This window comes from Xenopus laevis, chromosome 1S (genome assembly GCF_017654675.1).
Source record: "Xenopus laevis strain J_2021 chromosome 1S, Xenopus_laevis_v10.1, whole genome shotgun sequence".
Taxonomy (NCBI): Eukaryota; Metazoa; Chordata; class Amphibia; order Anura; family Pipidae; genus Xenopus; species Xenopus laevis.
Genome location: NC_054372.1, coordinates 62,798,586 through 62,942,764, shown reverse-complemented (window position 1 = coordinate 62,942,764; position 144,179 = coordinate 62,798,586). Strand labels below are relative to the sequence as shown.

General features: G+C 36.3%; 1 protein-coding gene across 2 annotated transcripts; it reads right to left on the bottom strand.

Moving 5' to 3' along the window:
- Window positions 1–28,494: 28,494 nt before the first annotated feature.
- ppp3ca.S (protein phosphatase 3, catalytic subunit, alpha isozyme S homeolog) lies at window positions 28,495–138,231 on the bottom strand. Of its 2 annotated transcripts, NM_001087344.1 has the most exon segments (14): window positions 29,458–30,338; window positions 35,271–35,300; window positions 38,738–38,835; window positions 44,654–44,738; window positions 51,607–51,681; window positions 53,077–53,202; window positions 55,669–55,763; window positions 57,503–57,580; window positions 63,304–63,443; window positions 66,501–66,646; window positions 68,757–68,868; window positions 70,782–70,906; window positions 86,981–87,181; window positions 137,566–137,920. In NM_001087344.1, coding segments are annotated over 14 exon segments (1,557 nt in total). In that variant the 5' UTR covers window positions 137,624–137,920; the 3' UTR covers window positions 29,458–30,150.
- Between the last annotated feature and the right edge of the window lie 5,948 nt (window positions 138,232–144,179).

Here is a 144,179-nt window from a genome sequence, read left to right as displayed (position 1 = left end):
TAAAATATTTGCAAAAATCAGCAAGTATTTCCTTCATAAAGGTTCTTGTATGCATCCATGTTCCTTTGCAGCTTGCAGTGAGGGCCTGCTCAAGTCTGCTCTTGTGTGCATGTAGATCCATAGACTATTGGGAACCCTGAAATTACATTTAAGGGCTCTTACAGACAAGCGTTTTACCTGCGCTCCCCTGCGTTCCGTTTTTCTGCGTTCAGCCGCAGGGGAGCGCAGGAATAGATGCATTACAGTTTTTCCAATGTGGCTGTACTCACACAGGCGCGTGTAGGCGCCGAACGCAGGTTGAGAAGCAACAAGCTGCATTTTTCCTGCGTTCGGCGGCTACACGCGCCTGTGTGAGTACAGCCCCATTGGAAAAACTGTAATGCGTCTATTCCTGTGCGCCCCTGCGGCTGAACGCAGAAAAACGGAACGCAGGGGAGCGCAGGTAAAAACGCTCGTCTGTAAGAGCCCTTAGATTCCTTTTCTAAGCAATTCTCAATCGTCTGAGCATTATCTAAGGCATATGTTAATAGCAATGCAATGTCAGATGTACTTTAGCATATTTATATAGCAACAGCTTGACCTCACACCTACACACTGACCTGCTTGTCAAGGATCTCTCTGGGTAAGATGTGTATGTCTAATTGCTTACCAGAGAGCTGAGATAGTGGATGGACTGTAATTCATCCACTTAATGAAACCTGCTGCATTAAATGCTATGCACTTTGCTATATTAGAAATTCCACATACTCCTTGTTCTGCAAGCTCTGTTTTGCCGCACTTGTATATTAAAATATATTTTTATTTGCTTGTGGGCAGTGATACAACAATGCACAGAAAGGTTATAAAAGGACACCCTGGCACATTCACACATACATCGTCTAAATGAAAATTCCAGCGTGTGATACAGCCTGAGATGTATTGTTGCCTGGGCTAAGGAAACTGTTTCCCCTTTAGTTCTTCCTTTTCTAGTCAGTGGGTTTTACTGGCCAAGATATAGCAGGAAATAAAAAGGAAAAAGCAGCCCAATTTCTCTGGTTATTACAAGTGTTTATCACATACTTTTGTTTCAACTTGCAACAGCCTCTAGTTTTTGGCACGTCTAACATATACAGTATATAAGCTTCTTTCTAACAAGATCTAGGCTTTGCTACTGCATGTTTATCATATACAGGTACCCTACCTTCTAACAAGATCTAGGTTTTAGCATGTTTATTTTATATATCTTACTTGCTTGTAAAATATATTTATCAGTTATCTTAAAGGGCTTGTAAACCCAAAATTAAAAAATTGCACAATTAAAGAAAATGCAATTTTAAGCACTTTTCCAGAATGCAGTGCACTAAGATACTGTTACTTTCTTTGATACACTAAGGTGCAGATTTAGCAAGGGTCGAAGTGAATTCGAGGGAATTTTCAAAGTAAAAAAATTGGAACTCATTTTTTGGATACTTCGAATTCGACTTCGAATGTCGGAGGATTCTATTTGATGGCCAAATTTAGAAGTTTTTTCTATTTCGAAATTCGACCCTTGATAAATCTGCCCCTGTGTTATACTGGTTATTACATTATTTGTAAATATAAACTGCATTGTTTTCTGCCCCTTAAAGGAGAGATTTTGTGTAAAAAATAAGAATGTACCAGTGCCTTATACTCATTTAGATATACTGTAGAAGAACTGTGCTTTAAAAAGTAGTGTTTCCGTCTGATTCATTGAATATTTCTGCAAAAACCCTAATAATCCCTCCCTTCTCTTCCACTTCCTACTCCCTGAATTCCCAGGCTGTGCAGGAAAGCTGGCGGCTCTCAGTTCACTGCACAGTAGGACAGGAACCAATCAGCAGCTAGCAGGACCTGATAGGGAACTGAAGCACATCTGTGCTTGTGTGACTGCAGGACTGTGATTGGCTGTCCCCCTCCTACTGTGCTTCTGGCAGGGACTGTTAGGACACGCCCACCCCTCATTTTAAACAGAGAAAGGGACAGAGAATATCTATAGGGAGCTCCGATAAATGTGTATGTTTAAAATTAAAATTAATTTTTAGCACCATGTAAAAGCAACACCATATATTACTCATAATTGCCTACAAAATTAGGGGTTTTTTTTCATTTATCCTATATGTATCCTTTAAGTTCTGTCAGGAGTCAGCCTTGCATGCACCTTCTGAGGGCTGTTAATCAGATTTGTTGCAAACAGATAATAGTAAAGGGATGGCTTTGCTGTGATGTTTTTGCTACAATAAAATCTTTTTTACTATATCAATTTACTGACTGTGGTCTGGTATGTGCCAACCCTTTACTATTATCTATTTGCAATAAATTGCCTCCCGGAGCTTAAGGTCTGGGGCTTGAGCATCTGGACCCCCCTTTTTTTCTGGGTAAGTTAACCCCATTCTTTACTGTACTCGACACTGAACGTCTTTTTTTATAAGTCCATCTGTTAATCAGATGGCTTCTGCTACATGGTTTCATGGAGTCAGAAACCCCCCCTCCCCTAGGGCAGAGAGACCCTTGAAAATGTGCAATGTGTCTATTTGAGTGCTACTTAGAATTGTCATCTTTTTCATTCTGCAAATCTTTTATTTCTGGGATTATATCTTGTCACATACACATACAGAATGTTACCTTCTTGAAAGAGCTAGGCTTTGTAATTCTTAGCACTCTTTTGCTCTACTAAGGTTTCAGCATGTCCGTTATATATCTTATGTTGTTTACTTTGACTAGGGAATAGTCCAAATTCGATTAGAATTTGAAAAAAATTCAAAAATTTGAATATCGAAATTTATCATGTACTGTCTCTTTAAAATTTCGACTTCGACCATTCGCTATCTAAAACTTGCCGAATTGCTGTTTTAGCCTATGGGTGACCTCCTAGAACCTATTTGGAGTCAATTGGTGGACTTTGAAAAATCAAAGTTTTTTTGGCCAAAAACTTTCAATCGAATTCGATCTAATGTACTATTCCTTCCATTCGTACGATTCGAATTTGGCCGAATACGGACCTATTCCATTGAAAACAGACCTATTCGACCCAAAAAAAACTTTGACTTAATTTCAGTTGGTCTTTTTGAATTCGGAGGTTTTTCCCAAGTCGTAGAATTTTTTTGGCTTTTTCCCGAAAAGCCTGGATTTTTCAGATTTTTGCCTGAAAAAGCTGGAAATAGTCAGATTTTCAGGCTAATTCCAGCGCAGACCACAGAAACATCCAAATAGGATAGGGACCTCTCCCATTGACTTATATAAAACCTTAGCAGGTCTGAGATGGCGATTTTCGGTTTCATACTTTTTGCAGCATCGGACCTTAATAAATCCCGAAAATTTTTAGAAAAAAACCCAGAGAAATGCGATTTTTGCACCAAAAAGCCTGACCCGACTTTAGTAAATAACCCCCTAAAATATTTGCAAAAATCAGCAAGTATTTCCTTCATAAAGGTTCTTGTATGCATCCATGTTCCTTTGCAGCTTGCAGTGAGGGCCTGCTCAAGTTTGCTCTTGTGTGCATGTAGATCATATCTTGTATCTTGTCACATACACATACAGAATGTTACCTTCTTGAAAGAGCTAGGCTTTGTAATTCTTAGCACTCTTTTGCTCTACTAAGGTTTCAGCATGTCCGTTATATATCTTATGGGCTACTGTAGCAAGAACTAGGTAGCCCTTATATACTGGATCTCATCTTCAAAAAAGGCCAAAGAGGTCCATTGCTGCTCACTGTAAGTGTTCTTACAATCGGGCTAAGCACACTTTGCTAAATTTGCCATTGTGATTGGATTAGTGGAAGAGTTTATATGCCGAGAATTTCCCACACCAGTCAGTTGAACTGAAGAAGCTGCTCGGATGAGTAGTGAAACGTCTTCATTGATTACTCAGCAAGTCCAGTTGTTTTGAGATTTACCTACACTAGATATACCATGACCTGGATGAAATAGTCACACTGTGCGAAGGTTGCTTAGGTCGCAACTCAGTCTGTGCAGACCTCTGTCTGTGGTATTTAACAAGCTTGTTCCAGAAAAGAGTGCATAACTAATGGATACTTCAGCTCAATATTATCTGTCTTGTAGGTCTCTGACCTTAAAGGACATGTCAACCCTAAAAATATTTTTTTGCCTAATAAAAGAAAACCTAATTCTAAGCAACTTTGCAATATACATTCATTACATATTTCTATGCTTTTTAAGTTATTTGTATGCGTATTGCTATTGAAAGCAGTGTCTGTCCCTTTCTATTCTCTGCCCTGGTGGCTTTGGCTTTGCAGACAATGTAACATAAACTAAAGATTGACAGAGCTGTCTTGCTGGAGGAGACCGACTTTTACAACATTGTTTAAAAAGTAACAACTAGGAGTTAAACAAATGCTGCTTTCAATAGCAATAGTGTTTTTATAAACACCTTTTAAAGCACTAACAATTTTTAATACATTCATATTGCAATGTTGCTTATAATTGTGTTTTCTTTTATTAATCATCATTTTTTGGGTTGACATGTTCTTTTATACTTTTTAGAATGAAGAAAGAACAGTGTTATTTTATTTCATATTTAGGTTCCATAATGGATTTCTTCCTGAACCCCCTGGGGCAAATTCACTAACCTCTGAAAATATGCCAGCGACGGCTTCGCTCGCATCACAACACTTCACCAGGCATAAATTCGCCAGGACAACGCTAATTCACTAAAATCTGAAGTTGCATCCAGGGCGCCGAACACTGGCGACGTAGCGCTAGCATTGGCTAATTTGCATACGGCGGGAAGTTGAAGTTGAATGGACGTATATGTTGCTGCCAATACCTTACATTACACAAGCCCAGGAAACCTTAATAAAATAAAGTTGTTATATTGTTCTACACATGAGCCCAGTGTATAGTTTATGTGCCATATGTTAAGAAATGTAGGGGGGAAGCTGGTTACCCCAGAAACAATTTACGATCCTTTGCAGCCTATCACCCTGAAAAATGAAAAGTCGCCAGCATTTTTTGGGACTTAGAAAAATTTCAGCTGTTTTTTCAGGAACTCCTATCTACTCTATTGCACTTTGCCTGGTCTGAGGTGGCGAAGGCAAGTCTGGCTCAACGTTCAGTAAAATCCGCATCTTAGTGAATTTGCGTAGTTACGTCCATTCGCCAGAGTGCAACTTTGCCAGGTGTAACGGAGAGAATTACCGTTAGAGTCCATCTCTTTCGCTAGCGAATTTTCGCTAACGTTAGTCACTTCGCCCTTTAGTAAATCTGCCCCCGTGTTTCTGACCTTGTATACTGTAGATTTCTTACATGGTTAATGTTAAGGGATACTGATTTCATTCACCATGTTCCTGTTTATATAAATTTCTTTATATAAATTTCTTAGATTTCATTTTTTCAGGTTTTGCTGGGACATAATGGCTGCACCTTAACTGTGCTTTTTCAAACAGGCAACGTCCTGCATTAATATGTCTGTAAATATTCTTATATAAGAAATACGTTCTTTTCATGCTGGCTGCTGGCTATATGTAGAAAGCAACACTGCCTTACTGTAATTATAGTTAAACGTTGTACCTAACAAGTACTTTAATATTTTTGCTCAACCATTGCCTTTATGCCCATATCCGACAGTGCTGTATCTATATTTATCTGTAATTCATTGTGGAACTAGTACAGTACTGTTTGTTTTATGTAGAGCATGTGTTGCCTCCATCTGGATAATCATTGAAGCCTTCCTGTGTATGCTATGCTCAGACAAGATGATATGACAATATACACCAATTGGAGTGTACTCAAATAGAACCAACTTGATTCGAGTTTTCGAGTTGGTAAAATGAGTGCGAGTTTAAGATATTCGATTTTTTGATGAAATAACCCCCCAATCGAATTTTGAGTATATTCGACTTTAATAGAGTTAAAAAAAAACTCACATGAATTCGAAATTCGACCTTTAAGTATTCAATAGGAATACACCACACCGCTGGCATTACTATAGAGCAAGGGTCCCAAACCTTTTTTTACCTGTGATCCACATTTAAATGTAAAAAAAAAAAGTTGAAGAGCAACACAAGCATGAAAAAAGGTCTCTCAGGGTGTCAAAGATCTGCTGAGATTGGCTCTTTGGTAGCCCCTATATAGACTAGCATCCCACAAGAGGTTCTGTTTAACAGTGCACCTGGTTTTTATACAACCAAAACTTGCCTCCAAGCCAGAAATTTAAAAATAAGCTCCTGTTTTGAGGCCACTGGGAGCAACATCCAAGGGGGGTTTGAGCAACATGTTGCTTGCAAGTCACTGGTTGGGGATCACTGTTATAGAGGAAGCAGACCTTGTGAGGAGGCCCAGACTACAGGGTCTGCTTCCTCTATAGTTCTATAGAAACCCTCCCTCCCCAGCCATACTTCTACATGAGAGCCAGTGAGTGTGCTGGGAACAGGGAATGGGAGAGCAGTAGGAAGGGGCAGGTTAGTTATTGTTGTACATGCCAGGCTCCTCCTAAGATTCTTTGCTTGGGGGCCTGGTGACGTGTAGTCTCTCCACTGATTGGCGTTCTCTAGCTTGCAGGGTCAGACTGGCGTGAGTAGGGTTGCCACCTGGCAATGTAGCTGCTGGTAAATTTGTAATACACCTAACAAAAGCCTGTGGCCGGCCCCCAGTCTGGTCAAAACTCACCTTTTTGCTGCTGGCTTCTGGCCAATCGTACGACGTGGCCCCGATCCCTTTGATAGCACGACCCGTCCCATCCAATGGCGTGTTGTGGCTCCGCCCCCTTTGTCATCACAACACACAGCTTGACGTCACAGCCCACCCTTTTGCTCCCGTCCCCTCCACCGGCCGGTGGAAATTTTATTAAAAGGTGGCAACCCTACATGTGAGAGACCCACCAGAGTTTCTAATCTGGGGCCTCCCACTGCTGGCTCCTCCACCCCACGCGTGCACCCTTCTTTTCCAGCGATTGGGCAGCAACGAAAAAGAAGGCAGGTGAAGGAGCGGGGGGGCGTTGGTGCAGGGCAGACAGGGATGAGTTCTGGTTCGGCAGGTTTTTTCCTGGTGTCCCGCCGGCCCAGTCCAACCCTACTAGCTTGTGCATCACAAGTTATGGAATTGACGGGTGCTTACATGAATCCAGTGCTGCCGAATGCAGGCATTGTTGTATTCATCAGGGAACGCAAGTCTCTGTTCCCTGTACACACACAGAGCTAACAGCAATTCATCGACATGCAGGGCAGGGCTGAGGGTGCAAAAACATGGCAGATTGCGCCTTTTTTTTTTTTACTCTCTAGAATTTTAAGGAACTAGCAACCCATATAATACCATTAATCTTATTCGTTTTTTTACGTTTAGACGTTAACTAAGGCACATTATACTGTTGACCAAAGTATTTGTCGTTTACTGATAAGGTTACCTTGTTAATATGTGCAGGTGTGAGAAACAATGTATTTATTATTTTTTACTTGCTTTAGCATTCATAACAGCTTCTCTTTCATTTGTATAAAACGGCCTATATGCATTAGCATGGTGCTACCTAGGATCTTAATTTACTTGGAAACTGTTAGAGCTAGAATACTTGCATAATTTCTGATTCTCTATTTGCATCTGAGTCCCCATGCTGGGGGTTTTAAAAACAGGATGAATGTGTTTTATTACACTTTTTAGGTTCAGAAGGTTTCACACAATGCATGTCCTGGTGTGTGATATTTACATTCATACAGCTTTTAAAGCAAAGTCCTTCTTTTACTGCAATTGTTAAAGCTTTTAGAAACAGAAATCACGTTGTGAAAGCAAAGCATGATCAAGTGGGCCAAGAGCAAAATGTGAATAATATAATAACATTGAAATAACCTTTAAGCTAATGATCTTTCAGAAACGGCACCTCCTTCATTTCATTCCAGCTAGACAAGAACTAAAACGTGTAAAAGGGGGAATCAGTCCCTTTAAAGAGGGTTGTTCACCTTATAAGGAATATCTCAAACAAATCAACAAGGACTAAATTATTATTCCAGTAAAGGTTTTAATATACTGACGAGAATAAAGCTTCAGATTACAATCATTTTTTTTTGGTATAGTAAAGCTGAGTATAACCTCCACACCTAAGAAAAACAACTGTATGCTTTAGTTTTGAAGATATGATCAATAAGAAATTGGGCAATGCATGTGAGGAAAGCACAATATTAGCATGTACTTGGGCAACCAACTAGATAGCTTCAGCTACCTGCTCTTTTCTCTTTTTTTATTTCCAGTTCAGCAACTCCGGAAAATAGCAGTTGAAAATGATGTGCAGGAGGGGGTCTCCACGGGCCGCCATACCCTCATAACACTGAGAAGATGTGGAAGATAAAGCAAACAATTGAGGGGCAGCAGGAAACATTCCACATTTTGAAGTGGTCACTCTTTGTCAAGCATTGGGTCATGCCATTGAATCCAACCCTTATTTCATCTAAAATAAATATAAAATAATTTATATAATTGAAAAAACTCTTAAAGGGGAACGTGAAAATGAAAATTTAAGATAAGCTTCCTCATACTGAAGTAAGAAGCTTTCTAAATATAATCAATTAAAAATTCTGCATAGCTTCTGAAATAACCAAGTTAATCTTCACTATCCCCCTCTCAGCATCTGTTTCTCCTCCTTCTGTCTTCATGCAGCAGTTGGGTGTCAGATGAATGTTCCAATATATCTTATAGGGGACAGCTTCCTTTCCAAGCAGATGTATTATGTCACGGTCTGCACCCTAATCCAGAACCGATGCTAAGCACCCTGGTCTCTGCTCTTTCTTCAGCCTTTAGCAGCTGCCTTTCATCTCGGGAGGAGCCCTCGGCTAATCGGATGCTGCCAGGTCTTAATAAGAGAGGTGCCAAGCAAAGGGTTCTGGACAGGCAAAGGGGCACGACTGTAAAGCAAAGTCTTTTGGGCAGAAGGTCAAAGTACAAGGCGTTCGGCAACAGAGTAGTCCGATCAGGGCGGGTCGAGGCAGGCAGAGTATAAACGTAGTCAGGCAGGCAAGGGTCAAAACCAGTGGATCAATCAGAGGGATTAAGCAGAAGTGGAGTCGGATATCAGGCACCACTAGACCACCAGGGTGAATAGGTTTCGTTACATATTAGAGCTCACTCAAATTCCAATACAAACAAAATGTAACAAAATAACTGCCTTTTGCACACATTCTGCATGTAGAGAGACAGGATTTCTGGTGATTTTAATAGAGTGAGCTGTAATACATCTTCTAGGCAAAAGGAGCCCCTTATAAGATATATTGGATCTAACTGTCAATGAATATCTGACACCCAACTCTTAAATGAAGACAGAGGGGAGAAGCTGAAGCAGAGAGAATCAGTGAAGGTAAACTTGATTATTCCAGAAACAATAGAGAATTTTTAATTGATTGTATTTAGAAAGTTTCTTATTTCAGCAACAGGAGTAACACAAAGGACCCGAGAGGTAAAACTGACTCTGTTGAGCATTGGAGTTGTAGTAATAACTATTATAATAAGTGGTTAGTGATTGAGATAAACTAAATACACAACGTTTCTCAGGATAAGGCAGAAACCTCTTATTCTGCTGATATAATGTAGTGAAGTCATTAACGACTATACAATAGGAAGCCCAACATCCTTCTAGATAAAACATAGCTTCACTCTATCCTTTCATACAACTGAAGGAGTCACACCTGGCCTTATTTGACAAATGGGAAAAGTAATTTGTGAATGCAACCAAACAAGACCATCCGCTTATCCACAGGTTAATTCTGTGTACAGGCCTGCCTCCTCATCATTGCATTGCAACATTCCATAGAATTAGTGAAGTTCTCATCAGTGCAAATGTCTAAAAGGCAAAAAAAAATTAAATTTTTTTTAGTTTCTTTTTTTATATGAATTTTTGCAATGAAATTGAAAATTAAATTGAAATTATTTTAAAGATGCAAAACCATAGAAGTGAGAAAAATGGCCATGTAGCACATTGAAGCTGTTTTTCTATAAATCCACTGTTTTTCCTTTATAATGCTCTGCACATATTTATACTGTATGGTGAGCACAGAGCACCAGTTGCCATGGGGAAACGTTACATTGCTGAACATTTTAAACCTTTATAATCCACAGAGAGTTCGTGTCGGTGCAACTCACATACTGTGCACTTAACATGATCACAAAGTGCTTTGCTACAACTATAATATCCAATATTTATGTGGGATTTTTATTTCTTCATATAATCATGGGCCAAACATTGTAATACCTTGCCTTTCTCTGTAAAACAATAGTCAAATACAGTAACTGGAAATACAATGGCCAATTACCCCTCACTCTGAACAGTACCACTGCCTGCCCAATAAATCCTTTCCTTCTTCTTTGTAATGTAGTGAGATACCTCTGTTGTCTATATCATCTGCAACCTGCCAGTGAAATCACCTTGATACAGGTATGGGACCTGTTATATAGAATGTTTAGGACCTGGGGTTTTCCAGATAAGGAGTCTTTCTGTAATTTGGATAATCATACCTTAAGTCTAAATAAATCCAATAGAAATGTTCTGCATTACAGAAGGATTAATTATATATTAGCTGGGATAAAGTACAACATACTGTTGTTCTCTCTGTAATTTTAGAGAAAACGGAAATCTTTTTTAAAAAAATTTGAATTATTTGGTTAAAACGGTATCCATGGAAATGTAATTCATAGCTTCCTGGATAACGGATCCCATACCTGCGCAACTGACAGATATACATATTTTATTGTTTCATTTTGTTTTGTACCTGTTTTAAGCATTATAATGCATATTGAAGTGTAGGTATGGAACCTGTTATCCAGAATGTTTGGGAAGTGGGGTTTAACAAATTAGGGGTCTTTCTGTAATTTGGATCTTCATAACTTCAAGTCTTTTAGAAAATCATTTAAACATAAATACCCATTAAAACCGAATAGGCTGGTTTTGCTTCCAATAAGGAATAATTATATCTCCTGTTGGATCATGTGCACCGTCCTGTTTTATTTTACAGAGAAAAGGGAAATCATTTTTTTTACATAGCATTATATGGATAAAATGGAGTGTATAGGAGATGGCCTTTCCGTAACTTGGAGTTTATGGATAACGGGTTTCCAGATAACGGATCCCATACCTGTATTTCTGTTAAATATGGCAAGAAGATGAACCTGAGAAGCATTGTTACTATGCGGGGAAAAGCTCATCTCACCAATCAAACTTATAAATTAATATTTGGCTGCTCCCATGTGATACATGCAGTCACAGAGCTGAATCACATCATATTTATTCAATTTAATTAGTGATAAACTACAATTAATCCTATTTTGGATGTTAGAAAAGATAACTAGAAAAAACATGATCTTGGGAAATATTATTCTTCACTTACTGTTCTCAATAAATTCTAAATAAGCACTAATTGTAAATTATTTTCTTTTTACTGTTGACTATGTAAATTTCAAATGTATTCTCTGTTGAACCCAGTGAGGTAGCAAGGTACACATAAGGGGACAGGAAAGCATCTTCTGCTACATCGAGTTTCCCAGCAGCACTAAGTAATAAATAGACTAAAGAGAGAATGCAGTCAGTAAATGGTTTTAGTAGAGGAATAAACCAGAGTGTCCACCCTTGGCCTTTTTTTTCCATCTAAAGCTGTTCCTTTGTTGAGACTGAGAAAGATATTCCATTCCGTGTTTTTATCCAATTAAACAGACTCTTTATCAAGGCTTAATATTCTGGTACCATTGATATTAATGCATGTGTTTACACCAGTTTAATTATACACTTAATAGTTTTTGTAATTGTGGACATGTCTTTATTTTAAGGATTTTTCCAAAGAAGTATCTAATATGACTTCCAGTGTTTTACATTACACTGCACATTTTACTCTTCTTGTCCGGCACCATTATAAGGCCAATTTGCAATACATATACTGGCTGTACAGCAGACCTACTGTACCTGAATATACCACCTTTCAACCTAACAGAAAGTAACAAAAGGAGCAACCTGTAGTGCTGAGGAACCTTTATCCAGGACAGCGAAAATGTGCTCCTTTTGAATGCAGGTCTCCTATAACCCACCCAAAATCTATAAAGAGTTTTAAAACACAAACTGGTCTCTTGGAAGCTGTTTAGTAAAGTCAAAACATCCAGTTACTGGCCACCAAAAACTGTGGTAGTATCTTGTTGGTTACACACAGTGGCATATTTATCAAGGGTCGAATTTCAAATTGAAAATACTTCGGAATTCGAATTCAAAAAGACCAACCGAAATTAAGTTGAAGTTTTTTTTTGGTCGAATAGGTCCGTTTTCGATCAAATAGGTCCGTATTCGGACGGTTTGAATTGTATGAATCGAAGGAATAGCACATTCGGTCCAACTCGATTCAGAGTTTTTCCCCAAAAAATTGCTCGAAATTCAAATTTTTTTCATTCGATAATTCACCTCAACCTTTGATAAATCTGCCCCTTAAAGAAATATACAGCATTTGCAGCTGCAGGACTGCTGTCACCTCTCCAAGCAATGCCTGAAAATTCACTACCATCTCATCCATAGAGGTCCTCCCAACTATGCCTGATATACAACATGACATGGCCAAATGGATTTCCAAATGTGTACAAATATCAGACAGGCACTTGTGCAACTGTCAACTGAGTATTGCTCTGTCCAATGGAGCAAGGACTCTTCTTGGCCTAGACTTTACTTCAATAAAAGCCATCTTTCCTTGCAGCTTGTCACTGCCAGAATATCTGAAGCTACTCCTACTCCTCTTGCAGAAATAATCACCTGAAATAAACTTTATAGACAAAAGATTCAAGCTCAAGGTACACATTTTGTCCGTAGAGCATATGAATGTAATACCAAGGATACCTTTGAATGACCCAGTCTGTCTAAGTAGTAAAGTTCCGGGAAGCCTGGATGAGAAGCTTTGCAATAAGTGGGAAAAACTCATATCTGGTATAGCCTGTGATATCATTGTGGGTTAACTCAGGGTATTTCTGTATAATATATAATATACACAGTATAGAGTAGCACATCTAATCCAGGTCATATTTAAAACCTATAATTGTGGTACTTTGCAGGGAGGCAAAAATGCAAATGGGGATGCCCTATTGCTAAAATGCCCAATACAATGTTAGCATAATAGTGAAGAAGTCATCTAAATGTTTACATGTGGTCAAATATACATTTTGCTCCTTATTAATATCTGTTATTACTGGGCTTCTCACTTTTTTGTGGCAGAACATTTAGATTTCAGCTCATTGTTTCATTGTTCAAATCATTTCTCATTTTAGGAGGGGCACTCGGGTCGTGGGAATATAGAAGCGCGTGTACAACAGAAGAAAAATCATTTTCAAACAGGAGTTCACAGGAGGAAATTTCCCAAATTCTGTTAAAAATTATGGGTCTTTGTGTACCTCCCTCCCACACATCACTTTGCAAAGGTGCCCCCCTTTGAGTTCTCTCAAAAGAACACAATCTTGAAAAGGAAAGATTTATATTTGATTGCTTGCACTTAAATGTAAAAAAAAGCCGTCAAGGGCTCTGTTTTCAATTCCATAAGAAAATCTAACTGAAATACCTAGAGTTGTATGCACAATGTCTTTTTCACTTTCTTTTTAGTGTTCTTTGGACTCTTTGTGTTTGCTTTTCACCTCATTTGCTTCTATAAGCAGTTCCCGGTTCCAGTACAGAGCTATAGTTCTACTGCACCTCTAATAAATATATTTTCACAGACAGTTACTGGATATTAATGGGCCTACAGCAAATTGTTTTTCAGGCCGGCAAAATGTCTAAAAAATTACATGTTTTACCAATATTTATTAGTAACAGGGCTTCTCTCATGATTTTTATGATCTTTTTATTTCTAAATTACACTGTTTACATTGCAAATAATTCAGTCTACCATATACTATTTCATTCCTGAACCAGCAAGTGTATTTTTATAGTTGTAATATTGGTGTGTAGGCAGCCCTCTCAGGTCATTTTGCCTGGTCATGTGCTTTCAGAAAGAGCCAACAGGGATGGGCGAATTTGACCCGTTTCGTTTCGCCAAAAATTCGCCGCCGGCGAAATGTCGCAGACGCCCATTAAAGTCTTTTTTTTTTTTTGACGCACGTCTCCATACAAGTCTATGGGCGTCATTTTTTTGGCGAAACGAGGCGAAAAAATTCGCCCATCCCTAAGAGCCAGCACTTTAGGATGGAACTGCTTTCTGGCAGGCTATTGTTTCTCCTACTCAATGTAACAGAATCTGTCGCAGTGGGACCTGAATTTTACTATTGAGTGCTGTTCTTAGATCTACCAGGCAGTTGTTATCTTGTGTCAGGGAGCTGCTATCTGGTTTCCGTCCCATTGTTCTGTTGTTTGGCTGCTGGGGGGAAAAAGGGAGGGGGTGATATAACTCCAACTTGCAGTACAGTAGTAAAGAGTGACTGAAGTTTATCAGAGCACAAGTCACATGACTCGGGCAGCTGTCTAGCCCCATGTCAGATTTCAAAACTAAATATAAAAAAATCTGTTTACTATTTTGAGAAACGAATTCCAGTGCAGAATTCCACTGGAGCAGCACTATTTAATGATCAAAATAAAGACAGTATCCCTTTAATTTCTAACTTCATACATCCTGCCCCGCCCCCCTGTAAGCCACAGGGTTTGCTTCCTCTGTAGTTACACCTCTGTTCACAGATTTACAGAAAGGTCATAATTCATAAAAGATTAGGGCCAAGCATACTGAAGCAGTATTAGGTAGGGATCATATATTGTCTATCTTTATAATACACAACAGCCATGAAGTATCCTGTAAAATATATTCTTATTAACCTTACTTAATTATGTCATATTTTAGAATTTGTCACATGACTAAAGCCGGTGTACTATATAGAGAATAATGAATTCTTCTATTGTAAAATATAAAGAAAAATAAATATAAATCTATATTCCGATTAGAAGAAAAGAGGTTCCGCCTAAATATTCAGAAGGGTTTTTTACAGTGAGAGCTGTGAAGATGTGGAATTCTCTCCCTTAATCAGTTGTACAGGCTGATACATTAGATAGCTTTAAGAAGAGGTTGGATGGCTTGTTAGCAAGTGAGGGAATACAGGGTTATGGAATATACAGTGGTGTGAAAAACTATTTGCCCCCTTCCTGATTTCTTATTCTTTTGCATGTTTGTCACACAAAATGTTTCTGATCATCAAACACATTTAACTATTAGTCAAAGATAACACAAGTAAACACAAAATGCAGTTTTTAAATGAGGGTTTTTATTATTTAGGGAGAAAAGAAATCCAAACCTGTGTGAAAAAGTAATTGCCCCCTGAACCTAATAACTGGTTGGGCCACCCTTAGCAGCAATAACTGCAATCAAGCGTTTGCGATAACTTGCAACGAGTCTTTTACAGCGCTCTGGAGGAATTTCGGCCCACTCATCTTTGCAGAATTGTTGTAATTCAGCTTTATTTGAGGGTTTTCTAGCATGAACCGCCTTTTTAAGGTCATGCCACAACATCTCAATAGGATTCAGGTCAGGACTTTGACTAGGCCACTCCAAAGTCTTCATTTTGTTTTTCTTCAGCCATTCAGAGGTGGATTTGCTGGTGTGTTTTGGGTCATTGTCCTGCTGCAGCACCCAAGATCGCTTCAGCTTGAGTTGACGAACAGATTTTGTCTCGTCGGTCCACAAGGTATTTTCCCAAAAGTCTTGGCAATCATTGAGATGTTTTTTAGCAAAATTGAGACGAGCCTTAATGTTCTTTTTACTTAAAAGTGGTTTTCGCCTTGCAGTCCGTTTTTGCCCAGTCTCTTTCTTATGGTGGAGTCGTAAACACTGACCTTAATTGAGGCAAGTGAGGCCTGCAGTTCTTTAGATGTTGTCCTGGGGTCTTTTGTGGCCTCTCGGATGAGTTGTCTCTGCGCTCTTGGGGTAATTTTGGTCAGCCGGCCACTACGGGGAAGGTTCACCACTGTTCCATGTTTTTGCCATTTGTGGATAATGGCTCTCACTGTGGTTTGCTGGAGTCCCAAAGCTTTAGAAATGGCTTTATAACCTTTGAAATTGAACTCAGGTGTGATAAACCACAGTTAAGTTATTTTTTAACAAGGGGGGCAATCACACAGGCCCATGTAGATTTGGAGTTTTTTTTCTCCCTTAATAACATAAACCTTCATTTAAAAACTGCATTTCGTGTTCAATTATGTTATCTTTGACTAATAGTTAACGGTTTTTGATGAGCAGAAACATTTAAGTGTGACAAACATGCAAAAGAATAAGAAATCAGGAAGGGGGCAAATAGTTTTTCACACCACTGTAGTTTATCCAGGGAATAGTCCCACTGCCATATTGGAATCAGGAAGCCTGAACTGTTAAAAGGTTGAACTTGATGGACTTGTTTTTCTCAACCTAACCTACTATATTAATATGTACAATATATTTTAAGAATACACCTTTCGAGTCGTGACACAAATTACATCACTAAACACTGATAGATAACGGATCACAAGTAATCGGTATTCACTTACTTTCACACAGTATTTGTTGTGACCCCCCTGAACAGCAATAATTGCAACTAAATATTGTGGTAACTGTTGATCAGTCCTGCATGTTGACTTGCATACATTTTAGCCCATTCCTCCAAACAGAACAGCTTCAAGCTCTTGGATGTGGGTGGGTTTTCTCTCATGAACCACTCACTTTAGTTCTTTTCACAACATTTTTTAATTGGATTAAGGTCAGGCTATTCCCGAACATTCACTTTATTCTATCAGCCAATGATCAACTCCAGGAAGATCAAAGAAGGTCTAAACTTATGTGTACAGAAGCCCTGCAAAGTCCCAGTGTTGAAGAAAAAAAGACATGTTGAAGAGGTTACAATTTGCCAAAGAACATATTGACTGGTCTAAAGAGAAATGGCCCAACATTTTGTGGACTGATGAAAGCAAGATTGTTCTTTTTGGGTCTAGGGGGTCGCAGGGAGTTTCTCAGACGACCCCCCAAACACAGAATTCAAGCCACAATACACTGTGAAGACAGGGAAACATGGTGGCGATAACATGATGATATGGGAATGTTTCTCATACTATGGTGTTGGGCATCTTTATCACATCACAGGGATCATGGATCAGTACAAGAAAATACTTGAAGAGGTCATGTTGCCTTATGCCCTTGAAATGGGTTTCAACAAGACAACGTACTCAAAAAAAAAGTAAATGAGCAACATCTTGTTTCCAGACCAGCAAGATTGATGTTATAGAGTGGCCAGCCCAATCCCCGGACCTTAATCCAATAGAAAACTTGGGACATCAAGTATGCTGTTTCTGAGGCAAACTCAAGAAATACAGAAGAATTGTGGAATGTAACCGGAGCCAGAAGTTGGTCGACTCCATACAACACAGATGTGCAGCAGTTCTCAGAAACACTGCTTATACAACTAAATATTAGTTCACTGATTCAAAGGACAGCAAAATCTTGAAACTTTTCAAAGGAAAGCAAAATCTTGAAACATTTTTCAGTTTATACAGAGAATGTTTGAGTTTGTAAAGAAGAATGCAGACACTGTTATTTTTTTGGAACAGCCTAATATTCCCCTTTCTTCACTTTCTGTAAAGGAATAACACAAATTTGATACATTTTTCTTCATGTTTTGATTTGGAATATAATGTGCAGTGTTCCCAATACATTTGCATGTATGGAAATAAAAACTATTATAGGGATTTTGAGCTTTGTTCACTTTTTTTAAACACACTGCTATTATTCTGAACTGTATACGCAGAAGATGTACATGTCTACAAATGAGTATAATGAACAGCAGCTGATAATTAGGGATGGGCGAATTTTTTCGCCTTGTTTCGCCAGAAAAATGACGCCTGTAGACTTGTATGGCTTCATGCGTCAAAAAAGAAAATATTTTGACGGGCAACAAATTTTTTTTGACGCCCATAGACTTTAATGGGCATCGGCGACACGAAATGGGTCAAATTTGCCCATCTCTACTGATAATCAGCATTCCTATTTACCATGCTTAGAAATGATCTGCTACTACTAGCTCCTAGTTTTCCCTCTCCCCTTTAAAGATCATTCCACAATCGTGCCATTAATTATTGACATTTTATCATGGAAAAAGCAGTTCAAGAGGCATTTTCATGAATGTACTGGCACTGCTGTAAGAATTGACTTCTAATGAGCCTAATATCCAGTCATTAATGTGCCTGATATGTTTTTGCTCAACATTGCTGAACCTGAGTATTTCACAGCCCTATAAATCATTTTCTCACACAATTCCCTTAATGAATCTGCAGATTTCATGAGGGCTTATTTATTATTACGGAGGCAATTTGCGCCAGTGCAGTTCCCCACAGCACCCATTCAGCTTTGATCACTCAACTGCAGGCAGAATACTGAAATGGAGTGTTTATAAAAACTGCAAAGAATACACAAACCAACAAACAAAATAAAACATAATACATATGCTTGTGAAATGTTCAAATCTTGAAAGAATTTAACTGCTTTCTGGGGTACCAGCAAAGAATTCCAGTTCATTAATTCCTTTTACTGAAGAAACCAATCTATATTTTTTTCCCAACTCTCCGCTTCAGAAAATAGAATTCCCCTTTAGGGGGTCTCACTAGATCTCTTAAAAGCAACAGAAGAGCATCATCAAAGTTCTTTATCTGTCGGCATGCTGCATCTTTCTTAGCACTGCATAAAGCCGCATGCTCTTATCTGCACATCAAACAGCCTAATCAGAATTCCAAGCAATTATAGAAGGCACTGTGGCTATGGCATAAATACTTTTGTAAAGAAAAAAAAAAACAATAAAACAATGATTCTAAAATAATAAATAATATAAATGTTAAGGCCTAAAACCTTTGGAGATGGATTGAGTGATTCTAGTAGCAAGACTATACAACAGATAAATCATTTATACAGTTTATTAACAACAATAGAAAGATACAGGGGTTTTCTCCAGCAATAAAAGGTAAGCCCACTAGAGGGCACTAATATTCTGTGTATAAATAACCCAGCTGTAACAAATGTACTGCTTACCTATGATTAAGGGATAACTCCCGAAACGCGTTAGGTGTTACCAGCAGGTACTCCAATAAACCCCATCTTCAGAAGTGCCGTCTGCTTCCTTGTAATTTTGCTGTATCCACAGTGGGGACACTGTGAGACTGTGCACCTGAACGGAAGGGAAAAACGGAGAGCTTGTGCGGTCCCCACTCTGCTTTCTCATTCATCAATAAAAGGTAATGGCAACTTTTCATTTTAGAGACTGCAATTTTACCAGACATAACTACACTAAATTACATGGTTGACATTGCAAATAATTCAGTCTACCATTTTAAATGTTATTCTTGAACCAACACATTTATTTTTTTTCAGCTGTAATATTGGTGTGTAGGCAGCCATCTCAGGTCATTTTGCCTGATCCTGTGCTTTCAGAAAGTGCCAACACGTTACAATAAAACCACTTTCAGATAAGCAATTGTTTCTTCTACTCAATGTAATAGAAGGAGTTGTGGTCCGGCTTGGGTATTTTACTATTCAGTGTTATTCTCATATCTACCACTATGTGGGACATGGGAGCATATTTAGCAATGCAGGTATGAGGTAGCTGTTTTCTGGTTACCTCTCCATTGTTCTGTTGCTAGGCTGCTGGGGGAGAAAGGGAGGGGTGATGTCACTATAACTTGCAGCGCAGCAGTAAAGAGGGATTGAAGTTTATCAGAGCACAAGTCACATGACTGGGGCTACCCTGGGAAACTGACAATATGTTTAGCCCCTTGTCAGATTTCAAAATTAAATATAAAAAATCATGTTCTCTTGAAAAATGGATTTCAGTGTAAAATTCTGCTGGAGCAACGCTATTAACTAATGTGTTTTGAAGAAAAAAAACCCATGTTTTCCAATGACAGTATCCCTTGTTTAGCCCCATTAGAAATTTCAAAGATAAGTATAAAAAAATCTATTTGCTCTTTTGAAAAACAGATTTCAAAGAGGGATTCTGCTGGAAAAGCGATATAATGGATACATTATGTAAAAAAAAAAAATCTTTTTAAAAACACATTCAATCAGATAATATTAATTTAAGCTCTCTTTAGGAGGACAGCTAACAATTTCAGTGGTTGTTTTCTTCCATTGGTATAACATTTATATTAACATAGCACTGAGGAAGTTAAATGCCCATTGACATATCTATCTCTAATTTCAGAGCCCAGAGCAGTAGGGAAAGCTCCAAACATGCCGATATATTATCCAAGGTAGTAGGCAAGTAACGCTAAGCAAATGTTGAAATAAATGGATGAGGTTCAGGAACAGGTCATTGTGTCTGATCCTGCTAAATCAGAAAGAGTTAGACCTTCACAATGAAACTGCTTTCAGATAAGCTATTGTTTCACCTTCTCAATATAACTGGAGGAGTCACAGTGGGATTTGGATTTTTACTATTGAGTGCTAGTCTCATATCTACCAGGGAGCTGTTATCTTGTGTCGGGAAGCTGTTATCTGGTTACCGTCCTGTTGCTGTGCTGTTCAGAATTCCTCTTTCGGCAGCCGTTCCAACCAATTGATTTTACTGAAGCGCATTTACTTTCCCAGGCCAAATACAGTGTGACAAGTTTAAAACTCCATTATGGAAAACTAGAAGAAAAGAAATGTCTCCTAGCAGCTGCATTATTGCCGAAGAAAAGGAACACTTTTTTTCTTAATAATAGAATATCACTATGAAACAAGTGGCTCTTTAAACATTTATCACCTTAAAAGGTGCACAGATACAGTAAATAAAATGTACCTCTGGGATGTTCCCCAGAAAGTTCCGACCATAAATATGTGGGTCAGTAAACAGCTTGAGTGGGGTTCTTGAGTGGGGTGATATCAATCCAATTGCAGTGCAGCAGTAAAGAGTGATTGAACTTTATAACATGATTGAGGGCACCTGGGAAACCAACATGTCTAGCTCCATGTCAGATTTTAAAATTAAATATAAAAAATCTGGTTGCTCTTTTGAACAATGGATTTCAGTGTAGAATTCTGCTCGAGCAGCACAATTAACTGATGAATTTTGAGAGAAAAAAAAAAATGTTTTCCAGTGACAGAATCCCTTTAATAAGAAGGATAGCTGTGCAGTCTCACATGGCAAATCAGAATGCAGTAAAATGCTAAAACATCAATAGAAAATATTTAATGATGCAAGGCCATGGGACAAAAATAATTTGATCACATTATAATAATTATTTTCTCATCCAGAAATAATTATTTATTCTGTAAAGCTCACCATGGATGTAGAACTAAGTAAGGAAGAGTCTGGCGACTTGCAGATGCTCCTGGTGGCTCCATTTCTAACCTCTCTTTTAATCATCTCTGAATTTGATACATGAGAACTAAGAGGCTGACAGATTCCGATGCATTACCAGAGCGTTGGATTGAAACTGAGGAGATAATGTGCAGATCCGGCACCCACAGTACCTGTCACATTCTATCTGCTTCTCTAGAAGGTGTATTGAATGATTGCTTACAGTTTATTTTAGGGAAATGGAAACTTCTCGGATTCTGAAAGTTGCTGTGCTGTTCAGAATTCCTCTTTCGGCAGCCGTTCCAACCAATTGATTTTACTGAAGCGCATTTACTTTCCCAGGCCAAATACAGTGTGACAAGTTTAAAACTCCATTATGGAAAACTAGAAGAAAAGAAATATCTCCTAGCACCTACATTATTGCCGAAGAAAAGGAACACTTTTTTTCTTAATAAAAGAATATCACTATGAAACAAGTGGCTCTTTAAACATTTATCACCTTAAAAGGTGCACAGATACAGTAAATAAAATGTGCCTCTGGGATGTGCCCCAGAAAGTTCCGACCATAAATATGTGGGTCAGTAAACGGCTGGGCTCCTACTCAATAAGTGGTTTGCAGTTAATGTACAGTAATAAGACCTCAGACTGAGCCGGGTACAATTGAGACTTTGGTGTTGGTGTACACAAAACTATTGTTGGTGTACACAAAAACTATATCTTATTTTTATAAGCTAATCGGAAAATCTGATCCTATTTAAAATGGAATTTCAGTTTAAAAGGAATGAAGTCATAGACAAATGATTGTATACAATATTTCTTTTCAATATATTATGGTTTTTGCATGAACTAGAATATTCAAATCCCAAGACCATTTGTGTATAAGGCAAGCATTCAGCAGTTTTGTATATCAGAGACAGACACCAGCAGTACATGGCTATATATAATGAATGGATGAAGAGGATTAATTTCTTATAGCGACCCGGTATTGTCACTTTTAAAGGGGTGGTTCACCTTTACATTAACTTATAGCATGTTATAGAATGACCATATTCTAAGCAACGTTTCAATTGGTCTCTTCATTATTTTTTTTTTTAATCATTTGCCTTTATTTTCTGATTCTTCTCAACTCAAATGAGGGTCACTGACCCCATCTAAAAGCAATTTCTCTGTAAAGCGATAAATGAGGAGGCACATATCAATGGTCGAATTTCGAATTCATGTGAGTTTTTTTAAACTCCAATAAATTCGACTATACAAAATTTATACAAACATCACCAAATTGATCCGTGGACCTCTACCATTGACTTAGACAGAAATTCAGCAGGTTTTAGGTGGCAAATAGTCAAATTCGAGTTCTTAAAGGGCCAGAGTTTGATCTTGAAATTTGAATTCAAATTAAAACCCGAATTAAGTTTGTATAATCTTCACTTCGGCCCTTAATAAATCTGTTATTGCCACTTTTGACTATTCATCTTTCTATTGAGGCCTCTCCTATTCATATTCCAGTCTCTTATTCAAATAAATGCATGGTTGCTGGGGTAAGTTGGACCCTAGCTGAAATAACAAACAGAGTTGCTGAATAGAAAGCTAAATAACTAAATAAACCACAAATAATAAACAAACAATGGAAACTAACTGCACATTTTCTCAGAATATCACTCTCTACAACATCATACTAAGGCTATTTTAAAGCTGAACTACTCAGTTTGGCATGAAAATTATAGAAAATTATTGGAGGACAGAAGAGATACGAGATGTTCTGTAGCAAGACTTAGAGAAGTAATGTGTGACTTTCCTAGTTTATTACTGTATATAGCTTTGCAATTGGGTTTTTTTCAGTTAGTTTATGTTGGAAAAAAAACTCCAAAGAGTATGTATGTATATAATTATTCAGTTGTTAAGTAATGCTGCCTTTGCAGAAATTACAGCTTTTAGTAAAGTTGGGGTAGGACTGTACCAGCTTCATACACTGCCTGGGAGTGATTTGAGCCCATTCCTCCAGGCAGATTTTCTAGGTTGTTCAAGATGATGCTTGGGTATCTTTTCAAACTTAGCCAGCAACTGAATTGAAATCCAGAAGTTGACTGGGCCATTGAAGGACATTTACCTTTTTGTTTTTGAGCCAATGCATTTTTACTTTGGCCTTGAGTTTAGAATCATTGTCCTGCTGAAAGTTTGTGACCTTGGGCTTTCGTTTCTTTTAACAATGTAGTGGAATTGAATAATCACACAAAAGAACAGACAGTATAAGTCTGTATTTTTCTTATGATTTTTGAAATCTTCCTATTGCCCTTGTCACCAGTACAAATCCTCAGATATCGTTGGTCTTTAACACAAACCTATGGACATAACCATTAAAGGCAATGTCAGACTTGCTGCTACCAGCAGTCTTTTGGAATTTTGGTTAAATACACATCCCCCATGTTCCCAACTTTGCAAACGTAACTAATAAAACCTCATAGGGCCTTGGCACTACAAGATAAAGAAACCAAAGCTTCATCATGTTATTGAGTCCCGTTTCGGGACTCAATCCCTTAATCATAGGCCTATGATTAAGGGATTGAGTCCCGAAACACATAGGGCTTGAGATCCCTGTGGGGTCTTTAATAAACCTGCCTTATCTTTGAATGGAGTGCCGTCATTCTTTTGGTTTTGTGATTGAAGAAAAATTAATCAAATTTCTGTTATTCATTTACAGAAAGTGAAAAAAGGGGATATTAGGCTATTCCAAAAAATAGAAGTGTCTGCATTCTTCTTTACAAACATTCACTGTATAAACTGAAAAAGATTTTGTTCTCCTTTGAATCATTAAACCAATATTTAGTTATATAAGCAGTGTTTCTGAGAACTGCTGCACATCTGCGTTGCATGGAGTTGAACAACTTTTGGCACCTGTTACATTCCACATTCCACCTGTTACATTCCACAAATTAAGGCCCGGGGATTGGGCTGGCCACTCAATCTTGTTGGTCTGGAAATAAGATGTTGTTCGTTTACTGGTGTGTTGGGGGTTGTTGTCTTGTTGAAACACCCATTTCAAGGGCATTATTTCTTTGGCATAAGGCAACATGACCTTTTTAAGTATTTTGATGTGTTGAAACAGATCCATGATCCCTGGTATGTGATAAATAGGCCCAACACCATAGTATGAGAAACATCCCCATTTCATGATGCTTGTGCCACATGTTTCACTGTCTTCAGAGTGCACTGTAGTTTGAATTTAGTGTTCGGGGGTCGTCTGACAAACTGTCTGCGGCCCCTAGACCCAAAAAGAACAATCTTGCTTTCATCAGTTCATGTTGTGCCATTTCTCTTTAGGCCAGTCAATGTGTTCTGTGGCAAACTGTAATCTCTTCAGCACATCTTTTTTTTCTTTTTCAACAATGGGACTTTGCTGGGCTTATTTCTGATAGCTTCACATAGGCATCTTCTAATTGTTACAGTACTCACACGTAACTTTAGACCTTCTTTAATCTACCTGGAGCTGATCATTGGCTGAGTCTTTGCCATTTTGGCTACTCTTCTATCCATTCCAATAGTAGTTTTCCCATTTTCTTCCACATCTTTTAGGTTTTGGTTGCCATTTTAAGGCATTTGTGATCATTTTAGCTGAGCAGCCTATCATTTTCTGCACGCCTTTATATGTCTTCTGACCAATGTCTGGAATGACCCATTTTACTCAGAATAAAAAAAAAAAAAAAGAGCACTATAACCAGCATGCACAACATTTGCTGCCTTCCTTCCTTAAATAAGGGCCGTAATTGACACCTGTTTTTTCACAGAATGAATGACCTCACTAATTGAACTCCACACTGCTATTATTAGGAACAAGCTATTGCTATTCTGAACACTGCTATTATTTTGAACAAGCCTCAATTAATGATCCAATTACACAGAATCAGCAGAAAACATGTCTTGACTATTGGGTCTGTTTTTTCCCTATTACTCTACTACACCTACTAGTAAATTATTTGCCATGTAGAAATATAATTTCTACAAAAAAAAACCCAGTGATTTATCAGTATAGTGATGTTGGACTGCTATTATTCTGAACACAAACATATATACAGTATAGGGTTGATATTAATTATTGATATGTCAGTAAAATATAGCCAGAGGATATACTTTGTTTCCTAATGAGTGCTGATTCTGCTAGAAGAACCAGTTAATTTAATGCTCAGAATCCAATGCCTTTCTGGTCTCTTGTGGCCATGTAAGCATTATAAATAGAAATAATGTTTCCATTGGCTCTACCAAGAAATTATAGAATAATTTCTAAGACAAGGCTATGCCTTTATTTTACTCACCAAGAAAAACTGTATACATTTATAATTGTTTTTAAAATAGTGGATTGACCACTATGATGTCCCTATAATAGAGCACAAGCCACATTATAATTAAAAAAATCATTAACTATATGCAATATTTAAGTCTTAATATATACACCACCATGGCATGAACATACCTTTACAGACATATGCATAGAACAGCATTATGATATTCTATTTTATTTTCAGTGTACTAGCCTTAGATCACACTCCACACGAGAGCTTCACTTACTGCTAGCAGATGGCCTCACAAAAACACCTGTATTTCTTCTCTTGGTCAATAGTCTGCTCTTCTATTGAAGTTGGAATCCAGTCTTGTGGAAATGCCTGGCTCACTGCTGAACTGGATTTCACAAATGCACAAAACAAAATACCAGGGAGACATGGAAAAAGAAAACTGCACAGATCTGATCAACTAACTGTCCCACTGTTCAGCAAACCTGAAAGGTTTCATGTTCATTTGGTCCTTCATAAGTCTAAAAATAGGACAGTTCAGAAGTGACAAAGATCTCTGTGGGTTTTATATAGAAGACCTCGCTGGCTAGCATTCCACTTGGTACTTGGTATAAAAGAGGAGAATAATGTACCATTTTGTGCAAAATATATGGATATGAGAAGTTTCACGAATGTATACAGTACAAGACCAAAGGCCAGTTATGGAACAGTAAAATGCAACAATTGCAGGGATACACCCTTTTCATCTTATATGGATCTGTTAACCTTAAAAAATTACTGTAAAATTGCTAAGGGTGCTCTTCTAAGCAATTTTAATGTTTTTATAATTTCAAACCTAGTGTTGTTTTTAAAAATGTGACTTAAAGAGATACTGACACCAGAAAATAACCTTTTTTTATCTATCATAATCTTGTCTTTGGATGCTTATTATAATTTTGGCTGATGCTTTTACATTACCTTTCTTACCCCGATGTTCCTCTATCAGGGGTCTGCCATATTTGTGCAGCAGAAACTCTGACAGGTTAAGAAGGGACAGTCAGCTTGGCAAAACAATCTGGTTTAGGAACTTCAAGTAACTATTACTTACAAAAGCAGAACCATCAGTAAAAAACAATCAACATGACCTATAGGTAACTCTTAATATAGATTAATATTTTGAAAAGAAAATTTTTAGTGTCAGTATCACTTTAAAAACACCATGGGGCAGATTTACTAAGGGTCGAATATCGAGGGTTAATTAACCCTCGATATTCGACTAGGAACTAAAATCGTTCGACTTCGAATATCGAAGTCGAACGATTTAGCGCTAATCCTACGATCGAACGATTGAAGGATTATTCGTTTGATCGAACGAATCAAAAAAACGCAGGCAAGCCTATGGGGACCTTCCCCATAGGCTAACATTGACTTCGGTAGCTTTTAGCTGCCGAAGTAGGGGGTCGAAGTTTTTCTTAAAGAGACAGTACTTCGATTATCGAATGGTCGAATAGTCGAACGATTTTTAGTTCGAATCGTTCGATTCGAAGTCGAAGTAGTAGTCGAAGGTCGAAGTAGCCCATTCGATGGTCGAAGTAGCCAAAAAACACTTCGAAATTCGAAGTTTTTTTAATTCGAATCCTTCACTCGAGCTTTGTAAATGTGCCCCCGTGTGTGGCATTAGCCTTAAATGGTTTCACAAAGGCTAATATAATGAAATCTTATAACACCGCTACATGCTGGTCAGTTCCTCTGCCTGTACAGTTAAGGAGAATATCTTCAATAGGAAAACCTAGAACTCTTCTGATGATGTCACATGAGGTCATACTTTAAATGGGGGGTTACGGCACTTAAAATACCCTAGTAAAAAATAGCACTGGCCTTTATCAAACATACCCAAGTGTATACATTCCAACAATAGAAGTTCTTTCAGATATTCTTGCCCTCCTTTGAAATTCAGCAGACAATTATTACAGCAGTTACTGGGTGCCTTGTGACATTTACCCCCAGGTATTTTCACAGTTTTTGCCTGCAGTATGTTAATGCAATATTTACACAAAGAATTTCCACTTGGTACAAGGAATGAGAAACAGAAAGCTTCTGAAAATAATAAAATGAACAATAATTCAACAGAATCTTTTTATTTTTTAAAGATGAAAAAAATTGCAGTGCCAGACATGTAAGGCCAACTGGTAGTATAGTCTCCTGCCATACCGAATATCTTTGTGCGATATTATTAGTTGCATCTATGGCCACCTTTAGTCCATGTCTCAAATGAGTCAACGCATTTTCCATTGCCCTTGTGAAACTGTATTCTGAATATAGATAATGTCTTAATATTAATTTATTATGATACCATTTTAGAATTTTAATTTTGTCTGTATTCGTATTATTGTCCTTCTGGAGCCTGTTATTACACGTCCCTTGGTTACTTACCCCACTGACTTACAGCTTTTAAAAGAAATATTCATGCTCGTCATATAATATCCATGCTTTGTATCTGATTACTTTTTGATTAGCCTTGCTCACTGTGTTTAAATTAATCACTTTGCCAGCCTAGGCAGACAGAGCTTTGGCCTTTCTTTTCTAAAATAGGAACCAAACAACCGCTCCGAGCTGCCCCTCTGCCTGGTTGTCCTTTAGTGCAGCTCCTCATATGTATATATTCCTAGGTGCTCTACCTCCAGCGTCCCCACTTTATCAACACACCTCTTGAGCATAAAATAGGCGGCACTCCGGCTAAGAATATATCAATTTATTGCAGCAGATTGCTGACTGAGCACGCCTAACGCGTTTTGGGAACAACTCCTTTACAAGCCTATGATTAAGGGAGTTGTTCGCGAAACATGTTCAGCTTGCTCAGTCAGCAGTCTGCTGCAATAAATTGATATATTAATAACCGGAGTGCTGCCTATTTTATGCTCAAGAGGTTCTTTTCCAAAAGCCCTAAAATTCCATTCCACCGTATAATTCACCTGTGCGATTTCCAAGAGAAAGACCAGGAAGCAAAAGGCTGCTTAAGTTCATGCACATTTTATTGAGTAGTAATATAAAATGCTTTTTTTTTTTTTCCATGTTACAAGTGCATGCTTCGATTGCCAACATTTCAGAAGTCAAAGTACAAAGGCAAGGCTTTAGGCTGTAGTGAATTACTTGGGCACTTAAAACAATTTGATAGAAAAAAAATAAATAAATGGACTGATTTTTTTTCCAATAAATTCTTGATGTCAGGAGTCTTTATAATTCATAACTCATATTATAAAGGGAAAAATGTGAAAAAATGACACATTTGTGGCACATGACAAAACAAATAGAATGCCCAAACCATTATGACACTAACAGTTACCATGCACTTAAGAGTTTCACATGTAACCACAAAGTTCTTTTAAATTTCACAAGGTTTGCTAAACATGCTAACCATATATATGTGCACGACAAGCGTTCTGTTTAAAAAACATTAAGAATATTCTTCTCCCCTCTAGGTTTTTTTTTTCTTTTTCAAAGCTTTTTCTATATGTTGATTACAAAATTCCAAAGGCATTAAGCATTTTTAGAGAATATAAAGTATGCCAGTATACATACATTTCCAGTAGGAGTCCAACCACTAAGCGCATTACAGTCCCATACAGGCCTATACAGCCATTTTGTCTTAAAAAACATGCATAGGCAGATTTTTACAGAATATAGATGCTTTTTTGTTTCCACTGCACTTAATATGGTGTCTTGTACACTATACTTAAAAATGCACCACTCATAAATATTAAAAGTCAGCAAGCCACAACCAATACTTTATTTACCAAAAAAAAACAAAACAGATAAAACAGAAAAAATGGTTATCGTTATTCCAGTTCTTGCTTTTAAAGAAAAAAAATATTTACGGTCAAATAAGTAAGCTGTGTGTTATATAATAAGAAGGGCATTCAAGCACACTAAAGTAACCTGAGGTTAGCATGATCTGTACAAAATTAAACTTTATGCTCTTTTTTTTTGGCATCTTTAACAAATAATTCAACATTCTTCCTTCTTTTCCCATACAGTGCCAAACTGATACACTGAAGTTCCAACTCCAGCACCAATGGCATTAAGACTGCCCACGTGAATATTTTTTTGAATCCTCCTGGAATTAGAGGCTTGCAAGAAACTGCTCACCAATGTCTTGCATGCATCTTCAGGAGTAAAAAAACACAGCCAATGCCTGACAAGAGTAACAAAACATTATCAATAAATAGTCCTTATTTTAGTTTGTACATTATGTTTTAAAAATGTTTGTACGCCAACGTCTTTTAGTTGAATGCTGTAACTGTAAACATACAATAGTAAGAATTTCAACAAAGACATACTGTATGTTTAGGAACTAAAAGAAGGCCTTTCAATAAAGTAACTAGAAATTCCAAATGTATTTGGAAGATATTTTATCCTCCTACCTTTGTAATATATATGAGCAATATTTTTTTTTTCTTTTCTACAAGCAATTATAGGCATATTCAGATGAGGCAAGGGCCTCACTAAAATAGATCTGACTTTTTGTTTTAAGATGAAGTTGTAAACTTAATTTTTCAACACCCACCCGCAAAAGTAAGTAGCATTTACCCAAACCAAGAAACCCAGTTGCTGTTGTGCAGCAATCCCACCATGCCTTGCAGCTACAAAAATATTTAATGAACAGGAAATGGTCACTGAATATTGCTGCCGTTGCTGTCAGTACCATTGGTCTCTGAAGAAATAGCCTTGTTGATTGAGTTAAGGTTGGCATCTGAAGGCATAGCATCTCGACGGGGTGGCATCCTTTCATTAATACGATCTAAGCCTTTGGCCTCCTCGAAGCTAGTGATCTTATGTTGTGGTGAAAATCCTTTGATTGCTAAATGGAACATGTCAAGAATGAAAAAGAAAGATGTTAATGAATAACCAATGAATTCAGGAAGTTTTCCCACAGCAAGGCAATAAATAAATGATGTGAAATGTGACGGGAAAAACACATTTGCAAATCAACGAAATCACTTGGAAATGCTCACAAACTAAATGTAAACAGAAAAAAAGTGAATTAAATAATTATCCATCTGAGTTCAACTCACATGTTTCATTTGTTGCAAATACATAAATCTATGACATGTGGGGTCCGTTTGGGATTTATTGTTACATAACGTAACCTATCAATATTTATTCGTGTGCAATAATGGCAACACTATGTTCCATTAAATGTAGAATAACAGTAATAGATTAGTAGCTGGCAGTTTTCACGTGTGTATGGCCGGAATAAAATGACAGGTATAGCTCTTGTAATAAACATATTAAATAGCATACTGCAATCTTATGCAATCTTAAACAGATCTCAATTTACATACTATTGTTTTGACATCAGTCCAGCAAATTGTATGATTTATTCAGCCAACTTTTTAAATGTTAATTATGATAGGATTCATTTTAAAGGGTTTTATTTTGCAAACAAAAAAAATTATTTAAATCGCTGTCATGCTAAATTCACCATTTCTCAAAGACTGATCTGCAGTGTCTAAACTATTCAAATAAAATTTCAAATAAATGTATAGCTAAACAAGTTCCAGTCTACAAAAACTAAATGTAATAACATAATTTGAGAATATAAAATAAGGCTTTAATAAAATGATAAATAAAAAAAAAAAATCAAAGGAACGGCATACAATTTTGACCATATAAGTATGTCTGAGATAATGAATGCGTGAACAAATGAATCCAAAAACATTATGCTTCATTTATTTATTGAGGAAAATGAAGGGACATAACTGTATCTGTCAAAAGTATGGTAACCTTTACGATTCTGAGTTCATGTAAAGGGAAATTGTAGTCCGGTGTTTTAATCAATGGGATGATAAGTTGTGAGTGTGTAAGGCCCATCCTTATTTAAAAAAACGAAATGTGGGTTCTTACTGTCCAAGGACCTCCAAAAACAATTATTGATACTGACAAGGCTGTAAAAAGTTACAAAACAATTTTTAAGTGTTTCATTTGCACCATTCCATTATCAGTGCAATTGTTACTCAGAAGTGGTCAACCAACAAAGAACACACCATAAACAAAGGGTGTAAGACTCTGGGAGACGACAAAGATCCCCAGGCTAACATCTAAGGGATTAAAGGCCTCTCTTGCATTGATGAATGTCAGAGGTCATGTCTCCACCATCAGGAGAAACCTGAACAATAATGGAGTTACAAGGAGAAAGCCACTACTATTAAAAAATAACATTGCTACCTGCCTTCAAAAGGATTCAAAAGGATACTGGAAGAATGCTCCGTGGACGAATGGGCAAAATGGAACTTTCTGGCTTGAAAGAAAAGCATTCCAGCATAAGAACCTTATCCTATCTGTGTAACATGGTGGTGGCAGTATCAAGGTTTGGTAATGCTTTGTTGCCTCTTGATTAGGATGGCTTGCCATCCTTGATGGAACTATGAATTCTGAATTGTACCATCAAATTCTGCAGGAAAATGGTACAGACAAATTCTGTCTAAAATGTTGTGGAAGGACCTGAAGTGCAAGTTTATTTGAAAAAGGCCACCAACATTCCTAAGTTGAAGGTGCTCTTTTAAAGATAAAATTCCTCCAAGTGACGAAAACACTTACCCCATATGAGATAAAAGGCACTAAGTTTTCCCAGTAGCAGTAACTCATAGCAATCAATAAAAGGTTTGCTTTTAAACAGGTGACCAGTAAATTCAACCTGCAAATAGGTTGCTATGGATACTGCACCCGGGTAAATTTAGTGCATTTTATAACATAACCCCTTTAGTTGCAGTTCTTGCTGCCCAAGGGGAGCCTCAATAAATAAATGAACAAGTATAATGTTTTTGACAAATAATGTTTGACTATAATGTTTTTGATTTAACGGAGTTTTTTGGTTTTCTAGTCTCAGAGCTTGTGTGGAAATAGATGGTGTTTTCAGACTATGCAAACTTTTCAGTACTACTGCATAAATCGAACATCTATGGATGTTTTGCAAGTTGGAAAAAAAAATCTGGAGTGTATAATGAAATTTGATTTGTTCCTTTACAAATGAACAAAACCATCTATTGCAACTGCAAGAGCGATTCATAAATGGCAGGGGAACTTTTTGAGATTCATAAAGGAAACAAAACAGCCCTTATCCAATAAATTGAAAACTCATCCAGGATTTTTACAGATCAAACATAGTTAAAAGAAATGTGTTGAATAGATATATAGATGCTATTAAACCACTTCCTGCTAAGTTTGCACTTCATAAGTATGTATTATAAATTTAACACAACGAGAGCTTTTGTTAGACAGAAAACTATTTTTGTAAATGACTAAAAGCAACATTAAAATAGAGGCCTTGCTTCTTAGTTTTCTCTTTTGATCTGCATTTTGAGCATAAGCAACCAAGATTTATTGGAGGAGAAAGGCTGAGAAAAAAACACAGTATCCTGTAAACCACTAAATTAATATATAAGTCATTGAGATGAACTCCAGTGGACCATTCTTCAGATGGCTCATGATCAATAAAAAGTAATTCATGAATGCATTGTTTTATACATCTCATGTTAAACCGAAAGCACACAGGTAGTTAAATTAATTAGGAAGCATGGGCAGGGAAAGGGTGGAAGTAAAGCAAAGCTGCTCAAGGCTTAGGTAAAGAGCTTTAAAAGAGGAGACAAAATGCAAATGAAGACCAACATTTCTTTTTTCATTGAAACAAGTCTCAAATGGTACCAGAAAATGTAACTTGATAGTCCAACTATTATGCAGAGTCAAACTGTAAAATGACCTGCAATTTACTACAGTGACTTTTAATATTAAGAAAGCACAATATATAACTAAATAATGTTGGATGCTTTAGATTAACTATAAACAGCAAGTATGATAACAATAATAATCAGTACAGTTGGTCATACATTTGAAAATCCCACACTACATGGGATTCCAGAGGTAATTAAGACTTAATTGGAACTCCTGGATTCCTACTTCATTCATGTTACAAAAATAAATAAAGCCTAAGAAAAAAAATGTAAATTGCAGATTAAACTATGGGGCCCAATTGACTACACGGCGGTATTGGGGGAGCTTACATTTTTTTTAAAAAGGGTAATGAGAGGGGCAAAGATGTACAGGCAAGGAAAGTAGTTGCATTTTTCTAAATTGAATGAAAAGACAAATGGCCCTAGAATATACCTCATAGCTTTATACAGAATATAAATGAGATTTAGTGTAAGTAATGTAATATAACAATGTATATCGTATTAATATACATTTTAATCTAAATATAATACAAATGAAAAATCTATTACACAGAGTAAAGCATATGAATTGCAAGAAGGGTTCTAATGAATCTAATGAAGCCTGCACAACTTCTCTCCTTTAGACATAAATACACTTGTGTGTTTGCCTTTAAGATATACAGGGTCATATTAAGTGTAAATACGAACAACCGAGTAGGGCAGAACAAGCAAACCACAGATGGAAGAAAAATATTAAAAAAAAGGTAAATATAAATGGACACAAAGATGGCAAATGAGTGAGGGAGAAGGGATGAATAGAACAAGGCTAAAGATGGATCAAAGGTTAGGAAAGAAGACAAGCAAATTAAAGTGATTGGTGAGGGCAAGAAATTGGAGAGAGAATAGTTTCACATCAACTGGAAACTTGACTCCAAAAAAACAACCAATGCTAACCACAGTGATATGGTTTTAAGCAAATTTGGGACAAAAAAAATGCATTATTTATTCAGTTGCATGGCAAACACATGTGATCTTTGGAGATATTTACATACCATTTATTTATATGGTAAGAACTTGGGAGGGGATTCATACACAAGATGGAATGCTTTGTTCGACCCAACTTACTGCCGTTTAGTAAATGGCCCAAAAGATGTTAGCAGTTTACATCAAAGATATACTGTACACGACACAGAATCACAGAAAATACAGAAAACAGCCAAACTGGCAACAACAACGCACACTGCAAATTAGATTTTGCTGATAGGAATAGACGATTCCAACATAAATAACAGCCAAAGTTGCTGCTATTTAGAATTCAGTTGTATTTTCTCTTACTTGTTGCTAATATAGCTAAAGGAAGGATCAGATTGAATTCCATGAACTTACCAATAAGAAGAGACAAATTTGGTGCTACAATTGGGTATTTGGACTACATAAGAACAAAATACAACTGATAACATTGTTTTAAAGGGGAACACTATGTTAAAGCATTTGTGAAGCGTTTCTATGTTTTTTTTCAGAGCGTAATATATTATTTTAACTATAGATTTTTTGCAGACCAATGTCAGAATATTAATTTGCCAATAAAACATCTGCTTTAGTTCGAAAACAGCCAGTACTTTTTTTTTTTAAATACAGAATTATCATAATAAGCCTTTGAAGCAAATAATGCTTTTTCTGCTGTATAAAAATGAGGCAGCAGGCAGGTTTTAGCAGAATTTAGACAGACAGGAAAATGAATTGCCTGAATGTTGCATAATACATATAAAGCATGCTCATTTTATGAAAGGCTGTTGAAAATTCTAGGTAATGAGATTGCAGAGAAAACAGTGAAGGCACACATATCAGAGAGGGCTATGTTAACACCTGCCATCCTCTCTTGCCTTGATGATATATAAATGAGTTCACAGATAAAAATGAGACTTGTAGACTGTAATTCCCCTTTAAAGCAAGCACATTTGGTTAACTTAGCCACAGTTGTTAGCCCAACACTCACACACTCGATACAAGCTACAGCAAAATGAATACACCCAGCAGGGCCCTTATCTGCTGTAAATACAACAGAAAGGGGGCTTGCCAATTACCTTCATCAGCCTCTATAGCCTCAACAGTAGCTAAAGAGAAGAAAGGGTAGCAAAATGGATGAGAAAATGAGCAGAGGATTGTAACTCTTAAGAACAAGTAAGTGAGTAGCAAAGGAGCAGGTGAACTAATGTTACTTTAAGTGCTGGATTCTTGCACAGAAGACAACATAAAGGCTACACATAAAAACTCGTCTTTTCCATGTGGCAACTGTTAAGATGTATAAAAACAAGATATTGAGATTCAGAAAATAGTGCATTATTATTCAAAATACTGGTTATGGCAAATATTATGATAGTGAACCACTTCTTCGCCTGCACAGCTGAAAACAGACAGATTAGTTGGAATACAGAACAAATACAGTCAAGCATTAGCTTCAAGGTGCAACCACATAAAAGAAAATGGTTTTGGTTTTTGGATTTCAAATGTATAGTCTTATAAAAAGAACGATTTGAAAAGAACAGTCCATTAAGCACTAGTGTGTACATGATCTTTTTCAATATTTCCCTTGATGGCAAGTTTGAGTAAACAACAGATGTACTGCTTTGGATCACACCAGTTCTTAATGCGCATAAGAATAAAAAGACCTTTGAACACAGTGGTTGCACCTATACATCAAATTATTAACATGCCATTTAGATATTGGTTAGAAGTAAATGGTAATTATTTTTACACTATGCTAACAGAAAATTACAATGCAAAATTCCAAATTTTGAAAACAATTTTCCTATACTTCCTATTCCTATAACTTTGTCTTAGGCAATAATTAGGTCATAAATATACTGGCCAACATTTCGGTCTCTGTCTAAGAGACTTGAGAAAGGTCGTAGACAGAGACCGAAACATTGGCCAGTTCTTTTTAATGTAATAAAAATATATATAATATATCCTTAGACCCCAGTGTGAACCTAATTTTTGGAATTGGTATATATACACATATACACATATACACATATACATATACATATACATATATACATACATACATACATACTCTTATGAGTAATGAGGAGCTATATTTGTGAAGATGAAACCACTGACTTGACTCACTATTGATTATCTAGAACTTATAATACAGGTATGGGATCCGTCATCCAGAAAGTTCTGAATTATGGAATGAACATCTCCCATAATCTCCATTATAATTAAATAATCCAGGTTTTAAAAGAACAATTCCCTTTTTCTCTGTAACAATAAAACAGTACATTGTACTTGATCCAAACTAAGATATAATTAATCCTTATTGGAAGCAAAACCAGCCTATTGGGTCTATTTAATGTTTACATGATTTTTTAGTAGAATAAAGGTATGAAGATCCAAATTAAGGAAAGATCTATCATCCGGAAAACCACAAGTCCCAAGCATTCTGGATAACAGGTCCCATACCTGTACAGTAAAATTGTGAATCTGAAATAAGTTCATGTTTTTATAAGTAAATGTTAAAATGCTTAAAAGGTTTACAATATAAAAGGTAATGCACATACAAAACATTTCTAATTTGCCTTTGAAAATAAATATTGTTAAATATTGCTACACAGAATGTACCAAAGGTTATAATAAAATGTTATTTGTAAATGACAAACACAAATGTAAAAAAGAACAGAAACAAGGTAAGTAAAGCAGTCAGTGCCATAAACACCAATCAATTACTGCAAACAGAAGACCAATTTTGCTGATATTTATAAGGAACAAACATAATTATTATTAAAAATAGTAAGAGTCTGCAGGCTACTTGCTAGTTGTGTGAGTGCTGCTCATATAGTTGTGTATACATGGAATAACTTACCATTTTTATTATGCCTTAACACAACACACACACACACACACTATGAATGCAAGATACTTTAAAATTCATTCTTGAGGGTGGTGGCAGATGGGAGATTAGTCGCCCAGTGACTAATCTCCCCGAAATACCTTCCCGCCAACAACAATTGTCCATTGACTTAAACATTAACCCTGCAAGTTTTGAAAATCTAATTAACTTTTTTTTTAAAACTCGAATCAAATCTGGATAACTCTCTAGTCAAATTTGACAGTTTTGGCTATAATTTTTTTTATAGAAAATTAAACTTTTCAATTCCACCCTTGATTTATCTGCCCCTTAATGTATATATCCCTTTATGGGCACACCAGATCAGTTGTTTTTAAGGCATTTATGAAGTCTTAAAGGGGATCTACATTTAATTTCTATTCTTGGCACTTTCTGAGATATTAGCGGATTTAGTCAATTTTATACTGTTTGGCAAGCTTGGTTCAACAGCTCTCGATGGGGGAGATTAGTCGCCCAGCGACAAATTGCCTCTTCTTCGGGGGAGATTAGTTGCCCGAAGAAGAGGTGATTTGTTGCTGGGCGACTAATCTCCCCATAATAGCATTGTGTGCTCAAAAGGACAATGCAACCCTATATGTAATTGTTTCAACCCTTTATCACCTTGATAATGAATTATACCTGAAACATGTTGAGTAGAATGGCACAATAAATGCGGTGAAGCCATCCACGCTGACCAAAATGAAGGTATGAAATAATTTAAATAGACTCTGTGCCTTCAGAAGCTGCAAAAGGCACATACAATTTAGCTTTTTTTTTCTATAAAGATAGTATAGTATAGTTAGTATAGTATAAAGATAGTATCAATTTTACAGTTTTTTCTAGGAACGCCACATTAAGAATGTAAAGAGTGTATGTGTTAAAGCTCAGAACATAATTCCTATTTGTATTAAGCAATGTTTCCCTAAAAGAAAGATATTTATAAAAACTTTTTTTTGACATACATAAACAGAGTACCATTACATGTGTTAACAATAAAACCACAAAATCAAATGACTGTGATATTAATAGTGTTAGCACATATTTTAATTTAGATGTGAACTCTTCAAAACATATTTGAATATCTGAAGCATAAATTTGTGAATAATTTACCACCAAGGTTTTACATATCACACTATAAGATGAATAATACTGCTGAGAAAATTTAAACCCTACCTAAAATATCATGACTCTTATTAGATCTAGGCAATAATTTTCAAACATAAGGAAGGTTCGAATACATTTGAAACGGTCTATGCATGCTACTAGATTACATCCTTGCCCTGTTTAGGAAATCATAGGTCACAGAATATCCTTTACTTTTTCTGGGAAATTTGGGGGATACAAATGACACCATCTAGCCTGTTTGACACCATCTAACCCGAATGGGTACTAAGCAGCTAATTTATATAAATTAAATTGAGCCTCTGAAGCAAACATATAACACATTATTTCATAGGCCTTACAAAAAGGGTCTGTTGGTGGCATCTATGCAAAACAAATCAAGGTAATGAAAATTATTGCATCAGACCATTTAACTGAAAATGTCACCTTTTAGCAGCACTATTAAGTATATTATTGTGCCTATGCAACATCTTATCCCTAGCAAAGGTACTGTATGACATGCATCAATCAACATTAAGCCTTTTAAATATTTCTTACCACTTTGGAGTGTTTGCTTGCCTCCAGAGAGTACACCACTAGGCAACATTCCGGTGGGTGTAAGACCTTTTAGAGTTAACACACTTTCACTCTCTTCTCTGTTGGACAAAAAAAAACAAAGTACAGTGATAAAATAAGGCCATTCAAGCTATCAGACTTCTCTAGTTTTTTTGTATGATAACTATGCCTTTTGGTATAGTATATAATTATGTTTTGCATATGTGTAAATTATCCAAAAGCAATAAGAAAGAGTAATTCTCACAACTCTCTCGATTTCTTACCCAGGATCAAAACCTTACAATTTACGTTCTTGGGTTCTTCTTGTGTGGGGCTGAAACATCTTAAAAAACTCAGTTTTATTCACAAGGCTGATAAAAATGATCAAGAGATGAAAATATGCAGAGAATTATGTACCCCCTTATTGAAAAATGTGTGGATATTATGAGGAGTTCCATGATGAGGTCGAAGGCCAAGTGCTTTTATATTAGTCAAGGTACTCAGAGGTGACTTTAATATATTCATATATTACATCAGGGAGAACATTAAGTTTCATGAACTGTGTGACAAATTACATCACAAAGCACCAATTATAAGGATACAATTTACAGGATATTTATGGTTCTTTTGCATTGCAAGTAATATAGACAAGTTCATATGTATATCCATAGGGAATTCAGTATAGCTAAAATAGAATGGCCAAAATCTTTTGTGGAAAAAAAAAAGTTTTTTCCTATTAAAGGTGCCATTTTTAAGGTTCCCATAGAAAACTGGTTACAGCAGACAAACTGGGTTGGATGTGGCACGATCCTCCCACAGGCTAGAGTGCGGTTTTTATTTGTACCCCAGCCCAGTTTAACTGAAGGAAGCAGCTTTCTTTAGAAATTTTTACAGCAGGTATCACTGAGATAGAGGCAGTCTGGAGGGATAGTTTTATATAGAAAAATAGGAAGCTGTCAGGTTTTATTTTCTTTTACTTTACTTTATGTATCTATAAAGGATGTATTTCTAAGCATCTGCACCCTCCCAAGCGGTGATCAGCTGTACATGAAAGAAAGAGCTGCCCCTTTTAGCTCCACTGCTGGATTTGGCTGCAGTTTCTGGTGGCAGGCAGATTTTTTATTAGCCATAGGCACTGGCCCACAGGATCCTATATATAATTACAGCACTATTTACATCAATGACAAGAAAATTAAGAAGTACAAGAATAATTAAATAAATATAAAGGTTTCAGCTTACTGTAGCAGTATGCTTATTATCCTTATATGAATATTTTTAATAACTTCCCCAAATGCACTTGTTTTAAAAGGGTTTCCATTTATAACATTGACATTTTTTAATACCAGTAGGCAACTATTCTGCATGACGCTGTATTTGTGTGTGTGTGTGTGTGTGTGTGTGTGTATGTGGATGAACAGCTTAGCAAACCCACACTGAGAAAGCAGCTGTGGAAAGATGTGTTTACACCTGTGTTCGTTGGACCCCTGCACTTGGCTATGCTCCCAGAATAAACTGGAACATAATGCCAAATGAGACTGAGGACAGAAAATAATTAGCTGAAAACACAGCAAGACAGACTTGGAGGAGAGTGACATACAATCTGTCAATGAACTCAGATAAAAAAATGCACAGGTTATCTATCGCCTTCAAGGTAGATATTCTCAAGGGATATGTATAATACTCCATATCATGCTTTCTGTAAAAATAACACAAATATTCTGGTTCACAAAATATATTTGCTTTTATGTCAGTGGCTATTCCAAATTGCCTTCTTAAGGGGGTTATCCCCTGTAAGCACAACTGCTAACCAGCAAAGCAGAAAGACAAAAAGAGGTGAGAGCTACTGAGAAGGAGGAAAAGAGATGGGCAGTTGGGAGCTCTAGACTCCCCTGGGAAAAAACAGATTTCAGGTTGGAAGAGGATTCTGGGAAGAAGAGGAAGTAAAAGCAGCAGTTGGAGGTAGGCTGTACAGCTTTGGACCAGGAGGAGAGTGTCCTTCTAGAAGAGAGTGAAGGATCCACAGAAATAAGTGGGTTCGAGGGGGGGGAAGTTCAGGGGAAGAAGGAACAGCAGCCAAATCTCTACCCACAGAGGGTCAATCAGATTGATTAATGTCTACATTTTAGTGTGTGTAGTATAGATTCTGTCAAGTCTCTGTGCGAAGAGCAGGCTGGGAGTCTGCATTAGACAGAGGGGTCTGTGAGAAAATAATTTACACTAGAGTAAATTAAATAAATTATGGAAACAGGTTTACAAATGAAAACGTAAAATCTAAGTGTAAAATCTGATGGATAGTATGAAATTTATGATTACTTCTCCATGTGCAGATTTTAGAAAATGATAAATACAATTTGTTCATTTCAGCATAGGAAGCCTAATGGGCTAGCATTGGTTATCTAAACTGATTGGCAGCAAACTACGAGTAGCCATAAACCTTCAATTTCTGTTGCCTTTGGCTATGTCTGTGTTACTATGTCTGTGTTTACCAGAAAACAGGCTAGGTTGGTTCATGTTGACTTTACTGCTTTGTTTCAGACCCTGCTTTGTTTCATTCCTCCTTAAAGCGATACTGACACGTTCCTATAAAAATCGTGTCAGTATCAAGTAGTTGCTGCACTCGGAATATTTTTCCCTGAAAGCACCCCTACAGCCGCCCCCAGCCCCGTGAACCTTTGCTCAGCCGCCCCCTCACACTACTAACGAATCTTCTGCCTTGCTTCTGTGACGCTGGCCTGGGGACAGAGCGATCCTTCCATAGGCTGGCCCCCAGCTCAGCGTCTCTGAAACTGCACAGAAGGTATTTTAGCAGTGTCTGGGGGTCAGGTCAAAACAGGTTTGCAGGGCTGGGGCGGCTTTGAGGGGGGCATTGAGGGAAAATATTCTGGTGCAGCAACTACTTGATACTGACATGTTCCTATGAGGAACGTGTCGGTATCGCTTTAAAAAAGTAAAGTATTTTTGGATTCTTCTATTCTACAATATTTGCCGCCATTGACATTTTAATTCATTTTCCATTGCTTTCATGACCACTAAATTATTGTATAACCATTAATTTCCATTTCACTCTTTTGTTGCTGAATTGTTCCTGCCAATGTAGTGTAAAATGTAAACTTTCTATTACCAGTTTCTGCAGCTTTTCATTCCTGAAATCCTGTCAGTTTGATGTGATGATTGTAGAATGAAATAGAGAATACACAACCTCTAAAGAAGCAAGTCATCTCTTCCTTTAGTACACTCATTCTAAAATACTCTATCTACTCAAAAATCTTCTCTTTTTTTTTTTTTTACACATAGTATAAGCTAAATGGTTACAAAGCCACACGCTTAACAGTGTCAAATTTGAAAGTTTCTCTTGGGTTATTATTTCAATAAGTTTTTTTTTTTATTTGGTATTATAATGCCATCCCAATCATAGAAATTGGCATAACATGATCATGTGGCTGTGTTTGTTGTGATATTAGCACAACCCTGGGCTCTTATTCCTAATTCAACATTTTGCATTTGGATGCTGGTTCAAGATTGCAGTTTATTTATAAAATAAGTAAAACACTGATAGCAAAATGTATTATTTCACTGGTAAATAACAGCTAAGCACCCCACATAACTGATGTCTTTCAACTAACGTAATATCTGCTTCCTCTAAATAATGAGCAACATTGTGTGCACAATGTTTACATTTGCAAAGGTGCAGTGACCCATAGCAACCAATGATTAATTAGATTTGATTAGTTGCTATGGATTACACCACTGATGCAAATTTGTTCTGTTAAATAAAATTAAATAAGCATCAGTGTTTCTAACAGTTCTCTCTGTACGGATAGGCTATTCCTATAAACAATAAGATTTATTATCCGTATCCAGATCTCCAAAATAAATACATATATAATTTTAAAAAACAACAAAAAAACCCAATCCAGGTTTTTTGTACTTCGATTTTGCGCATTCACACTTTTTTTTTAAGGTGTTTCAGCCTGCCTTTCTCACTAATAAATGGACAGTATTACAATTAACACCATACAGTAGTAGCAGTGGCGTAACTATGGAAGAAGCAGACCCCGCAGTCGCAGGGGTGCCCAGTCTGCTTCCTCTACAGCTAATAAAAAAAACCCCTCCCCCCCAGCTGCTCTCTCTTACTGGCGAGGAAGGGTGAAGCAAGTCGGGTGGGAGTGGGCGGGAGGATGAGGGTCGGAGTGCGCTGGGCCTCTAATACTATTAAGCATGAATAATTTCATTATATATTTTATTGATATGTTTTTCAGTTCTGGGTTAAGATTAGCAAATGCCTGCATTACTGACACTTTTAGGTCTCAAAAAAAATCTTCTGCATTGTTTTACCAAGACAATATAAGACACAAAGGGCACTGGATTACAGAAACACATAAAACCCAGTATCCCTCCAAAAGACTCCAGCAATTCTAGGAAAATACTGGATGCAGAGGTAACATGGGAAGAAAACTTAAATAAGGCCAGCCCAAGTTTATTGTTGGTCTCATTGCTTGGCAAAAAGTGATTATTTATGTCTTCTGCTGCAACATACGGATACATTTTCATTATAAGCATACACAGGGCCGCCATCAGGAGGGGACAGGGGGGACAAGTGTCCCGGGCCTGAAGGGGGGCCCGGCAGTGCATAAACTTTATAAATCTGCCATAGCAACGCGTCTTTGAACGAGGGCTGCATAAGCAGAGTTATGCGTGTAAGTCCGGGGCACGCGTTGTCATGGAGATGCATGTCCATATATGGCTTATCTCTGAAGCAAGACAGTGAGGAGACCCTGCAGCGAGCAGAGAGAGTCACATTACAAGGATTCAAAAGACAGCATGGCTCAGCTGCTTAACTCTTTAGGGCCCCAGTTAGTCAGAATCTTTAAATGAAGTGGAACATTTCAAAGTTATAGGGGCTAATGAGTTCCAATAATCACAGGCTCCAATCATATATAGCCCATATTGTAGGATAAAGGTGCCCAAATAATCCTTGTAATGTGACTCTCTCTGCTCGCTGCCGGGTCCCCCTTGACAGCCCGAAGACGTGTGGCTGCCATTTCCGAAGTCCCGAACAGCCGAAATGCGGAAGTGCCGAACTCAGGAATCGTCGAAAAGTCCCGAAGCGGCGAAAACACCCGAAGTCAAGAAAACTGGCGAAAAGACCCGAAGTCACGAAAGGAGGTGAAATTGAATTCCTGAAGCCATGAGTTCAATTCTACTGAACACCAGTTTGTGTTTATTTATTTTTTAATCCCCTGGCCACCAATTATTTCAATATTCTATAGGCCCCTGCCACCAATGTTTTTTTAAAAAATATTTTTTGGGGCCCCAATTTTTTTTTAACTTGTAAGGGGGGCCCTGGCGCCAATGTTTTTTTAAAAAACAAAAATATTTTTTGGGGCCCCAATATTTTTAACTTATAAGGGGGGCCCTGGCACCAATGCTTTTAAAAAAAATACTTTTTATGGGGGGGCCTGGCGCCAATGTTTTTTTTTTACTTATAAGGGGGCCCTGACGATCAATAGCATTTTATAACTTGTGTGTGTAGGAGGGTTACTTTTTTAGAGCTGATGTCTGTGTGGTCTTTTAACTGTGATGTGGAGTGGGCAGGATCAGGGGTGGGGCTTGGGTGCCAGGGTGAGCGGGGCCACAAAGATTTTGTTGTACGGGGCCCCGTGATTTCTAATGGCGGCCCTGAGCCTACACTATGGGAAGTGCTTCTATTATGGTACTTAGGCATGTACAGCAGAATGTACTTTTGCAAAATCTTTTTAAGAAGGCACTAATTATAAAGTAATATATTAGACCCTAGCAATTTTCAGCCTTCAAGCGCAGCAGTTCTATAACCCCAATTAGCTTAATGACTTAGAAAAACTAATTAAAAAAAGATGTTTATTTTATGTATGTATGTATAAGGAGTGGACGGTTTCCCACCTCAAAACAGAGAACACTCTTGCCATTTTCCCAATAGCTCGAATTTTGTTTCTGATAACTTCCTTTCGGGCTGCAGCTGTTGCTCCTGAAATGAGAACAATTGGAAAAGTCAATACCTGTCTTACCCAGTTAGGAAAAAGGGACAAAGAATAAAAAAACAAGATCATAACAGCTAGGCTGCAATGGACCTGCTTAAGCCCATTCCTGGATCCAGGTACCATTCTGCTTTTACTTTTCTTGGGAGTGAAGGATGGTTCTCTAACTCCTATTGGACTAACTGTAGAAGTAAGCAGACTAGCTACATTAATAGTATTCATCAAACTGTGTGTACTAAGAGAGGAACATACATTTAAAAGTATTTTTAGATTTCCTGTTTTTTTTTTAAATTTGTACAGAGGTATACCATATTTTACACAAGCAAGAATATTAGTATTAGTTCAGAATCTGAGATACCATTTGCAAGTGCTAAAAATATGTTGAATGCGGTTACATAAAGGAGTGTTTTACAGAATTGGTTGAGTTTCTTATTTCTGTTGGCTAAAATAACATTAAATGTTCTAACAGCTACCTGCTGATGTCAGCAATGCTCACATAAAGTGCTGCACACCAGAGAGAAAGAAAAACATACATGAAAAAGTGCTTGCAACTCACTTGATAACACTAAAAAATGATAACACTAAAACCACCACTGTACTGTTTGTAAATTAACCCTTGGCAGCTTTTCAGTTTACAATTTCAGCAATCTGGTTGCTAGGGTCCAAATTACCCTAGCTACTATCCATCAATTTACTGGAATATGAATAGTAGAGGACCTGAATAGAAAGATGAGTAATAAGTAGCAATAACAATAAATGTGTAGCCTTACAGAGCATTTATTTTTAGATGGGGTCAGTGACTCCTGTTTGAAAATGGTAAGAATGAGGCAAATAATTAAACTATAAAAAAAAAAAAAAAAAAGAAAACATGAAAAATTAACCAAATGCTTCACTAAGTGCTTTTGAGAAACATTTTGGTACTAAATGCGTTAATTAGCAAACCTATAGTTTACAGTTAGATTCAACCAACAGTGAAATCTAAGACCCATTTAAATGAATATACTGACTAGTGATACGACCAGCTATTAATTATCCACTCTATATCTCTACAGCATACTTCCTTCCCCCCCACTGTACCAATTTAGCCTGGACAGCTCAAGTTTATGGATTCCAGAAGGACTGGTTTTAAATGGATTATATGATGTCTGGCTGTCATTATTCATAACAAGGTTAGATCATTCAGCAGAGGCCTTAAAATGCCAAAATTTCAATTTCTGAAATGTTGAGGAGATGCTGCTGTTATTAATGAACTAAAACTCCAAGCCCTCAGCTATGATTGTAAGGGTTGCAGTTTGGCACTGGAACTGCAGGTTCGACAGCCTGAAATAAAGTAATGTATTAGTGGTCTCAACTTATACACTAACTAACCCATGGAGTCTGAACAACTCTCTTTTACAACAATAAAGAGTATCATAAGCGGCTTAGTACCGTGTGTCAAACAATAACAATTCTTTTAAAAGAACCTATAATGTACAAAATGTGCTCTATGTAAAAACCTTTCTTTAAAGTTTGGCTTGAACTAAATGTAGCATATATTATGTAGTGCATAAGCTGCTCTTTTGATTTTACAGGCATTTCACATTGACATAAAGCAGAATGTAATGATGTAAATATTAATTTTACTATGTTTTAAAACGACACACAGACTGTGCAACCCAGTAATGAAATACCTTTCTTCTGTGCATAAATAAGTTGGTCTTCTTATGATAATCCAGAGGAAAACACATTAAGATAAAATTAAATTTGAAGGATGACAAAGAAAAGGGAAAGTGTGAAAAGGCTACTAAAGTGAGAGATTTAAAATAGAGTCTGTAAAATAAAACAAAGAAATATTAGGTAGAGAAGAAAATAAATTGTTCTGGGAATGAAGTGAGCGTGCAGTGGCACACAACACAAATGCAACTATTGAGTGGGGTTAGACACTGTGAGCTGCAGCCCAGAAAAACAATGTGCCAACAAATAATGGTTAGTGGCTGTTAGCAATAAAGGCCAATTAAAATAAAATTCCTTACACATTAAATGGAAACAAATAGTTCCAATAGGTTTGGCAAAACTTATGGAAAATAAAAAGTGATTTGTCATGATGCTCCATTATACCCTTCAGGTTAATGTTAAGTAACTGCAACCCCTACAAAGGTGTGTTTATGTGTGTCCAATAACTAAAAAGACATTCGTCTGCATTATTTGGTTTTTGGCTGCTGGACCAAAGCTCTGCATCTGACAACAGCACAAGACCACTGATGTGAGAACTCACTATCCAATGCCCACAAGAGGATTGACTTTAATCAGTATGAAGTCTCCAGTGTGCATATGTCCATTCCTAATTAATCCCTGTCTTTTTTCCTAGTGTATTCCATTTACATTTTAGCTAAAATGTCGGGAGAGTCAAGTCATGTGCTCTGTAGTACATAAAATTAACAAATGTAAAGACAGGATTGCCTCTGTTCGATGTACGAGTTAGTTCAGATTATTAAGACTACATCGTATTGCTACATTATGATAACTCTGCACACATGCAAATGAACAGTGTCATGCTGCACTTCAAATTAATGGCGTAATTAGTAAATCAGAGGAATTTAGTATTCCAAACAAATACGGTGTGTCTGGCTATAAATGCTCATTAAAATATGATGACATTAAGGCTGTCCCATAGTTACTGTTGCTATGTGATTTATAGAACCAGTAAACTGCATTGATGCTCCTGTTTCATTTCAAGGCAAAGTGGAGTTTAATGGTTGATGTTTTCAAGCTAATTAGCTACCTCAGTGACACGAAACTAAATTATGCAAAACAAAATAAAGTGGAAGCTATTCATCACTACATAGAGGCTTGGGCAGACAGAAAGGCATTTGTCGTTAGAAGTCCTTATGGGGGAGGGAAATAAATACCAAATATCTGTTAATATATAGTCTCTTTGCATTTGTTTACCAGAGTAACTGCAGCTGCTTTTAAACCTTTTCCATTTCACCAGTTTGCAGCATGACAACAAACATTACCTTTCCCTTTATGCAGGAATTGTATAAGGGGAACGTAATAAATGTTAACTGTTCCACTGCACAAACAAATGTTTCTTTGCTTATAGTTGTAAGCATGGGATTTCTTATTCTGAAACTGGATATCAAGCAAATTACAGGAAGACCATCTTCCATAAAGTCCAAATGCTTATTTTTAAAAAGGATTGCTTTTTGTCTGTAATAATAAAACAGTAGCTCATACTTGATCCTAACCAAGCTGAATGAATTCATATTGGTGGCAAAACAACCCTATTGGGTTTATTTAATGTTATCAAGATTTTTAGAATGACAAAAAAGCCCTTTATCTGAAAAACCCCACATCCCATCTATTCCAGACAACAGATTCTAGATGTGGTTTAGAAACATGTAAGTGGCTCAACCGGTGTACTTTTTATATATTAACATGAAAAAGCTTATAAAATCCCTAAAAAGTCTGCAAGCAGGTCACACTATGAGTTTCTTCTTCTTCTTTTTTTAAAGGTTACTCCCATTTATGTCTTTTTGTACATTTCCTAGAATCTAATGCAAAAGCATGCTGTTCATTCCATGTCAGCACTGTATATTTTATATCTATGGCAAGGAAAGAGTAAGCTGTATCAAAATGCAATCTGAGCAAGTCACCTGCCACTTTATTCTTTGAGATATCGGAGGTCAGATATAGAATGCCCTGGGCAGCAATGTGAGAAACATGGCTATTGTGTAACTAAATATATCATTCATAAATCAATAAAGATGATACCTCATAGCTGCCACACCTACTGAATGAAGAGCTACCTCTGATCTAGGTTACACTAACTGGAATTAAGAATGTATAGTTCAATAACCACTGACTGGGCCACATATTTTTAAATAAACCTATTTATTGGATCATGCAAACTATCAAATTAACATACAATTGTTTTGGGGAGTTTCAAAATGTATAGGTTTACTTAATGAGATACTGTAATTTCAAAATAACCCCTCTCAAACTTGTCCATGTACAGTATACTAAAATTGGACATTTTTTGCATAATAAACAAGCTATATTTTGTTTACTCAACTTACTGCACCAGACTAAAGTTGAGAATTTTTATAACAGCAATGAGTCAGGAATTCAAAGTTGTGAACATGGGGTCACCATATTAGATTTTGTTGTGATATATAGTATATTGTGAGTTGGTCCCTAATCTCAGGTATTTGACAGCAGTATAGTGCAAGTGCTGCCGAACCGAATCCGAAATTGCATATGCAAATTAGGTTTGGTAAGGGGAAAACATTTTTTATTTTACCTTGTTTTGTGACAACAAGTCACGCAATCTCCCTCCACACCCATAATTTGCATTTGCAAATTAGGATTCGGTTCGGCCAGGCAGAAGGATTCAGGCGAATTCCGCTGAATGAGGCAGAATCCTGGCCGATTCCCACACCGAATCCTGCAGTGTGTGTGTGTGTGTTAGTGTGTGTGTTAGTGTGTGTGTGTCAGTGTGTGAGTGTGTGTGTCAGTGTATTAGTGTGTGTGTGTGTTAAACTTTAGTTCTCTTCTAAGTGTAAACGTGGCCCCTCCAGACCAATTTGGCAGCGTATGTGTATGGGCTCTCAGATGAGCCTGCATTACCAATATCTAACCAAAAAATCAGTCACATATAGAACTGGCAGGTTTAAAAATCCTGTCTTATCAGCCTTATATTGCACATCTCAAAACTGACATATTGGAGAAAGTCTAAAATAAACTTGTGTTTTTAAAATTAGAATATAATGTAATGTTGCCCTGCACTGGTAAAACTGGCATATTTGCTTCAGAAACACTACTATGGTTTATATAAATAAGATATTGTGTAGCCATTCAAAGGAAAAAAGACAAATAAGATATTTAAGCTATACCAATTTGCCCTATTTCAATTGCCTCCATTGTTATACAGCAGAATATGTTTCTATAGCTTACATATTTTTTATCAGAGCAGGGCAGCGAGATATCTATATATCTATCTATCTATCTATCTATATAGCTATATATATCTATATAGACAAATACAAAAGTTCCTCTGCACTCAACCCATTATCTATATATTTAAGACAGAGACATTTTGTGCATACTGCTACATCTATATATATCTATATCTATCTATATCTATCTATCTATCTATCTATCTATCTATCTATCTATCTATCTATCTATCTATCTATCTATCTATCTATCTATCTATATATATATATATATATATATATATATATATATATATATATATATATATATATATTATATTATATATATATATATATATATATTTATATTTATTTGATAACCTTATACACATTAATAATGTCAGTGATTTTCAAGTTATTTGTTAATGTAATTGCCAATAAAAGCAGTATCTCACGGACTGCTTATAGTCTTGTATGCTGAAGAAACAATGTAATGGAATCCAACTAATAAACGTATGTAGAGGAAAACTGCTACATTGTTTTAAAAGGATGAACAAAGTGCAGAGAACAGGTAGAGTGCTCAATTGCAAATAACCACTGAATGTGTGCTATCAAATGACAGTTTCTTTCATTTTGAATGTAATAACATGAAGGAGGACACTGAATCGAACGTATTTGTGTCTGCAGTTGCAAAACAACCCGTGTTATCTCTCAGGAGGATCCTGAAAACAGGTATAGTGGTTCATTAGTTTAGGCACCTACCAGTGAATAATATTACTACGTTTCTACCTTGGTCTGGAGCTCATTTTATGAAAAAAAAATGCACTGGCATGTTTCTTTCCTTTCTTAGTCAGCTCTATTGCGAACTTAGATGAATAAATAAATAAATAAATAAGCAAAATCTGAAAATTGTACTCTATTGCACATGCACAAGTTGAAGCTAGCTGAGAGATGACTGAGAAAGGTAAGACATATGGTGGTTTGGTACTGTGCTACTTTTAATCCTTGTCCTGTACATTTTTTCCTTATAAGAAGCACCATCTGGAAGAAAAAAAAGCTATTCAATTCACCAGGGGGTGAGGTGGTATGGGTACCAAACATACTGCCCAGAGAATTTGGGTTTCCTTGCCCTTCAGACATTGCTATACATGTGTTCTGATGGGCTTTTTTTCCCAAAAGGCTAATTGAAAACCAATGGGACGTATATGCATTATATATGTTACAGTGATTTTAGTGGACACATAACTGGTACGTTTGCTATAGCGTTTCTTCAATCTTACCTCTATTAAATTAATGCTTTTGTTCTAAAACCTGTTACAGAACAAAATAGAATGCACAGAGCAGAAATCAACCCTAACCCTTCAAGTGACTGAAAAGGTGCCTTCATATCCTGAATATATGCAGTATTTTCTATACGTTAGACAGGTAACACCTGCAATAATTCTTAATTGTGTGGCTTACTGAACAATTAAGGGGGGATCTGGTATAGCACAGAACAACTAATAAATAAACATCACAAAATAAAAACAATCAAAATGTATGTACGAACGTAGTGCACAGATCGGTCATATAACAGCAATTTTAATCTACATTGTATTGGCTGATTCTGCCCACTGGAATCTCTATAGAGACTCAATATAGTATATACTTGATGAAAATTAAACTATTTATTTTGGAGTGACAATGTGTATATTGTTTTATGTGTTCATCATCCCCACATTTACCTGTAGCCATATCCGTAACACAAACGTTTTGTTGTAACATTCTACATCCTATGATTTCAGTAATGCCATGCTACACAACAAAGACAGAGGGTAAGGATTTAATCATCTTTGCACACAAGTTAAGGATACATTCAGACAGAAAGCTATCTTTAGCTGCAAAAAAGGCTCACAAGAGACCGCAAAGCACAAATATGCTTAGATAACCCTAATGCTCTTACCATCACATGCATCTTCATCCGATACTAATTCATCATCTGAGCAGATACTAAGGACATTTACAAGCATTTCCGTGACTATAGGGAAAAAGAAAAAACAAAATTACTATTTCAGAACGATTGCACAATTTGCACAGAAGCAGCACAAGTAGAATATTTTTTTTTTTAGTTGCTGAACAGATAAAACACATTTGCAGATAGCACATGATCGCAGATTGGTTGGAGAGAAATAAGACTGCTTATAAAGCCTTGAGGCTTACAAACCTAATAACTAATGAGCTGGCTGAAAGGCCCACTGTAAAAGAGTTGGAATATATTGCATGCTGAAGCAGTTTTCAACCAGATTTCTTCAAACATTATATTGTGCTTGATGTGCATTGCAAAACATATATAGTTATGCAATACAAATATAAATATTAGGGATGCACCGAATCCAGGATTCGGTTTGGGATTTGGTGACCTTTTTCAGCAGGATTAAGCCGAATCCTTCTGCATATGCAAATTAGGGGGAGGGAAATCGCATGACTTTTTGTCACAAAACAAGGAAGTAAGAAATGTTTTCCCCTTCCCACCCCTAATTTGCATATGCAAATTAGGATTCTTTCCAGTATTTGGCCAAATCTCTCATGAAGGATTCGGGGGTTCAGTCGAATCCAAAATAGTGTATTCGGTGCATCCCTAATAAATATAGCAGACTTGCCTGCTTGGGACCAGCAGATTAAGGAGGCAGCACCCCATGTGGATCATTTGTTGGAGTTGTTGGATAATTTGCATTTAACCCTTCGAGCATCAAACATTAGATTTGACCTTTAATAGTTTTGCCGTTTCATTTCTACGTCTCAGGAAACTAAATAGCAATGATTTGTTATGCCAACAAAATTACATACAAGCTGAATATTTACTAAAACACTGCTTGCAATCTCAGGTGGTTCTGCACAGCATATTGGAGACATCACACAGTGCACTAGCATAGTCTTCTTGCTATAGGTAATTCTGTTAAGACTCATGAAGTCATAGTATGTGAGCAGAGGTGATCCCTGTAATGCAGGCTAATTCTGCAGGGCTGCTCTCTCTCTCTGCTGAACTAACCTTTAAAAACATGGTGCAACAGAACAGATGGGTGCAACAGCTGCTTCACTTGCAGCAGCACCAAAGTCACTTGTGGAAGGTAACTCCAGAAGCACGAAATCTAATAATACTATCTAAATAAATCCTATTTTCAGTAAATGCATATTACAAAAGAACTATCCCTGCACCACTATTTTCAGATGGCAATCTGAGTAGTACTGAGCACTGCTGTCTGCTGAACAGTGGAGCCAGTGGCTGTTCTTACAGCTGTGTGAGAGACATATAAGAAACCGTTTTTTTATTTAAGAAATAGAGACCTATTACATTTGAAAATATGATAATTACATTCTATTCTATTTACTAAATTATTTCACAAAAAACAGCCGAGACTACATTTAAACATACCTTTTTCCCCAACAAATGGTAAAGACCATGTGAAGACATCCATGAAATTTGGAAGCCAATATGGATGCGGAGAACAGTTAAACTGCCGGATGTTCATGACATTATTCTCATATTTCAATACTGCGGCTAAAAGACAATGTGTGACATGTGAGGGAAAAAAAAGTATCTGTCAAACATTTAACATTTAATAAGCAAACATCTGTGTGTGTGTGTGTATAAATGGAAAATATTTTTTTTATTTTACAATTTAGTAATTTTCACTATCAATCAAGCGTTGCTGGCCCAGCTTAGGCACAATATTGATTCAATGTGTTACCAAGTTGAAGCAAACGCCATGTTTACACACTAGAGGTCAGAAGTTCCCTTGCTTATTTATGTTTCAGCCCACTGTACTACAGCCAGTTTAAACAAATATATAAATCAATAAGTCACTTTAAAAAGAAAAGCTAAAAATATTGTATATAACTAATTTTAATAGAATATTAATTCCCGAGTTTTCCCATGTCACTTTTTAAAAAAGTGAACAAAAAGACAGTTGCAGCATAATCTGCACACATCACACGCGTTACAGTTTCAGAAAACACCTCATTTATCATCTAGTAGAGTTATGCTAAAAGTTTGTCCATATTTAGTAAGAACAAACATGGACAATTTCTTTCATAACTTTTCAAGGTGTTAGATGAGCTCTAATGACATTCTGTTCCCAAGCATCAAAGATTATAGGGCCTATTTATCATGCTGTGTAAATATATGGTGTAAAAATACACCACACATCAGGCATCACTGTGTAAAAAAGCGGCATAATGATTTTCAGTGTAACACAGTGTAAAAATCCAGTGTAAACAGACGCAGCCATTTGGAAACGCTATATTGAAATATCCTCCAGAACTTACTTTCTGTTGAATTTTCCCCACTGACTTTTAATAGATTAAGAGACTGAAGTGGTGTAAAATAAAGCCATCAAATCCGGCATTCAGGTGGCATAAAATGAAACACACTGTGATAAATTTGCATTTTATTTTACATAGCTTTGCACACCATTTTTCTGGTTTTACACTGTATGAAAATGAAAATAAGCTCCAAGATATGAGGAACCATTTGCCAAGCCCAACATTTATGGTTTTCTGTATATAATAAATAGGTGTGGGATCTGTTTTCCAGAATGCTTGGGACCTGGGGTTTTCCGGATAAATGATCTTTCATACCTAAAGTCTACTAGAAGATCATGTAAACATTAAATAAATCCAATAGACTGTTTTACTTTCAATAAGGATTACCTATATATTAGTTGGGATCAAGTACAAGGTTCTGTTTTATTATTACAAAGAAAAATGAGGATTATTTGGATAAAATGGAGACTATGGGAGGCTCCATAATTTGGAGCTTTCTGGTAAAACAGGACAATCTTTGGATATGTTTGGGGCCCTAAAATTAATTTGCTGTGGGGCCCAGTAACATCTTGTTACGCCACTGATTCTACACGCTCAAAATCAATAACTTTATGTTTATACATATAATCCATGAACATTAAACTTCATTATCTTCACACGTGGTCAATAGAAGAAAAATTAACCCCCTCTACTGAAGATTACGATAGTAGCTTTACTCGGCTTCCCTCGTCGCAAACACTTTCCTGTGCATATTATTTCTGTAATTTACAGGTATGAGGTGACAATCTGGAAACTCAAAGGTCATAATGGCTGCTGTAATGTACATCATATAATCTGTGTTTGCTTCTGCAAACATCTTTTCTTTAAAAAAAAACAACTTATGTTTATGCACAAAATGTAATCTCATGTGTATCAAAGGCTGTTCCCTGTTGCCCTGTGCAAAGTATGGTAACTTCCAAAAAAAAATAAGGGGGAGGGGAGTTGACAGCTCTAGTTGGTGAATGCAGCAGGCAATGCTTCTAAGCAAGACCCTCTTGACATTCAACTTTAACTAGGCTCACAATCACCATTACTGGTCACGTTCATCCAGCAAGAGTTATTGGATCAAGCTTGTCATCTTAAAAGATTTAGGGACCCTATCAAAGTAAGCTTCCTGCGAGGAGACTTTGGAAAAACGAAGCAACACGTATCCTGCATTTGCAAGAGATTCGTTTTCCATGGTAGAGCCTATATATCTTAGGTGACAAATCTCCACATGTGCGATCATCATTAACACTCTGACCCAATGTTTCCTTGAGGCTGCTCTTTACCAGAGCATGCATGAGATAGCAAACTAGCTGCCTATGCGACTCCAGCTTTAAGACAAATGATTACTTCTTATATGCCAAAACATTTCAAACAGCACAGAATCAGATAATATTGTGTCAACTAAGCTTGATAATGTTTACTAAAAAAATGCAAATTTTATGAATTCTAAATATCATACTTATTTCCTAATTTAAAAAGTAATAAACTAAAATGTTTGGCTCTCCACATTCTAGTGTAGATGAATAACTCTTAATTGGAGACATTTAGAGAACTGCGGTTTGATGAGCAATTCTTGTAATTTGCCTGACTATATTCATAAGAACAAAAATATAACATGAAACCTATTTTGTAAAAGGTTTTTAATCATACAATTTTTTCATACTTATTCGCTTACCTTTATTATTGTATACATCTAAGTAGTTTGGTGCTGAAAATATTGTGATTAGGGAGGGGAAGCCTGTTGTTTGGCTTTTTCTATACATACGATAACTGAAAGAGAGATTTTAGAGGTTACTTTTTAAAACTTTAGAGCAAGTTTTTGCACAGAAAACAAAGCACATCTGACTGGTGCAGACCTTGGGCAGCTAAGCAGCAAAGTAGGGTCACTATCAAAGCACAGAATGTTAAAATGATAAAACTCCTTCCCCCATACGTAATATAAGGCATTACGTTTGCCCAGGAGCAGTAACCCTTAGCAACCAATAAGATGTTTGCATTTAAACAGGTGACAAGTAAATGCTACCTGCTGATTGGTTGCTATGGGTTATTGCCCCAGGGCAAACTTAGTGCCTTTGATTATATAACCCAACTTTTGTATTATGGGAATGTTTGATTAATTTCTAAATTGTTCTGAAGCTCTGATTCAATACAGGTCTGTCTATCCCAGTCATTCGTTACACATTACCACAGTAAATGCACCTTAAACTGAAAAATATTTTAGTAACCCACAAATAATTTCTTGTTAGTGTTGGTGCAGTGTATGGTTGTAATACTATACATAAGTTAGGCTGCAAAGGCTCTCCCTGGATATGACTTGGGCTTTTAGGCCAGTGTTCAGTGCAGGGAAAGAAAAAGAATCTGGCTTGTAGTCACAGCTCTTCATCATAATATGTGAAAACCACAAAATATCCGAGCTCTCCACAGGATGAAATAGTTTACCTGAAGCTAGGTTTATTTACAGGGACAATCTCAAATGTAGTTTAACATATTTAAATCGGTTGTTCACCTTGCAGCTATCTTTTAGTATGATGTATAGGGTGATATTCTGAGACAATTTGCAATTGGTTTTAATTTTTAATTATTTGTGTTTTTTGTTATTAGATTTTTATTCAGCAGCTCTTCAGTTTGCAATTTCTGGTTGCCAGGATCCAAACAATCCTAGCAACCATGCATTGATTTAAATGAGAGACTGGTATATGAATAGGAGAGGGCCTGAATAGTAAGAAGAGTAATAAAAAGCAGCAGTAACATGTAATATATGTGTAGCCTGAAAGCTGGAAAGGGTCAGAAGAAAAACGCAATTAATTCATAAAACTATAAAAAGTAAATAATGAAGATCAATTAAAAAGTTGCTTAGAACTGGCCATTTTATAACATACAAAACAGTTAACCTGAAGGTGAACTATCCCTTTAACTTTAGAGGAATGCTTGAACATTACACATAACTTACACGTTGGCTAGTTATATTCTATATATCAATAGCTCTATATAGGTTCCTCAAGTAAAGAGGCAGATAATCCTAAAGTAATTAACTTTTCAGCTGTTTTCACTATGTAAATACATTATGTAGTGCCCTCTTTTCAGACAAAGGTTTAAAAAGGCTGCTATACATTTTTTTTTAAACATGTAGCAGCTCTAACAGACCTTAACAGGCCGAGAGAAGCAAATGCCACTTTGCTATTACATTTACAGATTGTTTTAGAAACAAGGAAATCGTTTTAATAACGAATGGAATGAATGTTTTCTTTTATTGCGCATAAACAGTGTTTGTGTTTTGGTCCTCTTTAACAATGATATCCCAGAAAACATGGAATGTAAGGATAATGTACTGAAGGAGACGAGAGGAGATGGAGAATATTGATTACACAAACTGCAACTCAACAACACCTTTAAATTATTATAAAAATGTTTACAATACCTTAAATAATACCAATAATGCCAGTTTATATAAATTCAATATCGCCTTTATAAGCAGAACACAACTGCTTAAAATAAACATGATCACTTACCCAGCATCCTGGGCTTCATGAGCTCGAAGTACAGATAATAAGTTATTGTGCTGAAGAAATTCACAGACAGCAGGATAGCTGAAAAAAAAGAACAGTACTTATTATGGGGCTGTAAAGACAAGTTCTTAATCATTAATACAATTGAATACATTTGCCTGATGTAATACAAAGAGAGACAAATCTAAAAGCAACACAATAAAAAGAACCGTAAAATAAAATATTTGAATGAAAAGAAAATGTTTGTCTTATGTGTAAAGTACGCAATAATGCGTTACTGTGTAACTGTAAATAAGTACATTCTGTGCAGCATGCAACAATACGGCATGTGGGACAGCAAACTAATGTATTTTATTAAGTTAATACTATCATGATTGGCCACCCTAATACATTATATGCCACACTATCTTGTCCTTGACTTGAGGAATAGAAGCTGAAGCCTATTGAATGACATATCAGGTGATTTTGTGATTGCATAGTCCATAAAAGGCTTTAAAGGAATGAGAAAACTTGCTTAAGATCACTGTGACCCTAACAGTTTCAAACTTCAAATATTCCATTTTGGCTGCACTTTTCTAGGCAGGCAGTACTTACTGTAGTTAAAGGGGAACAATATAAGCTTCAGAATATGAAGTAAGAAACTTTCTAAATACAATCAATTTAAAAATCCTGTACTGTTTCTAAAATAATAAAGCTCATCTTCACTATTCCCCTCTCAGCATCGGTTTCTCTTCATTCTGTCTTCATGCAGGAGATGGTCCAATATATCTTATAGAGGGGCTCCTTTTGCCTAGAAGATGTATTAGAGCTCACTGTTAAAATCACCAGAAATCATGTCTCTCTACATGAAGAATTTGTGCAAAAAGCAGTTATTTTGTTAGATTTTGTTTGTACTGGAATCAGTTATTTGAGTGAGCTCTAATACATCTGCTAGGAAAGGAAGCCCCCTATAAGATATATTGGATCTTACAGGTCAATGAACATCTGAGAGAGGGATAGTGAAGATAAACTTGATTATTTCAGAAACGATGCATTCTATTTACAAAGTTTCTTATTTCAGTATGCTGAAGCTTATATTAAATTTTCATTTTCGCGACAGTTCCCCTTTAATGTTTTATTTTCTGCAAATATAGTATATGCCTGGCCCATTTACATTGTCTCCACTGCAATGCAGCATAACTGTTTAATATCATGCACATTTTAGATCAGAATGATTTCTGGTTTTAATAAACTGTGTAACACAAATGTAATTTTAAATTCCACAGCAAAATGTCTTTAATCTTACTCAACAAAAGCCCTGTGGGTTTTTTTAAAACTAGTTTTATTTTGAGAAGGTGACTGAAGATTGTGGAACCATAGCAAATTCATGTACAGTGGTGCTTAAAAGTTTGTGGAGCCTTTTAAATTTTCTGTATTTTTAAATGAATGTGACCTAAAACATTATGTGTCCTAAAAGTAGAAGAAGAAAACCAAGTTAAACACATGAAACAGAAATTATATTCAGTCATGTAATTATATAAAAAGAAAAATCCAATAACATTTGTGTGTGTGGCAAAAGTGAATCCGTATTCACTTACTTTCACTCAGTATTTGACCCCCCTGTGCAGCAATAACTACAAGTAAATGTTGCGGTTGAACAGTCCTGCACAACAACTCAGAGAAATTTTAGCCTATTCCTTCTATACAGAACAGCTTCAGCTCTTGGATATTGGTGGGGTTCCTCTCATTAACGGTTTACTTTAGTCTTTCCACAACATTTCAGTTGTATTAAGGTCAGGACTTTGACTTGGTCATTCCAGAACTTTAACTTCATTCTTTTTTAACCATTCTTTGGTAGAACAACTTGTGTGTTTAGGATCGTTGTCTTGCTGTATTGACCCACTGTCTCTTGAGATCCAGTTCATGAACAGATGTCTTGATATTTTCCTTTAGAATTATGTGGTATAGTTCAGAATTCATTATTCCATCTATAATGGGATGGCAAACCGTCCAGGCCCAAATGCAGCAAAACAGGCCCAAACCAAAACACTCCCACCATCCTGTTCACAAATGGGATAAGGTTTTTATGCTGGAATGCATCGTTTTCCTTTTTCCAAATGTAACGCTCCTCATTTAAGCTGAAAAGTTCTATTTTGGCTTCATCCATCCACAAAACATTCTTCCAGTATCCTTCCAGTTTGTCCACAAGTGTATTTCAAACAATTGCTTGGAGGCACACTGACATCCGGAGAGTGGTGGAGTTGTGGTGGGGCTTGTGATAGCAAATTGTGTATCTGGGCCCATGTGATTCTACCTAACAACCACATACCAAACTTCTTACAGGGTGGGGGTGAATATATTGTAAGTATGGAAAACATTTAAGGCTGCCACTTTTTCTGGAAAAAAAGACCTTCCTATTGTTTTTATATTCCTTTCTTACTAATAAGTTTGGAGATCAGTTATATGGAATACATGGGGACCTTTGGTTTTCCAGAAGGTTTATTCATAATTTGGAGTACTGCTTTATGCTACTTCCAAACGGGGGCTGAAATCAGCCTTGTTGAAATATCCAGGCTAAAATTCAGCCCTTTTTCACGCATTCACCTTTTCTGCTTGCACCTGGAAACATTGTGTTGGCTTAAGTAAAGGCAAACACTCCTGGTTTTGGCAAAGACAGACAAGAGCCAACTTCAGCATCACATGTAGCAGTAGTGTAAAACACACTCTATGGAACATGGTTTTTTCATAATCTGAAATTCTCAGAACAGCCTGTTTTTATGAGAGAGATCCCAACACATGTAATATTACCATCAAGTGTAATTTATAACAGTCAGGAGGCAATTTTCTCGTCTGCCCAAAACCTGCTGTAATAGGTAATACAAAAGTACAAGCATGGCATTGTTTATGAGGAAACAGATATACAAAACCTCTGAATTACAGGAAGACTATGTTCCATAGAGTCCATTTTAAGCAAATAATTCTAATTTCATGAACTGATCCTAACTAAGATACATAAACCCAAATTGGTGACAAGAAAATCCTACTGGGTTTATGTAATGCTTAATTGGTATTTAGTGACTAGGTCCTAAACATGCTGGATAATAGATCATATACCTACAGTAAATAAACAAATGGAATAGCTTGGAGACTGACACCTTTATAACTAAAATCAAATTGAATAATTTGACAATTCAATTTTAGAGGAGGACATCTATAAAACACCTCTCGACCACTCGAGTGTTGCTTTAGCAGTATGCTTCGGGTCATTGTCCTGCTGGAAGGTGAACCTACGTCCGAGTCTCAAATCACAGGCAGACTGACAAAGGTTTTGCTCAAGAATATCCCTGTATTTAGCACCATCTTTCCCTCGACTCAGACCAGTTTCCCAGCCTCTGCTGCTGAAAAACATCCCCACAGCATGATGCTGCCACCACCAATGTTTCACTGTGGCGATGGTGTTCTTGGGGGCGATGGATGTGTTGGGTTTGCACCAGACATAGCATTTTCCTTGGTGACCGAAAAGTTAAATTTTAGTCTCATCTGACCAGAGAACCTTCCTCCATACATTTGGGGAGTCGCTCACATTCATTTTGGCAAACTCAAAACGTGCTTATTTTTAACTTTAAGTAATGGCTTTTTTTCTGGCCACTCTTCCATAAAGCCCAGCTCTATTGAGTGTATGGTTATTGTGGTCCTATGGACAGATACTCTAGTCTCTGATATGGAACTCCAATTCCTTCAGGGTTACGTTTGGTCTCTGTGCTGCCTCTGATTACTGCCCTCTTTGCCTGGTCTATGAGTTTTGGTGGTGGTCCTCTCTTGGCAGGTTTGTTGTGGTACCATGTTGCAGCCTCTGGGGCCTTTCAGAAAAGGTGTGTTTATAGTGACAGATCATGTGATACTTAGATTGTACACAGGAGGACTTCATTTCACTAATTATGTGACTTTGGAAGGTTATTGGTTGCACCAGGATCACATAAAATAAGATGAAGACACATTTAATTACATGTTGGAATGTAACAAAATAGGTAAAAATGTAAGGGGGGGGGGAGTGAATAATTTTGCAAGGCATTGTATATAAATTAGCTGCTATATAACCATAGTGGCAGCCATCCAAGCTGAAGAAGGCATTAGGGCACATGTTTACATAGAATATAACAGATACAATAGGTTTAGTTCAGTGAAATGAAGTAAGTGAAATAAATAGGGGCCACATGTCATTCATGTCCACAGAAACATTTTACACTTTATGTTGTTACACCCCCCCCCCTGAAAAAAAAAAACAGAACAAAAAAAACAAAAAACAGCAGAATGGCTTGAGCACAGTCGATATGCTCCTGTGTAAAACAATCCAGAAATCCTCCCACATACAGTAATAAAGCTTAGAATTACAGTGGCAGTTTTCTCCCAACAGCAGTTAGGTTTGTAAACAAAGTATGATAAATATCCTGTATTCTCAACACAAGTAGGCATATCTTCCAGCTCTCCTGTTTGTCTAGATTTCTGCAGTTAAAGTGGATGAGTCTTCTCAAAAAATGGGCACGTGCTGTAAACCCAAAAATATCTTTCTGGCTTAACTAAATAATATGTAATTCTAATTAACTCTTACACTAAGTTCAACTGTTGATCTTAAAGTTATTTGTAAACAATTGATATGGCTATAGGGGCATATTTATTAAGCTGTGTAATTCAAAATTCACCATAAAATGTGTAAACAGTACAATAGCCCAATGCAGGTATATTTTTGTAGCACCATGTCTGGAAGATGATTGGTGGTAGAGTGATCATATTTAGGGACAGGATTGATTACATATAGGGTGGGGCAATGAGGGGACATTGCATTTTATTGTTTCAAAGCTCTTATTGTCAGAATTTTGTCAGGGTTTCAATAAGCCCAATTGCACATTATTCTAAACCAAATATTACATTCATGACTAACACAACACCTATGAGTAAGTGCCCCATCAGGCACAAAATATGTATGGCTATGTCCTATACTTTTTCATTTTATAATTACTACTGTTTTCACTTTTGATGGTCCTTACATCTTAGTTGTTTATTAACACACCACCTACCCAGATAAAGTGGTAAATAACTGTGGGCAGGTAACAACTATGAACACTAACGCCATATGCAATGTGTCTGCCGTTAACTTTTATGGCAAACCCATGGGGTTGAAGTTGCATAAGCGAATGACCTTAAACTAGCCACAATGCATTTTCAAGGTCATTTATTACTGCAATGGTCAATAGATGATGTTCTAAAATCAGTCATCCATTTTTGAGATAAGAAAAACTTTATCATTATGAAACAGAGTACATGCACTTATATCTATGACACACAATTATTAAGTCCTCAATATACAGAAAACAAGAAAGGGAAATTGTTCACTTAAATGCTTGCTTAAAAGCTACAAAGCATATATAACAGGACAAGCCCAGACAACACAGGCCTCATTATATAATTTATGTGCAAAACGTTTCCACTTGCATCTAGGTTAATAGAACATATAATATTGCCATGGTAACAGAAACCACTGCTGCGTTATTAACATTATCTGTTAGAGAGCTGGTTTATCAACCAAATAAGATGTAACTTGATTTTTTTTAATTGGTCTGCCTAATAATTTTGGACACAATTGCCATGTTTTTTTCAAACAATGCTAGATCCAATACGCATGAATCCTAGAATTGTACATGCAATTCAGGCATAGGATTGGACGCAACTATGCTGTATATGATGCATGATGTGTCAGGTACAACTGCATATAATTTGTCAAAATCAACTGCACATGCACCAGTGCAAAATGGACACAAAGTACTCACCTGTAAAAATATGAGCAACCCCTAACTGTGTTGTGAGTGAAATGTTCTTGACTTTTTTCATTTCCATAGTCTTCAAGTGGATCTGACCACAAAATGTCACACATAGGTCCATACGCAGGGGGCTCTTTGAACCGATCTAACTAAGGAAAACAATAAAATAAAGAAATGAATGGCCCAAGTAACATACTGCAGTGATTTTTAACATCCTTTAAATGTATATAGTTCCATGACCTGTATAAATAATTTTAAAAAATGATATGGCCATTGGACTCCTGTGGCAAATAATATCCATTTATTTAAATCAGAGTTTTACTGTTCCCTAACATTTTTAAGGGGGAAATAAGTTACACACCTACTCTGCCACATTCATTTCCGTTATAAGTAAAAAAAAACAAAGTTTCCCATGGTATAATAACCCATAGCAAATAAAAAGCTGATTGCTTATTAAACGCTTGACCAGTACATGCCAATTGGTTGCTATAGGTGTCTAGACCTGTAGCAACATTTGCACAATTTAAAACATACTCCATTTAAAGGGGTGGTTCACCTTTAAAATAACTTTTATTATGTTATAGAACGACCAATTCTAAGCAGCTTTTCAATTGGTTTTCATTATTTAATTTTTATAGTTATTTTTCTTTTTCTTCTGATTCTTTGCAGCTTTCAAACGGGCGTAGCTGTCCCCATAAAAAGAAAAAAAAAATGCTCTGTAAGGCTACAAATGTATTGTTATTGCTACTTTTTATTAGTGATCCTTCTATTCAGACTCTCTGATGTTCATATTCCAGTCTCTTATTCAAATCAATACATGGTTGCTAGGGTAATTTGGGCCCTAGTTAACATTGCTTACAATGCAAATTAAAGATGTGATGAATAAAAAGCTAAATAACTCAAAAACCTTCAATAATAAAAAATTAAAACAAATAGCAAATTATCTCAGTATATCACGCTCTACATCATACTAAAAGTCATCTCAAAAGGTGAACAACCTCTTTAAGGTAGTTTTTAAAATGAAAGGCATAACAGCACACAAAATATTCGGAATTTGTGCTGAAGTGAAGCTTCAGCATGCTTGCCATCTTGGATTTACACTTATCAAAATTCCCCAGGTCTGCATAAAAGTATAATAAAAGATAACTAATTTAGGAACAAACGGTGAAATGTTTGCTGCAGGCTTATTATTTGAGGGGAATGAAGTGATATTTTGTAGGCCTGCCATGACGTTCAATTAAAAAGAGAAAAACTTTCATTAAAAAGAAAATGCACTCACAGAGTCATCTTCAAATGCATATCATAAAATATGCAATACTAAGTTATTTTAGGCTTTTCAATTATTCATGGAATGGTAACTGAAATATACAGGCAAGAATAATGTTTGTTGATACATATGCATACTGTATTCAAAATTGGGAGGGACAGGTTCACTAGACTAACAAGTGTTAATGACATATATTAAATCTAAAATTAAGCATGTATTACCAGTTAAAAACAACTATATTTTATTACAGCACAATTTTACGATAGGTATATGCCTAAAGGAAACAATTTCAGTTTCTATTATTAAATCAAGCTCTTTTCACTTGTATCTGCTGTGCAGAAAAATATATTTTTCCAGTTTTTCCTCTTTCACCACTACATGTTGGCTTCTTAAACAGGAGCATGCCTGGCCATGTTATGATGTGAATGTTCAGTGTAATAACTGGACCTCCTTGCTGACACCTGGCTATAGAGTTCTGCATCGGGTCAGGTAGCCGTGGGTACCCACAAAGTGGTCAGGTTTCAGGCAAAAAGTATCAAACAACAAAGGTGTGGGCTTGATCCCCGTCACCCTCCCTTGTGGTTCTTCTAGTTTTTTTAAAAAAAAAAATATTGTGAAGTTCCGGCGACGGAGTGACGTCACTTCCGGACAAATCTGACATCACGTCCGGTTTCATGCGGCCCGCGGTTTGGAAGGTTAGTTGGTCTATTGTGGGTCTGGTAGTGGGAACAAGCGGGTCAAATTGCGGGTTCGGATTTCAAAAAAATAGACCCGTGCAGGAATCTACCTGGCTAATAACATCTGTTTTAGTGACCGTTTTATTTTCCATAGCACTGAAGAATTATTGTAACTAAAGAAATATAATATAGTAGCTTCTCAAAGATTTGTATTTATGGCAGTACATTGAACTGGATCTAAGAGTTGTGCTTTCTTATAACTTCTTCATTATTCCTTTCCCTTATTGTATCTTACAAGCTAAGGGTACCTGTAGGAAGAAATCCATGGCACCAGCTGTTTCAACAATCTATTTTACAAGCTTGGCGTATTTCAGGTTTTCTGTCCAGAATGAATTTATCTGCTGATTCACTTCTCAACAAATGCATGGGGCATCAGCAGATGGGGAAGTGAGAGGAGCCACAGCTCCTTTTCATTTCCTTTTAAAAGCATAAATCACACTGAAAATGAAAACTAATTTTTAGACTTTTCTTTTGGAAAACAGCAAAAAACAAACACCTCCTTGAGTACATGAGCAGGATTCCGTTACGTTCTGCAAATTAGATTAAGTTCTAAGACTTTTTATATGATTTACATTTTTGGTATGTGTTATTCTGTTTCAAAAGGTTGGAAAACAAGAGCCTAAAAACAGAAAACTAATTCTCAACAGCCTAATCTACATTTAGACTGGAATGAGTATATTTACATCTTAAATCTAAAAATTGTGTGTGAAATATTACTACACATTTAGGGTCAGTCCAAACGAGCAGATTCGGGGAGATTGGTCGCCCCAGCGACAAATCGCCTCTTCTTCGGGGCGACAATCTCCCCGAACTGCCTTCCCCCTGCCGGCTAAAATGAAAATCACCTGCGGCAATTCACACGCAGCACTTCGTTTTCCGAAGTCGCCCAAAGTTTCCTTGTGAGGCAAAACGAAGTGTGAATTGCCGCAGGCGATTTTCATTTTAGCCAGCAGAAGGCAGGGGGAAGGCAGTTCGGGGAGATTGTCACCCTGAAGAAGAGGCGATTTGTCGCTGGGGCAACTAATCTCCCTGAATATGCTTGTGTGGACTGAACCTTAAACCATAACGAGCTTGGAAGTTTATACTTCCTTATCAGACAAAAATGTTTATCATTCTAAAACCACCTCCTGATTATGTTACATAAAAATCTATCAAGAGACTGAACATTTTTGTGTGAAGTTTTGTTCTAGATCAAGACTTACTTTTCTAATGTCATCTAAAGTGTTGATTTCTGGAGATAAGCCACCATGCACACAAAGGAATTGTTGATTCATCAATGCAGCCAAGGGAAGGCAGTCAAAGGCATCCATGCAGGCATCATATATTCTTTCTGAATACTTTATTTTACCTTTTAAAAAGAAAAAAGTAAGTAAACAAAGGCGTAGTGTAGACACGTTTTTTATTACAAATATATTCGTTTAAAGTACAACAGAAAAAGCGTAAGATGTATAATACAATGCATATTTGCTTATCTACTAGTTAGAATATATTTTATACCACTCTAAAAATAAAAACTTTTTTTTGCATTCCTCTGTATGGGTGTGGCAGACTTAAATACCTTTCACACCACTTTAACTGTGTAATACAAATGAAAATTTATAGCAAGATTAATTTTTCTTGGCTGTAGCCGGTAGCCATCTAGTTAACAGACAAGTCCATGACTGACCGATTCAAACTGATTCAAGAAAAACCACAATATGAGTTTAAATTGAAAGGATGGGGTAGTCTATAAACAAATAAATAAAAAGCATTAAAATGATATTTACATCCCTGTGACAGGACATTGAAACCTTACAGTCTTTCTTGTAATTATTTTTCACCAAGGGGCAGATTTATAATTTGGTGTAAAAACTCGGAAGAATGATCGCCACACATAACCAGGCATTACCATGTAAAAACAGTGTAAAAATGGTGTACATTTTATTTTTTTTACACACTTTTTCTTTGAGCAACTTCTGCCAAAACATACTTACAAAGGCCTGTAAGTGTAAAATAACGGTGACTAATATGTAGTTTAATAACATACACCTTGATAAATTCTTTTTCTTTTTTTCTGTAATAATAAAGCAGTACCCTGTACTTGATCCAGGCAAAGTTACAATTAATCCTTATTGGGAGCAGAACCAGCCTATTGGGTTTATTTAATATTTACATGATATTCTAATAATAAAGTCTGAGGATCCAAATTAAAGCACCATTATCTGAAAAGACCCAGGTCTCCAGCATTCTAGATAACAGGTCTCATACCTGTAAATGGCATCCACTTCATAGTATTAAAGCACAATAATACTGATAGATAGTAGTTTTAGGGGCACATTTACTTAGGGTCGAAGTAAAATCCTTCGACTTCGAATATCAAAGTATTTACCGCAATTACTTCGATCGAACGATCGAAGGAAAAATAGTTTGAATCAAACGATTTTCCTTCGATCAGAAAATTGTTAGGAAGCCTATGGGGACCTTCCCCATAGGCTAACATTGATGTTCGGTAGGTTTTAGGTGGCGAAGTACTTGGTCGAAGTTTTTTTTAAAGAGAAGTACTTTGACTATTGAATGGTCGAATAGTCGAACGATTTTTAGTTTGAATCGTTCGATTCGAAGTCGAATGTGCCCCATAATCTTTGAAACTCCAGTTTATTAACTTCTGAAAAAGTTACATGCTAGGTCAACAGTAGATAAGCTGAATGCAATTATCCATGAAGACAATAGAAAACAAACTATAATAAGAAAGTTTCAAAGAACAATTTTAATACCCGATATTTTCCATACCACTGCCCATATAACCATTTAGAACTAAATTATTAATTGTGTGTGAAACAACATCTACAAAAATGTACTGAAACACAGAAGAAGGTAACATAAGAGGTATAAAGTTCTTTACCTAGCTTGCATTTCAAGCATTATTTATAGGGGTTGTTCAGCTTTAAATTAACTTTTAGTATGATGTAGAGCATGATATTATAATCCAAAATGTAGTTGGCTTTCATTTTTTATCTTTGTTTTTGAGTGGTTTAGCGGTTTAGCTTTTTATTCAGCAGCTCTCCAGTTTAAAGTTTCAGCAATCGGTTTGCAAGTATCCAAATTACCCTAGCAACCATACATGGACTTGAAATAGAGACTGGAATATGAATAGAAGAGGACCTGAATTGAAAGATGACTAATAATAAGTAGCAATAAACCTGCAGCCTTACAGAGCATTTGTTTTTAGATGGGGTCAATGACCCCCAATTTGAAAGCTGGAAAAAGTCAGAAGAAGAAGAAGGCAAATACTTCAAAAACCATAAAAAAAATGAAGGTCAATTGAAAAAATGCTTAGAATTAGCCATTCTATAAATATACTAAAAGTTAACTTAAAGGTGAACCACCCCTTTAACTTTTATCTCTCGTTGATCAGGTAATGATCTTTAGTGCTCATGTACACAGAAATATAGAGAACTTAAAGAATGTCGCATACTTACATTCTTGTTTGAAGGTAAAATACTCTGTAAGATGTCTACATTCATGATTCCCACGTAGTAAAAACAGAGTTTTGGGATACAGAATTTTCAAGGCCCACAAGTACAGAACACACTGAAAGAGAATACATTGTGATTAGTGCAAAATCAGAAATGAATTTCAACATTAAGGTGAACTAAACATAAAACAATTCAGACTTATTTATACATATATTATTACCACATTAAACTATTTAGATTGTTCTATAGATAAAAACTAAAATATAGATAGTTGTTCTGCTTATGCCATGTAAATCAGAAGAAGTTCAGATGTAAATTAGAGCTGTATTGTGCTCTACTCCTTTATTGTGTGACTGATCAACGAGGTTCCAATATCTTGACGAAAAACCTCTCACAGAGAATTTAAAGGAATTGTACAGTGTAAAAATAAAAACTGGGCAAATAGATAGGCTGTGCAAAATAAAAAATGTTTCTAATATTGTTAGTTAGCCAAAAATGTAATGTATAAAGGCTGGAGTGATTTTATATAGAACATGTCAGTCAGAACACTACTTCCTGCTTTTCAGCTCTCTTGGTTTACACTGACTGGTTACCCTGGCTACCAGGCAGTAACCACATGAGGGGGGGGGGCACATGGGTCATATCTGTTGCTTTTGAATCTGAGCTGAATGCTGAGGATCAATTGCAAACTCACTGAACAGAAATGTACCATGTGGCCCCACCTTCAAGTCGCTGACTAACTCAGAGTTATAGAGCTGAAAAGCAGGAAGTTGGATTCTGGCTGTTTTATTAGACATCCAGTCACTTCAGCCTTTATATATTACATTTTTGGCTAACTAACTATATTAGAAGCATTTTTTATTTTGCACAGCCTATCTATTTACACAGTTTTTATTTTCACACTGAACTGTTCCTTTAACTAATGTTCCTGATGTTCTCTCCTGATCTGTCCACCCTCGCCCAATCACTCAATGATTTCTATTACTCCACCCTACTGCACCTCTCACAATTGTTTCCTAAATCTACTTGTGGTCACATCACATTCATTTACCAATGACTCGGTTTATAAGTTTTTATTGGAAAAATATTGTTAAAAGATCACAAGCAAACTGAAGCATAGCATGGCTGATTGGCAGGGATCTGGATGGACTAATGGTCGAAAGCAGGGGTCCCCAACCTTTTTCATCCATGACCCACATTTAAAAGTAACTTAGTCATGAAAAAGATGCTGGAGGTGCCAAATATGGGCTGTGATAGCCAATTTGTAAACCCTATGTGCATACCTCCCAACTGTCCTGGTTTTCGTGGGACAGTCCCGATTTTGACAGCTCAACCAGCAGTCCCAGGTTTGTTACTGAAATATCCCGACTTTCTCTTTGCACTGCACTGATCAGCCAGAAATAGATACATTTCTAACTTAATTGGCTTTTGGCAGAGAGCCCAGAATAGATACTTAGATACTTTTGTAACAATTTAAGTTAAGCAGGTCTCTTGGGGAAATTGATTTGCAGCTTAAACAGCAATTCACCTTCATTAGCAAAACTGTAACACAGAAATGTGTTCAAACTTTAATAACCTGCCAAATTTTGTAAAATGGACATGGTAATCAAGGGGTGTGGCTGCAGAAATGGGCATGGTCAAAAAGAATTCCACCATGATATGAGCGCCAAATCTTTTTGTCCCTTTTTCTATTTCCAAAATGTTGAGAGGTACAGTGGACTTACAGCCTACAAGAGGGCTCTGTTTGGCAGTATACTTGTTTTTTTATGCAACCAAAACTTGCCTCCAAGCCAGGAATTCAAAAATAAGCACCTGCTTTGAGGTCACTGGGAACAACATCTAATGGGTCAGAAATGTTGCTCACAAGCCACTGGTTGGGGATCACAAAAGCAAGCAAAAGGGTGTGGAGCAGGGGTGTAACAACAGGACTGGAATGTACTGGCAGGTACATTGAAAGTACATTTTTAATATCAGCCCAAGGCCCTTTTTTTAGTGCAGTAGTTCACAGTAAAAATTAGTCAAACTTACTTCAATACTGAAGTATCCTCTGTCAACGTAGTCGCCTAAAAAAAGGTAACGTGTGTTGGCAGGTGATCCTCCCACTTCAAATAACTTCATCAAGTCAAAGAACTGTCCATGAATATCCCCACACACTGCAAAAAAAAAAAACACACAAGAGAAAAGAAAATTGTATAAAACAAATCATTGGTTTGTGGAAAAAAATTATTAAAAATATATACAGTATGCTAGGATAATACAGCACCAGTCTATATACTGCATACTTGTGATCATGGGTTCATGGTTATATGAGAACTTGAATCACCTATAGGGCCTATAAAAAGCATGGAGAGTTTACGGTTTTATTGTTATAGGTGGTCTCTATTTAATAGGATGGGCTTGTGATGATTTTAGTTTGACATAAAAGGGCGTGTATACTTATGGTAGAGACAGAGTTTTACACTTGCAACTATATGCATACAGCATCCCTGCTTGATTTTCTGCTTTGTATCAGTGTTAAAAAATTATCTAATAAGTATTCTCAGATTAAATACAACACTACATTTCTTTCTAGCGCACAGCTGATTACAACAGGAAGGTCAACATTTATTTGACAGAATAAGATAACTCTACTCTATGTGGCAATTTTCATTCTAAAGCCACAATCTAGATAAGTAGGGAAAACAGACAGTAATCTTGTCATCTTTCATTAGAGAACAACAGCCAGACTGAACAATGAATTCTTACCCGTTATAATTCCTGCAAAGGCCAGTGATTTTCATACTTACTAGATTAAATCCCAACTTTTTGTTCCAACCAGGATCCTCATAACTCCTTACACACTTACATATAATATGAAAAATGCCTTATAGATCCTTCTATATTTTTAAGAATATCTAGCACTTCAACTCTAACACAATTTACATTGCAGTCTGCAGTATGTATCTAATGAATTGCTAATTAGCCATGCAGGCTGTGTATTTCATATGTGTTTTGTTTTAATGGGGGGAGGTGGCAACCCTAATGAAAATATGTACTGCCTCTGCAACTACCCTCTAGGCATGTTACCTATATCCATAGGGTGTCAGCCCCACAGTCTAAGAACCTCTGAAACATTTTTAGAGCAGATCAGAGAAGCACAGTTTATCGGGCGATAACTTTTATTGGAGTTATTTTTTTTAATAAACGCTGATTAAACAACTTTTAAGTCATAAATGACATTTTCTGTCCAAAAGACTTTTTTAATACGATATAAAGCATTTAGCGATGACTGGCATTTGCTCAATTGTACATGTAAAATCGGCCATAGTAAGTAAGTAAGTAAGGTTGAAAAAAAGATACACGTCAATCAAGTTCAACCTTTTAGTTTGTTTTTTTAATTTGCCTAACTGCTAGTTCATCCAGAGGAACTAGCATCTTTTAAGTCAACCTCGTGGTATTTCCTGGTGCCCTGTGCGGTAACGCGTTTCACTGATTTCATCAGCTTCCTCAGAGGCATGAGGTTGACTTAAAAGACGCCGGCAAGTTCACAACCCCCCCCCCCCCTGGAACAACAGTGCACCCTATTTGAATTTTATGCGATTGTTTAAAGAATGAAACGCGAGTTTTAAAGATTTACTTTTTAATAAAATAGTATTACACTATTTTGGCTTTTATCTTTGCATTTGGAGTCTGGAAACATATGTACAGCCGGAGGGAGTTTCCTGTGAGGATTCATATTACACGCTATACCAACCTAGTGGTTTGTAAGCAGTACCGTAACTGGAGGGGGGTGGGCCCTGGTGCGTGACTCGCAGCCGGGCCCCCGTCCCCTCCGTACGGCCCGAATTTCAGTGTCGCTGCCGGGGGGATTTCAGTGGCGCGCAGCGCTGCCAGGGGGGCCCAGAGGGGGCACCCCCTGCTCCCCCGTTAGTTCTGCCACTGTTTGTAAGTAGGCACTTTGGCCATTTGGTGGAGGTTATTTTTGGGACCGAACACAGGAACGTTCACTATCACGAACAGATTCTTAATCCAAATTTTGGTGTAAATACTAAAGGTGGAAAGCAGACACCCTTATAATAATTTATGCAAACACTGGGTGGCACCTAAACAACTGAACGTACTACACCATATTCGTTTCTGATCTCTGTTGCCACAGGCGCTGATTATCTCTTTTTTTGTATTTGGACATTTTTTTGGACAGCGGTGAGACTGTGAGGAGATCGGCAAGTACTGAACAGACTAACTATTCCAAAAACTTTTTAAGATTTAGTACTAGTCGACTCACTATTGCTGTTTGAAGTAACCTTAGCATCTACTAAGTATCTTCACCCATTATCTCTCTTGCACCACAATACATGAATATAAAGTAGGCAAGTTTACAAACAAAATCTAATATAGTTAATACTCCAAAAATGAGCAGTTCTCAGAAAATACAGAAAATGTAACCAATTTTGAAAGAACAGCTGCAGCTAGTAAACAGTGTAAGCCTTGCGCACATGCCATAATTAGTATCTGAATTCGCACAAAACCCACTTCTAAAATAATCAGCTAATCCAGACGTGAGCATCAACATATCCTTTACACAAAATAGTAAACAGTGTACGCTGCTCTAAATTGCATTTCTCACAGTACCTGAACAAACAGCATACATATTTTACATTTATGCAACCAGCACAAGTTTTATAGATACAGGTATGGGATCCTTTATCGGGAAAACCCATTAACCAGAAAGCTTCATATTACATGAAGGCCATCTCCTAGAAAGATGGAATAATAAAACAGTACATTGATGGTAATTAAGCTGCATTAATCCATATTGTTGGCAAAGCAATCCTATCGGGTTTAATATTTAAATGTTTTAATGCAGACTTAATGGAGACCTCCCCACAAGTGGATGTTTCAGTATTGATGTTAACTATCTGGCCATTGCAGGCTTTTATAACACAGGTATAGAATCCGTTATCTGGAAATATGTTAGCCAGAAAGCTCCAAATTGCAGAAATACCATCTCCCAGAGAATCCATTTTATTCAAACAATCACAAATATTTTCTCTGTAATAATTAAACAGTACCTTGTACATGATCCTAACAAAGACATAATTAATCCTTACCGGAAGCATAACCAGTCAATTGGGTTTATTTAAAATTGAAATTATTTTCTAGCAGACTTAAAATATGGAGATCCAAATTAAAGAATTATCCGTTACCTGAAAAACCCCAGTTTAGTATTCTGGATAACGGGTCCATACCGCCCAACATTATGAAAATGGAAAGAGGAATTTTTTTAGATCATGCCTGGCCACACCCACCAATTACCATGTTGATTTTACAAAATTTGGGAGATTATGAAAATTTGAACACAATTCTGTCTACAGTGTCTACAGTCTTGCTAATGAAAGTGGATTGCCCTTTTAGCCGCAAGTCACAGTTTCCCCAAGAGACCTGCTTATCTTAAGGAGAAGGAAAGGCTAAAATTAAGTAAGCTTTATCAGAAAGGTCTATATAAATACACCAGTAAACCCTCAAAGTAATGCTGCTCTGAGTCCTCTGTCAAAATAAACACAGCATTTCTTTTCTTTTATTGTGTATACATGGGCTTCTGTATCAAGACTTCCTGTTTTCAGCTTAAACCTCCAGGGCAGGGCTTGAGCATGCTCAGTTTGCTCCTCTCCCCATCCCATCCCTGCTGAAATCTGAGCTCAGAGCTGTAAGTGAGCAGGGAGAGACTCGGGCAGGAAGTGATGTCACACCAAGCTTATATGGCAGCTTCTATCCTAAACAAACAGAGACAGTGTCTAGAGCTGTTTACTCAGGTATGGTTAAGCATTCTGCAGAATAAATATAGCGTTCTAGCTTGCACTATTGTGGCTAATCTGTTGACAATATACTGTCTTGGAGCTTTCCTTCTCTTTAAATAGATACACTTGTTTCTTTGCTTATCTTAAATTATTACAATTGTTTTTTCGCTTATCTTAAATTTTAACAAATGTATTGAAGTGCACCTATTCTGTGCTCTCTGCCCGAAAGCCAATTAAGTTCGAAATTTTTAATCTTTTTCTGGCTGTTCAGTGCAGGAGATCAAAGAGAAAGTCAGGACATTTCAGTAACAATCTGGAACTGCGGTCTGAGCTGTCAAAATCTGGACTGTCCCACGAAAAACAGGACAGTTGGGAGGTATGCAGGTCCCATACCTGTACCTTGTGTATACAACTGAAAGAAAATACCTGGAATCACACACCTGTTCAAGTTATGTCAGTGACTAGTTGTGCGTATACGTAAAGTTTATGTATACATTCTAAAACAATTATACCATAAATATATCATGAATAGTTGTACTTCATGAACCTGGTATATTGAGGCATTGCAGCACTTCTTTTAATAAGTTACTTTTAAAATATGTTTACTATTGGGAATAGAAAATGGGTCTAAAAAGGAATTTACAAGCAAAATCAACAATCTTTTTGTACCCCCTGCTCCTAATGATATAATGCAGGGGTGCCCAAACTTTTTGCAACGAGGGCCAGATTTGGTGAGGTGAAAATGTGTGGGGGCCGACCATTCAGCCCGACATTGTTTGAACCATTAACATTAAATGACAGGAATTGAGTAATCGTAGCAGTAATAATTGGGCACATTAGTGAAATGATCTGCCACTTGGTCTATACTGCTGCCTGCGTGCTGAAGGTGTTAGCAATAGACACGTACTGGCACGTAGTGACGCCAAACTTCTTTAGTTTACTGTACTGGCACATCAGTACGTCTATCGAAAACAACGTGTCAGTGCAGACAAATGGAGGGTACTTGTATGCAGTACAAATTACGCGATTTGGGTGGGGGAGATGTGCACAACTTATATACATAGTAGGAAAATATAGGGTTTACATGTCCTTTAAACAATGTTGGAAAGGTCTGAGTTTCCCAGCAAAGACAGGTCTGTTGCCCAACTGCCTTGTCTTATATTCTATCAATATTCTTCTCAACCAGGGTAGAGAATAGAAAGGAAAACTCTGCTTTTAATATCATTACACATACAAATAACTCGAAATCCATAGAGAAAATTTTAATGAATGTATATTGCAAGGTTGCTTAGAGTTAGGTCTTTTGTCAGGTAAAATAAATGTTTTGGGTTTACATACAACCCTCTGTATATCCCCTTTATACAAAATTTTTCCTTTCTAAAGGAAAATGTGTAGCCATTAAAATATATTATACTCCATCCATCATTCATCACATAGCACCTGATATTATACAATAATATAAGTTTAGCAACTGTTTAAAGGGGAAGTTCATCTTTAAAGGAAAACTATACCCCCAAAATGAACACTTAAGCAACAGATAGTTCATATCATATTAAGTGGCATATTAAAGAATCTTACCACACTGGAATATATATTTAAGTAAATATTGCCCTTTTACATCTCTTGCCTCAAGCCACCATTTCGTGATGGTCTCTGTGCTGCCTCAGAGATCACCTGACCAGAAATACTTCAACTCTAACTGTAACAGGAAGAAGTGTGGAAGCAAAAGACACAACTCGGTCTGTTAATTGGCTCATGTGACCTAACATACAGTACAGTGAATCCTACGATCCCAGGGGGCGGCCCTTATTTTTTAAAATGGCAATTTTCTATTTATGATTACCCAATGGCACATACTACTAGAAAAGTATATTATTATGAAAATGGTTTATTTACATGAAGTAGGATTTTACATATGAGCTGTTTTATGCAATATCTTTTTATAGAGACCTACATTGTTTGGGGGGTATAGTTTTCCTTTAAATAAACCCTGGCATCCAATGATGGCAATGATTTCATTTTACTATTATTTTTTTGCTAATATTTTAACTTATTGAGTTTAAATTCCAAGTCAGGCAGCTGCTCAACAAAATCTAGATCATTAAAGTGATATTGACACTAAAAGAAAACTACTCTTCAAAATATTAAAAATTAACAGTAAAAGTTACTAAAGGTCATGTTTATCACTTTTCGCGGATATGGATACTTTTGTAATTGTTGCTTGAAGTGCCTACACCTGACTGTGTTGCCAACCTGACTGTCCCTTCTCAATCTGTCAGGTATAGCTTCTAATGCCACCTGACTACTGCTGCACAAATATGGCAGCCCCCCATAGAGGAACATAAGTAGTCAGATAGGTAATGTAAAAGCATTGGGTAAAAAAATGTTAAAAAAAAAAAAAAAGTTCTTCTGGTGTCAGTAAAAAAAATTAAACCCAAATACAGATTGTATCATAAAAAATAGGTGACCTACCCTTTTAAAGGAGGTGCAAAGTGACCTAGCCCCTTGAATCAGAAATGCAATATACTCTCCAAAAAGAACCTAAAAATGCAATATTAATCATGATATATTTATTTACCATTCATAAATGGGGAGGCACATTTATCAAGGGTCGAATTTTAAAATCAAATTAGAATCTTTTAAAAAAAACCTCAAATTGAGTTTGAATAACTCCCTAGTCAATTTGACAGTTTTGACCATAAAAAAAAAATTAGAATTTTCAATTTGACCCTTAATAAATCTGCGCTCAGACTTTACAAATCATTGGGTCAGATGGTCTTGGCCAGAGTACATTTAGATACACATTATATCGCAGTTTACAAACCATTGCAATTTTCATCAGAATATAATTATCAGCCTTGTCTATGTAATGTGATTCGAACCACATTTTCTCCTTGATAATTTGCAACTGCACTTTCATGTGTCTCAATGACACTCCTAATAAAATTCAAGATAGTTAGGATTCAGAAACTTTAGCCTGGTGCCATAATTTTCAGTTTTTTTTAAAAAAAAATCCTCTGCTAAGACTGATAGAATAACGATAAATTCATACTAGTAACTTATCGATAGGGACTGTATATAGCACCATCTTCAAAGTCATAGAAGCACTTGGTTCCCAATTTGATAATATATATTATATTATAAACTTGTGGTCATCAACAGACTCAGTATAGCCAAAAAAATGCATAAAAATAAATGGACAGACACCACCTTGCTAAGCATAAAAATGCAAATATTTTCTTAAGACATGTTTAGCATCCTATGGGTTAGCAAATAAAATGTGTGACAAAAATTGTTACACTATAAACAACTTCTACAGGGAAATCTGCTCATCACATACAACCTGAACATAATTATGATTTATAAATAGTAGCTTAGGGTCTTCATTAACTTATTAATGTATTTCCTTTAAGCTGTGCAAGACGTGAAAGACGGCACTTAAAAAAACAGAAATATTTACCTATAAATAACGAAATATGAATGCACAGACATTACATCCAATAAATAGATAAATATGGGTACGCAGATGTTATAGCTCTCATAATATTTTATTATAAATTGATAAATATTGGTGCACAGAAGTACATCTCTCTGTATTAAGATTTGTACATGAAAGTTATAGTTAACATATTACGGATTTCACCAGAGGTGTTTACTTTAGGCTTTAAAAACAACACTAAGTTCTTTAACTTCATGAATAGGTACTTCCATGTTGCTTGTTTCTTATGAGCAATGATCAACTATATATAAATGTAAGGACACAATGAATAAACAATGACTATAATTTAAATGGATTATGTCATGATTTTTATGGTGCAATTTTTATTTCTAAATTACATTGTTTACACTGCAAATAATTCACTCTACCATGGAAAATTTTGCTAACTCAACAAGTGTATTTTTTTAGTTGTAATATTGGTGTGTAAGCAGCCACCTCAGATCATTTTGCCTGGTCATGTGCTTTCAGAAAGAGCCAGCACTTCAGTATAGAACTGCTTTCAGGCAGGCTATTGTTTCTCCTACTCAATTTAACTGAAGGAGTCGCAGTGGGGCATGGATTTTTACTATTGAGTGCTGTTCTTATATCTACCAGGGAGCTTTTATTTGGTTGCCTCCCCATTGTTCTACTGATGGGCTGCTGGTGGGGGCAAAGGGAGGGAGGTGATATCACTTCAACTTGCAGTGCAGCAGTAAAGAGTAACGGAAGTTTATTAGAGCACAAGTCACGTGACTGGGGGGACCTGAGAAATTGACAATATGTCTAGCCCGAGGTCAGATTTCAAAATTAAATAAAAAAAAAAATCTGTTTGCTCATTTGAAAAATGGATTTCAGTGCAGAAATCTGCTGAAGCAGCACTATTAACTGATGTTTTTTTGAAAAAAACATGTTTGAATATGACAGTATCCATTTATGGTCCCTAACCAGAACTCTTTTGTCTGCTGTTGCTCTCAGGAGGACATGGAACGGTGTCAGACAGACCTCAGAGCTAAAGACTTCAGCTACCACTGACATATGGAGAGGAGCATTTTGTCCATCACTGTCCTATATGTATATATCTATGTACCCCAGTGATATTGAAGATTTGCTATTTTGTAAAGCCAATAACTATTCACCATTACAGATACTGGGTTAAGGGTTTACATAAATGACAGTGTTTTGTTTGAACTTGCTTGTCAGTCATGTTCTACTAATGAGCAAATAACTGTATTCAAACTGTATGGAAACGGAGCTCTCAAATAACTTACTGATATCCATTCTAAAGCAATGGGAAATAATTGCTCATATTTAAATGGATTTCTTTACACTTGTTACATGACTAAAGGCTCGCAGCTGGTTAAGTCAGTGTACAGCTGTGCTTTTTGCTGGGACTATATTTATGTCAGACAAAAGTTATTCTATTGCAAACTCAAACATTTGGTAATTGTATTACAATGGAAAATAAAGAGGCCACTGATGATCAGTGATGGTCTATTAAGTGTCAAAGAGAATAGATTCTAATGGAAAATATATAGTGTCCTAGTGGAAAAGAAGCCTTATGTTTGAATGCTGTCATCATTAGAAGCATATAATGCAATTTTAAAATGCTTTTAAAACAAATAGAAAGGCCAACAACCACTGATAATTTGCAAACTCATAAATAGGCGTTCACAAACTTGTTAGACTGTCTGAGGCCAAATTCACTGCTGTACAGATTATTATTATTATTATTATTATTATTATAACATGCACCAAAATCTTTCAGAGTGCTGTAAAACAGAAGAGTGTAGCAATCATACAAATGCTGAGTAAAAATGGGCCTTGCAAAGGGGGGGATCAACGGCATGGCAGAACTTGGAGTGGCCAAGAAACAACAGAAATACAAAAACTACTGGGTTGGCTTCTTTATAAAGTTGATAACAATACCAAGAAGACAAGCATAAACATTAAAGGGGACCTGTCATCCAAAAAAAATTATTCAAAATCCTATTTTATCACATCAGTCAAGCAAAATGAACTTTAATTACACTATATAAATTATTTGAATCTTGTTTCCTTCGGTATGGGAATTCATAATTATAGCAAGCAGGCAGGAGCCATTTTGTGGACACTGTTATTAAGACAAGCCTTGCATCATCTCAGAATCTTGTTTGTGCACCAGAATGGGGGAACTGATGTCAATCCCCATACACTGGCTACACAATTAAACAGTGAAGAGAACGGGGGAATGTGGGGAGAGCAGTGGCATCTAGGAAGTGCTGAATGGAAAGTGAAAGTAATGGTCTGTCCAGCCTCTATGCCTAAGGCATAGAGGAGGGGCAGACAATATGTGATTGACAGCTGAGATTTTTAAATGAGTTTACAAAAGCTATGAATGCTTTGATAAAAATTTAAATTGGATTTCATGTTTAATCTGATATGGACTTATTATACAGATTTTTGTGTCTGGGTGACAGGTCCACTTTAATTGCACAATATGCATTTTGGAACAGTTCAGTGTGACAAAACAAGCTGGGTAAATAAATAGGTTGTGCAAAAATAAAAAATGTTTCTAATATAGTTAGTTAGCCAAAAATGTAACGTATAAAGGCTGGAGTGACTGGGTGTCTAACATAATAGCCAGATCACTACTTCCTGCTTTTCAGCTCTATAACTCTGAGCTAGTCAGCGACTTGAATTGGAGCAACATGGTACATTTCTGTTCATTGAGTTTGCAATTGATCCTCAGCATTCAGCTCAGATTCAAAAGCAACAGATATGACCCATGTGCCCCCCCTCAAGGCTCTGATTGGTTACGGCCTGGTAACCAGGGTAACCAGTCAGTGTAAACCAAGAAATCTGAAAAGCAGGAAATAGTGTTCTGGCTATTATATTACATCCAATCACTCCAGCCTTTATACATTCCATTTTTGGCTAACTAACTATATTAGAAACATTTTTTATTTTGCACAGGCTATCTATTTAGACAGTTTTTATTTTTACACTGAACAATTCCTTTAACACACAAGTCTACAAACATAATGCCGTTTTCCCTAGCCCAACATAGTAATACCAGGGCTAAAACGACTTTTGCTTTATTTTAATTAGAATATCTAAAATCCACCAAGGTTTCAGAACTTGTTTTAACTGAAGATGTTAAGTTAGGACTAACTGCACTATATTTTTCATCACTGCCCAAATAATATCTCCTGTATATTTGTCTTTTTCCCAAATAATTACACAATTTTTACCGGCCAGGTGGCTACTCTAGCCTTAAGACATTTGCTTACGAATAAAACAGTTGGAAGGCTCATAGTAAAGAATGACAATCCAAATTCAGCTACAGAGCAAGTGCCTATACAGCAAGTACTGTGCATTTTTGTAATGAATGGTGCAAGAATCCACCTAATAAGTTGTTATGATTTAGAGGTCGTTCAAGGAAAAGAACATGAATGTAATCCCATGGCAACCCACCTATTCTGAAACTCCTTGTAATACCTTGTAATATCAAGAGATGGAGGAAATGGTTACATAGTTTCTGGTATCCCATTTAAGACTGACCCTTACTCTAAGCAACAGTTTAGTAGGCTCAAATGGCACTAGTAATGAAAAACATGCCCGTTGGTTAACTTAAAAAGATCCATAAAACGCACAGATTAACAAACAGTATTTAGACTACATTTGGGCTGCTGCATAAACATAAGCAGTTCATATAAAGGAGTTCCATTAAGTAATGTGCTTATTAAGGGTCAGTTCACTGGGGGGGGGGCAATGGAATCTGCCTTACATTTGAATTAGGGTTACAAGATCACTTGAAATTCAGGGACAGTGCAGAGCTGCACTGACTGTCATGTCCAGACTAACTTGACCTCCCCAAGGCCAAAAGGCCTACCTTGCAACTGTCCCTTTTTCGCGGGACAGTCCCGATTTTGATGGCTCAACCAGAAGTTCCGGATTGTTACTAAAATGCCGTGGCTTTCTCTTTGATCTCCTGCACTGAACAGCCAAAAAAAAGATACAACGTTTTTAAAACTTTAAAACTCTAAAAAAATTGGCTTTTTGTAGAGAGCCCAGAATATGTGGCAGGTCACTTAGCTAAATTTGTTACAATTTAAGATATGAAATGAAACAGTTGCAATAATTTAAGATAAGCAGGTCTCTTGGGGAAACTGTGACTTGCAGCTTTTACTGTGAACTCCCTTTAATTAGCAAAATTATAAGAACACATAAAAAACACAGAAATGTGGTCAAACTTTCATAACCTGCTAAATTATGTAAAATGAACATGGAACTTAGGGGGTGTGGCCACAATTGCAATGGTCAAAATCTTTTTGTCCCTCTTTCTATTTCCAAAATGTTATGAGATATGCAGAGGGACTTCGCGCCCGTCCTAATGAGCATGAAGACGAGAAAAAGCTCACTGAACAAATTCAAATCCAGCTGGGTGGCATGCCACCACTTTGTGGCCTTCCCACAAATCTGGCTTGGCGATTGCATGTAAATTAAAAGTGCAATCAGTACAACCCTCATAGCTGGATTTTCAAGACATGCCCCTGAATTTTCAAGTTATCTGGTAACCCTACCCACACCTACCTGCCATGCAGTTCTGCCTGTACTTGCTTGATACACATTATGTTACGTACGCTTCTATAAAAGTAATGCATTGCTTCCTTTCACACACACACAAAATGGAACCTCAATTTTACATCCCCTGATTTTAAAGGAGAAGGAAAGCTCCAAGACAGTTTATTGCCAAACAGATTAGCCACAATAGTGCAAGCTAGAACGCTATATTTATTCTGCAGAATAATTTCCGATACCTGAGTAAACAGCTCCTTTTAGGAACCACTGTGCTAAATATTGGATTAATCATATACTGGGTAAGTAAAATGGTTAAGTCGTTTGGAGATACACCAGTATAGACAGTGTGTTCTGACTGTTAGCCCTCTGTGGAAAACAACATTTCTTTCCCCAAATAGCGGTTGCTTCCTTTCTAGTTCAGATGCTGGTTATAGAAGACAAATACATTGTTATGTTGGGTTTACTCAGGCAGTAAGCATGTGATCTGCGCCGGACACCATCAGGGTCTGACATGTTCTTTATATAATGGCATAAGCTGGCTCCTCCTTAAGTTTTCAACTACATATCCCAGTACAAAACATAATAAGGCTTGGCAATGCAAAAATCAGCAGCTTTCACATTAATAGGTTTCCGAGTGTGCTCATGCATAATGGACACTGCCTCAGCTGGTAAACAAATAATGCTGCAATATGCAGTCACAACTAGAGAGAGAAATGTAAATAAGTGATTTATTTGCATATAAAGGCGAATAAATGGGAGATGCAATATTTTGCAGTGACATTTTCTTCTAAGCAAATAATATAAAAACTGCTTCTTATATTATTTATAGTTATTGATAATCACTCCTACAACATAAAGGTAGGTTAATTGCTCCTGATAATACCAATTTGAATAAACAAGCTCTGTTCATAATTTGGATGTCCATATTTTAAATATACTAAAAAAACAAAACAAAAGAACACACTAATTGGTGACACATCCCATTGGATTAAATTATATCTCAGTTGGGATCAAGTACAAGGACGTATTGTATTTTAGTAAATAATAATTCAACCATTTTTAATTTTTTTGTTGATTAAAATACAGCCTTTCACTAATTCAAAGCTTTCTGTATAACACAGTTGTATTATCAATTCTGTCTATTTATTCCATTCGAATTGTGAATAAAATAAAGAATAAGTTTAAAAAATTCACATTACTCTAAAAATCGACCTTTGATAAATGTGGATACATGATGATAATGATACAGGCAAGTTGTTTAAAAAATTAATTAATTAATTTAAAAAAAATAAAAAACTTGAGAAAAATGTTTGGTTTGGAATGCAAGAATTATTTTGCAACTTGCTTTTCTGAAGATTGAAGATATAAAAAAAGAAGCTTTTGGTGACCTTTCAAATCAATACCTCATCTGTCAAAAAAATAAACAGTGACAAATAGTATGGTTAGAACCTATTTTAAGCTATGTACCATACTGCTGATAATACATAATGACTGCAAAACAGTAAGAAAAGCTGAGTAACATCATTTGAAATAAAAAAAAGTCTCTCAAACTACTGGGGTTGCCCAAGGGAGTTTCACAGCTGTGCTTAAAGGACCAGCAACATTTTCTAAAAAAAATTTGTTAGTATGCTATGAAAAAAAGACACCAACACATATTAAACTTTAAATTCGCTAAGTCTTTTTTAAGAAGTAACTTACAGAAACTCTGCTTGCACTCCTCTTCAGAAACGGCGACGACCCATCGTGCGGCGCTCGATTTCTCCTCCCTGGCTATCTCCTATAAGGAAGGCAGGGAGGAGAAATGTAGTGCCGCACGATGGATTGCCGATTACCTTTTCTGAAGAGGAGTGCAAGCGGAGTTTCGGTAAGTTATTTCTTAAAAAAGACTTAGCGACTTTAAAGCTTAATATGTGTTGGTGTCTTTTTTTTTTTGTAACATACTAACGAATTTATTTTCAATTTTTTTTTTGCTGTTACTGGTCCTTTAATCTACTTGTTTGGGTTTCAGTACAACAGGACTACCAACTGGGCACTTTCTTGTCTTTAGTTGACAACTATCTTGTATTAGCAAAGCCACAACAAATGTGCGCCAAATTACTAGCACCATAAGGTCTTAAGACCATTAACAATGGGTAAAGCAAATAAAATAGTCGAAAACTACACAACCCTTCTAAAAGATTTTGAATGGGAAAAATGCGTAAGGATCTTGAAGACCTTAAACTACAGTGGGACCCATGTAATAGGTTGCATGCACCTGAATAACAGCAATGTTGCAGGCTACAATCAGGCTTTTATCAAGCTTTATAAAAGGCTGATTGTAGCTTGAAACATCGCTGTTACCCAGGTTCTGCCATGTGTTCCTAATAAAGGAAATTTTATCTTATAACAATTTTGGTGCTGGACTTCAAATAGGTCAAACAAAAGATGAATGGGGGATTTCCCAAGCCACAGGTGAAATTCAAAAATACTTTATTGCCAAGCTTGCATGAAAACATACACAGGATATCTCATACATCATGAGACTTTTTCCTAAACTATGACATGTCTGGTCACCTGATGCGTTTCATGTCGTGGCTTGGGAAACCCCCTGCTCATCTTCTCTTTGACTGATTTCCACTGAATTGGGCTGGAGCGGAGTTGGGCTGGAGCTGAGTACAGTCAACTGGAGACCACCACATGGGTAATCTACATAACCACCTGGATATCTTTGATGTGAGGAGTATTGAAGCAGATTCTGCCAATTTTGCAAACATAGGTTACATGTACAGCACACCACCAATAATTCTTGGTTAAAAAAAATCTTTGTGGATTTTAGATATACCCAACCTTAAAGGGACACTGTCATTGGAATTTCGTTTTTCAAAATGCATCAGTTAATAGTGCTGCTCCAGCAGAATTCTGCACTGAAATACGTTTCTCAAAAAATCAAACCAATTATTTTATATATATATTGAAATCTGACATGGGGCTAGACATATTGTCAGTTTCCCAGCTGCCCCCAGTCATGTGACTTGTGCTCTGATAAACTCAAGTCACTCTGTAACGCAAGTTGGAGTGATATCATCCCCTTCCCTTTCCCCCCAGCAGCCTAACAACAAAACAATTGGAAGGTAACCAGATAGCAGCTCCCTAACACAAGATAACAGCTGCCTGGTAGATATAAGACCATCGCTCAATAGTAAAATCCAGGTCCCACTGCAACACTACATAGAGTATAAGAAACAACAGTCTGTCAGAAAGTAGTTCCATCCTAAAGTGCTGGCTCTTTCTGAAAGCACATGACCAGGCAAAATAACCTGATATGGCTGCCTACACATCAATATTAAAACTAAAAAAATACACTTGCTGGTTCAGGAATGAAATTTTATATTGTAGTGTGAAATATTCGGTGTAAACTGTCATTTAGAAATAAAAACTACATCATAAAAAGCATGACAGAAAGATAAGCATTGGCCATATTGACAATCAAAGACATGCACACGTATTACCCTCTTTAAAAGAAGAGCTAACATTTCCTTTACCATAACTACTTGGTAATATATACTTAAGTGAGTTTATCACCATATAACTATATATAAGAGCAGCTCTTACTAACAAGTCTCATCCAAAAGACTCGAATGAAATCCCCTAGTAGACATATTTTCCCTCTAGTAGACACACTTTGATGAAAAAGCTTGCAAACGAGAGCTTGCTTTAGGTAAGAGGATGTCACAGACATCAGATCAGAACAACCACCAAGTAAGGTATGTATTGTTACATTGTCAAATGGATAAAGACAGCTGAATTCAGTTTGCTAATTTTTCATGAAAACAATGTGAAGTGTAGTTTTGAATATTTCAAATTTTTTAGCAGAAATAAAGAATGTTTTTCAATTTCTTTATGTATGTTTGTTTTTTTAATTTTTGACTGTCTTTTCTGATATTTTAAGTATATTAAAGAATCTTACCAAACTAGAATATATATTTAAGTCAATATTACCCTTTTACATGTTTCCCTTTAAGCCCCCATTTTGTGATATTCTCTGTACTGCTTCAGAGATCACCTGACCAGAAATACTGACTCTCTAACCGTAAAAGTAAGAAGTGTCAAAACAAAAGACAGAACTTTGTCCGTAAATTGGCTCATGTGCCCTTGATGTGTGCATCGTGAATCATAGGATTCAAGGGGAAGGCCTTTAGTTCTTAAAATGGCAATTTTCTATTTAGGATTACCCAACTGCACATAATACTAAAAAAACTCAGTGAACTGATAAATGCAGTTTAAATTCAGTTATATATTCTCATATTATTATATACATCACCCTCCAAAGCATCCTCTCTCTATCTTGCAAACATTTTAATTAGAGCTAGCTCATAACTACACTTAAAAAATATACTCACTTCAAAATAATTAAAAAAAAAAAAAAGACTCACCTGTAACTGGAGCATCGATGTCCAATAAGTTTTTTTCCTGGCGAAGGATTGAAGCGCCTTCTGAAATTATCCTCAGGGCAACACTTTCTTCAAGTCTCCCTTCTTTCATAAGGTGGGCTTTCAAGACATCTACTCGAGGTTTGCCATCATTGTCAAAAATCTCTTTTGCTGTAAGCCTGTGGTTTGGTGGAAATGGAACAGCTAGAGGGGAAATAGAGAACCAAAATGAATACACAAATAACTGTCAAAAATAAAGAGGTCTTCAGTTGTCCATTACACTAATGTTCTCATATCTACATGCAGACATATACATTACATACACACACACACATACATATATATATATAACATATACACACACACGTATGCATATACATACATACATACATACAGATATACACAAACTTATAACATACTAATATACTATACGGGCCCATGTTTAAAAGCAGTACTTGTCTACCCTTTGTGCTGGTTTTGTCTGTTGCAGAAATAATTCTTGCATTTTTCTTCACAAATCGGGCTTCTAAATTAAGCCCTATAGCCCCCACCCCCATCTGCCCTTACCAGGCACCCTGTTCACCTTGTTCACATGCCCCTTTACACAGGTCTGCATCCCTACTACACCACTCTGCAGAGTTATGCTTCATTTTCACAAACCTTTAAACCAAATCAGCAATGCATTTAAGTATACACCAAGTCAGAGGACTAGATTCCATATTAGTACCACCTAAACTGCAGAAGGGAAAAATGCGCTCAGTTTAAAAGTAAATAAAATAACCCAGAATCCGCAACTTTGGTTTCTTTTGGTAGGTCAGCTATATTATTTTCATTATTACGGTCTAGCTCTGAATCCCTGGGAAGCCCAAATCAGCCAAAATCCCAAAACAAAAATTTGTAATCATGTGTTCAGAATTAAAGTCTGCTCAAGACAGAAACTGTCCATACAAAAAGGTATCCAGTGCCAGAATTAAACTGGCATAGAAAAATATTAGAAATAGTGAGCCTTAAAGAGTTAATAAAAAGCAATAATACACAATATGATAGAATACATCTATCATAATACCTAGTGACACATAGTAACATATATTGAGAAAGTTCTAATGTTGAACAACGTCACATAGTAAAAGGCACTAAATGGATAAAGTAAAAAGAAAGCCTTAGACAGCAACCCCATAAACACAAAACATACACAGCCTATTGCAGAGAGATGAACACGGTCCTGTTTATAAGCCTGAGTAATAGGATTTACAAAAGGAAAAAAATCATCATAATGCCCAACATCCATTTAAAATATCTAGTTCTATTTATATTCTATTTGTGTATTTTCTTTAAGCCACTTCATTATTATAGAGCTCAGAGCTGGCAATTATTTAAATACAACAAAAAATAAAAGTCCAGGCCTCACCCCATTATTTCAAATAGTTTTATAATTTAGCCACACAGTGCCACAGGGTTATCATCGTGAATTTCAGGAAAGATGACATTACCACAATTTAGCATAGTATTTTCCTGTATTATAAGGAATGCTCCCTCAATATGACTGGCCCAAAGAGAAATCCAAGTCATGAAAGTGAGTTGACAGAATATGACAAAGAGGTGCTTCTCGATTTAGCAGGTTAATAGTTTAAGCTCAGACATAATGTGCTCTGAAATCGACTGAAATAGCACCACTAGTGTTTATCAGTTACAATCTGTATAAAGGATGCAGGTACATTGTGTACACATGACTTATTTTCTAACCTGATACAGAAGTGAGCTATTAGATTATCAAGTAGCTTCAAGAAATAGTTTCTTGGTAGGGTCTGAATGAACAGATACCAACTTTTTTACAGCAATTATTACAAGCAAAACTTGGCCTGCTTGACTTATTCTTTATCTAAAAGAGCAAGCCCGAACACATTAAATACACACTTACTTTATTTACCTCCCTCTATTGCAGTTTTTTTACTTCGTTCTTATCTAAACCCAATTACTGTCTTTGCAGTATGGTCTTCTTAAGTATTGAAACTGAAAGGTGTTGTTGACCTTCCAAACACTTTTTCAGTTGAGTTGGTTTCAGATTGCTTGCAATAAACAAAGATGTTTCCAATTGCTTTCCATCTTTTATTTTTTACTTTTTTCCCCATCATTTAAGTTTAAAGTTTAATGTTCCGGTCTTTAGTGTTTGTCTGGCAGATCCAGAAGCATCTGAACTAGTACTATTTGCTACATTTAGCAACTATTGTATAAATTCTGCCTTTAATGAAGCTCAGGGATTTTGCTGAGCAGGGCTAAAGATAAAGTATTGACTAAATGCATCAATTTAGAACAGGTAAAGAATCAGCGACCCCCTCCCAGAGATGCTTTAGGGTTGCATCGTGAGGCAACATCGGAAAACGAACTGATCGGAGTGCCATCCCGCTGGCGATTCACATTCTAGCCGGCAGGAAGGAATTTCGGGGAGATTAGTTGCCCAAAAAAGAGATTTGTCGCTGGGTGACTAATCTCCCTGAATCTTTACACTTCAATATTAGTGAAATGATCGCAAATAGAAAATAGAAAGTAATTGGAAAAAGTCTTTATTTCTGATGAACAATCTGAAACCAGCTGAACTGGAAAAAGTGTTTGAAGTTGAACAGCTTTAAGACTCTATATAAAGATGGCCATACATGGGCCAATTAAAGTTTCTGGTCCAAGTTGGTGGCTTACTGACTGGTGCATGAGCTCTGCGTGGCCAATATCTGGGCTCCTGTTGAGGCAAGGACCATAGTGGCTAATTAATATGGTTCTCTCCCAACGACCAGCATTTACATTCTTTTACCTATGATCCAATTATTGGCCCAAGGCCCAGATGATTTAATCAGCCCAATATTACATGCAATTGGAAAACTCTTGCAACACCTTATATTGAGGCCAAATGTAAAATATTGAAACTGAAGAGGCCTTTAAGGAAACATTTACTGTGGTAATAGCATGAGCACAAAACAAAAAACACTATATATATATATATACACACACACATATACATATACATACATATACATATATGTTTTATATGCATCTGTGAATAAAACACAACACTATTTTCCCGAAATATCTTGGAGTGCGGGTCCATTTGTCATGATATAGATATATATATATTAAAAAAATCAACAATTCAAACACCAACTGTGCTCTTTCTCAAGGTTAACAAAACCTATGAAATTATATATATATATATATATATATATATATATATATATATCTATATCTATATCTATATCTATATCTATATCTATATCTATATCTATATCTATATCTATATCTATATCTATATCTATAATTCTCATCAGGCTGGAGCACTCATACAATCAAGGCCGACTGCCTGGGTGCAGGTTACAGATAGTATGTACAAAACAGTCTTGAAAAAACCGCACTCACAGGACTTGTAAAGATGAAAAAAAGAAAAGTTTTATTATGACGTTTCGGCTCCTGAGGAAGGCTCTAGTATTAGAGCCGAAACGTTGTAATAAAACTTTTGGATAGATATATATATATATATATATATATATATATATATATATATATATATATATATATATATATATATATATATATATATATATATATATATATATATATATATAGTAAGTTATGCATTTTTTCTGTAGAGAACAAAAATATATATTTGCATTTCAATATGAATATAGAGATTCTAGTCATCAAATGTAGTACTAACAGTCACAGAACAATGGTGCAGAATTATACTGTGTTATATAAGCGCTGAGTCATAATGAGAATACCCCTTTGAAAAGGCACATTTATGTATTATGTATAGTGCTATTCATATCTACTTGGGATGCCAGGCTTTATTGCTTCCATTTTGCTTATTAGACAGTGTAGAGACTTCATATCAAAACATTAGGCTTTAACTAACTGGTTTATTATCACTGCACCAGCTTCAGAACGTTTATGCCTAAAGGCTAGCTATTTAAGTGTCCAGTTACAACTGTGTCATCTAATTGTGCTTTACGGTGAGAGAAATGAAAAATGAATTTGAACAGTGCAAGGAAAAGCCAAACAACATTTGTATAAAACATGAATTGCTGCACCATTCAAACGTTAATCCGCCTAATTCCTAAATGCAGTGCTTATCCACAGATTCGTTAGATATGTCATGATGTCAGATCAAGCTAAAACTTGGATTTAAAGAGGTGACCTTAGTTAATTGGACTGTCAAAGCGCATGTCAGCTTCAATTACACATTTCCCTAATCTGATGGGCATTGAGATGTAAGTATTTGCTCTTGCTTACTCATGGATTTACCATCTCAACAGTCAAATTCACAAGTCAAAATAACGCAAATCTCATATACAACAAAAAGTCAGACTCTTTTTGAGACAGGAGGTACTGTAAGAGATCTACCAGATGAAACTTCCAAGAGACTTCCATTATTTAATGGCAGTAGCTTTATGCACTTGGACATATGGACAAACATTTTTTATAGCTGCCCCAAACCATCTATAAGAAATAGGTTCAAGTAAATGACAGCAGCAGAGGAGTTGCTACTGGGGACAGCTTCAGAGGCACAGGTCTTCACTGATAAGGATTGTGATTGTTCTGTGCTGGTACAGAAGCCCAAAACATAATGTAAAGCATGTCTAGCTTTTTTTTGTTGAGCTTTAGTCCTCTTCTAAACCGAATACAGTGAAATTCCAAAGTAGGGCTTGGGTAAACCAATAAATCATGTTTTCTGGACATCCTCAGAACAGCACAGAAAGGTCAGTCAATCAGTAGCACAGGTGGATCTGTCAGCATTACCCATTCACTATCGGCCTGTACTCAGTGTTCCCATTAACCTTCTTAAGGATTTTCATACTCTGCTGTTGTGAATAAGCTAAATGCAGGCCTGATTTTAAAGATGACACTTTGTACACTGTGTTACCACAAAAAGGTAATGTTATGCAATGTTATATGAACCTCCATTTAGTTTGCTGGAAAGGGAAAATCCAACATATCTATAAATATCTACATTTAATGCTTCTAGATGGCTAGATATGAAATGTTTTAAAAAGGTAATGAAAGATATAAAAAAAAACAGAGATTCAACTGAATATTAGCCCTTTTACATAGATTAGGAATCATTTGATTTCAGTTTTGATTTGGTTTGGCTGAAATTCACGCTGTGCAACTGAAAGCCGACATTTTTCGTCATGATTTAATTTTTACTATTTATTTTTGAAGGCTTCGGTATTTAGCCAAATCCAAAACTACTGATTTGGTGCATCACTAAAATAAACCTCTTAAAGACAAATTTCCCCTTTACAGCAAACCTCTGCAGCTTAAATTCAGAGCGGCTTTATGGCTTATTTGCTAATATAAACCTCCCAGATTGCTGGTGAACAGAGATTTGTAAAATTGTTTTCCTATTTATATTCTATTTATACAGTTCTATTGTCCTTTAAGAAATGGAGAATAGATTTTCCCAAAATTCTAGCCTAACTATAGCATTAAAAGTTATTTTTATCAGATAAGTAAATATTCTAGCAAAAGGGCAACAGTAGGAAAAACAACACTAGAAAAATTTCAGCCTAAGCTATAAAAACACACAGGAAAAAAAAATCTATATCTATTCTATCTATATCTACTGTATGTATTTATGTGGGTGTGTGTACTGTATGTGTATATTAGGTTATATAATGGTCATGATCAGAGGAAAAAAATCGTATCCTTTAGAAAACAAAGCTTTCCTATATTAGTTGAACCTTCAGACACTGAAGGATAACAACTCGCATTATAAAAGCATTTGAGTATCCATGGTAATGAAAGGCAATGACGTTCAATTGGCGTTCTATCGTAAGCATGGATACCAAATTTTGTTTGACTGCATTTTTTATGTGTTTTCATTCTTAACTACATACAGCTTTAAAGGAGAACTAAAGCTTAACTAAAGAAGTAGGCTAGAAATGTTGTACATCATGTTTTGAGCTTCTAAACCAGCCCCGAGGCAACCATATCCCTTTAGCAGGGAATTGTTTACCAATAATTGTTGGTACATGGCAGCCCAGAAACACAACTTCAGAATTTAGGGAAACCTCATTTTCTGCATTTTCAGCTGCTTAAAGCACACTGAGCATGTGTGTGTCTGAGACACTCCTAAAAAACCCAAGATGGGGAATTCCTGTGAAAACTTTGAAGACCTGGATCATTACTACTATATAAATGCTGAACCTTTAGCTAGTTCAGTAAGTTCAATGTAAAAACAATTACATTTCTAGCCATATTCAGGGTTTAGTTCTTTAAACCTCCTTAAAAAATACAGCTTACCTTTTTGAAATTAAGACTGCTTACCTTTTCAAAATTACAACTGCTATGATACAAACCCACCAATCATTGTACTTTAAAGCTGTGGTCTATCTATAAAGTTAAAGGGATGCTGTAATGGGAAAAGGTTTTTTTTTTTTTTTTCAAAATGCATCAGTTAATAGTGCTGACTTCTGTACTGAAATCTGATTTTTAAAAAAGCAAACAGATTTATTAATATTGAATTTTGAATTCTGACATGGGGCTAGATATAGTCCGTTTCCCAGGTGCCCCCAATCATGTGACTAGTGCTCTGATAAACTTCAGTCACTCTATACTGCTGCACTGCAAGTTGGAGTGATATCACCCCCTCCCTTATAGGGACCTTATATTGTAATCTCCATTGGGGCAGGGATTGATCGACAATGTCAGAGAATGTATAGATAGACAATCATCATTCAATGTAGCACAAGCATATAGGGCCAGTGTGGAAAAGTGAAAGTAAAATATTGTCTAAAAACAGGAGGTGCATGGAAAAAGGTGTATTTATTTCTGAGATTATTATTACTATTGTTAAACGGCTCTGCACACTATTATCATGCACAAAATGCACAATGCAGACAACATTGTGAAGAAAGGACATTTTAAGAGCATGGTTGACTTTGGCTCGGCAGGGAGTTAAGACTGAAACACTTAATAGCAGATAAAGTAACAAATGAGGGCAGCTTTGATACTGGCAGTTGATTCCATGCCGTTACATTTTTCTGTTTCAAGTTGAACATTCCCAGCATTTGATATTTTCTTGTGTAGGATTCTTAAGCTAAAGATATTCCGTACAGCCTCTGCATTTTCTTAACTCCAATGAGTCAGTCAATAATGTAAATGTAACATCACTCACCCACTCAATCTGCTCAAAGTGTTACTATAGGCTCAGAGCAGCTTGCTATGCAGTGATTCTGCAAACAAATGGTTTCCCCAAAATAATCAACAGCATTGCTTGCAATGTAGGGAGCAGTAATTTACAATAATAGTTATGGAATCTTTCAAGCATTGTTCCGAGCTACAGCCCACTGGATTTTATCCTAGGTATTTAGATATGTTGTAGAGGTAGTGGATGGTATAATAGTGATTTACTCCAAAAACAATGGAGAAACCTGTCCATTTTACAAATGATGAAAACAAGCAGTATTACATTATTAATAAAGTCAGACAAATGAGACTGTTTAGTACTGTGCATTACTGTATTGATTTAGAAGATGTAAACCAAATGAATAATGGCAAGTATGAGATTTTGTATAAATGATATAGAAATTGCATGACAATATGAATTTCTGGAGAGAGATTTTCATTCAAATTTAGAACAAGAAGTGATAGCCTTGAGACTTGCTTGTGAATACCGGTAGATCTTCCTGGTGAATCTGACCCAAAATTGCTTCGCCAAAAAAATCACGAAAAAAAAGTAACCAAACACATTGTAGTCAATGGATGTCAAACCGCACGTCAATTTTTTAAACTGAGCAACATCATTATATGGGCATCCATGGGCTCAGGTGCCAACATCTTTATGCTATGATAATGCCTAATGATGCACTAACTACATCTTAGACTTCCCACTCTAGCCAATACACAAATCTGGATGACTACTGAAAATTCTGGGTAGTTTTGACAGCTCTTTGCAACCTTTAAAGGAATTGTTCAGTGTAAAAATAAAAACTGGGTGAATACGGTAGATAGGTTATGCAGAATAAAAAAATGATTCTAATATAGTTGGTTAGCCAAAAATGTAATGTATAAAGGCTGGAGTGACTGGACGTCTAACATAATAGCCAGAACACTACTTCCTGCTTTTCAGCTCTCTTGGTTTCCACCAGTGACTTGAAGGGGGGGCCACATGGGCCATAACTGTTTGCTTTTGAATCTGAGCTGCATGCTAAGGATCAATTGAGAACTCACTGAACAGATGTCCCATGTGAGCCCCCTTCAAGTCGCCAAGTCCACAAATATTCGGAAGGTTTTTTTTTTGTTTTTTTTACAGTGAGAGCTGTGAAGATGTGGATTTTTATCTCTGAATCAGTCGTACATTAATGATACATTAGATAGCATTAAGTAAGGGTTGGATGCCTTTTTAGCAAGTGAGGGAATACAGGGTTATGGAAGATAGCTCATAGTACAAGTTGATCCAGGGACTAGTCCGACTGCCATTTTAGAGTCAGGAAGGAATTGTTTCCCCTCTGAGGCCAATTGGAGAGGCTTCACATGGGTTTTTTTTTGCCTTCCTCTGGATCAACTAACAGTTAGGCAGGTTAAAAAAAAAGTTAAAAGGTTGAACTTGATGGACATGTGTTTTTTTTCAACCTAACTTATTATGCTACTAGGTAACTCGGAGTTAGAGAGCTGCAGAGCAGGAAGTTGTGTTCTGTTAGACATCCAGTCACTCCAGCCTTTATACATTATATTTTTGGCTAACTAACTATATAAGAAACATTTTTTTTTTTATTTTGCACAGCCTATCTACTTACCCAGATTTTATTTTTGAACTGAACTGTTCCTTTAAGCCCTATAACCTACAATAGCTAGAAACAGTACATACTGCCTCATCAGCCAAAGCAAGCAGTTCATTGGCAAGCTTTCAAAGTTTATCAAGCCTGTGCACCTATTATCTCTCAAGAGATGGAAGATTTCTACTATTAATTATCACAAAACAAATACTAGTCACATATATGTAATGAAATACACAGATCAATTATTTTATCACACTGATGATTCTAATTATTCCTTAATATAAACACCAACCATTTTAAGCATTCAGATAAACATTCACTTTACGGACCTGTCAGTAGATATAATGTTCTAGTAGAGATGTTGAAAGAATTATACCGAATAACATGAACAACCCAAATATCACCATTAGACAGGTTTAACATAATCGAAACACTGTATTTCGGATGCTTTAATACTTAAACATAAAAAATGAAGGGGGGTACGTTTTGGTGAGCGAGAAGTTAACGTAATACATTTACTTTTAAACCGCTTGCAATACATATAAGAAAATGGGTTCTGGAAATGATCTGAATATATAAGTGATACAAAAAAAACTATTCATTTGGAGGCCTCTCTGTAGCTTTTTTGTTGCAAATGTACTTCGGGACCTTGCCAGTACTTCAATAAGCAGCTAAACCTTTAGCATTATAATAGAGGACACTTTTTCTGGATCTAGCTGCTAATTACTAAAACAGGCGCCAAACTATCAAGATCCCATTAGAAAGATAGCTCATCTACAGGTAAATTCTGATTGAACTGCTTTGACTAATCCCGTACTCATTAATTGACACATGTAATGGGCTCCAAGCACAGAACATTTAAACAGTTGCTTTACCAAATAAATTGAGGAATTGAGATTTAGGGGGTTATTTATCAAAAATCCGAAAAAAAACTACTCAGACCAACTCTGCACTGGTTTTTTCAACGTATTTATCAATCCATTTTCCCAAAAATTTCCTGAACAGGAAACAACTCTAAAGAATCGTGAGAAAATCCAATCGTACGAATTTTTTTGATTATTTGCACGAAAACCACAAAATCTTCGGATTATTGCATGGAATCTAAGTATTAATATGCAGTTTCCAGATAAAATATCTCACAACTTGAGTATTAGGGACAGGAGACAAAAAATGCATAAAAGTGGTTTATTCCAACTTCTAAAGATATTCCTGATTACTTTTGGGGTCACACAGACTCCTGGAATTACTATAGCTGCACAAACTTTCAATTTGTTATGCCTGAGCCAGCATCTTGTTTTTCGACAAAAAATGCATAGGTATGGGATCTGTTATCTGGAAACCCGTTATCCAGAAAACTCCGAATTACTGAAAGACCGTCCCATAGACTCCACTTTAGCCAAATCTAACTTTTTCAAAATGATTCCCTTTTTCTCAATAATATTAAAACAATACCTTGTACTTGATCCAAACTAAGATATAATGAATTATTATTGGAAGCAAAACCAGCCTATTGAGGTTGTTTAATGTTTATATGATTTTCTAGTAGCCTAGACTAGGGGGCAGATTTATCAAGGGTCGAATTTCGAGGGTTAAAAAAACTCTCGAATTCGACCCATGAAGTAAAATCCTTCAAATTCGAAGGATTTTAGCACAAATGCTTCGATGGAACAAAAATTTTAAGCGATCGATCGAAGGATTTTTATTCGACCAAAAAAAACTGCTGGGGAAGGTCCCCATAGGCTAACATTGCACCTCGGTAGGTTTAAAGTGGCGAAGTATGAAGTCAAAGTATTTTTTAAAGAGATAGTACTTCGATTATCGAATGGTCGAATAGTCTAACGATTTTTACTTTGAATCGTTCGAATGATTCGATTGAATTTGACCAATTCGATGGTCAAAGTACCCCAAAAAATACTTCAAAATTCTATTTTTTTCCATTCGAATTATTCACTCGAGCTTAGTAAATCTGCCCCTAGGTATAAAGATTGAAATTATGGAAAGATCAGTTATCCGGATAACCACAGGTCCCATACCTGTAATGTATAATTTATAGCACAGACTCTCCAGTCAGTGTCAGATACCAGTTATGCCAAATAAGATGCCATCAGGCTAGAAATTTAAGCATTGGGAAACATTTTTATCTCAAAATCTTATACAGAGGGATCTGTAAATCTCAGTATATTCAAAAAGCATTTCTTAAAATACTTCTATTCACCTATTTTAATATTTACTTCTGTTTTTCAGATTTAAGCTGTAGTTGACTTGCAGAAAAAGTAGTATTCAGTAACTCAAGGCTAAAATAAATATTTATTCATTTAATAAGTTACGCTGTAATGAACTTAAATTTGTATTTAGAGATACAGAACACAATGGATTTAACAATCTGATCATCTGTGTTTTCTGCAGGGGGCAGGGAAACCCAACCCTTATTTATACAGCCAGCAGATGGGCTCAGCAGGACATTAATGCAGTAGCAATAAGATTATATCTCATGTATGCACCATAATTATTTGTAGAAAAAAAAAAAAAAGACATGTAAATGTCACAATACCCAATATATTGTTACTAAACAGGATAAAAAAAGAATTTGCAACAAATCCAAGATTAGATTTTAACCTTGTTTGTACCAATGTTTACAACGGAGGTTGGCTTTTATGTTATGTGGTGGATTGCAGTCATTATGACAAAAAACAAGGAGACATGACAGGGTGTCATGATAAAACAGGCTGTCCCTTACCTTGGCTGCAACCCGGAACGATTGGCTGGCCCTGATGTAGGCATGTGCAGGCAGATTTGGGGAGATTAGTCACCAGGCTTTCTTTGCGGTGACTAATCTCCCCGATCTGCCTTCCCCCGGCTAAAATAAAAATCGAATGTGCGCAGGCACTCTGAGCGCTTCATTTTCCGAAGTCGTCCATTACCTCACAAGGAAACTTCAGGCGACTTCGGAAAACTAAGCGCTCCAAGTGCCTGCCCCCAGGCGATTTTCATTTTAGTCGACGGAAGGCAGATCGCGGAGATTAGTCGTCGCATAGAAGAGGAGATTTGTCGCCTGGTGACTAATCTCCCCGAATCTGCCCGTGTGGCCAGACCCTTAACATTTGCCAAAGAAATGTTTTCTTTCTTACAAATAAACAACCTATTTTACACTGCCAAATTCAATTTACTGTGAGGATGACAGGGATGCATCAGGTCTTTTTCATGAACGGAACATTATTCTAGTCTCCGAGTTTTAGAATTCAGAGGGAAGTGGTTGAAACCATAGCCAAATACTTAAATAAATAAAAAGTAACCGTCGACATTCTAAATTTATATATCTTTTTTTCTTAACAGACAATTGTCAGAAATCTATTCAGTTCCAAAACGAATCAATTAATCATGCTGAATTGCTAATGGAATTTCGATTTTGAGAAATACTTTAGTAGAGGTAACAGATCAAAAGGTTTTCCCTAGAGAAATGTGAGGGAAAGTTTCAGGAAAAAAAAAACTGAAACAATAAGCCCTCAACACAAAACAAAATATAGCTGCACTCTAGCTATACTATACAGTTATACTGCACTCCAGGGGTGTTGAAGGAAAGAAAAAAAAAAGTAAAAAAAAGATTTAAGAATGAGACTAAAGCTGGCCATAGACGCAAAGATCCGATCGTACGAATCAACGTACGATCGGACTTTCCCATCTCCCGACCCTCCACTATCCATTCAGATCAAAGTCTTTACCATTCCGATCAAATAAGAACAGATCACCCAATATTCTGCCCCTGACAGCAATCGTACGATACTTATGTCTGACAACACTAGTGACAGTCTCCCTCTGAAAATCGTACGATCGGCAATACACGCAGAGATATTATCGGCAGGCGACAGAAATTTTCTAACCTGTCCGATCGACCAAACGACCGATCTCCGACGGACGAAAAATGTCGGGACTCTCCACACATGGTCCGAAAATCGTACGAATCTACCATTCGTACGATCGGATCTTAAAGCTGGCCATAGATGTTGAGATTTTTAAAAGATCAGATCCTGATCGTGAGACCACGATCTTCTCAGAACGATCGTACGATCTTTTGAATTTACCATCAACTAAAAAGACCAATTTGCCAGGAAAACAAAGGGGAGCTGCCTGCTTGACCCTGCAAACATAGATAGATTGCACTGGGACCGACAAAGTTTTTTTGACCTGGCCAATCAATTTCCCAACAGATGTCGGCCGAAAAATCATAAGAAGTACGATCGTTCTAATACAACTAACCACACGATAATTTCAAAGGATTGGTCGGGCTTCGCTAAAATCGGTCGTTCGGCAAGAAGAATCGTCGCGTCTATGGGGAGCTTAAGAAGACACAGACCTTAAGTTTGATTGGCTCTTTTGATCAATCGAAATTGGTCAAATGTGCCTCTAAATATTTAAATAATATATTATATATATATATATATATATATATATATATATTTATTTATTTTTTACATGGGGTATGCTTACTTTTTTATATATGACTGAACTTTTTCCTGTTTAAATTAAGGAAAATGTATGGCTTGTATTTCTTGCACTAAACAGAGCAAGTCTAAAACTGAAAGTAAAGTTTTATTATACTACCTCGGAATCATGAGTGAATCTGTATCTAAAAAACACCTAACCTAACTATAGCTTAATGAGGTAAGTTCACCTTTAAGGTCACTTTATTATGCTATAGAATGGCCAAATGTAAGCACATTATAGTTTTTGAATTATTTGCCTTCTTTTTCTGACTCTTTCCAGTTTTCAAATGGGAGTCACTGACCCCATCTAAAAAAACAAATGCTCTATATGGCTACACATGTATTGTTAATATCACTTGTTATTGCTCATCTTTCTATTTAGGCATATCCTGTCCGTATTCTTTTTTAAATCAGCGCATGGTTGCTAGAGTAATCTGGACCCTAGCAGCCCGACTGCCAAAACTATAAAAAGCTAAATAACTCAAAAACCACAAACAATGAAAACTAATTGCAAATTGTCTCAGAATATCACTTTCAACATCATACTAAAAGTTAACTGAACAGGTGAACAATCCCTTTTAAGAATGGAGGGTATGTTTATGCATAGGTTCCTTTGTGTATAATATATTATACATATATACTTGTAGACTGCCGGCACTGACGAAAAAATCTGTCAAATAAATGCCTGTGTGCAATCCTTTAACTTATTTTCGATGTTTTCCTCAAAAAAGGAGCACTCACAGATGTTATGTATAGTAAAAATATATTTAATGTTGGCACAAAAACTGACGTTTCGGCTGGAACACAAGCCTTTCGTAAAGTGATACAACACTGCACAAAAAACGGTAAATATTCAGGAAATGACAAGTGGGGGTGTGTTAGGCAGGGGATGTGTGACAGGTCGGCAATTCATTGGCTAATAAATATCTATACATTATTCAAATGAGCCAATCACAAACCTCTCATAAGGTAAATAAACCAAATCTCTTCTAATATGCACAATGTCTACTAAAACATAATAAAACCTCTGTGTGTCTCGTGTGATGATACTAAATAACTACTGAAAACATTTAGACAGTGTCCAAATTCAGAACAACAAATAAACCCACAACGGAAACAAAGTATCAGTGAAAAGCATAGGCGTCAGAACCTGTGTGTTCAAGTCCACAGTGCAGGAGCCAGTATATTACAATATCCAATAAGTTTGAATTTTCACTATTGCAAAGGCTGGGGAGCCAGCCGAAATGTTAGTCTCCCAAATAAATACACATTTTAAAATGGGGTAGATGTGCAAGCTCAGAACATGCAACCATCAAAGTTAGAGAATGAATGAAATGAATATGATTCTAATGCATTTGCTAAAAGCAGAGAGGTGTCATTCCCTGGTTCAGACACATTTAGACAGGTCAATTGAAGCACTTTCATTGTAATAAAAGCATCTCTGTTCATGCTGCTGGCCGAATAGAAAGAAAAGTCACATTGACAGAATGATTAATAAGAGATTGCTACTGATAATGGGTGCACTTTGCTAAAAAGCTTAATTACGAGAAAAATGGAACTATGAATATTCAACCCATTTCAAAATCTAGCACTGTCACCTGTGTTAAGTCGCCCTTTGTTCTTTAAAGTCAAATGTTTTATACAGAATAAAGACATAATTTGCATGTTATAAAGTATAAATCCACATAGGCACTTTAGTACATTTCACTTATTGATTGCAAGGCATTAAATAATGAACTACATTTGAACGAAGAGGGTAACGAGCCAAACATTTCTGCAAAGAAGTGCAGTATTTGTGAATCTCCAGAGTACACACATCACATTTTGAAACAAACAAAGTTGCAGTTCAGATATCTATTTGCAAATCAAATCAAATTACAAACTGCATGCACCTCATTATATTTCCCAAAGACGGTAATACCGATGCACTTGGCTGAGAATATTTCAGTATCAAGGCCGTTCTAAAGTTTGTTGCTGAATTTACTCTACCCTTGCAGCCTGCAGACACGATTTAGGTTATGCCACAATACGGACTCACCAGGAGTTGATACAGCTGTATGTATACTACAATCACTCCAAACACCTTACACAAAGGTAATATCTATTTAACTAATTATATGACTTATGGAAAAGGTTTTGCTGCACTAGTGAGGATTTAGGTAGTTCATATTAAAGGGGACACAACATAAAAATCTGTATAATAAATAGGGATGCACCGAATCCAGGATTCAGTTCAGGATTCGCCTTTTTCAGCAGGATTCGGATGAATTTTACTTGTGCCTGGAAGAATAGAATCCTAATTTGCATATTTAAATTAGGGGTGGGAAGGGAAATCATGACTTTTTGTCACAAAACAAGGAATTAAACATTTTTTCCCACTTTTTCCTTTCTCTCCCCTAATTTGCATATGCATATTAGGGTGCATTCAGTATTTGACCGAATGTTTCACAAATTCGGCTGAATCCACAAATAGTGGATTCGGTGCACCCCAAATATTAAAAGGCCTTTTCAAATTAAACATGAAACTCAAATTCTTTTTTTATATTAAAGCATCCATACATGATATAGACACCATCTAATTTTGTAGCCAGTGCATCAGGTGCCCCATTGTTGGAGTATTAACAAAATTTTGGCATGATGAAAAGCATGCCTTGATAGTGTTCACAAAATGTCTCCTGCCTCTTTGCTGTGATTGTGAATTCCAAGACTTAAAGAAACATGAATAAAATAATTTATATTGTTTATTTTGCTTGACCAGTGGTATAAAACAAGATTTGGAATCATTTCTTAGGGCAACAGGTCCTTTAAAGGCATTGTTCACCATTAAATTAACATATAGTACGATGTAGAGAGTGATATTCTGAGAGAATTTGCAGCTGGTTTTCATTTATTTGTGATTTTTGAGTTATTAAGCTTATTATTCGGTAGCTCTCCAGTTTGGAATTTCAGCAATCTGGTTTCTAGAGTCCAAATTACCATAGCAAACATACACTTATTTGAATTAGAGACTGGAATAGGACTTGGAGAATCCTGAATGGAAAGAAAAGTTTTGATTGCAATAATTGTTTATGCTTACACAGCATTTGTTTTTCAGATGAGGTCAGTGACCCCCATTTGGAAGCTGGAGTCAAAAGATAATAAAGTAAAAATGAAGGACAAATGAAAAGTTGCTTATCATTAGCCATTCTATAACATACTAAAAGTTACCTTAGTTGAACCCCCCCAATTATGCAATAATTTATTTTGTTTTGCATTTTTTCTATTGTAATTTAGATCCTTTTGCAGAGATTCGTTTTTTACTTTGACATGAAACAGTTTACTTCTGTTCATCAAACAAAAACCACTGTGATTTGATACGAATAAAACATGATGAAAACTTCCAAGGGGGGTACATTTTTATAGGCACTGTAGTTTAATGTATTCAGTAACATACGTTTTCTTTGTAGCAATTTGTTTGCTGCAAATTGCGGCAAAATATAATCATAAACGTTAATAAATCATTTTAGATTTCAGTGTTTTTTCTATTTTTGTCAACCCAACATTTAATTTTTACTGCTGCAACAGATTCATTTCCTTGCCTTTTAAAGCACATCAAGTATTTGATGTACATTTTACTCTAATTAGATTCCATTCAAGATGTAGTAGAGAAATTGGTAAATTATTAAGGGCATAACAAATCAAAATGTTTTAAACATCCCAATCAACTACTAAATGTAAACACAGAAGATTTGCTCAATGGTTTCAGGGAAAATTTGTTTAGTGAGCCAGATGGAATACCTGTGCCAAAAAAAAGGTAAACCATCAACACAGCAAGCTTATAATAAAGATATACCAGGATAAACTGTGGTTCCGTGGTGCTTGCTGGAAGAACCACTCAGTTGTCTCCTGATAGGAGTACCAGCCCAGGGTGTGAGGTAAGTATATATAATCACTTGGGGGTTCCTAACTTTTGGCACCAGCCCAGGGTGTGAGGTAAGTACATATAATCACTTGGGGTTTACTAACTTTTGGCACCCCCCAAGTAAAAAGTGCCTTTCCTTCTCCTTTAAGAATTTCCAGTAATTTACACATAGCACTTTTGCTTCATTTAATTTCAAGATTTTATATTCTGTGCCAATTTCACATTTTCATCTCTTGAGTATTCTGTGAACAGAAAAAACTAACCTCAGACTTCTTGTACAGCTACTTGTAATATACAACAGCAATTAAGCAAAACCATCCTTTTCCCAGAAGAGGAATCCCAAACAGTGCCTCCACATTAACAGACTTACTTACATAAGGTCATTCAAGGTAATTTCTGCAGAAAGCCCAGTTTATTGGCATCATAAAAGATGTTGCCCTTAACGGGACATGAGGCGAGCCAATTTCAAACTTTTTCTGTAAGTAAATATCAATTATTGGCATATCTTTCACCGTGTGTAGGAGAGTGGGTATGTAAAACATTGTGTATTCGTTGTGGAATATTACATGTCACTAAGAAAGTAAGATAAACCCTAGGTATTAATTGGAATTACACTGCTTTTATTTCTTTGCAAAAAAATAAATTATAGTATTAGTATAGTATAGTAATATACATTATACAATGAAAACCTCAGTTTTACATACACTTATTTAAAGGGGTTATACACCTTTGAATTAAAATTTAGTAGAAAGTGCTATTCTGACAATTTTGCAATTGGTTTTTGTTTTTTTATTATTTGAGGTTTTTCAGTTATTTAGCTTTTTATTCAGCAGCTCTATTTTCAGTTTCTAAGTTCAGCAATCTGATTGAAAATGAACACATGGGGGCCCATTTACTTAGTTCGAGTGAAGGAATAGCGGAAAAATAGTTCGAATTTCGAATGTTTTTTTTGGCTACTTCGACCATCAAATGGGCTACTTCAACCTTCGACTACGACCTTTGACTTCGAATCAAACTAAAAATCGACTATTTGTCAAAGTACTGTCTCTTTAAAAATTTCTTCGACCTCCAAGTTCGCCACCTAAAACCTACCAAGGCCAATGGGGAAGGTCCCCATAGGCTTCCTAACAATTTTCTGATCGAAGGAAAATCGTAGGAATAGCAGTAAATCCTTTGACTTCGATATTCGAAGTCGAAGGATTTTACTTTGGCGGTCGAATATCGAGGGTTAATTAACCCTCGCTATTTGACCCTAGGTAAATGTGCCCCATGATGTAGAGAGTGATATTCTGAGATACTTTGCAGCTGTTTTCATTTTTTATTTGTGATTTTTTATTTATTTAGCTTTTTATTCAGCAGCGCTCCAATTTGCAATCTCAGCAATCTGATTGCTAGGGTCCAAATTACCCTAGAAACCATCCACTTCCAAAAATAGACTAAAAATATGAACAGGAGAGGGCCTGAAAAGAAAAATGATTAATAAAAATTAGCAATGACAATACATACACATTTGTTTTTAGATGACTTCCTTTTGAAAACTAGGAAGATACACACGAAAAAGGCAAATAATTAAAAACAAAAAATAAATCATCGTGTTTTTATATGGTCATGAAACTCCTCGGTGACTTATAATATCCTTATATTTTACAAGAGTATATGTATATATACACTTCTAGTCCATACTGGCTTTTTTTTAAACAATTAAGTTGTATTGATAGGATGTTATTTACGGTAATATGTTCAGTACTGGATCTTTTTAAAAATAAAAACCACAGTGTATAAACACGATTAAATACTGGAAATTCTCAGTTACCATAGTAACATGTTCCCAAGTGCCATGCACACAGATTTCACCTAGAGATACTTTTTGGAATATCATTATTCCTAAGTGATTTTTCACAAAACAAAAACACTCCAAGGAATGAATCAATATAAAATGTACATCATTTATTAAACTATGACAACAGAACATAGTAATATACAGTTAAATTATTAAAATATATATATAGTTAAGTATAGAATATAGTGAAAGGATTAGAACAAAGAAATACATTATAATGGAGAAGAATGATAAATTGATCACTTTCCAATATCTATGTATTTATCTATCTAGGATCTATTAAATCAGAATACTTAGGACCTGGGGTTTTCAGGATAAAGGATCTTCCATAATTTCGACCACTATAACGTAAATCTGCTAAAAATCATATAAATGCTATATAAATCTAATAGGAAGGATTTGAAGCTTTCTGGATAACTGTTTTCCAGATAAAGACACCCCTTTGTTCACAAAATAATGTACAGGTATGGGATCCTTTTTCCGGAAACTAATTATACAGAAAGCTCTGAATTACAGAAATGCAGTCTCCCATAGACTAAATAATCCAAATTCTTACAAATTATTATTTTTTCTCTGTAATAATAAAGCAGTATCTTGTACTTGATCCAAACTAAGATATAATTAATTGTGACTGGAAGCAAAAACAGTTTATTAGGTTTATTAAATGTTTACATGCTTTCTAGTAGGTTTGGGGGGCAGATTTATCAAGGGTCAAATTTTTCGAGATATTTTTGTGTACTTCGACTAGGGAAGTCCAAATTCGATTTTGAAAAAAAAAGAAAATCTAAATTTATCATGTACGGTCTCTTTAAAACTTCGACTTCGGCCATTTGCCATATAAAAACCTGCCAAATTGCTGTTTTAGCCTATGGGGGACCTCCTAGAACCTACTTGGAGTCGATTGGTGGACTTGGAAAAATCAAAGTTTTTTTTTTTTTTTTGAAAATACTTTGAATCCAATTTGATATCTATCTATCTATATATATAAATAAATAAAACATCACCTATGCACAATGTACTACAAACTATGTAATCAGACTTAAGTATACACCATATTTTAAGGTAACACCTCTTTGTTATGCTGTTGTATAGTTTTATTTCACAAGCATCCCATGGGTGATCTTCTAGATGACTTCATTTTGCCTTTGGAGAATTAGTAGTTTATGGGAACATCCAGTTTGTTGTGTTGCTGTTTAGGCACTGAGCCATGCCTGACAAGCCTAAAAATCAGTCAATCAATAGGAAGCATAAAGCAAACAAGCTGTGCAATATTTGTACATATGTCAAGATGCAATTTTATGCAGTAGGTTTCTCTTCATAATGCCTTTTTAGGGACACTTCTGCCTTTGAAAAAGTAGGGCATATATTGCCCCCTCTTCACAAGACCAAGGAACACTTTGGTTTTCTGCTGGCCCACTTTGTCAGCAATGTAGAAAGACTAAATGGAACTAGAAAATTGCCCTGGAGCTGAACACCTGGACCTGTATTTCTAGTAGCAGGCTTTTCATCATAGTTCCAGAAGGTTGGAATCAAGACCCCCTCCACCATCGGTGGTCATAATTTCCAGTTCAATAAGCCAACAGAACTAAAAGTCTGATTTCACTGTTTTAAATACCAGCCTAAATGTTCTTTATTTATTAGAATTGTAATAATAATAATAATAATAATATCATGATAATAAAATTCATATTCAATATTAAACTGTATTATTTATTATAATAAAAAAAAATATATATATATATTATATTTATTTATTATTTTTTTTTTTTTTTTTAGAATCTCCTCAACCAATACTAGGCTCAAATACTGGCAGGTGGCTTAAGGGCCCTTGTTCAACATATGTTCAATGAATAGCGCTTGTGCAGATTATACTTATTGCCTATTTTTTAGGGTCTGGCCACACAGGCAGATTTGGGGAGAATAGTCGCCAGACGACAAAGCTCCTCTTCTTCGCAGCGAATAAACTCTCCGATCTGCCTTCCATCAGCTAAAATGTAAATCGCGTGGGGGCAGGCACACGGAGCACTTCATTTTTTCCGAAGTCGTCCGAAGTTTCCTGATGAGGCAATTACGGGCGACTTCAGAAAACGTAGTGCTCCCTGTGCCTGCCCCCAGGCGATTTACATTTTACCCGGCGGAAGCCAGGGGAAGGCAGATTAGTCGCCTGGAAGAAGAATCTCCCCGAATCTGCCCATGTAGCCAGACCATAAATCACAAAAATCTGTGTGTGTGGGGGGGGGGTTGTTCTTTGGTTATTTCCTGAGCTAAACAGTCCAACAGGAAACTGAAGCTACTTCATATGTTTGGTCCTCATAAAGGTAGATAATTAGATTAGTAGTATCCAGTCTCGGTTTGATGTGACTGTTCCATAAACAGCAGTCTATTGTGCAGTAATCCAATTCATCCATCTACCCTGCATGGACCAAAATTGGTGTTGATAAGAAACTTTAGATTTTTTAATAGGCAGACATTACCATTAAACGGACTGTATGCATTCAATGTGATAATTTATAGGAGAAGAAAAGCCTAAAAAAGAATATTGCTATAAATGCTGTATTTTATATACAGAATTTACAGCTTAGAGGCTCAGCAGCCATACAACAGTACATTTCCATTCAAAGTTGTTCATAGAAGCTATAAATGTAGTTAGGCCATCTGATTCTGCACACGCTCGTGCTCTGCACTGTTGTTGGAACAGGAAGCTTTAGGATCATTTGACCTCATTAAAATAATAGATGTAACCTTAACTTCCACTGTCATAGAAGCCAATGCTACAGTGTTGAATACTTAAAGAACAGTACGATCAGAAAATGAATGTGTATTAAAGTAATACAAATATAATGCAGTGATGCCTTGCACTGGTAAAACTACTGTGTTTGCTTCAGAATCACTACTATTGTTTATATAAATAAGCTACTGTATAGCAATGAGGGCAGCCATTCAAAGGCTCCGGTTACACAGCAGATGGCAGATAAGCTCTGTAGAACATAATGGTGTTATCCACTATTTAACCCTTTCATTTTTGTAGTGTTACGGTTTCTTTAATTCTCCTGCAAATTGCAACTGGTCTATTTTATTCATAATTTTATATTGTGAGTCAGTCTCTAAGCTCAGGAAACTTGAAAGCAGTCCAGAGCATGTGCTATGAATCAGCAGTAAGGAAGCTGGGGAGCTACTGTGGGCAACTTCTGAGGCGCAGATCTTACAGAGTTGTAAATGTTGATGATAGGCATACATAGTCTGCCTGCTCAAAAGCAGTGTGTTAGGGATGCTAGTAGTAATTTTAAGTCAGAAATTCAATGATGCCATTTGCGTAAAAGAATGTAAGTCTCTTGTATGTTAAAGGGGTGGTTCACTTTTAAGTTAACTTTTAGTATGTTATAGAATGGCCAATTCTAAGTAACTTAATTGCCTTTCATTTTTTCTTTTTTATAGTTATTTGCCTTCTTCTGACCCCATCTAAAAACAAATGCCCTGTAAGGCTACAAATATATTGTTATTGCTACTTTTTCTTACTCATTTTTCTATTCAGGCCTCTTCTATTCATATTCCCATGAATTCACAGTAAAAAAAAATATTTTCTGGAACCTTGGATATTTGGGGTCCATTCCAAACTCTGAAAAGTCCCCAGAAAATAACTTAGCAAGTCAAACATAGCAGGTTTCTATAAGTCAATGGGAATGTTCCAACAACTTTATTTAGTTCCCTAGTTTATTAAAACATTTACATTTTTCAGCCTCATTGAAAATGTGATTCTCGCTTGTATGCAATTTGCTTTCTATTCTGTCATGTTTATGTTTTCTAAAATAAGGTTGTGCTTGAAACAATGGCTGGGTTTTTCTTTTGTCTATGATTAGTAAATGGGCCTTCCCGAGTGATACTGACATGGCCCCTTTTGTAATGCGGGTAATTCTATACATGAAATATAATCACAAAGCTCTAGGACCACTCAAACACTAAAGCCAGAAGAACACCATTTACTTTTAAATAAGGGCCCTATTGGGTCTTTTCACAAGACGATTTTGAATCTGAAATTTTTAGAAAAAAAAGATAATCTTATGGCCACCCATAAATATTGGGATTATACCGTTCACTAATAATACATAAAAGATTGTCTAGTCCACCAGGCAAATTGTAGCAGCTGTGGCCATGGAGGGATCGGTATAAGAACCTCTATCCTAGTGTGCTGGTGCATACTTATAGGAGATTGTAAAAGAAACCACAATGTTTGAATGATACAGCCTTGTGTAAATAACTGAAGATCTGAACAGCTAGTATTAATTACCAGTACTAATCTGTCACTTTCAACATCCATGTCACAAGATGAGAAGGATCAATCTGAAACCATTATTTCATATAAGTTTATATATACATATATATGGAGTACTTCTGAAACTTCTGGTTCCTAGGCAGAATTATTTTCACTTTATGTACAACTACAAAGGATACATATCTTGATATAAGATATTTAAATATCCTAATGCAATTTACTTATACATTTTACAGAACAGTAGACTTAAACCATTAAAATGTCATCAACTCTCCAAATATATAAAAAACAAATTTGAGATTTTGATGAAATGCAATTACAATTTATATTGTAACTTAAATTTAAACTCACAACATGAGACTGTGATACAGCTTCAAATAATAAGCACACTATTAATTACCTAGACATGACGATTCCAAATATAGCAGCAGGAAAACTCAACAAAACCACCAAGCAAATTAGTTGTGCAAATGCATATATACATACACCAATGACTTTTAAAAATATCCATGAGGCAAATGCACATGGGCCTTTCGCCTGCCACTTAGGGTTGCTTGTATGATAAAACATACTCTTTTTATAATACAGTACAGATATTATTATACCAGCACTTTGCACAGCATTTATAATTAACCACATGGAGTCCTGAGTAGTTGCCCACTTGTTAAAGTTAAGAGTTTGCTTTAACTAAAAAGATACCATTAAAACAGTATTGCTGTTTACGGTAAAATCAAGCTGATTATGCCCCATGGGGTGCTCTCGCTGATGTTATAATCAGGCACCACAGCAAGCATTTAGTAAGGGAGACTATAGTTGCACATGAAATACTTGCTCTGGTGTGCCCTACGCTGTATGTTTCCTAGAAAGAACCAAGAGATGAGTCTCCAAAAGTCACTTCAATATCTATGATCTGCAGGTTAGTATTACTCTACCAAATTATTCACACCAAAACTGAACTAAAACCACAGGCATATGGTGGACAGGTGGTATTAAGTATTTGCTGCTTTAGTTTAAAGTAAAGATTGGCGACTGCTAAGTATTGCCGCTGAGAGTCAGACCCATTCATCCTCCCTTCCAATCGATTCCCCAAGATGTCTATCTTTCTACATGGGGAACGAGTGGGAGCTGGTCCCTCACCGTACACCTATGCCGCCCGCCCTGCACGTTTCGCCGATCGCTCGGCTTCCTCAGGGGCATTATGAGTTGTTTATGGTTGTAGTAGGCAGCGTGTATATACATTTTTTATGGATTATGATCATTAAGGGGCCGATTCACTAAATTCGAGTGAAGGATTCGAAGTAAAAAAAACTTCGAATTTCGAAGTATTTTTTGGGCTACTTCGACCATCGAATGGGCTACTTCGACTATGAATCGATGGATTCGAAGTAGAAATCGTTCGACTATTCGACCATTCGATAGTCGAAGTACTGTCTCTTTAAAAAAAAAAACTTCGACCCCCTAGTTCGCCAGATAAAAGCTACCGAAGTCAATGTTAGCCTATGGGGAAGGTCCCCATAGGCTTGCCTAAGTTTTTTTGATCGAAGGATATTCCTTCGATCGTTGGATTTAAATCATTCGAATCGTTCGATTCGAAGGATTTAATCGTTCGATCGAAGGAATAATCCTTCGATCGTACGATCGCAGAATTTGCGCTAAATCCTTCGACTTCGATATTCGAAGTCGAAGGATTTCAATTCCTAGTCGAATATCGAGGGTTAATTAACCCTCGATATTCGACCCATAGTGAATCAGCCCCTAAAAGTTAAGTCTTAATTTACTGATATACTGTCCTGATCTGAACTGGTTAGCTTGAAGCTCACGGACACTACATGGTCTATGTATAATGAATTCTGTGTAACTTCAGTTTTGGTGTGATGTGAATGTTTCATAGAAAGCAGTAATTCTAATTGTTTGGACTGATGCAGTTTTCCTGGGAAATGACCATTGTAAAAACACGTTAGGTGCTGTAACAATAAAACAACAAAGCACAAAGTGAAGCTGAATGTTGCTCTTTGAGGTCAAAAAAATTGCCATGCATAAAACAGTACAGTGCAACAACAATAAAAGTTCCAAGTTTGTTAGACAAAATATGCCTTCATTTTAAAGAAAAGTCGACCAGATCACAGTTAACTAACTGAATAAGCTGAAAAGGAAGTTCCTTCAGTGGTTAACAGATACTAATGAGAAGAATATTCAAAACATTTTTTTTATTTTCTAAACATTTACGGCTATATCAGACTTGTAAATGTACACTACCAGCATTAAAAAAAATACCCTTTGACTACAATTCTTTACAGGTATTAAATATATGTGCTACTCACAAAATATATATTTATACGGTATGACATGAATTCTATCAACTTTGATCTTGATCATAGGTCATAAATTCTAGCAAATATATTAAAAAGCTATACATTCCCATATTATATCTTACACATAACTGCATCTTTCCACAGACTATTTCATAGGGAATGTAAAATCAGCATTGCACAGCCACACCCAAAAAGAAGCAAAGTCAGATTACCTAATGACTTGAAAGGATTCCTCAAAGTGCAGCAATATGATGAAGTACCACTTGAATATTAACTAAAACATGCAAATAGATGGGGAGGCACATTTATCAAGGGTCAAATTTTGAATTCATATACTTTTTTTTTAAACTCCCATAAATTCGACAAAACTTATTAATAAAATCTAATTATTTATACTCTGAAGAATTTAAACAACCCGAAAACTGGAAATGAATTTGGTACAAATTCGACCGAACTCGATTCGAGCTTTTTCTCTGAAAAAAACCTTGCATATCAGGAAGCTGCAAACATCAAAATCTTCAAAATCAAATTTGAATATTTAAAAAAAACCTCGAAATTGAGTTTTGTTAATTTCCTAGTCGAATTTGATAGTTCCGAGAATTAAAAAATTTGAATTTTCAATTCGACCCTTGATAAACCTAGCCCTTAAGGCATGGGTAAAGTACATTTCTTCCAAAGACTTGCCAGTCAGTTTTATACATTTGAACTGTGAAATTTTATTTGATCCCTTCGTCTTCCTAATATTTTTGTTATAATATTTGCAATAATGTAATTCTCAATTATCACATTCCGTTCGATTTATCCTTACAGTACAGGGAAGTACTAGCTTTTCAAATCATGTTGGCAATTATCAGAATTTTCATCCCTGCTGGTATTACTTCATCTTGGCCTGTATTGTCTAAGAATCGTAGGACTGCAGTGTGGTGGAAGATGATCTCCTTGTGACTTTGGCACCTGTTCAGTGTCAGCTCTGGGAAAAGGGCACCAAGTGCTCATCAGACTGCACACTGCTTTCCATGCTGTTCAAAAGGAGTCTGGTTTCCTTTCTATTAAAAGTAATGCTCAGAGAGAGGCTTCCAGAAAAATAAAAAGGATTTCTCAATGATACTTTTGTTGGGAAACAAACCTGTCAAAATGCCATTTATTGTATAATGTAAATCCTAACCAAAATCAGTTAACCTATATTTTACCCATTAATGTAAAATGCAAATATAGTGTAAATTTACATGCAAAACTTAAATTACATTAAAGTTTTTTTTATTGATCCTCTGCCGTACAATGCTGTACAAAGCTGTTTCCTTAAAAGGAAACACGCAGTAGTGCAAAAAGAATCATGTGGGGAAAAAAAATCAATTCAAGCATGCAGCAATAGTGCAGAAATTAAAAACACTTAGATTTATCAGGGGTTGAATAGTAAATTCTAATTTTCCATTTTTTAAAATTCACAGATTTTAATTTTAATTTATTCGAATGTAAATTTGAATATGAGATTTATCACATCTAAACCATGGAAACAGTCCTAATTCAAATATTCACCACCTAAGGGTTAGTTCACATGAGGAGATTCGGGGAGAATTTGTCGCCTGAGCGACTATCTCCCTGAACTGCCTCAACGCTTTTTCCCATAGGCTACAATGAAAAGTCGTCTGAGCTAATGCACACGCAGCGATGCGTTTTCTATAGTCGCCCGAAGTTGCCTCACACAGGCAACTTTGGGCGACTAAAGAAAACGCATCGCCGCATGTGCATTAGCTCAGAAGACGAGGCGATTAGTCGGCAGGCGACAAAATCTCCTCGTGTGAACTAACCCTAAAACCTGCCGAGTTCATTTACACGTCACTTGCAGAGGTCCGTTGAACCATTTGGAGATGTTAACAATCTTCCTGACATTCAAGTTTTTTCTGGAGAAAAATTTGTTGCAAATTATCAAGCAGAAAATTAGGTTGTTATGTAATATAAAAGAGGATGCTACAGGACTGTCTGATGCCAGTTGCACTGGTTTCTGTGCTGGCATGTAGTAATTATCTGTATTAATTACTAATCAGCCTTATATTGTGACATTTATAGTCTGTGTGTACTGTATATTGTTGGCCCCCAAGCTCAGTAAGTTGGCTACTGGGGCATCTTTGGAGACACAGATCTTTACTGCTGAAGGGCTGTGGTTACCTTCTTTAAGTCTCATTTAATTGGCTCCTACAAATAAAACAGTAACAACAAAATGGGAATGGAGGGGGATTGTCTACTACTGTAATCTAATTATCTACCTTGCAAGGACCAAACATGAAGGTTCCCCGTTTGCCCTGCTCAAGAAATAATAAAAACATAGGATTGTGTGATTAAAACAATAAGCAAACGTATGTACAACACAAGCCCTATTAATTGATCACATGTTGAACAAGAGAGTATCAAGCACCTTTCAGAGAAGCACGTCACCTGGAGTCTTCTACTTTTATACAGCCAGAGAACTTCTCTTGAATGCCTAAAGCCTCATGAGTTACATCAGTAGCCACATAACCTCATATTATTGTGCTATGATGCAATACAGGTCTCCAAGGGCAAAAATGAGTAAGACAAAAATCAAAACAAAACGATTGTGTTGGTATAATTATACCTTATCTAACTTGTCAGCCATCAAATAAACAGCAATAAACCTGAATATACAATACTTTCTAAACAAGGTAAACTTACTTGGTCAGTTTTTTTTTTCTTCTGATGAGAAAAAGTTAGCTATATATGTATTAGCAAAAATGAAAATTTTGTATAAGCTTCATCATACTGAAATAAGAAACTTTCTAAATACAAATCAATTAAAAATTCAGCATCATTTCTGAAATAATCAAGTTTATCGTCACTGTCCCTCTCAGCATCTGTTTTTTTGTCAATCTCTCTTCAAGCAGCAGTTGGGTGTCAGATATTCATTGGCAGTTAGATCCAATATATCTTATAGGGGGCTCCCTTTCCTAGTAGATGTATTAGAGCTCACTCAAATAACAGATTCCAGTACAAACAAAATATATAGTGAATAAAGTACCCCCTCTTGTAAATTATAAGTATATTGTAAGTTACCGAGGAGTTTCATGACCATATAAAAACACGAAAGGACTTCTAATATCCTCATATTTTGCAACAGGGGGTACTTTATTTATTATAATACACAAGTTTCAGTGAGTCTTGTGACAGAAATTACATCACTATTCAACGTTTATAACTGATGACATCAGTACTCACCGTTTATAAGGATATAACTTACAAAATACTCAAGGCTTTTGTGTATTATAACAAAATAACTGCCTTTTGTACAAATCATGCATGTAGAGGATGTCTGGTGATTTTAATAGAGTGAGCTCTGATAAAATTCTAAGGCAAAAGGAACCCCCCTATAGGATATATTGTCAATGAATATCTGACACCCAACTCCTGAATGAAGACAGAATAATGAGAAACAGATGCTGAGCGAGGGATAGTGAAGATAAACTTGGTTATTTCAGAAATGGTACAGAATTTTTAAGTGATTGTATTTAGAAAGTTTCTTATTTCAGTATGATGAAGCTTATTAAATTTTAATTTTCACGATAGTTCCCCTTTAAAGGCAGACCAACCCTGGGAATGTCATTCGAGACTGCTATCAAGAAACAGCTCATGGTGAGTGATTATGTCTACACCACAACCAGAGTTGCAGGTTGCATGGTACTCTTGGACCTACTGGAGGCTCTTTGCTCTTGTTCCATGTAAAATAAGCACAGATTGTACAACACACATTCATAGAAAACATAGAATGAAAATCAGTGTTTTGCAAAATAATTATTGTTTTGCAAAATAATGATTAAATCCAGAGATACACATTTGTAAATGTTCTTTTGTGCTTTTCTTTTATTGAAAACCTTCCCATCATTTTCTATAAACATAAGTAAAATGGCTCCAAGGTACCTAAATAGGGAAACATTTTCCATGATACAGATGCATAAAAGCAATTTATTAGTAAAAGCTAATAAATATGCCAGCAGTCCTCGATCTGACCGCTGGCATAGCAGCAATTATGATCAGATAGTTAGCCCAAGGGCCAAAATATTGATCAACATGAGATTTCCCACCTCAAGCTGGGCATATTGCTGAAAGCTTGCCAAATGAGTCATATTATAAGCAACTTCCCCTAGCATTGTGGGGACATTAGCTCACATGTTAATAGAATGAGACATTTTATGCAGCTTTTGGGACCTGATCACAGGAGTTTCTGTAACAGTAGATGGCCTTGGAATATCTTCCACTCTTACTAGTAGCTTGCAATCAATTGGACCTCAACAGTCTTTTTTTTTAAAAAAAATTTAATGGACTGTGCTCCAGGGCTCAAGATAATATTGGGAATATGCGCGAACCACAAGTTTTTATATGACACAAATTACAATATTTTTATTATATACAGTAGATGGAAGTTAAGACATGAACAACACAAAGAGATACAAATGATTGATGCATATTTCAAATATAAACAAATGACTGATGCATATTTCAAATATATTTTTGCACTGAAAGGACCGACAACAAACCTTCCATTCAGCATGTATTTACCAGTTAGCAAGAAACGTAATCTCTTTCTCCATTGCGGTTCTAGACAGTTGAAGTTCAGTGTGTTGCCTCCCATCTTGCCCCAATCCTTCATTAGGTATGATTTGTCTCCAGCTATGTAATCTTACAATTACAGCTTTCTTATGTTAGAATAAAGCAGTATACAGCATTAGCAGGGAACATTACAATTACTAAGATTACTGTGTGAAGCTCTACTCATTACCATCTCTTTTTATTGTTATACACTAAAAAAAACTATTGGATATTAAGAGGAAAAACAAATCTTCAAACAATTTAAAAAAAAATCTCATCTTAAAAACCATTTTAAACATCATCAATATTATCTGACCCAAATAACACCTACTACTGTTTACCAATGATGATTCCAGCAACATGCAACACATGGGGTTCCATTTATCACATTTTTTTGACAATTACACAACATACCTCCGTATGTAATACACAACACAGTTTGACTAGGTGTAGTAACTCATAGAAATCAGATATTTACTTTTAAATGAGAACTAACCCCTAATTACAATTAAGTACAACGGATTTTGTTCTCCTTTAAGTGACCAGCAAATGTTACAAGGAGACATACCAATCAGTAAGGAGAATGGGGTGGTGCAAGGAGGTGGGGAGCACAAATATTGCACTAGAGCACTCTATGGAAACAAGTTACAATAACGAATTAGGGAGAGGGGAGAAAGAGAAAGAAATAGAAAAAAAAAGAACAAAATAGATATATTTTCTCTCTTTATCTAGTGTTAGTAGAGACAAATGACACACTGACCATATAGTCAGTATGTTTAAAGAAAACAAAGCAGTATTAAAATAACACTATAATTATTGTAACTTTACAATATTTTGAGCAGCGACCTCTGATTCTATTTTTATTCTGTAATTCTTGTTTGTTAAATTATTGTAGGACCCCTGTTTGTTACTAATTAATGTAAAGCAGTGTGTAACTTGCAGGCACTGCATAAATAATGATGACAAGGGTGATCTATTAATAAAAATTACGTGTGCATAATTTTATGTATGTATTTTAATATACATCAACTTTTACAGAAAATAACTATTAATTCCCAGTTTAGCTAGGCTTTATAAGTTATATACATATATATCTTACTTGGGGTACAAGCTTGATGTAAAACTTACACCTCTATTCAGTTCTGATTGCAGCATTATACACAAGTCTCCACAGGGAGTGTGCTCAAAAATGTTATGTATAGTACAAGAAAGAAACATCAGGGATATATGATTTAATGTGCACTCCACTAGGAGTAACAAAAATAAAACAAAAACAAACAGAGGACAAAGAAAGGGTAACTCACTGGGGGGGGGGAGCCTGTGGGACTTATTTCAAGTGCCACAACACCACTAGCTTGGGGGATTTAATGGGGGAACTTTCGCAAAGATGAAAATTTAATATAAGCTTCAGCATGCTGAAATAAGAAACCTTCTAAATACAATAAATGAAATATTCTGCATAGTTTCTGAAAAATCAAGTTTATCTTTACTATTCCTCTCTCAGCATCTGTTTCTCTTCATTCCGTCTTCATGCAGGAGTTGGGTGTCAGTGATCATTGACAGATCTAATATATCTTATAGGGGGAGCTCCCTTTCCTAGCCGATGTATTAAAGCTCATTCAAATAACGGATTCCAGTACAAACAAAAAATAACAAAATGACTGCCTTTTGCACAAATCCTGCATGTAGAGAGACATGATGTCTATCTAATACATCTTCTAGGCAAAAGGAGCCCCCCTATAATATATATTCAATCTAACTGTCAATAAATATCTGACACCCAACTCCTGCATAAAGAGAGAATGAAGAGAAGCAAATGCTGAGTTAGGGATAGTGAAGATAAACTTGATTATAACTGTACAGAAGAGCAAATACTACACAGAACAAATGTAAAAAATGGTCAGTCTTTGTCCCACCCTCCAAGCACAGTTGCTGACCAGTACAGGTAAATAAACTATAGTGCAATGGTTTTAAACACAAACAAAAATCCACACTTTAAACACAACAGTCGAAGTACTATGCTGTGCAAAATAAAAAGTGTTTCTAATATACAACAGTTAGCAACAAATGTCATCTATAAAGGCTGAAGTAAACGGATGAGTAACAAAATAGCCAGAACTACTTTGCATCTCGCTAACCGGATGGTCTGTCAGTGACTTGAGAGGGGGCTACATAGGACATAACTATTCAGTATGCTTTTGCTGCTGAGCATGCAGTTTATACAGCCTATTCAGCCACCTTTATATTTATTTTTTCACTTTAAAGGAACAGTTCAGTGTAAAAATAAAAACTTGGTAAATAGATAGGCTGTGCAAAATAAAAAAATGTTTCTAACATAGTTAGGCAAAATGTAATGTATAAAGGCTGGAGTGACTGGATGTCTAACATAATAGCCAGAACACTACTTCGCTCTCTAACTCTCTCTGAGTTAGTCAGCGACTTGAAGGGGGACCACATGGGACATAACTGTTCAGTGAGTTTGTAATTGATCCTCAGCATGCAGCTCAGATTCAAAGCAACAGATATGGCACATGTTCCACCCTCCTTAAGTCCCTGATTGGTTACTGCTTGGTCACCAGTCAGTGGAAACCAAGAGAGCTGAAAAGCAGCAAGTAGTGTTTTTTTCTTTTCTGTTAGACATCCAGTCACGCCAGCCTTTGTACATTACTTTTTTTGTCTAACTATATTAGAAACATTTTCTAATTTGCACAGCCTATCCCATTTGCCCAGTTTTTATTTTTATACTGAACAATTCCTTTAAACTCACCCTATTCCTTCATCTTGTTCTTTATAGATGGATTCTGGGAGTTGATGTCTGCTTTCCAAAGAAACAGTGCATTGCCCACTATGGAAAGAAGAGGGTCCCAGAAATCATCAATTCCAAAAGGCAATAAGTTGTGAGGGGGTTTTCATTACACTGGGAGGGATGTTGCGACAAATGGTTCGTCAGAGTATAATGGTTCGCTTTCAAAGTGTGGTATCAGATATGACTATATTAAAATAAATAAGTACACATTTATATTTATTTCTGGCAGTTCAAATAGTATTTATGTCCCTTTCTGTATATAAGACCAACTGAATAAGCTAATCAGACGTTTCAGGATTGCAAGGCAACTCCTCAAAGCATGGCACATCATTGTCAGTGCTTTTAATAAAACTGCTTTGTTTGCAATTATTACATTTTTTTTTTTTTAAGTCCAGCAAATAGTGTTCAAACTGCCTGGTGTAGGAAATCTTTGAGCCCAACAAAATTGTTATGGCAACAAGAAATTGCCTAGCCCTGCACGTAAAAGACAAGGTAAATGCTGGGAGCTACAGTATTTAGAAACACTGGACAATCTATGTTTACTTTCATTTAAAGGGGTTCTGTCATTTTAAAACATGTTTTTTAAAATATGCATCAGTTAATAGCACTCCTCCAGCAGAATCTTGCATTAAAATACGTTTTTCAAAAGAGACAGAATTGTCATGGGGCTAAACATGTTAGTTTCCCAGGTCCCCTCAGTCATGTAACTAGTGATAACCTTCTGTCACTCTTTACTGCTGCAATGATACTGCTGGAATGATACCACCACTCCCGGCAGCCTATCAACAAAACAACGGGAAGGTAACCAGATAACATCTACCTGACACATGCATTGCTAAAAAAATGCTCCCATGGCCCACTTAGTAAAAATCCAAGTCTGGCTAATCCATACCTCCCAACTGTCCCGTTTTGAGCTGGACAGTTATGATTTTGTCAGCTCAATCGCAGTTCCAGATTGTTTATACGGAAATGTCCCGACTTTCTCTTTGATCTCCTGCACTGAACTGCCAGAAAAAGTTTCTGACTTAAATTGGATTTTGGCAAAGAGCCCAAACAAGCCATCAAGTGCACTTGGATACTTTTGTAACAATTTAAGATAAGCAGGTCTCTTGGAGAAACTGACTTGCAGCTTAAAGGGCAATTCACCTTCATTAGCAAAACTGTAATAACATAAAAACCACAGAAATGTGTTCAGACTTTGTTCAAACTTTCATAACCTGACAAATTTTATAAAAATGAACATGGTAATTAGGGGGTGTGGCCAAAGTGGGCGTGGTAAATGTTTGTCCCTCTTTCTATTCCACAGTCCCTAGATTATAGGGACTAGATTACTTCCTCCACCAATGGAGCAAAATGTGAATGCAACTCATGGCCTGGATATTTTGGCCTAGTGTTGAAGTTTCCTCCACCCAGAATACTCAACACATGGCCTTCAAGTCTCTAACAATAAGACCTTACCAACTGTTTGAGTCAAGGCATGTGCTGCTTTTGAATAGGCCCATTCAACTAATCTCAAGTCCTCAGTAGACCAGAAAAGATGAATGGCAAGTGAGGTTGGCAACAGATCACATTGGCTATTAACAGATATTTGTGAAATGGTATAGGTGGGACCCATCTATTAAAGTCAGTACTGAGTATTACTACAGTATATAGCATAGATCATATTTATAAAAAATAAGTTCATTTTAAGCAATCCCTGGAGATATCTGCCCACTGCTATATCTGGTTAGCCTCTAACATCGCTTACTCCCCCTGGAGTTCCTTGCTCTGGGATGCAGTAACAAAATGAGTAATCTCCATCTATTAATGAGAAGCTGTATAACAGCATTCTGGTTCTGTGTACGCATGGAAGGCACAGCTGACTTAAAGCGATACCAACACGTTCCTATAAAAATCATAGGAACGTTTCCATATCTAGGAGCTGCTGCATGCCGAATAGTTTCCACTAAAAGCCCTCCAAAGCCGCCCCCCAACCCCACGAACCTTCATAACCCGACCCTCCGACACTGCTAAATTATCTTCTGTGTAGTTTCAGTGACACTGGGTTGGGGGCGGCGCAATTCTTCCATAGGCTAATTACAAATGAAAACAGGACTGCAGCTTATGGAAGGACCACTCCGCCCCCAGCCCAACAGGGTCACTGAAGCTATGCAGAAGATTAGTTATCTGTGTCAGAGGGTCTGCTTCACAAAGGTTCACAGGCTGTGGGTGGCTTTTAGTGGAAACTATTCGGCGTGCAGCAGCTTCTAGATATGGACACTTTCGGTTTTTATAGGAACGTGTTGGTATCAAGGTAGCATGGTTTTTACAGCTTTAGAGGCCACTGTGCCCTATGGTATACCACAGGGCTGCAAATCAGTTTCATATTAAAGAAGAACAGACTTTTTTTGTGAAGGTTATATTCCTTGAGCTCTTACGGCTATTGCACAGACCTTAGGGCAAGGTCACACTGGGTGCTTGTACGTTGCATTTTTAAAAACGAGCGAACAAGTGTAAATATGCACGAAATAAAGCCCTATTAAAAATAATGGAATATGTACTATAGCAATTCCCACTGGGTGTTTGTGAACCAACATCTGCCACAAGATGCCAATATTTACTTTTTTCAGCACAAACACCAATATGCCAAGGAAACACCATATTATTGAACTCTATTGGATCCACGTTTGGAAATATATTTTGCTGAAATACATATTTTCAATATGGATGGCCAAACATTTGCAAAATGGAATACATAATATATATATTGTCTGCTGGTAATTTTCCTCTTGGCTTTTTTTCACAAAAGTTTAATACATTTCTTCCAAGTGTGGGGAACAAGAAAAAACAGAAATGACTATTGGGAAAAGAAAACTATAGGTTGAAAAACGCACATTATCATGCTCATGTGGTTTCATTGACATATTTTCGCTAGGCCGCACGTTTTTAAAAATGACACGTAAAACCGTTGCTGCAGAAAGACTACTATAGTTTCTATAAAGAAGCTGCTGTGTAGCCATGTGCAAAGCCATTCAAGCACAGGATATACTGTAGATAATAGATAAATTCTGAATAATCCCACAAAGCTTATCTGTTATCTGCGGTGTATCCTGTGCCATTTCTCCTTTTCAGCTATGATGGCTGCCCTAATTGTTACAAAGAAGCTGGTTTATATAAACTATAGTAGAGGTTCTGAAGAAACTACACCAGTTGTGCCAGTGCAGGGCAACAGTACATTATATTTTCATTACTTTAAAACACTTAAACTTCTTGGTGTTACTGTTCCTTTAACTAGTGAAGAATTTTACTCTTAGACAGGACAGTTATATAGTAAATACCCCAAAACAAGTCTTTTTTTCTGTTTATTTTGTTACAAGCATTCATTTTACAAACTTTTACTCATATGCCATTCTTCCTTTCACCAGTTCCCCAGATGCCTTACTCTCATTTCCCTTTTGTATATATAGTTTTTTTCTGTCCCCTCTCACTATGTGCCATACTTTACTCATTCTTTACCCCTCCTATTCCATGCTCTGCTTTTTATTCTTTTTTCCAGGCCCCACCTGGCAGTCTTTTCTCCTTTCACCATGTTCCATGAGGAAATCTCCCACAATTTGCTATGCTCTCCTTCTTTACAACACTTAAATGCTCCAACATTGTGGTGTCAAAATAATAAAGGAAATCTATACTTGAGGGCTATGTTGCTCAGGGCAGATTTCCAATAAATAATGGAAAAAAAACAAGCAATCTAGAATACTACCCACTTTTTTATAAATAAAGTATATTTGATGCCACAATATTCCAATCTTTACAACAGCTTTGGCTGAAACTGCAAGTTGTCTGTGCATTTAAAGATTCTGTCATGATTTTTATGGTGTAGTTTTTATTTCTAATGTACACTGTTTACACTGCAAATAATTTACTCTACAATGTAAAACGTCATTCCTAACCCCACAAGTGAACTTTTTTTAAGTTGTAATATTGGGGTGTAGGCAGCCATTTCAGGTAATTTTGCCTGGTCATGTGCTTTCAGAAAGATCCAGTGCTGCACTATGGAACTGCTTTCAGGCAGGCTATAGTTTCTCCTACTCGATGTAACAGGAGTCTCAGTGGGACAAGGATTTTTACTATCGAGTGCTGTTCTTATATTTATCAGGGAGCTGTAATCTGGTTACCTTCCCATTGTTCTGCTGCTGGGCAGCTGGGATGGGGGGGGGGGGTGATATCACATGCAGTCACTGCCAGACTAGGATGGCAGGGGCCCACCAGAAAACCTTAGACCATGGGCCCATTCTCCAAACTAATTTTCTTCCACTTGCACTCAACCTTTTTATTTTCTTAGTACTTTTCTTTATACTCTGTCTATCTATTTTGCCCCTTTGTTTCCATAAAGAATTAGGACGTGACATTTTTACAAATATTTAGAAACAGGAGGGTTACTGCTAAGGTACAAGTACACCCAATGTTTTTAAATGAACCTGTGTAAAGAAAACCAACATACCAGACAACAGTCTCCTGCAACAACAGTAGGAAGTGATCCACATAAAATTCCTGGAAACAGCATACCTGCCAATTTTTTTTTTACTGTTCGACTCCTCATAGGATATCCTGGGGATAATATTTAACTCAAAATCAAACAGCCCTTGTTACATGTACATGAGACATACTACTCTTTGTTCATGCATTATTTTTTATTTTAGGTGCATGTGAGAATCCAAATCAAATTTATATTAAGAAAAGAGCAAACAAATGTTTAATTTGGGCTTAAAGATTGATTGTATAGTGAGCAAGAACCTGCACTATTAATGGCAGAAAACATATACCTTGCAAATATCCCTTTTGATGAAAAACTTATACAAAAAAACATTGTGGAAAAAAAGGTATAAATTTTCTTTAATTAAATTGTAAAGGATCAGAGTACTTTTGTTGGCTTAAATGTTGTAGATGTTGGCACTCACTCTGCACATTAACAAAGAGATCAAAGAAAGGTACAGGAAATTGCTAGATTTTAATATGACCAAGAGTTACATTTTGTGAACCACAACACTTCCTAGAAACTGACAATGAATTCCAACAGATAAAATAAAATACCTTGTTAAGAAAATGCAACAAAGTGTTGCAAAGCTATTCAACAAAATATGTTATATCTATTATTGTACAAGTAAAAATGTAATTTGGCAAACCCTCATTTAAATTATAATCTCTGTATTATATTATTGTCACTATGCTACAGATGGACACACTGAAACCAACTTTCATTATGTAATTGAATTCATTTTTGAATTGTCATCATTCTTCCTGTGCTTCTTTCCAGCCTACAACGGAGGACACGGTCTTGTTGAGAGTACCACCGAAAAGATAGAATAATAATATTAAACATTTTTTCTATGCTACGTATCATTAGAACATGCTATTTGCTATATTAGTTGGTAGGGGAATAAAGACATAGCCGCATAGCCACCAGATAGCAAGCCAAAGTCTGTCCATATACCACATGGCCAGAACTACCCGCTTAAAGAGGTCTTAGGAAAAAAAAAAAAAAAAAATTATATATACACACACAACCCCCCTATCTTCTTTTATCGGCACTCACCACATCTTCATATATTATATTCAAAATATATTGCAACAAAATACAGAATCTTAGGTAGATGATTATATGTTAATAAAAATATAAGACAGAAAAATAAATTTAGCATTAGAAATCAATTGTGTTGTAAACAATAATAAAAAGGTACAAATAAGTTAGGACTTCTGGTGTTTCTACATATTTACAGACAGGCAAAAAAGCATACTGCATTAACAAAAAATTGGCTAAATAAATATTGAATAAATAAGTCATTAAAATACACGGTGAGCATAAACCGTTTTATACATGTGATTTTGTTCAAGCTTTCTATTCAACCATGACAATCTTTCCAGCTAAGCCAGCCACCTACCCAGCGATTTGTAGTTTAAAGTCCTGGAATCGGATTGTAGGACATCCTTTGTTTGGGGATGGTTCTGTAGTGCAGAGTATGTTTACATAAGAAGAAACACACAATGCAATCTACAGTGATTTCCCAGGGCACATTTTTAGAAACCTGATCTAAGGAAATGATGGAAAAAGCAAGATGTAATACAGTGTACCATGATCTAGCACAAAGATCCCTCTTCATGGGCCAATCAGTTAGATACTGTGCAGGATTGTCAGCGTATGGACATGTTAACAAGACTTTCTACCTTTCAGTCAGGTGGTTTTTGTTAGCTTTGTTAAAATATCTTACGTAAGCATTAAAATCTAGTGGCATGCCAATATATTCAGGGTTTTGTAAAGTTACTAGTGGAGTAGTTGTATCAATGTGCCAGCAGACAGAAATTTCACGGAGTTTGCAATTTCTTGCTGATTAAACTGGTTACAAATACAGACATGGTTTAGAAGTAATTTGGTTAATGGAACACACATATTTATCAAGGGTCGAATTTCGAATTGAAAAAAACTTCAAAATTCAAATTTAAAAAGACCAACCGAAATTAAGTCTAAGTTTTTTTTGGTTGAATAGGTCCGTTTTTGATTTAATAGTTCCATATTCGGTCAAATTTGAATCTTACGAATCTAAGGAATAGTGCATTCAATCTAATTCGATTCTGTGTTTTTCCCAAAAAAAACGTTCAAATTCCACCAATTGACCTCTTTCAGTTCTAGGAGGTCCCCCATAGACTAAAACAGCAATTCGGCAGGTTTTAGATGGCGAATGGTCGAAGTCGAATTTGTAAAAGACAAATTCGTACATGATAAATTGCGAAAATTTTAAATTCACCTCGACCTTTGATAAATCTGCCCCTATATGATACAGAAAAAATAGATATTCTGAATAACATGTCCCATATCAGATAATGGAAAAATAGAAAAATAAGACATAGTTTAGAAGCAATTCAAGATGATTATAGAACAGGATCCAAAAGAAATTCCTAAGAGTCATAATGAAATGCAATATGACTGATTCTCAGAAACAGCTTCTTTTAAGAGCCTTCCCAATGGCATGAATAAACAAAAGCAAGTTATTCTACTTAGAGGCCATAGGCAAGTTATGTGAAAGGCCCCTAAGTAATAAGGTGTTGACATGCATATCCTACACATATCAAATATGCATTGTTAGGAAAGTTTAAAAAATCATTGTCATGTCTATACAATTAGAGCAGGGAGAGCCCTTAGCAGGTTAAGAAAAGGAAGACTAGCTATTGAGCTTACTGTTTAAAATTAACTGAATATGACAACAGGGTTCCATAAAGCAATTTGAGCATTTAGATGCACAGCACACAAGAAGGTATTCGGCATAGCTATCTGTAAGAACAAAATAACAGGAATTGAAAATAAGCAGATTTTAAGTTTCTTGTCATATGGGTTGGAGTGCAAAAAGGGTCACTGTGATTAACGTGATACAAATAAATGGAATTGTATAATAATTATCTTCTACACTGAACCAAATGTAATATATTTTTAGATCTAAAATGATCAATAAGGATTTACCAAATGTATATAAGTTAACAATTTTCAGCACCTACAATGGTGAGGCATTTCTTGGGGTTTTCTTGCAGCAACAAAATGAATTATTTTTTTTTCTACAGGTATGGGAACAGTTATCCAGGATGCTCGGAACCTGGGGTTCCGATAACGGATCTTTCTGTAATTTAGATTTTCATACCTGAAGTCTACTAGAAAATCATGTAAACATTAAATAAAGGTTTAATTGCATCTTAGTTTGGATCAAGTACATTGCACCGTTTTATTATTACAGAGAAAAAGGAAAATTTTAAAAAAGTTGGATTATTTGATGATAATGGAGTCTATGGAAGACGGTCTTTCTGTAATTTGGAGCTTTCTTGATAACGGATCCTATACCTGTACTTTAGAGAAGGTGCTATACTAAATAATAACTATACTAAAGACAAGGATACTATACTAAATATAGCTCTGATTTATTGTGGATAAGTAATGTATAATAGCTGGTAATACGGATTCTGCACAAAGGTATACAAAGCATTTGGATTTATAGGGAATTTTAAGAGGAGTGTCCAGGTAAACAATGTTTAGTGAATGGGAATTTACCGGTAAACTTAATAATAAAAGTGCAATTGGAAGTTAACAAAAATGTATACTGAAATGCTTGTATAATAACTAGATATATTATGATTCCCTATGGCAAGTGTTAATTACAAGGCTGTGTTTTGGCTGATAACACTGAAACCCACCCCTTGTAGACAGTGACACACATAATTGAGAGGAAAACAGGAGAAAAGGACAGTATCAGTCAGACTTTTCTATTAAAGAACTCCTATGTTAAGGATCCACCACATTCACTCACTATGCTACAACTATTGATTTGAAGAAAACCTGCCAGAAACTGGTGGATTTCTAGCCCAAAATTAACACTCAAGGTTTTCTGACCAGAATCCACATCCACACACTATGGGGTATATTTATCAGAGTGAAGTTAGAGATCGCCACAATCATCTAGAGTGAAATTCTGCCACTCTCATTTCTATGAGAATTTATCAATGGGTGAAAGTTCATCCTTTGATAAATACGCCTTTCAAAATCCCATAGAAATTAATGGAGAGTGCCGGGATTTCACTCTAGAGGACTGTGGCGACCTCTAACGGGCCAAGCTGGCCCGTTGACAAGCAAGCCATTAGTAGGCAGAAAGAGTCTAGTGTGCCATTAGCTACATAAATGGCCAGATGCACTTGTTTGGCCACATCATTAAACAAGCAGTTTTTGCTACCTACATGCTTAACCAAATCAGGCTCATCCACCCTACAGCCAAAGACGTGATCATCCATATAAACTACAGAGACCCAGTGGATGAGAGCCACATTGAATTGCAAATTCACTTCTGGTCCAGAGGGATTTTTTTTAAACCGGACAGATATCAGACAGATTTTTATCATGTTAAATCACTTGAGCAACAAAAAATACTGCAAAGCTCAACATATGCCCATTACCCTCAGGGATGAAGCACAGTGGATTATATATACAAGTATAAGACTTCCTACTGGGAGACAAACTGCTGCAATCTGTGGGATTGCAGTTAAGGCAATCAAATTGTACTTGTAAAAAGTGCTAAAGGTATTAACCTATTTTAAGGACAAATGAAGCAATGGAAATGTCCTAACTGACACTTGCTACTTTAACTTTGAAAACAAGACCCGAATCCATCCATTTCAATCACATAATGCAAACATTAACAAGAAACTCACAAACATAACTGATATTCTTGCATGAGTTTTACCATTGTTAAGTAGTGATGGGCGAATTTATTTGCCAGGCACAAATTCACGGCGAATTAGCGCGATTCGCCGCCAGCGAATAAATGTGCGAAAAGCCCGCGAAAATCTGGCGTCAAAAACGGGCGCCGGCATCAAAAACGAGACGCCGGCGCCGTTTCACCATTTCGCGAATTTTGCACAAAATTCGCAAATTTTTCAGCAAAGCGAAACGGCGCAAATTCGCCCATCACTATTGTTAAGGTCATCAGGCAATCAAAAGTGAACAAAGCTACCAACACTTCATGTTCTCTGTTTAAGCCGTTTGATTGGAGCACGAGAAACAATTGCACCAGAGCAATTTGGCCATTTGCATGTGACCAAACTGCACACATTATAGCCAAATGTCACTTGGGCTAAAACATTTCTCACTCAGGATCAGGCACGGTTTAGGCATTTTTCCCATTTGTTTTGATATATATCTGGCTAGCATTTATAAAAATGGCAGGCACAGGTGAGCAAACCGCAAACACAGAAGATACCACAAAAACATACAGTAGTTACAATAAAGGAAAACAATTTTGTTGACTTTCCTATTGCAACCTACACTAAACAGCCTGAACGCCGGACGTATCCTCCAAGTAACAAAAGTATGTGCCCAGATTATATGGTTTTATCTCTGAAGGGAATGGGTGTCCAACATATTACACCGTATTACTTATTTCATCTACATACAGTCATTTTAAAGGATAAGTAACATTTAAAAATTAAACATTTTATATTTCATGTTTGAACACGTTCATCCAGCAGTTACAAATACACAAATTTTTAAGAACAATTTGTGACTTGGCAATAGTTCTCTTACATGATGTCATATTAAGAAGAATAAAGGTGGCCATACACAGAGACGGATCACTCCCCGATATGCCCACCATGAGGTGTATATTGGGGTATATATATTGGGGTGAATATATTGGGCTGATCCAATCGTGGGCCCTAGGGCCCAATAATTGGATCATAAAGATGAGTAACGGGCAACCAGATCGCGGGACCACATTAACGAACAGATGCGCCATCAATCCAACAGGATTTTTAGTCCTGTCCGATAGATATCGGCCAGGGAAGCCAGTCGGAGGGCCCCATACACGGGCCAATAAGCTGCCTACTCTGTGTGAAAGCAGCTTTTATTGGCCCGTGTATGGCCACCTTAACGCATACCATGTAAAAAAAAAGGAACATATTTACGCAGCAGAAAACAGGCTTTGTAGGATGGATTTAATTTTATATATATACACACAGTATTTTCTGCCAACAAACGCCCAATTATAGATGAGATGTCTTCCTGTGCAAAAATTAAATCCATCCTACAAAGCCTGTTTTCTGCTGCGTAAATACGTTCCTTTTTGCCTTAAACTGGCCAAAAACGTGCAGATGATCGGACCAACAATCGTCCTTGCCAATCTTCCGACCTGCAACTAACCATTCAGATTAATATAAAGTAGTAAAGAGAACAAATCGCATGATACTCGGGCTATTAACGGACAGACAGCAATCGTACGAAAGTTATGTCTGACAAGTAGTAGTGACAATCATCAGATAGGCAATACATGCAGAGATATTATCAGCAGCCGATAAATCCTTTAAACTGTCTAATAAACGTAATGACCGATTGTCATGATACGAAAAGTGTCAGGACATCCCACATGGTCCAAAAATCATATGAACCTTTGTTTCATACAATGTTATCTTTGCATCTACGGACAGCTTTATTCAGCTTGGACAGGTCCCATGTATACACAGAAGAGATATATATATATATATATATATATATATATATATATATATATATATATATATATATAGGGGTACTTTATTGAATATATATATATATATATATATATATATATATATATATATTCAATAAAGTACCCCCTATTGTAAAATATAAGGATATTATACATGACCATATAAAAGTACAAGGCCAAAGACTTATATAGCAAAATAGCAAATATATAATATAGTAAAAAAAAAGTGTTACCAGTGTATAGTAACTACATTATATTTACATGCATTTAAAAAAAAGCTATGTTTTGGTGTTACTATTCCATCCAATCTCTTATTGGGAGCACTTAATCACAACAGCATTTTTTTCTGTCTGTTTACATTCTCTACACAACTGGCTCTGACTCCTGAAACAATATTGCAAGTCAGGTGGTTAAAGCTGTTGAAAAGACATAGAGGGGAACTGACTCCTGTTACATTTTAACAGTTAGACCCAGAAAACAAAAAGAGATAACAATGACAATGGTTTCAAAGGCAATTATATTAACAAATACTTTTAGAAGACCCTTGGGGGATGATCCATTTAAAGCAACAGCTATTCTTATGTAATTTCCTCCAAAAATACAGCAACAGCAGCTGCCAGAGTTAGTATGTAAACTACAAAGTAGTAGAAGGCATGAACGGTTAAAATTTGATAGCAAATTAAAATAATGTTCTTTTTAAAAAAGAGGCTTTAGGGTGCAAAAAATAAAGTTGTGGCTGAATTGCAACTAGCGAGCCCTTCCTACTCCATAATCTGAACTTCATTCGCACATAAAAGTATCAGACTAAAAAATAGATGCAGAAGATGAACATCTTCAACTACACATTGCAACTAAAGCCAGTTTGTCTTTTCACAGGGTTTGACTATAAACTCACCATATAATGTCTAGAGTATACCAATTGTTTTTTTTAATATTATAAGAAGACCTTCTGTTGAGCATGAGACCAATGAGACAGTGCAGTCTGTATCACTGTCAATAAATCATTCCTAGAATGGAAAGCATTGTTTAATGTTTATTTTATTGTACCCCTAACCCATTTACACATTCAAACATGTACAAAGACAAAAAAAAATTTAATTTAATCAAAATTTAATCAAAAAAAGAGGTCACCACAGTCCTCTTGAGTGAAATTCTGCCACTCTCGATTAATTTCTGTAGGATTTTTAATGGGTATCACTCTAGAGTAATGTGGCAATCTCTAACTTAACTCTTTAATAAATATACCCCATGGTGTGTTATGGTGGCCATGACCCTATAGCCAGATAGGTTTTCACATTCTCTCAGCTGACAATTTCTTGATGCCTTACTACTAAGAACTATTACTACAAAACAATCTTGCTGCAGCTAAAAACACTAGAATAATAAATGCTTCTTACAGGATCACATAACTTATTTTTTGTAGAATCTGCAAAATTAAGTATTTTTGAATTAGTTAATGGGCCACCAGGTTTGCAATTATTTTCCTTCAATGCATATAAGTAGACAGAAGCAAAACAATTAGTTTACTTACTATTACTATAACAATTTGGCAAATTGGATTATATTCCATTAAAGGGATTGTTCACCTTTGATTTATTTGGTTACTTCTCAGACTGCATCTATAAGCAGGCAGAGAATTGGCTATGCATGACCATAGCCTAAAGGTGGCCATATTTGGGCTAATAAAAAAAATGTATGGGGCCCTATTCCCCAATATCTTGCAGAGGGTTGGCCAGATATCTATCAGGCAGAGGGTAGCCCATCGGACAAGTTTAAAAATCCGGTCCTTGCCCCAAGGGCCTACTTGTACTGCTTCACCTCAAGGAATGACATATTGGAAATGTCTTTACATGCATATACAGTATATGAAAATCAGGGAAGTGAAGAATCTCTAAGATACTACTGACTAGTGTATATCTGAATACAGTGTAAAAAGGCAGTTGCCTAACTTGATAAACAGGCAAGCACTCCTCTGATGACATTATCTGACTCATCAGATCTGCAGTCTGCTTTATTTTTTTTCAAGCAACCAGCACAGGCATGCCTTGTTTTTAACTGAATGATTGAGGTGACATTTTTTAAGAAAAAACTGTTTTAGTAAATGATACATACTGTTCTTTCACAGGGAAATGGCCTTCAAAACAAAAAATGTTCCAGCATTATTATACCCCGACCCACAGCATAACTGAAAGGACTATCTTTATTCTCTTAAAACACTTTGCACACTGTGATTAAAATTATTAAAATATACACCATATATAATCAACACATTTTTTACCCAATTAAATCTAACTATTATACACTGTGCTGTCTGGTTCTAAGCCCATAGGCTGAACCCCTAAACATTTGGTACAATGGATATTTGGCCTAATATACCAAAAAAAGATGATAAAGTTAATGAACATATCAAGTTTTTAATGACTACAAAGCATAGAAAACATGTGATCAGAATACTATAATATAAACCAAACTCTTTGCGATGCCCGTAGTTCAGGGGTGCCCAAAAGGTAGATCAGAATTTACTAGTAGACTTTTAGCTGATGATCAGTAGATCGCAAGACACTGTCAGCAAACAGATTGTCTAAATCAGCCTTCTGTTTCATGATTTCCATTCAGATATTTATTACCATCATTTGTTATTGTTGAGGTTACATAAGAAATAGTCGTTTGTTAGCTATATACATTTTCTCAAATCAATATTTAAGTAATATTTTCCATGGAAGAGATATTAATGCTTTTATGGATGTAGATCATAATAGAACATCATCACTAAAAGTAGACCCCGCATTAGTAAAGTATGGGCAGTCCTCTGGTAGTTGTTGGAAACATCAGCACTCAGCATGCCTTTGATAGATAAGCAAGTAGCGGGATAGGAAATGTGGTTTAACAACACTTAAAGTGTCACCCATTGCCTATCCCTGACCTACAGCTATATTGCAAACAGTGATGCTCTATTTTTGGATCCTGCCAAAGAAACAATGTTATTCATGTTATAAACAGCACCATTTGCCTTACTTGTGTTCTTAAACCAGAACTATGCTGATACAGTTCTAAGATATTGAAATTGTTACTTTTTGCAACTCAGAATATTACTATAATCTGGTTGTTACTAAAGTATCAAAGTAATACAATTTTGTACAGACATTCTGAATATAGATTGCTACAGCCAAAGAAAGGGATGTTTATGTTTTCTGTGTATGTAATGGATAATGAATACTTGTGCTATAATGAAAATATCCCCCATGGCTACAGCTAAAATTGGATCAGAATAAATCTGATATATTTCCATAATCTTACAAAGACATCTGTAGAGTAACAGAACTCAAATTAACAATTCATGCATTCATCAATTATTCGATTAATATATTTTTTGCCTCTAAAACCGCAGCCTACATCCATGTTCCCATGAGAATTTCATGGCCCCCAACTTGCGATCCCCCAGAAGAAGTATTTCTATGCCATGTTTTGAGTTTAATGTAACAATTATCAGGTCAGATCATTGCCCCACTTCATGGAAACACTTATGTCCAATCCAGTGATGTCTAACAAGTAGCCCCCTATACCAAACAGAGCCAATGGGCAACATCTATATGCATCAATGCTCTCAAATAATTCAAGGGAATCACCACAAAATTTGTTTGCGGCTTTCAGATATTTAAAAATTCCACAGACATGTTTTATATGTACACATATGAAATAAAATAAATTGCATTATTATAATTTAATATAAATATATTTATATCAGCAGGATGCTGGAGCTTAAGATGGCTATACACAATAAAATCCGCTTGTTTGGTGAGATCACCAAATGAGCGGATCCGAAATGCCCACCAACAGCAGGGAGATATCGGGTTAATCCGAACCTTTGCCCTAGGGCTGAACGATTGGGTTACAACAAAGAATGGGCGCCAATGGGATGAGGACCGCATCAACTAGCCGATGCGTTCCACGATCTCTAAATAAATCAAACCTCACCGATCAATATCTTGGCCAGATATTCATTGGGGAGACCTGTCGGAAGCCCCCATACATTGGAAGATTTAATCTGCCAGTGTATGGCCACCTTTAGCTGGTACAATTAATATGGGAGATGTAGTTCAAGAACTCCTATTCATAAGTCTACATAATTATATATAATACACAAGAGCCATGAATAACCTGATCATATACTGTATTCAGTGAGACCTGTATATTATAAACAAGCAATAAATCATCTACTTTAAAATATAAAAGAGGATATTAAAAATAACTTCAGAGTTCCATGACCTGAATAACAATACTAGGCCTGTAGCCGCATGTCTCTACAGTCACAGAGCTTCTAGGTGACTTCTAATATCCTCATTTTTCCAACAATGGGTAATATTAGTTTAATATTTTTTTTTAAGACACTTATTAAAGACAGGAAGGGTTAAGTTCAGCACTAGAGTGAGGAATGTGGTACTGCTTCTACTTGCAACACTCCTTAATGCACCCTGGAATGCATCATTTTTCAAAAACCTTTATAACATACATGCATGTTGTTTCTATTCTTACATGTGATTAAATACCTGGGAGAAGAGATCATGAAATGAAGAACATTTTTTTTGTGACAAATATAAACAAGAAATGTGCAAAGCGGTGAGGGGAAAAAAGTCTGCCCTGCACAAGAAAATACTGAAGGCCCCAACTGGCACTGGATGGGTTAAAAGAGGGACAGGCAATTTCCAATGCTTCAGACACTAAACTACCGGTACCAACTGGGATTCTGGGAAATGTAGTTCAACACCACGCTAAACTCCAAAGCTAGACTTATATACTTAGCACCTTGTTTGGGGCTTGTCTTAATAATACCTTACAGTACAGAACCTATTTAGCACAACAGTATGAAAAAAATATTCACTGACATGGACATTCTTCGTGGCGAAATAACACAAAGATGTAGGACCTGTAAGAATTCCAAAGCAGTGAGCAGTGAAACGCTATCATATCATGTAATATGGAGTGCATTGATAAACAAGGCAGTACATATAATTGCATGTTTATGTCAACATTTCATTTCAGAACCTACAAATCGACAAGCACCTGCAGTTAATATCTGGACCAACCTATAGTAACCATTTTGCTTGTAAATGTGGCATTACATAAATGCACAAGGCCACTGTGCGGAAGAAGAGGGTGATCAGCATATTTCAGTATACTGCCTGCCACCCACATGCATTGATCCGAGATGTCATTCCTGCAGCACTTCTGCGACATGCAGCCCTACACAAAATGATCATAATGGTGATGTGAAGGGCTGTACTATTTTTTATGTTATCATTTCTGTGGCAGCAATGTGCAACCTGCAGCTTTTATTAAACCACCACACTATGCTATAAGGTTTTCTGGGTGTTGTAATTAGGGTTGCCACCTTTTCTGGAAAAAAATACCGGCCTTCCTATATATTTATCTTTTTCTCCTATTAATAACATTGGGAACAGCCATCATTTTTACCGGCCAGGTGGCAACCCTAGTTGTAATGCATCAACAACTCAAGCGATGATATGAGAACCTTTAGGGCTTCCCTGCAGATGGAGCAAGAAATGTAAGTAATCTTATGATCTGAGCATTGTATCGTGGCATTTGAACGTCTACCACCGATGACAAAAGTTACATATTGAAACACAAAGCCCTCACAGTTATTTGCAATATTCCTCCTGCTCCATCTTGTGCAATAAGCCCTAGATTAGGGACTGAGCTGAGAAGATCCTCCCCTTACAACCTAACACCACCCCACCCTGGGCCTGGGTAATGATTAATTTCACTACTGACTGCAAGGGCTGTTTTGTGTCAAGTGTGAGTTTCTTCTTTGGGACACTGGCAATAAGCTGTGTGTGTATATATGAACAATATAATAAATACAGAATAGGGTTCCTCAAATTAGTACCTCAGAGGACACAAGTGTAGTTCATAAAACACAGGTGTGGTGAACATGGCCACAGGCAAGGGAGTGGGGGTATCCAACCAGCTGCCGTTGTACTACTACAACTCCCAGCTGCCAGTGTTAAGTAATGATTAACCAAGGGGCTGCCGGTCAAACACCCAACTGAAATGCAATTGAATATTCCATTTTAGGGATGGTCACCCACTAAAATGGAATATATATATATATATTTATATGTAATGTTAATGTAATAATAATAATAATATGTGTGTGTGTGTGTGAGGGTGTGTGGCGGAATGCTATAAAATAGCTGTTTGTGTAATATCCTCTGAGTCAGGAGACATGGGGGTTCCTCATTGCTTGACATATGGGATGTATATTAAGAAGGAGGAAGTGGAGCTTGAGCAAGGTTTGTGCAGTCTCTGACCCTCCTCTCGTCTCCCCCTCCCTAAAAATACTGCAATGTAAAACCAAGGGAGAGCCCCAGTTGTCATTCGGCAGTGCCAGGCGCAGACAGAGCCCACCACCCGTGCCCATATGGCAGCCTTCTGATACACCAATAATAGCCATAATACCCAGGCACATTGAGCAGCAGCAGTCAATGCACATATGCACATACATATACACACATACACATATACACATATATACACACACACGTCCATTTTATTCCGCTGCTCCTTACCTTTCACCGCCCTGTCCAACGTTGATAACTTCGCTTCATTGGCCTTGTGCTCAGACATTTCCCACACAGATTTCTCTACTCGTTGCCACAAAGAAGCAGCTGTCAATTGATCGCCTTTTTTTTTTCTCTTTTAAATCCTTGTCCGGGATATGTGGTGCCTTCCTCCTTCCTTCTCTCGGATATGAGTCATCAGCGTTAACACCAAAATTAATGTGTATCAACAAACCTTTCCCCCCCAAAAAAAATCCCTGTCAGTTTGCTGCAGTTAGCACTGAAATGCAACAGCCTATCTCCAGACAGAGATACTGCTACACTGTATTCCCTGACTGCCTCTGTCTTACACGCACTCACACACTCTCACACACACACACAGACATGCAAAGGCACTAGCGCTACACCATCAGATCTCAACCTATCCTCGGCCCAGCTTGGGTTACAACTCTAACCCCGCCCCTTGCTCCCTGCCGCTGGCCGCTATTGGCTCTGACGAGCCATCAATCAGCAAAAGGAACCCTTTCAGGTATTTTCCTTCCCCCTAATGCTCGCTGGTGTTACTATGGCTCTCTCTCCTGTCACTTTGGCTGCAGACTAGGAAGTGGAGGAGGAGTGGGAGGAGGAAAACCACAGTGCTGGGAGAAAAGCTTGGCAGGGAGAAGCCCCACTTATGATTCCTCTGCAGCATTTACAGACAACTGGAGCAGGATGCTTGGCTCTATGAAAGCGAGATCTAAGGCGGGCATGGATTGGTGGATCAGTAAAGATATCCCATTGGTGCTTTCCAATCCATTCCTTATTGGTCACCAGCGTGGACCTGCCCTGGTTGTCTTCTGTAAATAAATGTATGGTGGCAGTCGCTTGCCTCACAATTACCTTAATAAATGAATAATGTAGGATTTATAATTCCGTCCAGATTCGGTGCACCTGACTTGCATGTAAAAGCTTGATTGGTATGGCATTTAGTCGACTGCAGAATACTGCTGTGGTTACTATGCAACCCAGTAAAATACATCTGAATTGCCTATGAATCAGCCTCATAGCGTGTGTATGTATGAGCCTTAAAGGGGACGTTTCATTCATTTTGCAAATGCTTTTGAGAAATGCAATCATACAGGATCAGTGTATGTAAAGTGCTTATATGTAAACTGTTCAGTTCATCAAACAACCACATTATATTTGGATAGGCTAAGGTGTGGTCTTCAAGACCGTTATCATTTATCAATCTAATCCAAGTAAGATAATGCAGTACATATGGGACCTGTTAGTGTTATGCAGAATTCTGTTGTCTTCTGGACAACCGATCTTTCTGTAATTTGGATCTTCATACTTAAGTCCACTAGAAAATCATGTACCCAGTAAATAAACCCAAGAGGCCGGCTTTGCTTCCAAAAAGGATTCATTCTATCTTAATTTGAATCAAGTACAATGTACTGTTTTATTGTTACAGAGAAAAAGGAAATCATTTTTAAAATGGAGTCTATGTGAGACGGACATTCCATAATTCAGCTTTCTAGATAACCTGTTTCCAGATAATGGATCCCATACCTGTCGCATGTATGTGAGTATATATGTTTTAATATGTATATATAAAAAAAATATATGAATTATAGGTTTGGGGTTTATTTCCATGTCACAAAAAGGGAGACAGAAATTACATAATACAGCTTTCTAGATAACGTGTTTCCATATAATGGATCCCGTACCTGTAGCATGTATGTGAGTAAATATGTTTTTAATAAGTATATAAAAAAACATGTATGAATTATATGTTTGGGGTTTATTTCCATGTCACATAAAGATGGCCATTCCATAATACAGCTTTCTAGATAAAGTGTTTCCAGATAATGGATCCCATACCTGTAGCATGTATGTGAGTAAATATGTTTTAATATGTGTATAAAAAACATGTATGAATTATAGGTTTGGGGTTTTATTTCCATGTCACATAAAGGGCTTTGATGAAAAAGCTTAAAAAATACTGGCATCTGCAGTCCATTTAATCATGTAGGAATGGCAGAGATTATTTCACACCATAGTGGTTATGGTTTCTGCATTTGCAACTAGTGCTCAGTTTGGTATGCCATGAGTAGGTTTTTTTCTCATTCAGTAGACTTTAATGCTACTGGCTTTCATTGGATTTTGTGGTGGCTGTTCTTCCCAAGAAGATTGTGCTGATCATATTCCTCTGTCATTATCCTTAAGTCTTAGACAATGACCATGTAGCTAACGTCAGAGAGCAGCTAGCTAAATAAACTGAGGACAAGCAGATGGATGTGCTGTATAGTAACACATTTGAGTGTCGCTGCTGATGCCACAGAAAAGCTCATAGTGACTGTACTGCAAATGATATCACCTTTCAGTGTAGAGATCTTTTATGTGATTGACAGACCAGCAATGGGCAACAGGAATGCCAAAGTAATGCTGTCTGCAGTCTTATCAGCTAACAAAGTAACTTGTTTCAGATATACAGCATACAATTGCATACACAATGCAGTTCCAGGTCTGTATAATGAGTAACATTGGTAATAAAAATCCATCAGGCATTAGGGGTATTTAATTCACAAGAATAGCCAGACAAAACAGACCCATGCATAACTGTTTTTTGTAGGAAGTGATGCATCATACATAATATATACTGATAAAGACTGTTTCTAGAAACATGCAATATATTGCAGCCTTCTACTACAGTATTTTAAAATCATCTTATTTACATGTTGATGAATTTTATGCCAAACAAACATTTCACAGTACACCTTTCCAGCAAATTACCAATTCTTGAGGGTGGCTTCAGCTACTTGTATGATGCAGTTGCCCCAAAACTGTAATGCAGTGCTGACTCGCAATTTGTATTTTTTTTTGTATGTATGGACAGCACACAAACAGCAGGAATTCCATTGCTTAACATTGGACACAGGTAAAACACTGATTAAAAACCCCTTACTTGTTAGGTCTGTGTCTTTGTCTGAGCTATTCTTCTATATTGTGTTTTATGCTTTCATGTTGAATTCCCAAGAATGCATAAACCAATAGCAAACTCATCCAGCAGTTTTTTTGTTTTTTTTCAAATACTGATGACTATGCTGTATTTGTAGCTCTCCCTGTGTGTGAATGAATTTGTGTTAGGACAAGGAGAGGTTATTTTTTTCTCTCCACAAACACTGAACAGCAACACATACTCCAGTTATAGTAAAATTACATTCTTATGTGCGATTATTATTACACATTTTATTTCTCTTTCTGAATATAGCACCAGTAGCCTTAAAGGCCCTCTGGGAAATTGCCGACATTTTTGTGACGCTCTAGTTAAATAAACGAAGAGGGTTACATAGTAAAATGAGAGCTGTTAGAATAGCTAAACCATTTATGGGTTGTGTTAAGTAGTATATGCCATGAACTTTATGGTTATCTTGATTAAAAGGATTGTATTTGTCCCATAACAAGTGCTCAAAACAGATATGTTGTACAGCTGTTTTTAATTGATTGTGCTTTAAATTGATTGAGATTATTGAACAGTTGATGCAGTTTAAATATAATCTGGATAGTTTTCCCATTTGTAGAAGCACCACTCTTTTTTTTTTGGCAACTGTCCTTATTTCCCCATAGATAGTGCCATAATATTATGAAGATGCAATCTGCAAAACAAATCAATGAAAATGCAGGGTTATACAGCATAGCTTTTTAAAACCAAAACCACCCATCTGTTTTCCAAAGATGACATTTCAAACAGAAAAAAAATGAAAGTGTCAGCCTTTTGAAGTTAAAGGTGCAAAAGCAGGCCCAGATTAGAGGGCATATTCATATATATTTATGCAATAATGTACAAAATGTAATATTCTTCTTTAGGCTTTTATTGCATTGGAGATCTTAATTCCATCTTAAATTATTTTAAAATTACTCAATAAGATAGGGTAATGTTATTAAGGGAATTACATCAATGTTACATTCAAAAACATCAGTTACACAAAAAGATCCGGAGACTCTGCAGTTCACTCCCTTTGCCGGTTTTAATAATCTGTTCTCCTCCAGATGAATCACAATGTAGTATTTAGGTTGTAGAAAAAAAAAAAGCGCTATAAGCTCAGGGATAGACAAAAAAAAGATTAGGAAAATATATAGTGTAGTATTTATTGTATTAGAGTTACACCTCTTTGTGCATTTATTAGGGAATGTGTTCTATTCCTTTCACCGCAGGATTCACTGGCCCTTTAACCGTTTGCTTTTTTTTAAGAACTATATATGGTGACCTCCTATGCATAGTTAGCATAAAAATACAGTTGCTCCTCACTTGCAAGACATCATTTGGCTTCTAAAAAAGATGTGCTATATTGTGTAAAACCTTCTTTAATAAATATTTAGTAAAATACAAATTGCACTCACATATGTGTGCTTAAAATAAGCATATAGACCGTCCGTCCATGGGTTTACCAAATTCAAAACTCGCTCTGCCGAATATATGGTAATTGCCTGGTGTTGTTTGTATCGCACTCAATGTTTGGCTCCCCTGGATGATGTCATAGCACATTCAAAAACATGCCACTTAATCACTTAGCTTCAAAAAATACTGTTGATCACTTTACATATACAGTACAAGAAGTGGGCATTAACATCTCTATAAATAGAATAATTATGTTCTGTGGCATGAACACAGCAGGGGCATGTAAATAAAAAGCGCTGGTCTGAACAACATGGTAACAGTAATTTAGGTTGGAAATAGATACATACCTATCAAATTCAACATTTTATCTGAATGAAACCTGCTACAGGATGGCTAGAAAAAACTTATTTGAATCTTTTACAATTTGCCTCAGGGAGAAAAATGCCTTCCAAGATGGCCATAGGGCTAGTCACTGGGACAGTTTGTGCTTTCTTGATAAAGCAACATTCAACCCTTTCTTGAAAATAATATACCTGCTTCTCTGTGTCAATTTATAATAAAAAAAAAATAAAAACATATTCATCCAACACAAAAGTCATCCTGTAATAATAAAGGTGTAGGATATATTATCAAAGGTCAAATTTTAGAGTAATGTGAATTTTTTAAAACTATAATAAATTAGATTTTATTCACAATCACAATCCGTTATTTATGAAAAAATTTGAACGTTAAAATTCGATCTAATAGTCCCGACCTGAAAACTCAAAATTGAGTTTTCCTTCGTAAGAAAAACTCGACTTTTGCACGTCAGATTTTTTTCCTCATTTTTTTTCTTTTTTTTTTTTAGACTTCAATCTATGGGGCGTCATTTTCTTAGTGAAACTTGGCAAAAATTTGGCTCATCGCTACTATTAACATCTTTAAATAGTTCAACGGACCTCTGCCATTGACCTCTACATTAACTCGGCAGGTTTTAGGTGGAGAATAGGAGAAGGACTTATTTTCATTCAGAGCTTTCGGAATTCTGGATAAGGGATGCTTCCTGTAGTACTAAGCTTGTTGCCCCTAAACTATCTGGACATGGCTCTCTTTCCACAATTTTGATCCTGAGTAAACCTAATCTGTCAGCAGGTTGCCACAAACCAGGCAGTCACAACCAATTGATGCTATTTCAAATGTTCAAAGAAAGGAAACATACTAAAATAATGTGTTTGTGCCTTGGGAGGCACTTAATCGTAGGCAAGGAAGACTATTCTGCATGGCATAATTTTAATATAATCTACACCCCACATAGCAGATAACTATATAGCTGGATGAAATTTCACTGTTCTACTCGGATACCAGCATCCAATTCTCGCCTATGATTAAGGCAACTTTTTGAACTGCATCAGTAATTGATGGTCCTGTTTGTGCCAGCTTGCTGTTTTCAAAATTGTATGATTCACCTCCCTTACGATCGACTAGGCGTGTGCATGTTTTATTTGGTGAGTTTACCCCAAGACACAGTTGGTCTTTTTCTAAATATATTGATTTAGAGTACACTGAAATTGCATTGTGACAGTTACTATATATGTACTCCTAATGAAGCAAAATATATTTGAGGTTAAGAGGTTTTTAAACAGTCACCAGAATACTGCAATAGCCAAAAACAAGGTAGAAGACATAGGAGAGATAAAAATAACACTATATAACAAGAAAATAGCAGGACTGGAGTTCAAGAGGCATCTGTTGTTTGTTAGATTAAACCAGAAACCAAGCCACAGAGTGCTAATGAAAAATTTTAAAATACAAGAATGTCAAGTTTTGAGGCACCAAGCTGCAACAGTCAGCAAGAAAACATCTATTCTATTTTTGAAACCTAGAGCTGAGGCAAAAACCATGCAGTCAAAGTAAAGAGATTAGCTGAAACTATAAATGAGACCTCTTAGACCTGGGTACATACCGCTGTTGGTTTTGGTTTTTGCTTGCACTTGTTAGGTGGAGGATTTTCATGTTTCCACCACAGAGCAGGGCTTATTTTAGAATGCAGGTGCTAAATTGCACCAGTGCAATTAGCTTTCAGTGCAAGAAACCATTTAGATTTTTGTAGTAGACTGTTGCTATTAGCAACCAGCGCAATTGAGATGGAGATGGTGCATTGAGAAAAGGAGCAGTATTCTTTTGAAACATCATGTAAGTATTCAGCCGCCGAATAACATTTTTGGATGCACGATTTCTGTGCTTTTTCTGTCTGGGCTTAGTT

Coding starts and splice junctions, on each gene's coding strand:
- ppp3ca.S (XM_018233914.2), bottom strand. CDS start 137,623: ATGTCTGAGCACAAGGCCAATGAAGCGAAGTTATCAACGTTGGACAGG. Junction 68,869..70,781: donor GAGGATACTTCAGTATTGAA/GTAAGTTTGACT, acceptor ATTCTCTTTCAG/TGTGTTCTGTACTTGTGGGC. Junction 30,339..38,737: donor CAAGCAAACACTCCAAAGTG/GTAAGAAATATT, acceptor TGTTCCATTTAG/CAATCAAAGGATTTTCACCA.